Consider the following 144,179-nt stretch of genomic DNA (forward strand, 5'->3'; position numbering starts at 1 on the left):
TCTGTGCTTCAGTGAGAACCGGAAAATTGATGGAGTCCAAATAGGCATCCATCATTTTATCAGTAATATTATTACAAATTTTATATATTTCTGAGAAGTAATTTATAAAAGCTCCCTTTATTTTTTTCTCATTTTCAGTAATTGTACCCTCAATTAGACTAATGCTGCCTATTTCTTTTTTTGATCCTGATTAGATATCACCTTAGCCAGGAGTTTTCCTGGACTCCCAGATTCACAGAATTGTTTTTTTCCCCTGGAAAAAAAGCCTCTTTTGGGCCTCATCCAGGAGAAAATCAGAGTACTCCTGACTTGCATTCTGCATCACCCTCCTATTCTCCTCGGATTTTTCCCTGGAGAACTGGTTCATCCCATATAGCGCAGCTTCTTTTAAAGCCCTCTCTTTCCTCCCATACCCCCTTCTTAAGTTGAAAATATTGCTAACAAATAGCCCCCTGATAAAAACCTTAAACGAATCCCATACTAATTGGATTTTAGCTGATTTATAATTAACCTCCCAGAGGTACACCATCTCCTGTTTCATCCAATCATGGTTGTCTATTATCGACAACCAATAGGGGCTTAATCTAAAGGGAGGTACTACCCCTTCCCTATCATCAAACATACAAAGTTCAAAGGATACCGGCGCATGATCCGAGAGAAACCTAGCTTCGTATTTCATTTGTTTAATATATCTCAAATATTTTTCATTTATTAAAGTAAGGTCGATCCTAGACATGCAGTTCTCAGATCTAGTCATACAGGAGTAGGCTTTTCTCCCCCGTCCCAGAACACTCCAAACATCTACAAAGCCCAACTCCTAACAAAATCGAGGAAGAGGAGACCACTAATTAGATACAAAAGTAGGAGTGTCTCCACCCTATAGAAATCCGGTCAGTCTTGAGGTTATTACCACAATTAAAATCCTTATTTACTAAGGTAAGACATTCTGGTCATTTCTCCATAAACGTTAATAAACAGTTGAGTACATCAAAAGAAAAAGGGGGAGGAATTTAAATAAAAGCTAAGATACAAAATCTTCCAAGATGTTTCCCATACAGAAAAACAAATCTCCCCTGCTTATCAATAGAGGATGCCTCGCAGACAAAGTCAATCTTTTTATGTATTAACACCATCACTCCTCTAGAGTGACTGGTGAAAGTGGAATGAAATGCCTGTGAGACCCATCCTCTAGTAATCCACATCCTGGCCTCCTCAGTAAGGTTGGGTTTCTAGTAGACAGACAACCGTAGGTAGGTGTCTCTGAACTAAATCCAACATAGCCTGTCTTTTTAATTTGTCCCCAAGTCCCCAAACGTTCAAGGTTAGAATTCTCAGATTCTCAGACATGTAATCAGCTAATCACATCCAGTCCCCTTTGAACACCACCACCCCCCCCCCCCCCCCCCCCCCCCCCCCCGGATAAGAGACGCATCGCAGCCCACCCACAAAACCCCAACGCTCCCTGCCCCCCACCCCCATGATCCGGGCCTCTTTACCTAGACTATCCCTCCCCCTGTCCTAATCCTGCCCCGACCAGAAAAAAAACAAAAGAGTAACACAAGAATAACTCGCCACTGCTTAAAGATTATACCGGTCCAGCCAGTCCATAACAACAGCCGGAGTATCAAAACAATGGGTTGCTCCATTAAAAATTATCTGGAATTTAGCTGGATACAGAAAAGAGTACTTAATATCTTTGGCCTGTAAACGCTTTTTTACAGCAAAAAACTATGTCTCTTTTCGTCAATCTCTTTCGAGAAATCCAGAAAGAAGGACAGTTTGCTATATAGAATAGGGGAACACTCCCTAGCCCTCTTTAGGATCATATCTCTGTCGCGAGAAACAAGGATCTGTGCCAAGAGTACCCATGGATGCAAACCTTGCTCCTTAAATGTTCCTCTATTTGACCTGGGAAATTAATTTGCATTAATAAACATATTAAACTGTCTGGTTCCTGCCTGTATATTAGACCTCATCTTATATATTCTTTTTATTATTTCTTGTAATTTTGATTTTAAAATGTCTATAGTCAGATGATTTTTGTGCTAAAATTTAAAGTGGTATTCAAGGGCAAGAAAATGCTGTCCCAGGAGCTGCGCATGCACAAAATAAAGCAAAAAAAAGAACTTATACCTATCTTACGATACCTCGCCGCTGCAGTTCTGATGGTGCCATGTCCCCGCTGCACCCCATTTAATCCTACTGGTTTGACATGGCAGTGAATGCTGTTCAATTAAATCACTGACTGTAGCCATGACCTGCCTCAGCCAGTGATTGGATCTTTCACATAGTGATCCATAAGTCTACCTCTCTGCCGTTCAAACAGTTGGGTGGTATTCATACTGGGGAACTGGTTAATAAAGGTCTCCCTTTGTTTTTAGATTTCGAGTACCTGGTTTACCCTAACTATTCCCCCAGTTCTGATATGATCACTTACTAACTATTGATATTGTTTCATGTGTACACATAACACACACACAAGGACTGAGAGCTCTCCTTAATTTTGCTCTTTACTACTATACTTTTATGTAACCCGGTCTATATCATGAATTGGACTGTCAGATGCTTATGGGGGTTCTCCAGGTATGATTTAAAATGGTCGACATCTCCTGTCCTATAATGTGAGCAGGACTGGTTGCCTCCACTTGCAGAACTGTCCAGGGGCTGAGTGGACGGGGCCTCACTACACCCTACGCTCTGGCATTTACATATACTACACATTGGTGAGAGTTCCTATCAGGCTGCTCAGCCATGATGGCATATCATAGGCAGGACCACATCATTACCATCTATTTTACAGCAGAGCAGTGTGTAGTGAGTCCCTGCACCCTAACCCCTCTAGGCAGTTCTGCAACCAGTCCTCCTCACATGCTAGGACAGGTTGCTGGTAGCCATTTTAAATAATTCCTCGAGAACTCCTTTAACTGTGAACTGGCTTTTGTCCTTAAAGGGGTTGTCCAGTTTCCTATGTTGATGACCTATTCTCAGGATAGGTTATCAATATTATATCAGTGGGGGTCCGACTCCACGCAGCCCCACTGATCAGCTGTTTGAACAGAATGCAGCGCTCCTGTAACTACAACTGTCCCTTCCTATTCAATGAATGGGACTAAAGGGGCTGTAATTACACTGCTCTCCGCTGTGACGCTGACGGCGAGCAGGTAAACAGTGAAGAAAACACAGCACTCATAGGAGAGTTGCATTCTGTTTAAACAGCTTATTCGCGAGAGTGCTGGGAGTCGGTCCCCTGCCGATCTGATACTGATAACCTATCCTGAGGATAGATCGTTAATATAAGAAACTGGACAATCCCTTTAAATATAATTTGCATGAGCTTTCATAACTGCAATTTTTTTGACCAGTTGCTTTGATGACAAAATGAATGATACCTGGGAGTTAATGTGCTCATTCATTGAATATTCACAGGGGAAATGACAAAAAAAACATTAACTATAAAGAGAACTTCAATAAGAAGAATGGGAAAAAACATATATGATTTGACTTTACAAACCTCATCAGAGTATAACTGGGCAGTAAGTAGAGATACAATATGAAATGAAAATGTAAATATGACATGAAAAAGTAAAATACAATAGTATACTGCCATCTCCTGGTAAGCTGTGGAATAAAACATTCAAGTGGCATTTAATGTTTGGTAGAACGGAATCGATAAATAACACACACACAGTTATATGAAAAGGTCAGGGCCAGCTTTAACATGAGGCAAAAGGGGCAGCTGCCCAGAGCCCAGTTGCTCCTGGAGGCCCAAGGCAACTGCCTCTTGAGCCACGCTGGCCACTGGAGGACCTTTCATGGGCCTATACTTTATTAACTAATTAGCAGGACATGTAGGGCATACATGGGGGATATCCCTGCACTTACTATTATTTCTGGGCACCGCTCCGTTGCGCTGCTGTGGCCTCCGTTACATTCTCCCGCACTGTATGCTAAGTAACAGCATCGGAACACCAGGGAGCAGACATCAGCTTTCCCCCCTTGGAGAAGGTGAGTTTTTTTTCTCCCTGGCTGAGGGAGAAGAACGCCCACAGAGAAAAGCTGATGTCTTCTCCCTGGTGTTCCGATGCTGTTACTTAGCATACAGCACAGGAGAATGTAACGAGGGCCACAGCGGCGCAAGGGAGAGGCACCCAGGAATAATAGTAAGTGCAGGGATATCCGCCATGTATGCCCTACATGTCCTGCTACTTAGTTAATAAAGTATGGAGCCATGAATGCGGCAGCGGCACTTGTGTTCTCCCTCTTGCCCAGGGTCCAATCAATATTAAAGACGGCCCTGGAAAAGGTTATGCATAATTGTTATTACACAGGGAATATTTATTCACACACACACACACACACACAGCTCTACAGGAGATACAGGCTGCAAACACTCACACAGGGGACACCTGCCACACACAGAAGACCAAAGACACCTGCGCAGATTGTCAGGCCTGGGGATAAAATTCTGGCCTTGTCAATCTTGCAGCAGGTGGTCGCTTCTTCACTTGCAGGGACAGCCACCCCCAGGTGAAGAAGTCCTGCTGATGAGATGAATTGATTCGTTAGAATGGACTCACTTATCTCGTGTCACAATTTATCGGTCTGGTTTGAGGTCTGATTAGTTTAGTGCTCTGGTCTGGGAACGGGATCTGAATTTACTTTGGGATCTGATTAATGTAGGTGTCTGGTCAGGTCTCTATTTAATCCAGGGTCTAGTTTATTGGTCTGGGGTCTGAATTTATTTTGGAGTCTTATCTGGGGTCTGATTAATTTAGGGGTCTGGTCTGGGTTCTGATTAATGTACTGCTCTAGTCTAGGGTCTGATTAACTTAAATGGGTTTTCCGAGATTCTGATATTGATGACCTATCCTAATGTTAGGTCATCAATATCAAATCGGTGAGGATCTGACTCCCAGCACACCCGCCAATCAGCTGTTTAAAGAGGCTGCTGCACTTTGGTAAGTGCTGCGTCCTTTTAACAGCAAGACCAAATTACAAACACCACACATGTAGTACAAAAATCATCTTTATTGTGTCATATCCAAAAGGGCATACTGTACAATACATAAATATAAAGAATAATAAGTAAAAAGCAGTGCAGATCAATGCTGTGAGAATGATAGCCCCACTGAGCTCTAGGTCCACATGTATTAATCTCTCTCACTTAGGGACCTTGCACACGACCGTATGCCCTCTGAGCTATACGGTCCGTGAGCGGGCCATATGTCCCGCAGCGGCATGGATCGTGCGCACGGAGTACACAGCATCATAGATTACAATGATGCTGTGCACGTCGAGCCACCCACGGGGCTATTGTCCCGCACTCATAAGATCATATGAGTGTGGGACAATAGCCCCACAGGCGGCCCGACGTGCACAGCATCATTGTAATCTATGATGCTGTGTACTCCGTGCGCACGATCAATGCCGCTCCGGGACATATGACCCGCTTACGGACCGTATATCTCGGAGAGCATACAGTCGTTAGAAATATATAGTTAGTAGTATTGAATTTTCAACCAGTAATACAAAAATATGAGCTGAATCATTCACCAACACCAGTGCCATGTAAACTGAGAAGTGGTGTTTTTATACCATTCCCGACCACTTTATCATGTTTTCATGAGTATCAATATATAATAGGGAAATAGTCAGACCACACTGTTACCATAATAATCAAGAGATGAATAGCAATGTAGCGGGGCGCAGACATAGCGGAATGTGCCTTGACTTGGGGGAAAGACTGCAGGCAGGTAAGGGTTAAGGGATTGGTAGTGTGGGTAAAACGGGAGTTAGTGTGAGGGGTGGAGTTGAGGATATGGTTTGGCGGGCAGTATAAAAGGAAGGGAGAGGAGGGGCTTAAGAAAAGTTTAGTCAGAAAGCGTGGAAGTTAGGGAGCAGCATGGCAGACCTGGAAGTTCTGATGGCGGCGGTGAGAGATGCGGCGCAGCAGCACGGTACTGCGTGGCTGCATAGGCGTGCGCACGGGGTGTGCCGGGTGTGCCTGGGCACACCCTAATCAAGCCGACTTGAGGTTTACAATGTGCGGCACTGCAGGCAGCAGAGCAATACAGCTGATGCCTGAAATCTCCAATAACAGAGCTCTGTACATTACAGAGCTCTGTTATAAGGGAGGAGGCTGCTGATTGGCCAGTATCAGCTTGCTGCCCTGCCATTGGCTGATCCTCTCACACCCCCTTCTCTCGGGAGCTGAACACAGCAGCAGTAGCTTCCTTTTCAGATATTATGAATACAGGAAGAGCGCCCCCCCTGCTGCTGATGAAGTGCCAGGGACATCATAGGAAGGGAGCCATCACCATGTGCCCAGGTGATGTGCCCATGTGAAGTGTCCTGCAGGCTTCTAACTACTGCTGGGTGGGAGCTCCATGTGGAGCTTTATGAATTGAAAAACTAATAGCCAAGAGAGAGGCTAAAAAAAACACCTGCTTCTGACCCTTATGTTAAAACATAACTTTCATTTGATTGCTCTGACACCTAATGGAAAAAAAATCATTTTAAAAAGCTGCTGTTTCTCTAGATGACCTTATAGTAGTGGTAATAGAGTCTCAGGGGTCTATAAAAGCAGCTACACTATTTTTACAGACCTTTGAGACTCTATTAACACTACTATCAACATAAGGTCATCTAGAGAAAAAGCAGGTTTTTTTTATTCTTTTTTTTTTTCCGTTTAGGTGTTAGAGCAATCTAATGAAAGTTATGTTTTAACACCTAAAGGAATTTTTTTTTTAAAACCTACTGTTTCTTTAGATGACCTTATGTTGATAGTAGTGTTAATAGAGTCTCAAAGGTTTGCAAAAATAGTGTAGCTGCTTTTATAGACCCTTGAGACTCTATTACCACTACTATCAACATAATGTCATCTAGAGAAACAGCAGCTTTTTAAAAAAAATATTTTTTCCTTTAGGTATTAGAGCAATCAAATGAAAGTTATGTTTTAGCATAAGGGTCAGAAACAGGGTTTTGTTTAGCCTCTTGGTTATTCGTTTTTCTATGTAAGTTCTCTGGATCAATGAGAATTTTTCCCCCGTATGGTTTTATATGGAGAGCAATGTCCAGTGATAACAGAGAGGACTATACTGTATATTGTACGGGATGGTGCAGGGGTTATACTGTATTGTATGGGATGGCGCAGTGGTTTGTATGCTCTTTGATGTGACAATTATCTTAGGTTTTCCTATCGCCCACCTTTGATGGCGCTGTGCCCAGCTCTGAGCCGATCCCGCTCAGCAGCTGCCAAGGCTTAGAGGAAACACTGGTTCTGTCACCCCCGTGCTGCACTTTTTCGCCCCATAAGATGCATCTTTTCCCCCAAAAGTGGGGGGAAAATGCCCCTGCGTCTTATGGGGCGAATACTAATCAAGTTATTAGTACCAGAGGGCCAGGAAGCGCTATACTCACCTCTTCCTGGTCCTCATGCGCTCCACTGTGAAGGCTGCGCACAGTGTGAGGCCGCGCTGTGACCTCACACTGTGCGTGCCCACACAGCATACTGTACAAGAGGATTACCGAGCGCGAGCGGTGAGGAGCGGCAGCGTCCGGAGCAGGAAAGTGTTTGTTTTTTTAATTTTATATGGGGATTGATATGAGGCACTGGGGCTGATATGAGGCACTGGGGCTCTTATCTGAGGTCTGATTGGGGGTCATTCACATTGGGGTCTGATCTGAGGTCTTATTAGGGTCTTATTGACATTGGGGGTCTGATTGGTGGTCTGACCTGAGGTGTAATGAATTTTTTTTTTCTTATTGTCCCTCTCTAAAACCTTATAGGGCGAATACAGCGTCTTATAGGGCGAAAAATACGGTAAGTTTAAAAATGATTTCTTCTTCCTTCATTATATTTATAGTGCAGGTCTGTATGTATACAGAGTGTATTTGTGTATATATATATATGTGTGTGTGTGTGTATGTATATATATATATATATATATACATATACACATACATACACACACATACACACACAGGTGCGTGCGCTGCGTCTGTGTTTGTGCTTTAGGGTGCACACCCTAATGCAATAGGCTGCGCACGCCTATGCGTGGCTGCATGAACATCTTACTGGGGCGCTGAGTGGGGTTCCTGCCCCGAGAGTACCAGAGGAGGTGAGGACCAGGACGCGCCGTTCGGTTCCTCCGGAGCGGCTCAGCCCTGAGGCGACCCCACGGGTCAGGAGGCGGGTACTGAGTCCATCTCGTGACCCACAGCGACGATCGGCGGTACCTGCTCCCTACTCGGCACCTCGTCGCAGCGGGAGGTCATTGGCAGTGTGTGCGGGGTCAGCGGGGGAGGCTCGGTTATCCACCAGGCCTGTCCCCCGGTCCGGGAGGAAGACACGCGGTGGTGCGATACCCCTGCGATCCGCAGGGCCACGAGAGCGGCGAGCAATGGCGGACTCACCTGCGGCGGGAGTCCTTCCAGAGAGTGGAGGTGCGGCCGGGCGTGAACTCGCTGCGGCCTTTCTGGACGAGGAGCTGGAGGCGGGATCGCGGGTGGAGGCCCCTATGCGTGGAGGAGGACGGGCGCCGAGTGATGCGGCAGGGAGCAGCCGGGACGACAGTGCGTCGCGACCCCTGGTGATGGGCCGGCGACATGTACGGGCAGCGCCGACGGGTGGGCTTGAGTTGTCTCTGCCCCTTGTGCGGCGGCGCAGCGGGAATGGAGCGAGAGAGGAGGGGGTTATACAACAGGCTACTGATACAGCTGGGACAGCGGTGACTGGGGCCAGGAGGTCCTTGGGGTCATCAGGCCGGCGCGGACGCAAGGAGCAAGAGTCCTGTTCGCACACCCTCGCTAGGAGCCCCAGCGGTGGGTCATCAAGGAGTATGGAAGAGGGAGAACTGGAAGCGGAAACGTCTCCGGCGGCAGGTGTCCCGATGGAGGAGGTGGTTCCGGATGCTGTGCCGTGTTCGTTTGGGGTCCCGTCTGCGACATCTGGTGGAGGAGTTGCGGCTGCTGGGTCTTCTTCCCAGGGACGGCCAGGTGAGAGGACGTCTGGACAGGCTACTGTGGGGGCAGGGGTTGGGGGTGATTTGACAAGTCAGGTGGTGGGGGGGGTCTGCGGGTTTAGCGCAGGAACTGTTATCCGGTATGTTGTCTCTTTTGTCGCGGTTGGGGCAGGGTACCGGCTGCGGTCTGGGCTCCAGTGCAGGGTGTCAGTAGTTTGGGTGTTGTGGCTGGGGCTGAGGGCCTGGGTGTCCAGTCCGGGTCCGCTGCGGGCTCCGCGGTGGGTGAGACAGCTAATCAAGGGAGTGTGTTGGGGGACGGGGTTCGGTTGGCGGACACGGCTAAGGGTGAAGTTTACGTTTGTTTCGAGGGGCCGTTGGGGGCTCACTTGAAGCAGGAGGTTAAGGACAAAATATGGAGGGATGAGTATGTAGAGATTTTTTCACTGCTTCCGATGGAGAAGTTTAATTTGGATAGGGGAAAACCAGACGAAAGTAAGCGGGAGGAGGAGGAAAAACGGAGGTATAGGCTCATTCCGCGTACTTTTCAGAATTGGCTTCAGGTGTTTGCCATTTTTGCTAGTGTGATAGGGGAGAAGGCACCGGAACATTGCTCTGCGTTGTTCTGTTATATGGACGCCATTGGTGAGGCTCATCGGGTTTATGGAGGTGTGTCCTGGCTCAGGTACGATGAGCAGTTTAGGCAGAGGAAGGCGGTCAGGCCGAGCATCCGATGGGATCACAAAGACATTAGTCTTTGGATGAGATTGATGACGGCACCAAAAATGGGGTCTTTGCCCTTTCGTGGAGGGGCCGGGGGCTCCTCGGCCGTGGAGGGGCAGGGGGTTGGGAGAAAAGGTTGTTGCTGGCAATACAACGAAGGTCATTGCCGGTTCATGGCCGACTGTCGGTTCAGACATGAGTGCTCCGGTTGCGGAGGCGCCCATAGTTTGTCCAAATGCTTCAGGAGGGGAAAGGGCAAGGGACCTGAGGCTGCTTCAAAGAGGAGTGACGCCGGTGAAGATGGGAGAGATGGTGCCTTATTTAAGAACGTACCCAAATAGGGAGGCGGCTGAATTGTTGCTTGCAGGTTTTCAGTGGGGTTTCAAAATTCTGTGTCGGTCGGTGAGTAATGGTACCGTTCCGAGGAACTTGTCCTCGGCTTTGCGTTGTCCTGGGGTTGTGACCGAGAAGATTGCTAAGGAGGTCTCGGCTGGAAGGGTTGTGGGTCCTTTTATCCGTCACCCGTTGCCGGAATTTTGGGTCTCGCCATTGGGGTTAGTACCTAAAAAGGAGCCCAATAAATTTTGTTTAATCCACCACCTGTCCTTTCCGCTAGGTGGTGCGGTGAATGATGGAATAGCAGATTTGTGTTCTGTTTCGTATACTTCTTTTGACGTGGCTGTTCGGTGGGTCCGTCGCTTTGGGCAGGGGGCTCTGTTGGCTAACACCGATATTGAGGCCGCTTTTCGATTGCTGCCGATCCATCCGGAGAGTTTTCATTTTTTGGGTTTTCAGTGGGAGGGGAGTTTTTATGTAAATTTTTATGCTAGGAGGGTTCAGTTGAGGAGGGTTCAGTCGGTGCTGAGCAAGTTGAACTTCGCTTGCAGGATATTGCCAATGGGACGGGTTTTCTGTCGGCGGCTGGCGCAGGCCACAGCTGGAGTGTTAGTTCCGTTTCATTATCTGCGACTGTCCTCTGAGGTAAAGGAGGATTTACGGGTGTGACAGGCCTTTCTAGTGGATTTTAATGGTCGGGCTATGTGGATGGAGGCGCCCGTTTCCAACGTGGACTTGGATTTATTCTCGGATGCGTCCGGTTCGGCGGTTATGGGGTTTATTGCGGGAGGCAGTGGAGTGCAGGGCCTTGGCCGGTGGAATGGCGGGAGGCCGGTTTTCTCGGGAACTTTTTGTTGGAGCTTTTTCCGATAGTGTTGGCTACGGTTCTGTGGGGTGACAGGTTACGTAATAAGCGGGTACGTTTTTACTGTGACAACCTGGGGGTGGTGCAGGGGATTAATAGTCAATCGGCCTCGTCGCCTCCGGTGCTGAGATTGCTCAGGCTGTTAGTGTTAAACGGTTTGCGGTTGAATGCTTGTATTGTTTCTGTTCACCTTCCGGGGGTGGAGAACTCCATAGCTGATTCCCTTTCTCGTTTCCAGTGGGATCGTTTTCGCGGGCTGGCACCAGAAGCGGTGGTTTAAGGGCTGTCCTGTCCCCAGGGGCTCTGGAGCGTGGCCTTGGGGTCTCAGCTGACCTGATTCGGCAGTCTGTGAGTAGCGGGACATGGTCGTCTTACTCGGCGGTGTGGTCTCTTTGGGAAGGTTTGTTGGAAAGAGTTGGGGGATGTAATGCGGTTGAGGAGTGGCAGACGTTATTGATATATTCGTTGGGTGATTCATTCAGTGACGGGTTATCTTTTTCGGTTGCTTCCAAGAGGTTAGCTGCGGTGTCCTTCTGGTTGCGTTTGCGAGGTTTGGCGGACGTGACTAAGAGTTTTTTGGTGCGGCAGGCTTTAAAAGGCTATCGCCGTGGTACTGTTCGCAGGGATTCACGGCGCCCTGTGTCTTTTGAGGTATTGTCGCAGTTATGGGAACAGGCTGGGGTGATTGGTGTTTCTTCTTTTGAGGTAGTACTATTTCGGATGGCTTTTTCCTTAGCTTTTTTCGGGGCGTTTCGGATCTCAGAGTTGGTTTTGGCTACTCGCAAGGGGGCCGGAGGTCTGTTGCGGGAGGATGTTAGTATTCAAGATAGAGTGTTGAGGTGTAGGTTGCGTAGGTCCAAAACGGATCAGGTGGGGAAGGGGGCAGTGTTGTGGTTACGGCGGAACCTGTGCTTTGTCCGGTGCGCTGCGTGGAAGAGTTTTTGATGGTGCGGCCTGGTGGTTCCGCTCCTTTGCTGGTGCATCAGGACGGATCTAGTTTGTCTGTTTTTCAGTTTGTGGCAGTGTTTCGGACATGTTTGAGTGCGGCGGGGTTGCCAGCTCAGGAATATGCGTCACATTCGTTTCGCATTGGCGCAGCGACTGAGGCGGCCAGGTGGGGCCTGGGGGAAAGTGTTATTAAGAGGATTGGTCGGTGGGAGTCGTCATGTTTTCGGTCATATGTTCGACCGCATTTGATATATGGAGGGAAAAAAGTAGATGTTGCTCTGAGGATTTGTTCTGATGTTTGATGTCGGTTGTTCTTGTTTTGTTTTGTAGAGCCGGCGACCTGTTTGGCGTGGATCTTCGGACATTCTTACGTCTACTGGGGAGCCTTGCGGGCGTATGTGCGGCGGAACGGTCGTCGTTTGGGTTTTTCCCCTGCGATGTTACAAGTACGGTGGATTGGGTTGCGGGGCCTCATGTGGGGTGGCGGGTGCTGCCGGAGTTTCAAGCTTACGTAGCATTGGATCGGGCACCTGACATTGTTGTACTACACATGGGGGGGAATGATTTAGGTGTGCGCAGGTCACGAGATGTGATTAGAGATATTAAGCTGGTCCTGCTCCGATTGCTGTCACAATTCCCGGACTTGATTGAGGTCTGGTCCGATGTAGTTGCCAGGAGGACATGGCGGTTCGCGCGGTCGGTGGACCGTATTAGTAAGGCTCGGGCGAAGTTGAACAAAGAGGTAGGGTGTTTTGTTCATCGCCAGGGTGTTTTGGTTGTCTCGGCATCAGGAGTTGGAGGCTGCCTCGCCTCAATTTCTGAGGGCGGACGGGGTCCATCTTAATGATCTGGGGATTGACATGTGGGCTTTGGGGATTCAGGACGGATTGGAAATGGCTCTCAAGGTGTGGCATGACGCCCACAGGTGAGGTGTCACCGGTGGTCGTTGGTGGCGGTTTTGATGTGGGATCCTAGGGGGCAATTCATGGTTAAGAGATGCGTTAGATGGTGAAATGCGCGTCTATTGGAGTTAAGAAGCTGGTTAATGCGCCTCCTGTTCGGCCTAAGAAGGCCTAGGGGAGTTGTATACTTGAAATTGGTGGATCTGGTGTCCTTGGGTCGGTGAATGCGGCCAAGGGCAAGGAAAGTCATAAGTAACGGAGATGGGGAATAAGACGTGTTTGGGGTTGCCTCCCAGGATCTCTTTGAGGGATAACAGCGGTTAAAATTTTAAGATGATGTTTTGATGTTATTGTTAGATAATATTTATGTTTAAAAGAAAGGTTGTAATTTTATATGTTAAATTAATAAAGGTGGCCTTTACGGACATATTTTACCAAAAAAAATGGTGGTTTTGTGTCTTATTAGGAAAAGGGGGCTGGTTATGGGAATGGGGTAGCCGGAAGGAGTTTCTTCCATCCCATTAAGTCAGAATAGCAATGTAGCGGGGCGCAGACATAGCGGAATGCGCCTTGACTTGGGGGGAAGACTGCAGGCAGGTAAGGGTTAAGGGATTGGTAGTGTGGGTAAAACGGGAGTTAGTGTGAGGGGTGGAGTTGAGGATATGGTTTGGCGGGCAGTATAAAAGGAAGGGAGAGGAGGGGCTTAAGAAAAGTTTAGTCAGAAAGCGTGGAAGTTCCCGCCCACCCACCCTTGTTTGGTGAGTTTTTTCATTCTTGATCAGAGGTACGTATTAGTTAGTTAAGGGCGGTTTTTGATGTGGGATTCTGGGGGGCAATCCATAGTTAAGAGATGCGTTAGATGGTGGAATGCGCGTCTATTGGAGTTAAGAAGCTGGTTAATGCGCCTCCTGTTCGGCCTAAGAAGGCCTAGGGGAGTTGTATACTTGAAATTGGTTGATCTGGTGTCCTTGGGTCGGTGAATGCGGCCAAGGGCAAGGAAAGTCATAAGTAACGGAGATGGGGAATAAGACGTGTTTGGGGTTGCCTCCCAGGATCTCTTTGAGGGATAACAGCGGTTAAAATGTTAAGATGATGTTTTGATATTATTGTTAGATAATATTTATGTTTAAAAGAAAGGTTGTAATTTTATATGTTAAATTAATAAAGGTGGCCTTTACGGCCATATTTTACCAACAAAATAGTGGTTTTGTGTCTTATTAGGAAAAGGGGGCTGGTTATGGGAATGGGGTAGCCGGAAAGAGTTTCTTCCATCCCATTAAGTCATATAAAACCAGAGGGCATAAAAGGAAAAAGTTAACAAGCACTGGAATAAATGAGACATACAGACCAGGAGCTGGGGGGGGGGCAGTAAAACCCTGACGTACGTTTCTCCTCGCTCCTGGTCTGTATGTCTCATTTATTCCAGTGCTTCTTAAAGGGGTTGTCTCAATCCTAGCAATATGCCCCCATTGTCCTATAGCAAGTGAAGGAGGGCGCACTGCTCGGCTATTTCCGTCGGCCCCATAGAAATGAATGCTCCTATTCCCTTCTATAGGGAGCCGGCTTGGTGGTGGCTGGACCAAAATCCTCCAGCCACCACCTTGCGGGGCTCCGTTCTCGATATAGGTGGGATCCGCACCTATAAGACAATGGGGGCATATCCTAGCGATATGCCCCCATTGTCCACGATGAGACAATCCATTTAACTTTTTCCTTTTATGCCCTCTGGTTTTATTTCAACTAGGGAGGCTTTCTAGATCTCTTGATTATTGTTAGTTTGTACAATACAGCGACACTGTTTAGATGCACCATATGAGTTTGTTATAGAAGTACTTTCTTGCACAGGCACTGACTGCGTGTGTCCGTCCATGTGAATTTTTGATCAGTGTGTCTAATTCTAATGCCTCGTAGATATTCATGTCCATGAACCTCCTCTCCCCTCTTGATAAAGTCCCCCACTCCCACCTAATAGCTCTAACTTCTACTAGAAGGAAGTTTCATAGTTGCAGCCAATCCAGTTATATATATAGATAGTGCCTTATACTGGGGGTGAACTCGATGTATGACTCGCCGGAGGATTGACATAATGTTTTCAAATTTTTCTGTATTTTGTACACTGCAATTTATATATTGATTTATTTTTTATTATGTATGGGTCAGATTTTGTTGTTGAGAGAGGCAGAGAAATATATGATTGAGGTGGCTGTTATTTATTTGGTCTGTTATGTTATGAACACTTTTCATGGCATTGATAGTGACGATGTTTGGTGAACGCCTTTTAATGAGTGGTAATAGGGGGGGTCATGTGATTGGCCCCTCAACGATGGTGGGGGGTTCCCATCGGAGCTTCCCCTTTGGTAGGGGGGTACTTATCCTGTTACTGGAGTTTGGCCCCCTAACCTCCACTCCTTTGGCGATACCTTATTTATGGTGCACCGATATCACTCTAATATGTAGTGCTGTTGCGCCTCAGGAGATCCCCGATTATACCTCTATTGTCTTATGATATTAAGTGAGAGTGGTTTTGATATCATTATCTTTATTTAGTCCTTATTTTGATTTTGGTGCTGATGCGCTTTTCTATTTTGCCCATTTGCAAGATGGTGCAGCCGGTTTCACTTGCTCTACTGCGCCTGCTCTGGATTATCTTTGAGTAGTAGATGTCTTTCTCTACTCTAATATGGCTGCCATGTATTTCAATGGTGTGATGCACATGTCATGCATGCGAGGAATGCATAAATTTTTCCTCTGGCCTTTCAACAAACCCTGAAATGCGCACTGGCATCCTATGAATGGTGGATCATGGTGCGGTTATGTAATGTTTCTTCCACCCTGGTGAATCATTCTCTTGTCATCATACAGGCTGGGATTGTATGCACATGTTATTCACAGATGATAGTCATGTTTTTAATGAGGGCTAATTATGTTAGTATGAATTATTGTAATTTTATGGTGTATATATATATATAGTCAGGTCCATAAATATTGGGACATCAACACAATTCTAACATTTTTGGCTCTATACACCACCACAATGGATTTGAAATGTAACAAACAAGATGTGCTTTAACTGCAGACTGTCAGCTTTAATTTGAGGGTATTTACATCCAAATCAGGTGAACGGTGTAGGAATTACAACAGTTTGCATATGTGTCTCCCACTTGTTAAGAGGCCAAAAGTAATGGGACAATTGGCTTCTCAGCTGTTCCATGGCCAGGTGTGTGTTATTCTCTCATTATCCCAATTACAATGAGCAGATAAAAGGTCCAGAGTTAATTTCAAGTGTGCTATTTGCATTTGGAATCTGTTGCTGTCAACTCTCAAGATGAGATCCAAAGAAATGTCACTATCAGTGAAGCAAGCCATCATTAGGCTGAAAAAACAAAACAAACCCATTAGAGAGATACCAAAAACATTTGGCATGGCCAAAACAACTATTTGGAATATTATTAAAAAGAAGGAACACACCAGTGCCCTGGGGGGAAAAGGGGTAATTTTTTATATTTTATTTTTTAAAGACTTTTTTACTATTTTAAGTCACCCTGGTTGACTATAACTGCCACTTCATTAGATTGTCTACTGTGTTCTGTGATGGCTATATAGCCATCATTAAACACTTCATTTACAATATACAAATTCAGTGCTGCCACCTGGTGGCCTGTATTGGTATATTTTTGCGAGAGCTGGCAGAGCCTGCTTGAGGCTTCCAGCTAATACGCTAATATAACAGGTTCCCCGAGTGGGAGTGCGCGACTTCCGCTTCCGGACCACTCAGATGCCGTGGCCATGGCATCTGAGGGGTTAAATGTATGCGATTAGACTTATAGCTGAATGCATTTATTCATTGTAGGTCTCTGCTGTTTGAAACTACAAGAAAATTTAGGATAGCACATCCAAAGTCACAGGTGCACATCCATAAAGCTAACATGCAGACAGCAAACAAAAAAAGGTATGGCAGCACACCATTACACATGCAAACAATAGAACTAGGGATTAGGGATTATTCTGGATTACAGTGGTACTATACCTACCACACATGAAAAATGGAAGCTCTTTGCGCACATTTTTGATCAAACATGTCTCAGGTCCATTTACCGGCATCAAGGTGGCTTCTGCAGATGGGCACCTAACACTAACAGAACTGCCTCTCCTGGGCCTAACCCGTCACATTGAATATAGTGTCTGAGCTGCAGGCAGTATGTTATAGAGCAGAAGGAGCTGAGCAGATTGATGTATAGTTTTGTTCGAAAAGATTCAGTATAACCTGTATTTCATTCATTTAAATTCCTGCTCATTCAGGACTTTGAAGTTTAAGGAGGCGGTCTATCAGTGATTGACAGAGGAAAAGTTGTTAACGCAAGAAATGAAGAAAACGGCTTCAGAATGCAATGTACGTCCTCTTAAAAACTTTTCCTTTATTGCATAATATTTGGCAGCAGACACATCCACATCATATGCAGTGTTCGTTAACGCGTTTCAGACATATCGTCCTTATTCGTAACACTGTATCAAGATGGAGAGCTATATTTAAATGTTAACTAACCCCTCCTCTCGGAACCGAGGGGAGGGGAGAAAATGTTCCATTGGTCACTCCATCATGATGACACCTGTTACCCGTATACACATTAAGTTTCAGGTGCTCTTCACACTGAGGTTAAGTTTCCCACCAGGTTGTCCCTTGCCTTCCATTAATCTCATGATCTACAAACTCCATATAAGGGCTTCAATACCTTTGCTGGAAAACAATCGCACAGTGTGAACAGTAACATACCACACTATATTAAAAACAAAACATGGTAACTAACCACTTCATGGCCTAAATCCATGCCATATATAACCACATATGGATCCATATAAATATGATGTGGATGTGTCTGCTGTCAAATATTATGCAATAAAGGAAACGTTTTTAAGAGGACGTACATTGCATTCTGAAGCCGTTTTCTTCATTTCTTGCTTTGCCGTACCTGGGACTCACCCAAGGCTTCAGAATACGGGAATACAAAGGCCAGACAGGTGAGCTGGAAAAAAGTGTGTGTATAAAATTCTAATAAAGTGTTGATTCCGTGCCACACCGCTGGTCCCCGATTATTGGATTTCCTCTTACACTCCGTTGCGAACTCACATTGCAGACCTCCACTGAATCGTATGCGCCTGTGCCTGCCACAACATGGCTTTTTCCACCATGCCGGACCGTCAGTCTAAGGCAGACTCGGTCTTTTCCACAGAGGATCTAACCGCCATGAAGGGCTTGGATCTTAAAAGCAAAATGACCAGTTTGGAAAAACTGTTATCCCAAGAGACCCGTATATGGTGGGATCATACCACCGTGGTAAAATATAGTGAGAAGTCAATGATCCCACGGGGGCTTAGAATAAAGAAAATACCGACAACCATTTTCTCGGACACATTCGTGATGAAATGGAATAACATTCTTTCTCAATGTTCATTGGATCTAATGGGTCTAATCATCCAACGTGAAAATTAAAAACTGCTTGCCCTACAATCTGAAATACAAGCATGCAGAGAATCCCTCGCTGTTTATGATAAAAACACTGAATTCACAAATTTGGAACAAAAAATGCACGTCGATCAAACAGCTAGAGGAAAATATCATGCAAATAAAACATAATACATTTCAGCGGGATCTTCATGACTACGCCAAAGACCAGGTATATGAAAGGGTGAGATGGGAAAATCTATGCTCCACGCCAAAACCCATATAAAAAAATCGAATGAAAAATATAAGAAAGAAAAAAATACCGAAAGTCAGTTTTTCATCAGAAGTGGATGTTTCGGACTGTCTGGAAACTACACAGGAATCAAGAGGTGATGTTTCTGTTTCTCCCCAGCAGTTTGATAATGAAAGCATGAAGCCGTCCTACTACAAAAGAAATAGAACCAATAGGGACATTAATGCTGCCGATAATGGTGCAAAAAACAAAGTAAAAGATCAGGACGGAAACACAAAAAAGCCGCACCAGATGTTTACACGGCGTCAAACAAAACAAAAGTGATGAATGTTAACATAAATGATTTCACAAATGTATTGAATTTATCTAGCATAAAGTTAAGCATAGAACAGGAGTATATACTATCGCTGGGCTTAAACTTTGCACCCACTGCACAATTTGATATCTTCAATACTATTTTGGATGTGAATAAATTTGTACGTAATTTGACGGTTTCCAGACATTTCCGCGATGTTCCTGCTGTTGCTGATCTCCCGCTGACACAAGAGATAACTCATGATGAAAATATATATAAGGACCTTATGTTCAAAGAACAATTGTCCTTATGTTGTCTTGCGGGTCTTCAGCATGAGCAGGGAATTCAGGAACTGGATGAATACGTAACCCCCACTTTTACCCTATTATGTCACGCACCACCAGTATGGACATATTTCAAGAGGTTCTAGAAAAAGAGCTTAGGAGACTGCAAAAGGAGACTAATGAGGCCAGAACTCAGGATAATTTGACCCGTTCTCAGATTGAGGCATTATCAGAATTGCAAACTTCTGAGGAGGTTATAGTCAAGATGGCGGACAAGGGGGGAGCGGTGGTAATTTTGGACAGGGACATGTACCATAACCAAATGTTGGATATGTTGTCTGATGCATCCACGTACAGAAAACTTGTAAAAGACCCTTTGATGGATTTTAGAAAACAATATTTGATGTTATTACAAAGAGGTCGGAATATGGGTGTATTTGAGGACGCCGAATACAGGTACCTGTGCGTGGATGCACCAGTGACACCAATAATGCATGCTTTGCCTAAAGTTCACAAGCAGATCCACCCTCCCCACTATGGCCAATAGTATCAGGAATAGGGTCCCTGACGGAGCGCCTGGGCAATTGGTTGGATAATATTCTACAACCAATGGTCAGGCGTGTACCGGAGTTTCTAAGGGATACAGCAGATGTCCTAAGAGCTATGTATAATCTAGAATGGCGGAGGGAATACAAATGGGTCACGGCAGACGTCGTGGCCTTATACCCATCTATTCCCCACAGGGTGCACTACTGGCTATGGAGTTTCATCTACATAAATATACAGGATATACCGAAGACTTCATTGATTATGTATGTGAAATTGCGGAATTTTTGTTGGTACACAACTACTTCATGTTCGATGGTGGATATTATCTCCAGACACGTGGAGTGTCAATGGGGGCGAAATTCTCACCCTCACTGGCAAATTTGACAATGGCCTATTGGGAGGAGAAATATATTTATAATCCAAACAATCCTTTTGGCTCTGGATTGGTCTGGTACGGCAGATACATCGATGACCTGCTCCTTATATGGGCGGGCGATGTGTCTGCCGTGCCGGACCTCCAGGGCTATTTAACTGACAATGAATATAACCTGCGCTTCACGTGCAGTATGGAGAATACAAGTATTAATTTTCTGGATTTAACATTAACTGGCCATCCAGGTGAAGTAGTGCATACACAAACCTTTAGGAAAGATACAACTGGTAATTCCATTCTCAATGCTAAAAGTCACCATCCACTGCATGTCATTAAGGCGATCCCTGTGGGTGAATACATTCCGGCTCTGAGAAACTGCAGCTCTGTATCCGCGTTTGAGGAAGAATGTTTGTTGATTGACAGCAGATTAAAAAGCAGAAACTATCCAGATTGGATGCTTCATAGAGGCAAAACCATAGCATCACAGAGAACCAGATTCAACATGCTTTTTGGTCGTGCTGACAGTCACAAACATGATAAGAATCGGGTGAGGGCGAGAGAGGAACAGGGTCGCGGAGAGCGGGATGGGATGCCCACCCTGGTATTAACATTCAGTAAACAATTTAGCAGAATACGCAGTATAGTCAACAACTGTTTGACAATTTTATATGACGATCAGATATTATATGATGCGCTGAAATCTGGATGTCATATAGTTCCAAGGAGGGCTCCAACCTTGTCAAATACTCTGTCGTCTTCCCTCTTTTCTTCCAAAGTGAATATCAAAAATATGGGGAGTAGCTGGTTGGGTTACAGGGGCTTTACCAAATGTGGTGGTAGCCCGTGTAAGACATGCAACTATGTTGTCCCAACGAAAAACTTTTGATCATTCTTCCACTTTTGTGATTAAAAGTTACATCAACTGTAATACTAAGGGTGTGGTTTATGTTATTCGCTGTACAGAATGCGACCTAATGTATGTGGGAAGCACTATACGAAAATTCAAAAATAGAATACTAGAACATCTTAATTATATTCGAATCCCACTGCAGTGAACATCTCCAATGTGGCTAGACATTTCATTCAGGTTCATGCCCGCAGGACTAGATCCTTTTGTGCTTTTGCGGTGGAGAGGGTGACTGCACCATCGCGAGGTGGAGATCACCGCAAAAAACTTCTCCTCCGTGGATTTTCAGGCTCAATAACCAGGTACCAATAACTGGAAACAAATGTAAAAGATTTTGTCTTAAACTATTTATATGGATCCATATGTGGTTATATATGGCATGGATTTAGGCCATGAAGTAGTTAGTTACCATGTTTTGTTTTTAATATAGTGTGGTATGTTACTGTTCACACTGTACGATTGTTTTCCAGCCAAGGTATTGAAGCCCGTATATGGAGTTTGTAGATCATGACTCAGAGATTTATGGAAGGCAAGGGACAACCTGGTGGGAAACTTAACCTCAGTGTGAAGAGCACCTGAAACTTAATGCGTATATGGGTAACAGGTGTCATCATGATGGAGTGACCAATGGAACAGTTTCTCCCCTCCCCATCTTGATACAGTGTTACGAATAAGGATGATATGTCTGAAACGCGTTAACGAACACTGCATATGATGTGGATGTGTCTTCTGTCAAATATTATGCAATAAAGACTCACCCAAGGCTTCAGGTGAGTCTGGAAAAAAGTGTGTGTATAAAATTCTAATGAAAAGTTGTTAACCACTGATAGGTCAACAACTCCTGGGGAGGGTAATAATGGCCTGGAATTTCCTCTGTTTCTACACAATCAGTCTGACTTTGGATTGGTGGAGTCCAAACTCTTTAGTGATAGTGGTGTAACCATTCCCAGCCTGATGAGCATCAATAACTCTTATTCAGAGATTCTCAGATTTCTCCTTTGTCCATGCAATGATAAACTTCCACAAACATGTGAAGTTTACACTATGGTAGATCCTGTTTCTTTAAATAAAACAGGTCGCCCACTCACACTTGATTGTGATCCCATTGATTGAAAACACCTGACTCTAATTTCAACTTTAAATTGTCTGCTAATTCTAAAGGTTCATATACTTTTGCCACTCACAGACATGTGATATTGGATTATTTTCCTCAATAAATGACCAAGTCTAATATTTTTGGACTCATTGGTTTGATTTGGTTAACTGTATTTACTTTTAGGACTTGTGTAAAAATTTGATATAATTTTAGGTCAAATTTATGCAGAAATATAGAAAATTCGGAAGGGTTTACAAACTTTCAAGCACCGCTGTATATCAGTGTGTCCAGCTTCACAAAAAAAATAAAAAATGGCATACACAAACCGGGCAGATGGCATACACTAACAGGAAAATAAAATCTTGATTCTTTATTGGAAAAATGATTAAAAATCCATCTTCACAAATCCAGTGTACATTTATGGCCAACGCGTTTCGATCAGAAAGATCTTAATAATGGCATGTATGTTGGATGAGGATGCCAGGTATATACAGTATCTCACAAAAGTGAGTACACATTTTTGTAAATATTTTCTTCTATCTTTTCATGGGACAGCACTGAAGATCTGACACTTTGATACAATGTAAAATAGTCAGTGTACAGCTTGTATAACAGTGTAAATTTGGTGTCCCCATAAAATAACTCAGCACACAGCCAATAATGTCTAAATGGCTGGTAACAAAAGTGAGTACACCCCTAAGTGAAAATGGCCAAATTGTGCCCAATTAGTCTTTTCCCTCCCTGGTGTCATGTGACTCGTTAGTGTTAGAAGGTCTCAGGCGTGAATGGGGAGCAGGTGTTTTAAATGTAGTGTTATAGCTCTCACACTCTCTCATACTGGTCACTGGAATAAACTTATTTGGTTCAGATGGTGTCAAGTGTGTGTGGCAGCAACCAGGTAAGGAGTACAAAGACAAGTGTGTCTTGCCTACAGTCAAGCATGGTGGTGGGAGTGTCATGGTTTGGGGCTGCATGAGTGCTGTCGGCAGTGGGGAGCTACAGTTCATTGAGGGAAAGTGCTTTAAAATAATGGTGGCCATACAAAATATTCAGACTTTGGCCACAATTTGGCCATCTTCACTTAAGGGTGTACTCGCTTTTGTTGCCAGCGGTTTAAACATCAATGGCTGTGTGTTGAGTTATTTTAAAGGCACATAAAATTTACATAGCTATACAAGCTGTACACTGACTACTTGTTGTCCCATAAAAATATATCATAAAATATTTTCAAAAATGTGATGGGTTTACTCACTTTTGTGAGATACTGTATACAGTATATAAGAAAATGTGTACCATGGACAAATCACCAAGGGATCTTAATTACCGTATGTGTCAGGTGTGTTTATCTCCAGGGTTGAACTTTTCTAGCTATGACCAATTAACCATATCCTAAACTTAAAAAAGGGGCAGGACATATTTTGACACTTATGAAAAATCTAGACCAAGCGTCCTCATGAAACCATAAAAAAAAAAAGAAAATACAAATAATAAAATCAGAAATGCAGATCTAAAAATTAAAAAGTATTCAACTTGATGGAAAAGCAGGAATATGTATATCATAGTTGCATTCAGCCGGTAATAACAATCCATTTGCAGCACCCATGAAACATCTATTTGTCAAACAACATGTGGTAAGAAAATATAACCTCAATATAGGACATTGCTAGAGAAGTTCAATCCTTGAGATAAACACACCTGACACATAATTAACCATTTCTACCCTGGGCCATTTTTTTAGGACGTTACAAGGCTTAGAAGTTTAAAAGCCATTTTTCAGATTTCTTTTTAAGCAACAATTCAGATATAAAGTGATTTTTCTGATTTTTTTTAAAGCAACAATTCAGATATAAAGTGATTTTGAGGGGCTTAGATAATGGAAACCACCCATAAATGACCCCATTTTAGCAACTACACCCCTCAAATTTTTCACAACTGATGTTACAAGCTTTGTTAACCCTTTAGGTATTCCACAAGAATTAAAGGAAAATGGAGGCACAATTTCAAAATTAAATTTTTTATGCAGATTTTTCATGTCAGTTTTTTATTGCAACACAGCAAGGGTTAACAGCAAAATAAACCTCTATGCATTACTCTGATTCTTCAGTTTACAGAAATACCCCATATGTGGTGGTAAAATGCTCTATAAGCACATGGCAGTGGTCAGAAGGAAAGGAGAGCCATATGGATTTTGGAGGCAGATTTTGCTAGAATGGTTTTTGGGCATCATTTTGTATTTGAAGAGACCCTGATGTACCCTTACAGTGGAAACCCTCAAAAAGTGACACCATTTTGGAAACTACACCCTTTAAAGAATATATTGAGGGGGGTACTGAGCACTTTGACCCCCTAAGCGTTTAACGGAATTTGGAAACACTTAGCCATAGAAATGAAAAGTTTCATTTCTTCAAATAAAATGTTGCTTTAGCCCCATATTTTTTAATTTTCACAAGGGGTAACAGGAGAATAAGCACCCCATAATTTGTTACCCATTTTCTCCTGAATACGGCAACACCCCATATGTAGTGGTAAACTGCTGTGGGGGCACATGGCAGGATTCAGAATGAAACGAGTGCCATATGGCTTTTGCAGTGCAGATTTTGATGGATTGGTTTGCGGGTGCCATTGGTTTTTATTTTTTGAGTAATTGTCTTATGTAGGGGCTCATTTTTTGTGGGATGAGGTAATGTTTTCATTGGTACCATTTAAGGGTACATAAGACTTTTTGATCGCTTGGTATTACACTTTTTGTGAGGCAAAGTGAAAAAATGGCTGTTTTGGCATAGAAAAAATGGAAAGGCAGTACTCTGGTCTTCAAGTGAAGAAAAGTGGATCTTTAATTACACCCAACAGCTGTTTTGGCATAGTTTTATATTTATTTTTTTACAGCATTCACTTGAGGGGGCATATCATGTGATATTTTTAAAGAGCAGGTTGTTACGGACGCGGCAATACCCAATGTGTCTATTATTTTTATTTTTGTTAAGTTTTACACATTAAAAGCATTTTTGAACCGAATAAAATCTTGTTTGTGTTGCTATTTTCTGAGAGCCATATTTTTTTATATTTTTTGGGCGATTGTCTTAGGTAGGATCTAATTTTTTGTGGGATAAGATGACGGTTTGATTGGTACCATTTTTGGGTATATTCGCCTTTTTGATCGCTTGGTATTACACTTTTTGTGAGAGAAGGTGACCAAAAAATGTCTGTTTTGGCAATGTTTTTTTTTACTGCGTTCACCTGACGGGGTGGATCATGTGATATTTTTATAGAGCCGGTCGATACAGACGCAGCGATACCTAATATGTCTACTTTTTTCCTTTTTTAAATTTTTTGTATTACTTAAAGGGAACCTGTCATCAACTTTATGCTGACCTCGATGAGGGCAGCATAAAATAGTGATAGAAATGCTGATTTCAGTGGTGTGTCAAAAGTAAGTGGTTGCCGAGAACCAGCATCATAATCATTGCAGCACAGACCTTGAAAAGAGTCATGGTTATTCATAATCTCCTGCATTCTCACCCATCTGCTGATTATTGACAGTTATCTCCTAGATAGAAAGGGAGAAAACTAGGTAGAAGCCTGTCAGTCATCAGCAGGTGGGGGCAGGGAGAGCAGGAGATCATGAATAACCAGGACTCTTCTCAGGTGGTCAGGACTCTTTTCCAGGTCCAATCTGCAATGATTGTGATGTTGGTTCTCGGCAACCACTTACTTTTTACTTATAAATTACAGACTGCTGAAATCAACTCACCTGTGTCTACTTTATGCTACCGTTAGTATAAGCAGCATAAAGTTGATGACAGGTTCCCCTTAATTATGGGAAAAGAACCCTTTTTTTACTAGAAACGTGTTTTTTTTTATTATGCAAAACTTTATTTTAACTTTTTTTTTAAACTTTTTTTCCCCCAGAACTTTTGGGGGTTTGATCCCCTCTCCAATGCATTACAATACATCTGTATTGTAATGCATTGGCTGTAAGTGTATTACCAGGGTAATACACTTACAGCCTTCCTGCCTGTGAGATCCAGGGGGCTGGGTCTCACAGGCTAACAGGGAAGGCAGCCACGATGCCTAAGGAAAGCATCGGGCTGCCGTCCCAGCCATCGATCTTTCTGATCAAAACGCGTCGGCTTAAATGTACACTGGATTTGTGGAGATGGATTTTTTTTTTACATTTTTCCAATAAAGTATCAATATTTTATTTTCCTGTGCTGGACATTTACCTCTGCTTCTTGGATTACAACCACACTAGCTGGAGTGAGTCCGTGCACTGAGAGCAATACAGATGGCGCTGGCACAAGTGCCCTGCACTTTAGGGATGTATGTTCTCAGGCATCAGTACATTCAGTACATTCCCAGCAGACTTTTAGTTGCTTGGGAATTCAAAGGAATACAAAGTTATTCAAAACACCGATGACACCAAGAGCGGCCATAGACATTCAATAGCTGTTGGCTGAATGATAGTTCAGCCATGAGCTATCTCTCCTGACTTCCTCCCAGCAACACCATATGCATACATGTTCAAAATGTAAGGCAGCATTAAATGTGGACAGGAGAGAAAGCAGCTGCCAGATACCTCTGGCAGTGGCTTATCTACTGGCATAACAGAAGGATCAGGCAAAAATATTCATTTCGCTCGATCCTTCTAACCCCTGACTTCATCTGTCGGGCTAGAGTTGGGAGCTCCCCAAACATATTAAACTGTCAACTGAACCAGCCATTCTCGTTTGGTTTGGCTGACAATGGGGGCCTCAAGTTACATAGTTAAAGGTTATCCAATGTGTAAAACATGCCCCCCAATGCCCAGTTTCCTCATAAAGATCATACTTACCCTGCTCCCCGACACCCACATAGCTCCTGATCCCCACACGGCCGCCGCTACATCTCCCCGTTGCACAGATCAAAACATCTGTCAATTGGGGGAAGGCAATAACAGGCCGCAATGGGGGTGAGCCTCCCTGGCGTCACCCGCTATACTAGGGAGGCGTGTCCCCGTGTGGCCTGCTAATGGCTGCTCTACAGAGCACCCAAGCACAATGGAAGTCAATGGGAGAACCCGAGCATTAAACCAGGCACCCTCTGCTCTGAAGAGGGGAGGGTATCGGAACTCTAGTTTGGCTTAGGAGTCCCTGCTCTGACTCCATATATAGCTATGTCCATATATGGAGTCAGTGCCTCTATCTCTGAAACGTTTCTGGCAGGATTCGAACTCACAACCTTCTACATTACAGCCAAGAATCTTAACCACTACACTTTAGAGCTGCATGGCCAGTTACAAAAAAAAGAAATTTATATAGAGACTTCTGCCATACAAAAGAAGTTTCATATTTAATTTTTTTTTGTAACTGGCCATGCAGCTCTATTGTGTAGTGCTTAAGATTATGGGCTGTAATGTAGAAGGCTGTGAGTTTGAATCCCGTCAGAACACGAACATGGACTTCAGTAGCTGCACAGCTCCAGCACGTATGTAGGGTATGTGTAACAACATCTTTATACACATTGGACCTGTAACATCAGACTGGTAAGCAACTATATAATACTTAATGTGTATCGATTGCCCAGGCGCTTGAGGATACAGCGATCTGTATATGTGAAGTACGTGACTGCAAGTGGGGAGAATATCTCTATTGCAGGAATATGAAGTAATCTAAAACAATATTATCCAGCTTGAGGGAATACAAATCTATCTATACCCCATCCGGGAAAGCGACTTTGGATATCAAATTGCTACGGAACTATTCTCTTATTAACAGTGTGAGCGCTCCGCACATGCAAAGAGAGGAGGACTGTCACTAAGTATTAATATATATGGTATAGCCATTTTCATGCTTTTATATTTTTATTTATGGTGATATTGCACATGTGCATATTAAGTATTAAATTGTTATATTAATAGCTGGCCATTGTTTTGAATTTTGGAATTTGTAAGCTAAGTGGTGTAGCGGGCCAAGCACAGCTGCGGTGAGCGATCAGGCTAATTGTATAGAATTCCGAGATGTCTTGTGTCTATCTCTATATTAGGGGTCCTCCGACCCCTGTTCTGTCGGGTGTGCAGTGTTCAGCGCAGTGTTCCTGTACAAGTATAGGAGCTCTGGAGACAAACATCCAGAGAGCTTTTCTGTAGGTAACATTCTGCAGGTAATTTGTTGTAACTTTATTATTATTATTTTCCTGCATTTTAAGAAAAGAAAGAACTTGGATAGACCCCTTAATGAGGCAAAAAATCTAAGGTAATGGCCTCCAAAGGTCGAACAGAAGATGCCTCCAAAGATCGAACAGAAGATGTTCTCCCATGGCTTTGGAGCCAACCACTTGTCACTAGGGTCAATTTCTTATGAGATACAAATAATCTATTAGACCTTATTGACGATATGTCCGACTTGTCCAATGATAACAAGAGTATTAAAACTATGAACAGTGTATGTGCACATATTCTGTATAGATGATGATGGGCCCTCGGGATGATTTTCTCTGATGGACCCAAGGTACCCTAGCCTGATAGTGGGGAAAAAATTATCAATAATTAATAACAATAATAAATATTTTATTCATATAGGACTATCCATTTTCTTTAAGCCAACAAAGTGACACAGGCATAATAATCCTCTGTAAATAAAATAAAAAATAATCTATCAATTTCATTTCCATTGCATAATGAGTTGTATATAAGAATAACCCCCAAATATAAAGTTTCCCTTCTGATTACATGATACGCATATGTGACAACACACTGCCAATCCTGTAGTAGGCTAGACTGATCAATGCTAAAAAACACCATATTGTGCGTCTCTCCTAAAGATCTTATTACACCTACATATAATCAATAAGATCATTGCTAACTGAATACTTGTCAGCGATGATGGCAGTGTAATACTGCCGCCATTTACCCGATGAAAGAGCGGTAATTGGAGGTTTAAAAATAATCGTTTGCCGGCGGCAGATCGTGCTGTGTTGGGGACAAGCGATGGCATAAGTGATCACTTCTCCCTATACTAAGGAGGAGATCGATGCATGTAATAGCAGTGGTCTCCTCCACTAGCAAGCAGGCGTTTGCTGGGAAGGAACGCTTCCCCTTCCAACAGTTGCCTGCAGAATCTGTAGGTGTAATAGGGCCCTTATGCAATGGCAAATGCTAAGCTACAACAGAAAATCAGTGTTTTCCCCATATGTTGCCCTAGTTTACACAAATGTGACTGGATTTGATTGGAAATTGTTGTGACCAAGATGGTATTTTTTTGTGTTGGTGAAGAAATTAGCGTTACAGGGGAAAAGGAGAGAGGACTCCTCTTACCAAGCATTGACAAATATGATCACTACAAAGAAGACATACAGTGTAAAGTCATCAGACCCTTTAACTTTTTCATTTTTCCACATTTCGTTATGTTGCGGCCTTGTGCTAAAACAAAAAAAAGTTACAAGTTTTTCCTCAATTATAAATGTGCCCCTTAATCCTACGAATGGGAAATCCTTGAACTCAGCACCGCATGATGCTGAGTCAGGAGCTAAAAAGAAGGAGAAAGGCCCTTTCACAGGTTCCAAGTTTTTCCTCCATCATTCTGCACTCAATACCCATAATGACAAAGTGAAAATGAAAATGTTAGAAATCTGCTAATTTATTGAAAAGGAAAAACTAAAATATTGCATTGATATAAGTATTCAGACCTTTTACTCACGACTGAAGCACCTTTGGCAGTCTTTCTTGGGTATGATGCCACACCCGGATTTGTGGATTTTCTGCCATTCTTCTCTGCAGATCCTTTCAAGCTCTGTCAGTTTGGATGGGGACCGTCGGTGGGCAGCCTTTTTCAAGTCTCTCCATACATGATCAACTAGGTCCAAGTCAGGGTTCTGGCTGGGCCACTCAAGGACATTCTCAGAGTTTTCCCTAAGCCTCTCATGTGTTGTCTTGGTTGTGTGCTTAGGGTCATTGTCTTGTTGGAAGATGAACCTTTGACCCAGTCTGAGGTTCAGAGCACACTGGATCGTTTTCATTAAGAATGAACAGTCTTTCTGTCCCAGCCGCTAAAAATACCCCCACCAAACTTCATTGTAGGAATTGTAATGGGTGTGCCTGGTTTCCTTAAAACATGACGCTTAGAACTGAGGCCAAAAAGTTCAATCTTTGTTTCATCAGACCAGCGAATCTTGTTTTTTCACAGTCTGAGAGTCCTTTAGGGGCTTTCATTCGTCTTTTACTGAAGAGAGGCTTCTTTCTGGCCACTCTGCCATAAAGCACAGATTGGTGGAATGCCGCAGTGATGGTTGACCTTCTGGAAGTTTTTCCCATCTGCACACAGGATCTTTGGAGTTCAGCCAGACTAACCATTGGGTTCTCGGTCACCTCTCTTACCAAGGCCCTTCTCCCTGTACTTAGTTTGTTGGGGCAGTCAGCTTGAGGAAAAGTCCTGGTTGTTCCAAACTTCTTCAATTTAAGAATAAAGAAGGCCCCTGTGCTCTTGGGAACTTTCTGTTCAACAGAAATTTTGTGTACCCTTCTCCATATCTGTGTCTCCACACAATTCTGTCTCTGAGCTCTATAGGCAGTTCTTTCCTCTTCGAGGCTTGGTTTTTGCTCTGACATGCATTGTCAGCTGTGAGACCGTATATAGAGAGGGGGTATGTCTTTCCAAATCATGCCCAATCAACTGAATTTTACAGGTGTACTACAATCAAGGCCCCCAGAGCTAAATTTCAAGTGTCATAGAAAAGGGTCTGAATACTTATGTTCAAAGTTTTAGTTTTTTCTTTTAAATAAATTTGCAAACATTACTACAATTTTCTTTTCACTTTCTCATTATGGGGTATTGATTGCAGATTAATGGGGGAAATCTTTATTTTTTTTTCACAAGGCCTCAACATAACAAAATGTGAAAAAAGTGAAAGGATCAGAAGACTTTCCAAATGCACTGTAATCAATTCAGGGCAAAAACATCTAAAATACACAGGCAGCTCTTAATGTGGTCTGCAATCCTTTGCCTACTGGTTTACGATGTGGTAAAGTATAAATCTTAACTTTTTATGGGGCCTGATTTACTCATGCATTCACACTGTGGAACACATTTCAGAGAGCACCCCACACAAAGATATTCAAAGCATTGATGCACAAATGTGTCACATATATCTAAGAAATCCTGAAATCTTTAGACTCTTGGGGAAACTGCAATAGTGTATTCTTCTTCAAAGCGGCAGTTCTAAAGCAACAGGAATTTAGGGGAGGTTTTATCATCCCCCTACACATCCTTTCCAGCGTAAAAAGGTCACAAACCGCAGGTTTATGACTTTTTAAATGCCAAAGCGCCTAAATCTAGGTGCAAATGGTGTTTCTACACCACATTTGTCATTTTCTAAAAACAGGGATAGGCAGGGCAGAGCCACCAGCCACGGTACATTTATCATTATTTTCACCAGTTTACTGTCCCAAATGATGACTGAAATCTACGCCAGATTTGAGCTAGCATAGATTTAATTCTAGGAGCATGGACTGCTGGAGGATACACCTAATTTATGATACATGCGCCTCATCATAAATTAGGAGCACCCACCGATGGCACAGGGGATATCAAGACCAATGCTGAAAATGCCGGTTTTGATTAATCTCCCTTTTACACTTCATAGTCACAATGCACCTATACTTGCCACACCTAACAGCACTATTTATTTTATAGGGGGTGGGGTGCATAGAACAGAGTGTAGGTTTGCAAACTACCACTTACCAGGTGGACCTCTGTGGTGCCAAAGCCCTCAAACATCTGCAGTGGGTACATCTGGTCTTTCATGACTCTTCTCTGAAGCATGTAGACATAACAAGTCTCTTAACATTTTGTTATAAATATTACAACGACTTGAGACATTGATATTAATGTGCATAAAACCCACACTTGGATTTAAGGTACCTATTTCAACTATAACATGTCTTCCCAGCAATAGCAACAAAAGTGCAGACTAGTCATTTACTAAGGATCACCATACTGAAAGCACTCACATTCATTGGACTTTGTATCGCTTAACATTTTTGGCTACCGCGCTATAGACACTTCAGCTAAAAAAGTTTACTAAGTTGATTAACCACTTGAATGCCTGCACCGATGGTAGCGAGCCATTTGGAATAGTTGTGGTCAAGTATTGAAGGCAAAAATTGAAAATCACTTTCATTTTGTGACAAGTAACATAATGTAAGATTCAAATGCTAAACATCTCAGCAACCTGTGCGTGTTCAACAAAAGCAGACTGGATGTTGGATGTTCTGGTTGCATTGTTCTGACAGATATAAGGCTTTTATAAACCAATGATGTGTGCAAAACCTGTACTGTTACTATAATGTTAGGACAGGGCTAGACCAAGTAGCTCTCAGAAAAGAGAGGCCGTGTTCTTCACTTGCACTGCTCATGATCTGTAAATTCATCCATTTCCAAGTCTGAGTCAAACAAGGAATGTCCTGTAAAATCAGTATCTGGCGTTTGAGAAATGCTGTTTTCTGTCCCTTCGTCATCAAAAGTCCCTGTCCTTGAATAAAAGCTGAAGTCTTGCAGGGGAGTATGTGTCTTGCTGTCTTCACCGCTGTCATCGGTTTCATATAGTGAGTTGTCATTGTCATCGTGCCACTCTGGCCAGAATTTCCTTCTTATTCTTTCACAGTACATGGCAAGATTGATAAGTTCCCCTGCAAAAGAGAATAACGCCATAAGGGTGTGTAAAAAGTGGTTTACCTACAACGGACTTAAACCCATGACCCTCCAAACATGTTATTTAAAGTCTAGAGCCACTTTTGACAAGGAAACATTTTTTAATATGAGAGTGGTTACTAGGGTTTAGCAAAGCCGGCTTCGACTCATAGATCAAAAGTCGTTTAGTTTATAACTTTGAGTGAATAGGTAGAGAGGGCTCACCTGTATATTCAAGAGCGGAACAGGGTGCTCCTTTCAAGAGGATTCACCCAATCCTCTAAAAAGGTAAATCAGAGAAAAAAGTGGTAGGGCACACCAATATCAGGTACCACACGGATAATAGATAATGTAATGTATTATTTTATTATATTATTGGTGATATACTTTTAACAACCATTCATAAAATATCAGAAAAATATTATAAAAATTCCATAAAATTTCATGTAAAATATTTAAAAAACTAGTACATATAAGAATTATTATAATATATAGCTGCAATAGTACATACAACAATATAACTCCTATACTTTATGCTGATAATTCAACTATATGTATGCCAAAGTGCGTTTGAAGAGGTGATTGATATCTTTCCAAGTGGGTTAAATAACCCTTTCAATGCTGCTGTATAAGAGAAGAGTTTATCTGTTTAGATAGAGTCTTTTAAATAGTCACAAATTTGCAACTGTTGCGACTCAACAGTCGCAATCTGTATTAGAATGTTACACTGTTGCTGGATTTAGTAATGAAGTGCCGAAGCTGTTTGTACTCACAATTTCTGCTGTAGTGATGTCGGCTATTACTGCGTCACAGGTGGCGTCCCACGTGTGATAAGCAGTGGTTATACAAATACCAGCGTGTACAGATAATGCGGCTTTTAGGATCTTCGGTGTATTGCCGGGCTGTATTGGAGATGAATCAATTATTCAGCAAAGGTGGACGATGTCACAAGGCTGGCTCTCCAAACAGGCAAATATCCGGCTTGTCTCCGCTTATTCACAAAGAAAAATCACCGATCCTTTACTTCTCATTCTTTTCCTTTGGGCTCTTTAAATCCTCCGGTGCTGTACTCTATTCCATGGGACAGTTACCAAACGCGTTTCGGAGTTGGCTACGACTCCTTCATCAGTGGCTAAAATCTCCATGGAAATGACCAACTTTTATACACCTCAATCATGTGTGAATTAAATTAATCAGCTTGAGAACGGAAGTGACATACCGTCCCTCTCTGATCCAATTTGTGGATATATACCTTACTAATTCAGTATAAAATCAATAAAAATGAATTAAATATATGCGGTTTAAGTATATCATTAACAAAATTCACATATGTCCATATAAACATGTATCCGCATAAGCATAAATGCACATAGATACAGCTCTAGCGATTTGCTCTGTGTTTTCTATTTCACCTATAATCATAATTATAACTATACTTATATTCTATTCACCGTTTATAATCTGCATGTTCCGGTCTGTTCCATACTATTTTTCTATACTGATAAAAATACAGACCAATAAATGCAAATAATGTCGCAAAAAACCGCATCATGTTTGTGCAGTCCTAATACTATACTCTATGTATTGCGGTTTCAATGCGTTTTTAGTTTTAATTCCATATTATTTCAATCTCAATCATTATCAAGTCTATCTGGACAGTTCAATTTCATTAAAACACTTAAATATAGAACCAATATATAAACCTAATATGTTAAAAATATAATAAATAATAAACATGATAAATAAAAATATTTTTATTTTAATTTATATATAAAAATAAAATAGTTAATAACCATGTATATCACCATAATAGGACTCATAAATATTTAATTTTATTTCCATTTTTTTAAAAAAAATTTTATTAAAAAATTCTAGTTTTAATTGAGGAGCTTCAACAAGTGGATATTAGAGGGGGGAGTCCACCACCAGGGGAAGACTCGGAGATATAAAGTACTCACGAGTCTCTCCCTGGTCGGGGCACCCCCCCCCCCCCAAAACACATCTATAGAAATCCATATATTTCAATTTCAGCATTTAGTCCTGCTGGTAATAGGGTATTAAAATCAAAGATATATCTTGATTCAACCCTAGACATTTTCTTGATGTGATCTCCACCCCTCCAATCTGTTTCTATTTTTTCCAAGGCTGAAAAAACCAATCCACTAGGGTCTTGGTTGTGTATAAGTTTAAAGTGATTAGACAAAGTATGTTTTATATAGCCTTTCTTTATATTAGAAATATGTTCTGCTACGCGGACTTTCAATTGTCTCTTAGTTCTTCCCACATATTGTTTTTTGCAAGGACATTGTATAACATAGATAACGCTATTGGTGTTACATGTAAGAAAATCCTTAATTATATGTTGGTGCCCATTTGTTGTAGATGTCACTGCTAATGTTTTTTTAGGAAATCTAGTGTTTTTGCACCCCATACATTTTCCACAACGAAAAAAGCCTGTAGTATTTGTCCATTTCTGTATAGATGAATCCGTTTTATTTTTATTAATTTTTGGAATGGTTGGTGCTACCATAAGTGCTAAATTAGGGGCTTTGGTAAAAATAACTTGTGGAAAATCAGGAATTAATTGGCCTATTATTTTATCTTTATTCAGAAAATGCCAATGTTTATTTAAAATATACCTCACTTTTTTATGTTGAGTATTAAACGGGACAATTATTCTTATATTTTCATCTTTCTGTACTTTTATTTTTGTATCAAAGAAAGATTGCCGGTCCAATTCTCTCACTTTATTTAGTGCTGTATCCAAAACCTCTGTTGGATATAATTTCTCCAAAAATTGATTCTTCATATCTACAGCTTCCTTTTCAAAGACTTCTATTTTTGAACAGTTTCTCCTAATTCTTCTAAATTGTCCTGTAGGTACATTTAAAAGCCATTGTGGCAGATGACAGCTATTATATAAAATATAGCTATTCTTAGATGTTGGTTTCCGAAATGTGTTACAAATCAACCTGGACTCCTCTATTTTAATTTCTAAATCTAGGAATTCCACCATTTCTTGACTGGTCTTTCCTGCAAACCGTAGATTATAGTCATTTTTATTTATTTCCTCCAAAAATCTATCTAATGATTTCTGGTCATTTTTCCATATAAACAGGACGTCATCGATATACCTTTTCCAGAGCACCAGGTCTGTCCCCAGCTTGGGATCAATAACTTCTCGTTCCCAGTTGGCCATAAATAAATTGGCATAGCTGGGGGCAAACCTGGTGCCCATTGCAGTACCGCATATCTGCAGATATATGTTAGAATCAAACCAGAAATAGTTATGGTCCAAAATATATTGGGTAGCTGTCTGCAGATATTCAATCTGTTCTATGGGTACCTGACTATTTTGTTGTAATTGCTGCCCCATAGCTATTATTCCTTGTTTATGATTTATTACAGTATATAAAGACTGCACGTCCAATGTTCCTATAATCCACCCAGGTTCATATTGTATCTTCTCAACCATATCTATTACTGACGTGGTATCCCTTATATATGATTTAATGGTTTTAACTACTGGCTGCAATAATTTATCTATATAATGTGACAGATTGGCTGTCAATGAACCAATACCAGAGATTATTGGCCGCCCTGGTGGATTTACTGGATCCTTATGCAGTTTGGGGATGCAGTAAAAAACTGGCAGTCTGCATTGGCTATTAGTGATATAATGAAATTCTTGTTGGGATAAAATGCCTGTTTTCTGACCTTGTTCACATAATGTTATTAATTGTTTGTGAAATTCTACAGTGGGGTCAGTACGTAACTGCTTATACGTTATTGTATCCGACAACTGTCTTATGCATTCTTGGTTATATTTTTCTTTATCCCATACCACAATTGCTCCCCCTTTATCTGCCGGGCGTATTATTATTTGTTGGTCCTTTTGTAACTGTTTAATTGCCTGTATTTCGGCTTTTGATAAATTATTGTCTCTACTTTGATTTATCTTTATTCTCCTAATGTCAAATTCTACAGCCTGTCTAAAGGCCATCATTTCCTCACCAATTTCTTGGCGTGGGTATTTAGCTGATTTGCTTTTCACATCTGTATGTATATATTTTCGGCTTTCTACTAAAGGGCCTCCATTTACTATAGGATTTTTGATGAAATATTTCTTTAAACATAATTTTCTAATATACTTTTCTATACCAATCATTGTATCAAACTTGTTTAATTGATTTGATGGTGCAAACTTAAGGCCTTTATTCAACAATTTTATCTGTGAGGGAGTGAGGGGAGTTGTGCTCAAATTTACAATGGCATTTGTATCTTCTAATTGTAATGGTGATTGTGATTGTGATTTCTTCTTTCTAGATCCTCTACGTAGTGCCCTTTTTCGTGTCTTTGTGATTTGTGTTGGTGTCTTTGAGTGTTCTGGTGCTCCTCGTAACGTGCTACTGGTCGGGATTTGTGTTGTTGGTGTGTTTTGTGATAGTGGTAATCCGGATTGGTATCCCTGTGCCTCAAATTGTACCGATGTGTTGGTGATTCCATTTGTATGTGATGTGACTGTGGTGACCGTCTCGGTGTTTTTTGCCGTGATCTTACTTTGTGATGGGGTGGAGTTTGATCTAAAAAATGGTTCTCCGTAAATATTTCATATCTGTTGGAGGTTGGTATATTATATTCAGCTTGTTCTATATTATGTATTATATCTCTCTCTGTGGGTGGTTTTGTATGTTGACTATTGATTCTATTTTGTATATGTTTTTTCGGATCTTTTCTTGCATTTTTAGCATTAAAAATTTTTTTACTTTTTTTAGAGATTATATCATATTCCACTTTATCTATATTTTTACAAATTCTTTCTTGCCAAGATTTATATTCCTCATTTTTAGGTAAATTTGTCATAATCACTTTTAATTCTTCAATCTGGACTGTTAGTTGCTCCAAAATTTGAGATCTCCTCTTTATCACCATTTCCATTAAAACAATGGATTGTGTGTATAGGAAATCATCCCACTCTTTTTCAAAGTCAATATTGAGCAAATCATGTGCTGGGGTTTTGGATAACAACAGTCCAGTTGGTATTATTCCTTGTACAATATATTGTCTGAGAGCTCTAATTTCCCAGCGTTGTCTTAACTGTTTTTGCAGTAGGGTTTCTAATTCCCTAAATGTATCTGCTACAGATTTTTCATTAGATGAATTTATATGTCCTTCATCATCTTTATCAAACGTGAAGGCTTCCACCTTCAAACGTTTGTTCTCCATGTGGCTCCAAATATCCATTCTTTAAATAACAGGGAGCTCACTCTCAATGGGTGGTAGTAAATAATCAAGAGTGAATAGGTAGAGAGGGCTCACCTGTATATTCAAGAGCGGAACAGGGTGCTCCTATCAAGAGGATTCACCCAATCCTCTAAAAAGGTAAATCAGAGAAAAAAGTGGTAGGGCACACCAATATCAGGTACCACACGGATAATAGATAATGTAATGTATTATTTTATTATATTATTGGTGATATACTTTTAACAACCATTCATAAAATATCAGAAAAATATCATAAAAATTCCATAAAATTTCATGTAAAATATTTAAAAAACTAGTACATATAAGAATTATTATAATATATATGAATTATTAAGATAAGTTATATTGTTGTATGTACTATTGCAGCTATATATTATAATAATTCTTATATGTACTAGTTTTTTAAATATTTTACATGAAATTTTATGGAATTTTTATGATATTTTTCTGATATTTTATGAATGGTTGTTAAAAGTATATCACCAATAATATAATAAAATAATACATTACATTATCTATTATCCGTGTGGTACCTGATATTGGTGTGCCCTACCACTTTTTTCTCTGATTTACCTTTTTAGAGGATTGGGTGAATCCTCTTGATAGGAGCACCCTGTTCCGCTCTTGAATATACAGGTGAGCCCTCTCTACCTATTCACTCTTGATTATTTACTACCACCCATTGAGAGTGAGCTCCCTGTTATTTAAAGAATGGATATTTGGAGCCACATGGAGAACAAACGTTTGAAGGTGGAAGCCTTCACGTTTGATAAAGATGATGAAGGACATATAAATTCATCTAATGAAAAATCTGTAGCAGATACATTTAGGGAATTAGAAACCCTACTGCAAAAACAGTTAAGACAACGCTGGGAAATTAGAGCTCTCAGACAATATATTGTACAAGGAATAATACCAACTGGACTGTTGTTATCCAAAACCCCAGCACATGATTTGCTCAATATTGACTTTGAAAAAGAGTGGGATGATTTCCTATACACACAATCCATTGTTTTAATGGAAATGGTGATAAAGAGGAGATCTCAAATTTTGGAGCAACTAACAGTCCAGATTGAAGAATTAAAAGTGATTATGACAAATTTACCTAAAAATGAGGAATATAAATCTTGGCAAGAAAGAATTTGTAAAAATATAGATAAAGTGGAATATGATATAATCTCTAAAAAAAGTAAAAAAATTTTTAATGCTAAAAATGCAAGAAAAGATCCGAAAAAACATATACAAAATAGAATCAATAGTCAACATACAAAACCACCCACAGAGAGAGATATAATACATAATATAGAACAAGCTGAATATAATATACCAACCTCCAACAGATATGAAATATTTACGGAGAACCATTTTTTAGATCAAACTCCACCCCATCACAAAGTAAGATCACGGCAAAAAACACCGAGACGGTCACCACAGTCACATCACATACAAATGGAATCACCAACACATCGGTACAATTTGAGGCACAGGGATACCAATCCGGATTACCACTATCACAAAACACACCAACAACACAAATCCCGACCAGTAGCACGTTACGAGGAGCACCAGAACACTCAAAGACACCAACACAAATCACAAAGACACGAAAAAGGGCACTACGTAGAGGATCTAGAAAGAAGAAATCACAATCACAATCACCATTACAATTAGAAGATACAAATGCCATTGTAAATTTGAGCACAACTCCCCTCACTCCCTCACAGATAAAATTGTTGAATAAAGGCCTTAAGTTTGCACCATCAAATCAATTAAACAAGTTTGATACAATGATTGGTATAGAAAAGTATATTAGAAAATTATGTTTAAAGAAATATTTCATCAAAAATCCTATAGTAAATGGAGGCCCTTTAGTAGAAAGCCGAAAATATATACATACAGATGTGAAAAGCAAATCAGCTAAATACCCACGCCAAGAAATTGGTGAGGAAATGATGGCCTTTAGACAGGCTGTAGAATTTGACATTAGGAGAATAAAGATAAATCAAAGTAGAGACAATAATTTATCAAAAGCCGAAATACAGGCAATTAAACAGTTACAAAAGGACCAACAAATAATAATACGCCCGGCAGATAAAGGGGGAGCAATTGTGGTATGGGATAAAGAAAAATATAACCAAGAATGCATAAGACAGTTGTCGGATACAATAACGTATAAGCAGTTACGTACTGACCCCACTGTAGAATTTCACAAACAATTAATAACATTATGTGAACAAGGTCAGAAAACAGGCATTTTATCCCAACAAGAATTTCATTATATCACTAATAGCCAATGCAGACTGCCAGTTTTTTACTGCATCCCCAAACTGCATAAGGATCCAGTAAATCCACCAGGGCGGCCAATAATCTCTGGTATTGGTTCATTGACAGCCAATCTGTCACATTATATAGATAAATTATTGCAGCCAGTAGTTAAAACCATTAAATCATATATAAGGGATACCACGTCAGTAATAGATATGGTTGAGAAGATACAATATGAACCTGGGTGGATTATAGGAACATTGGACGTGCAGTCTTTATATACTGTAATAAATCATAAACAAGGAATAATAGCTATGGGGCAGCAATTACAACAAAATAGTCAGGTACCCATAGAACAGATTGAATATCTGCAGACAGCTACCCAATATATTTTGGACCATAACTATTTCTGGTTTGATTCCAACATATATCTGCAGATATGCGGTACTGCAATGGGCACCAGGTTTGCCCCCAGCTATGCCAATTTATTTATGGCCAACTGGGAACGAGAAGTTATTGATCCCAAGCTGGGGACAGACCTGGTGCTCTGGAAAAGGTATATCGATGACGTCCTGTTTATATGGAAAAATGACCAGAAATCATTAGATAGATTTTTGGAGGAAATAAATAAAAATGACTATAATCTACGGTTTGCAGGAAAGACCAGTCAAGAAATGGTGGAATTCCTAGATTTAGAAATTAAAATAGAGGAGTCCAGGTTGATTTGTAACACATTTCGGAAACCAACATCTAAGAATAGCTATATTTTATATAATAGCTGTCATCTGCCACAATGGCTTTTAAATGTACCTACAGGACAATTTAGAAGAATTAGGAGAAACTGTTCAAAAATAGAAGTCTTTGAAAAGGAAGCTGTAGATATGAAGAATCAATTTTTGGAGAAATTATATCCAACAGAGGTTTTGGATACAGCACTAAATAAAGTGAGAGAATTGGACCGGCAATCTTTCTTTGATACAAAAATAAAAGTACAGAAAGATGAAAATATAAGAATAATTGTCCCGTTTAATACTCAACATAAAAAAGTGAGGTATATTTTAAATAAACATTGGCATTTTCTGAATAAAGATAAAATAATAGGCCAATTAATTCCTGATTTTCCACAAGTTATTTTTACCAAAGCCCCTAATTTAGCACTTATGGTAGCACCAACCATTCCAAAAATTAATAAAAATAAAACGGATTCATCTATACAGAAATGGACAAATACTACAGGCTTTTTTCGTTGTGGAAAATGTATGGGGTGCAAAAACACTAGATTTCCTAAAAAAACATTAGCAGTGACATCTACAACAAATGGGCACCAACATATAATTAAGGATTTTCTTACATGTAACACCAATAGCGTTATCTATGTTATACAATGTCCTTGCAAAAAACAATATGTGGGAAGAACTAAGAGACAATTGAAAGTCCGCGTAGCAGAACATATTTCTAATATAAAGAAAGGCTATATAAAACATACTTTGTCTAATCACTTTAAACTTATACACAACCAAGACCCTAGTGGATTGGTTTTTTCAGCCTTGGAAAAAATAGAAACAGATTGGAGGGGTGGAGATCACATCAAGAAAATGTCTAGGGTTGAATCAAGATATATCTTTGATTTTAATACCCTATTACCAGCAGGACTAAATGCTGAAATTGAAATATATGGATTTCTATAGATGTGTTTTGGGGGGGGGGGGTGCCCCGACCAGGGAGAGACTCGTGAGTACTTTATATCTCCGAGTCTTCCCCTGGTGGTGGACTCCCCCCTCTAATATCCACTTGTTGAAGCTCCTCAATTAAAACTAGAATTTTTTAATAAAATTTTTTTTTAAAAAATGGAAATAAAATTAAATATTTATGAGTCCTATTATGGTGATATACATGGTTATTAACTATTTTATTTTTATATATAAATTAAAATAAAAATATTTTTATTTATCATGTTTATTATTTATTATATTTTTAACATATTAGGTTTATATATTGGTTCTATATTTAAGTGTTTTAATGAAATTGAACTGTCCAGATAGACTTGATAATGATTGAGATTGAAATAATATGGAATTAAAACTAAAAACGCATTGAAACCGCAATACATAGAGTATAGTATTAGGACTGCACAAACATGATGCGGTTTTTTGCGACATTATTTGCATTTATTGGTCTGTATTTTTATCAGTATAGAAAAATAGTATGGAACAGACCGGAACATGCAGATTATAAACGGTGAATAGAATATAAGTATAGTTATAATTATGATTATAGGTGAAATAGAAAACACAGAGCAAATCGCTAGAGCTGTATCTATGTGCATTTATGCTTATGCGGATACATGTTTATATGGACATATGTGAATTTTGTTAATGATATACTTAAACCGCATATATTTAATTCATTTTTATTGATTTTATACTGAATTAGTAAGGTATATATCCACAAATTGGATCAGAGAGGGACGGTATGTCACTTCCGTTCTCAAGCTGATTAATTTAATTCACACATGATTGAGGTGTATAAAAGTTGGTCATTTCCATGGAGATTTTAGCCACTGATGAAGGAGTCGTAGCCAACTCCGAAACGCGTTTGGTAACTGTCCCATGGAATAGAGTACAGCACCGGAGGATTTAAAGAGCCCAAAGGAAAAGAATGAGAAGTAAAGGATCGGTGATTTTTCTTTGTGAATAAGCGGAGACAAGCCGGATATTTGCCTGTTTGGAGAGCCAGCCTTGTGACATCGTCCACCTTTGCTGAATAATTGATTCATCTCCAATACAGCCCGGCAATACACCGAAGATCCTAAAAGCCGCATTATCTGTACACGCTGGTATTTGTATAACCACTGCTTATCACACGTGGGACGCCACCTGTGACGCAGTAATAGCCGACATCACTACAGCAGAAATTGTGAGTACAAACAGCTTCGGCACTTCATTACTAAATCCAGCAACAGTGTAACATTCTAATACAGATTGCGACTGTTGAGTCGCAACAGTTGCAAATTTGTGACTATTTAAAAGACTCTATCTAAACAGATAAACTCTTCTCTTATACAGCAGCATTGAAAGGGTTATTTAACCCACTTGGAAAGATATCAATCACCTCTTCAAACGCACTTTGGCATACATATAGTTGAATTATCAGCATAAAGTATAGGAGTTATATTGTTGTATGTACTATTGCAGCTATATATTATAATAATTCTTATATGTACTAGTTTTTTAAATATTTTACATGAAATTTTATGGAATTTTTATGATATTTTTCTGATATTTTATGAATGGTTGTTAAAAGTATATCACCAATAATATAATAAAATAATACATTACATTATCTATTATCCGTGTGGTACCTGATATTGGTGTGCCCTACCACTTTTTTCTCTAGTTTATAACTTTGTTTGAATGATGTATGAAGACCCGTCTCCGTACAGCATTCAAATGTATGGGCTGCGCTGAGGTGAAATTCGAAGTCCAAAGTATCGCCAGACTTCGGTGAAGAACTTTGGACTTTGTTCAACTTGAAAACCATTTTAACCTTTGTACCTCCTGACGAAGCCTACGTGGCGAAACACGTGTCGAGGTTGAGGCATTTGGGGATCCATTGTCACAGCGAGCAGCAGCAATATGGGTATGTAATATGAGACTCAGTTGATGTCTTGACTGACGGAACTATTCAGTGTCAAGCAGTCATCATGATTATAGGCTTTGTCCATTAATTACACAATTATATAATGCCGAAGTCTGACATTCAACCTGAGTCCTAGACTGAGGAGGTTGTAAGGATTTTTTGGATAATTATGTTATATGTCTGATGTGATATGTTATTATTACTGTTATCCAGTATTAATTTCATTGTCACCTGACTCGTCATTATTTTGGTAACTGTGGCTGCTCAAGGTGCAATCCTCCTCCAATGCGATTCTCCGCATTGTTGAGCCCATTTTTCAGAGGCTCGCTTCTCTATATCCCATCCCTTTTGACTACAAGTGTTATTTATTCTTTGATGTAATTCAATAAAAGTTTTTTTTTTTTTATAAACAGTATCCTCGTTTTTGGTGTTTACTTTATGTTTCTTTCTGAGGATTGATGTGTTGCAATTGTGGGTTGTTGTAGGTTTAATTGAAAACCATTTTAAAACAGCAATCTGAAGTTGGCTTTGGTACCGACTGATACCTGAGTACCGAAGCAGACTTCAGGTTGCAGTTTTAAACCTATGCTCAGGATAGGTCATCAATATCAGATTGTCAGGTGTCAAACGCCCCACACGTTCAGCTGCTTGAAGAGACGGCAGCGCTCTTACAAGCACTGACTTCTCTGCTTTGTTTACCTGCTCGCAGCAATTGCAGTGGTAAGCAGGTACAAGTATAGTGTCCACATTCACTTCTATGAGACGACTCTGTAATATTCACTTGAACAGACAGAGCTGTCCCATTGAAGTGAGTGGGGATGCCATACTTGTAATTACACTGCTCAGCACTGCAATTGTTGCGGCAAGCAGGTAAACAGAGCAGAGAAGGCAGCGCTCATATGAGCACTGCCTTCTCTTCAAGCAATCTGATATTGATGACCTATCCTGAGGATAGGTCACCAATAGTAAAAAAGTGGAAATCCCTTTAAGTAAAAAAAAAATATTGCAATAAGTTTTAGTCTGTAGTATTCATTCATTGATTCATTTTCAGACCCCCTGATTTACAGTTTACAACCAACTCCTAATTTAAGACTTTTCTGATGTGGACTTCCGCTAATACATGCTGGATCTATGTGTCCATGATGCTGCTGTCTTCCCCCTGCAAACTGCCTTCTGTGTACTTTCCACTCTATCTATTGTACACCCTATGTGGGCTCTCCTCCTTGGACCCTTTAACTCCTCTCCCCACACATCTGCCATGTACAACCTCCTCCCCCTATCCTATTGCTAGCCAACAGCAAGAGAAAAGAGGGAAAAGCACAGAGAGGGCCATCAGAAACAGGAGCAGTCTGGTGGATTTATCAGATTCTGCAGGACCAGCAGGTAGGTGAAGGACATACACACACTGAAGAAGGAAAATAGTAGGACAGGTTTTTAATGCTATTTAGAAAGGCGCAAAATTTTGCATTTAGTAAGCAAATGATCAATAAAAATTATTTAGTGCAAAGGTGTCCATAGCCTTGCAAAAATCAAACTACAAATAGTTGTACATTGGATGGCTGCTTATTTCAGAGATGTTTACAACAAGAAATTCAGAGTGTATTAAATGCAAGCTGATGATGATAGATAGATAGATAGATAGATAGATAGATAGATATGAGATAGATAGATAGATAGATAGATAGGAGATAGATATTAGAGAGAGATATAGATAGATAGATAGATAGATAGATAGATAGATAGATAGATAGATATATAGGAGATAGACAGATAGATAGATAGATAGATAGATAGATAGATAGATAGATAGATAATACAGGGAGTGCAGAATTATTAGGCAAGTTGTATTTTTGAGGATTAATTTTATTATTGAACAACAACCATGTTCTCAATGAACCCAAAAAACTCATTAATATCAAAGCTGAATATTTTTGGAAGTAGTTTTTAGTTTGTTTTTAGTTTTAGCTATTTTAGGGGGATATCTGTGTGTGCAGGTGACTATTACTGTGCATAATTATTAGGCAACTTAACAAAAAACAAATATATACCCATTTCAATTATTTATTTTTACCAGTGAAACCAATATAACATCTCAACATTCACAAATATACATTTCTGACATTCAAAAACAAAACAAAAACAAATCAGTGACCAATATAGCCACCTTTCTTTGCAAGGACACTCAAAAGCCTGCCATCCATGGATTCTGTCAGTGTTTTGATCTGTTCACCATCAACATTGCGTGCAGCAGCAACCACAGCCTCCCAGACACTGTTCAGAGAGGTGTACTGTTTTCCCTCCTTGTAAATCTCACATTTGATGATGGACCACAGGTTCTCAATGGGGTTCAGATCAGGTGAACAAGGAGGCCATGTCATTAGATTTTCTTCTTTTATACCCTTTCTTGCCAGCCACGCTGTGGAGTACTTGGACGCGTGTGATGGAGCATTGTCCTGCATGAAAATCATGTTTTTCTTGAAGGATGCAGACTTCTTCCTGTACCACTGCTTCAAGAAGGTGTCTTCCAGAAACTGGCAGTAGGACTGGGAGTTGAGCTTGACTCCATCCTCAACCCGAAAAGGCCCCACAAGCTCATCTTTGATGATACCAGCCCAAACCAGTACTCCACCTCCACCTTGCTGGCGTCTGAGTCGGACTGGAGCTCTCTGCCCTTTACCAATCCAGCCACGGGCCCATCCATCTGGCCCATCAAGACTCACTCTCATTTCATCAGTCCATAAAACCTTAGAAAAATCAGTCTTGAGATATTTCTTGGCCCAGTCTTGACGTTTCAGCTTGTGTGTCTTGTTCAGTGGTGGTCGTCTTTCAGCCTTTCTTACCTTGGCCATGTCTCTGAGTATTGCACACCTTGTGCTTTTGGGCACTCCAGTGATGTTGCAGCTCTGAAATATGGCCAAACTGGTGGCAAGTGGCATCTTGGCAGCTGCACGCTTGACTTTTCTCAGTTCATGGGCAGTTATTTTGCGCCTTGGTTTTTCCACACGCTTCTTGCGACCCTGTTGACTATTTTGAATGAAACACTTGATTGTTCGATGATCACGCTTCAGAAGCTTTGCAATTTTAAGAGTGCTGCATCCCTCTGCAAGATATCTCACTATTTTTGACTTTTCTGAGCCTGTCAAGTCCTTCTTTTGACCCATTTTGCCAAAGGAAATGAAGTTGCCTAATAATTATGCACACCTGATATAGGGTGTTAATGTCATTAGACCACACCCCTTCTCATTACAGAGATGCACATCACCTAAGGGCTCTTTCACACTTGCGTTGTCCGGATCCGGCATGTACTCCACTTGCCGGAATTACACTCCGGATCCGGAAAAACGCAAGTGTACTGAAAGCATTTGAAGACGGAACCGTCTTCAAAATGCTTTCAGTGTTACTATGGCACCTAGGACGCTATTAAAGTCCTGGTTGCCATAGTAGGAGCGGGGGAGCGGTATACTTACAGTCCGTGCGGCTCCCGGGGCGCTCCAGAATGACGTCAGAGCGCCCCATGCGCATGGATGACGTGATCCATGCGATCACATGATCCATGCGCTTGGGGTGCCCTGATGTCACTCTGGAGCGCCCCAGGAGCCGCACGGACGGTAAGTATGCTGCTCCCCCGCTCCCCGCTACACTTTACCATGGCTGCCAGGACTTTAGCGTCCCGGCAGCCATGGTAACCATTCAGAAAAAGCTAAATGTCGGCTCCGGCAATGCGCCGAAACAACGTTTAGCTTAAGGCCGGATCCGGATCAATGCCTTTCAATGGGCATTAATTCCGGATCCGGCATTGCGGCAAGTGTTCCGGATTTTTGGCCGGAGCAAAAAGCGCAGCATGCTGCGGTATTTTCTCCGGCCAAAAAACGTTCCGTTCCGGAACTGAAGACATCCTGATGGATCCTGAACGGATTTCACTCCATTCAGAATGCATGGGGATAATCCTGATCAGGATTCTCCCGGCATAGAGCCCCGACGACGGAACTCTATGCCGGAAGACAAGAACGCAGGTGTGAAAGAGCCCTAATATGCTTAATTGGTAGTAGGCTTTCGAGCCTATACAGCTTGGAGTAAGACAACATGCATAAAGAGGATGATGTGGTCAAAATACTCATTTGCCTAATAATTCTGCACTCCCTGTAGATGGATAGATATATAGATAGATAGTAGGTAGATAGATACAGAGATAGATAGATAATAGATAGATAGATAGATAGATAGATATGAGATAGATACCCTGTTTCCCCGAAAATAAGACAGTGTCTTATATTAATTTTTGCTCCAAAAGATGCGCTAGGTCTTATTTTCAGGGGATGTCTTATTTTTCCATGAAGAAAAATACGGTACACATTTATTGTTGAACAAAAAAAAAGGAAATCAGAGGGGGGGGGGGATTACTATAGCATTTTAGTACCCCCTTCTGATCCTCCTGTGTCATTTTGATTCCCCCCTCTGATCCCCCTGTGTCATTTTAAATGATCCCCCCCACCCTGATCACCCTGTGTCATTTTAATTACCGTTTTTAGTCTCCCCCCCCATCTTCACCAGACATCCCCCACCTTCCATCAGATATTCCCCCCCCCTACCTGTCACCCCGTCCCCTGTGTGTCCGTGCCAGCCAAGTTGTGAGACTCCATCAGGGCACAGCGAGCAGAGGGCGGAAGAAGGCGGCAGCTTGTCCTGGCGGCGGCTGCGGCCAATCAGTGAGCTCCTTACATTCTGGGGTGGCTTGCTTTATAATCGGGGAGGCATTATGTCCGGCCGATGCTTTATAATCGGGGAGGCATTACGGTATGTTCGGCGGATGCTTTATCATCTGGGAGGCCTTATTTTCGGGGGATGCTTTATTATCGGGGAGGCCTTATTTTCGGGGGGATGCCTTATATTACAGCGATAGGCAAAACTAGAGGTACTTCTTATTTTCGGGGGATGTCTTATTTTCGGGGAAACACGGTAGATAGATAGTCAGGCATAAATTAGAAAGATCGATAGATAATTAGATAGATAATTAGAAAGAAAGATAGATAGACATATTGCAGGTTCAGGTAAAAAAAAAAAAACTTTTGGAAAATGAAACGATTACTTTTTCGTCAAAAACAAAAACATAATTAGTATCCCCACATCCATAATGACGCATACAATAAAATGAACACATTCCTTGTCCCAAATGCTGAACATAGTTTAAAAAAAAAGCCATAATTGTTTTGTTTATCTCACTTGACAAAAAATGCAATAAAAGTGATCAAAAAGTTGTACAGTATGTAGCACAAATGGCATCAATAAAAACTGCCTACCTTTCCTGCAAAATACGAGCCCTCACACAGCTCCAATGATAGAAATCTAAAACGTTTGGGTCTTTGAATTCAGCAACACAAAACAAATTGTTTAAAAAATACAGTTTTGCCATGAAAAAAAATAAGTAAAAAAAAATCTTGCCATGAAAAAAAATAAGTAAAAAAAAATCTTGTTATATCTATAGAAAAATTTCAAAAAAGTTACGGCTCTGGAAAAGGAGATGTGAAAACAAAACATATTGCTGTGTCCTGATCCACAATAGGCTGCATCCTTAAGGGGTTAATAAGCATAACAGCTGTTTCATGTATTTTCTAATCTGCCATGGTAATAGTGTATAAGTGACCATTAGTTAAAATTGTACCTTTACTATTGGACACTAGATGGCAGTGCAGCATAACAAAATGTAAATCGCATCAGGAGCGGTTTACCATAGTCAATGTACAGTATTGATGCTATGTTCTATTCACTATATGTAAAAAGGTAGAATAATAGACATCAGACAGTTTTTCAAATTTGCAGAGACACATTTCCATGGTTCCTATAAAAATCTAAAAAATTCAGTCTAGGTGTGAGAGTTAGGGTGAGTTCACATCTCTGCTATATTTTTCCGTTAGAGGACCAGGACAGTGGAAATATGGAAGTGCTCGATACAGACTCCACTGCCTACAATAGAGTCCGTTCAGTTTCTGTTGAGGAACTTATTTTTTTTTTACCAGACAAAGTAGTCCAGCATGCAGGACTTTCTTGTCCAGTCTTTTTGGCAGAATCTGTGACAGAGACCTCAAATGGAACCTCAAGCACAGATGTGAATAAGCCACAGGTCTATATGTATATGGAAGGTAATGGCTACACGTGACCTAGATGAGTATCTAGTCACAGAACACAACAAATCAGCTGGTTTATACTCCAATGAACTTGTACTACCTTTGATCAGCCTCTCTGGTCTTGTTCCTGGCAAGGTCCACATTGCCTGAGCCAAATGTCCAAAAACAGTAGCATCTAAGGTTGAAAACTTTGGTCCCATAAGGTACTTTTTATCACCTACAGAAAATAAAAGATTGCTTTAATGATTGAGAATTTGTCATTTAAAGGGGATGTCCAAGACCATAAAAAATCTTGGACAAGCCCTGCAATAGCGTAAAATTAAAAATCATGTTATACTCACCCCATTCTCCAGCTTCGCTCTCTGCGGCGCTAGCCTGGTCCACCTGCCACTGCCTGTTTACAAACCACAGCGGTGACATGCTGGTACATGACTGCCACAGCCAATCACTGTCCTTAGGATTCTAATACTAACTACAGTGATTGGCTGCAGCTGTAACATCATGTGCACCTGCACATCAGTGCATGTCACAGTGACATGCAGGTGCACGGCATTTGACTGCTGCAGACAATCATTGTCCTCAATGGATAGTGATTGGCTGCAGAGGCACATCACCGCTGTAGTATGTAAATAGGACCAGACCAGCCTCACAGAGAACAGAAATGAAGAAATGGGCAAGTATACCAAGATTTATTGTTTTAGGCTACTTCAAGGCTTGTCTGAGATTTTTAATTATCTTGTACATTAACACATTAGTGCATGATAGTAATTGATCTAGAAAAGGGTTTTTATAATAAGTAAGTAAGTATGGCCAAGCTCTAGAAAGCCCTATCACAAAAAGTAATGGCAGATAGAATAACAACATTTAAAAAAACATTTAAATGATCCTGAAAAAATATTTGAATGCTGTGTAGGGTCAGGAACAAATCTCCTACAGTGAAGTAAGGGGGTTATTTTGCTTTTTTCTGGTTAACAGCTAAACCTGAGAAAAATTGTAATAATTATTAGTTGAAATAAGTAAATACTAGTGTTGAGCGAGCATGCTCAGCCGAACATCGCAATGCTCGGCCGAATACCTTGTGTGCTTTATCAAGACTCTAATTACACTACAATCTGAGCCCCTGTGTGAGGCTTGGGCCTTTCCTACTGACTCCCTGCTTCCTCTGTGCTTGGATGGGGAGGAGGGCCGGGCCCGGGCGGTCTCCCTTCCCCCTTATACAGTCCATGTCCCACCCCGCAGTCAGCGTGCCCACCTAGTGCTCTCTGTCTGCTGGGCGCTTGTTGATTTGCTAATCAGCATTTAGCAGTGCTGACCCAGCGGTAGCAGAGCTCGCTGCTGATTGGCTAGCCTTGCGGTGCGCCTAGCTGGCCATACCACAGGACCGCTGCTGCTGGCTGGCCATGCTGTGAACTGACCTGACAAACGTGATCATCCTCCAGGCTCCAGCAAGACACAGTGCACACAGCAAGTCAGCAGCAGTGTGCACTGTGCACTGACATTTCTTTCAAGTAAAAGGTTAATGAGTTGGGCCCCGGGGCCAGGGGCCACTATGTATCCACACTAACTATAAGCAGCAGGCACAGTTTGTAAGGTGAGGCTATGGTGGCACACATAGGCACTACAAAAGGGTAGACAGCGCAAAGTTTCATGAGGGGGGCCATGGTGGCACTGGTACAGTTCATAAGGGGGACTATGGTGACACTGGTACTATTTATAAAGACAAATTTATCTTCATTTACACCAGTTTTCTGGTGCACATGAATCCAGAAATCTATCGCAGCTCTGAGCTGTGGTAGATTTCGGTTTAGGTGCACAGACTCCCGGAGGATGCACCTAATTTATGATAAGGTTTTTTCACTGAAAAACGGTGAGACAACTATATCTCTTGGATTTTTAGCATTCATTTCTGGGTTTAGTGTTAAAAGAATTGTGTGATATCCATTAACCTTGAAAAAAGTTTTCTCTACGATGCATTGTTGATGCGTATACTTTAATATTTAACAGACATGCTTGTTCCTGGGAAACGGGCCAGAATAACTTGAACTGCAAACTCAAGGACAAACACTGTAAGTCACCTGAATATGTGGATTTAATATTCACTTAAACACTGCTCATCTCAATGAAAGATGAAATTAAATTGCTATTACACAGCACTGAGAACATACCGGAGCCCGCGCACCTTGTCAAGGTCTCTCATAGTGGCACGGGTCCTAACGCTAATCTACCTGCGCCGTATGGGCAATTACAGGGGCTTTATGGGCTATTACAGGAGCATAAGGTCCGACACACAGCAATCGACTCCCAGTTACCTCCAGCGTGAAATCACACATCACACAAATTTTTGCAGTGTTTTGTGGAACGCACGCCGTATACCACCAACCATGAGGTATTCACCTTTAACTTGTTTTAATAATTGGAATGGGTATATATAGGGCAGCAGTTCCAGACACTAATCTGGACTGCATTATTCAGTTGGACACCATCTAAAGAGAGCGATTGCGCTAACGGCGATTGTGCCACTGACCTATTTTTGTATCTTTCTCTTTTTGACATCCCCTGATGAATCCAGTGATACCTCTTATCGGAGGAAACGCGTCGGGATAACAATTTATTTTCTTTTGGCTGTGCTGACACTGGGAGATTGTTTTCAGGGCTAGTATAACAGGGATAGCCACCGATAAGTGGGGTCGCTCCCTTGCAGTGTTCCCTCTAAGCTGCGCGGGTGGGCGGCCGCGCAGCAATTATTGTGGCCCCGCTCACAATTTTATAACGCCTGCTCACTCAGCTGTGCCGGCCCCCAGCTGATTCCCCTGTCTGTTTTGCAGGCTGACACCGCCCGCCGCACGGTCAGTTCATTTACAATACCTGACTGTGGGCTGCCGGTGGGCGGTGGCTAGTATTCAAATAGGGGGGCGGAGTCCCGGACCCGGTGGAGGCAGAGAGGGAGTGCGTGCTGTGCGGCGCAGGCTATGTTGACGTCACGTCACGTCGCATCTGATCTGAGTACCCTGCGCGCCTGGCCGTCTGCTAGCTGGTGAGGTGAGGGCATATAAAAAAAGAAGTATGTACCCCCCCTGTCCCACAGTGCTACGAATCCTCTGTTGTCCCCTGTATTACCCTGATACCCCTCAGTTATATAATATATCTGAGGGGTATCAGGGTAAATTATACAGGGGGTAATATAACTAGGGGTATCAGGGTACATGAGGGGTAATATAACTGAGGAGGGCTAGACTACTATCAGACATTATACAGGGGTAATATAACTTATCTTACCCCTCACCCCTGTATTATGTCCCTGATAGCCCTCCTCACTTATATTACCCCTGTATAATGTACCCTGATAGATACCCCTTAGTTATATTACCCCTGTATAATGTACCCTGATAGATACCCCTTAGTTATATTACCCCTGTATAATGTACCCTGATAGATACCCCTTAGTTATATTACCCCTGTATAATGTACCCTGATAGATACCCCTTAGTTATATTACCCCTGTATAATGTACCCTGATAGATACCCCTTAGTTATATTACCCCTGTATAATGTACCCTGATACCCCTCAGTTATATAATCTAACTGAGGGGTATCAGGTTAAATTATACAGGGCGGGGTAATATAACTAAGGGGTATCAGTGTACATTATTATACAGGGGTAATATAACTAAGGGGTATCAGTGTACATTATTATACAGGGGTAATATAACTAAGGGGTATCAGGGGACATTATTATACAGGGGTAATATAACTTAGGAGGGCTATCAGGGGACATTATACAGAGGTAATATAACTTATATTACCCCTGTATAATGTACCCTGATACCCCTTAGTTATATTACCCCCTGTATAATTTACCTGATACCCCTCAGTTATATTACCCCTGTATAATGTCCCCCATAACAGTGTGTCCTCCACAGGTCCCCCATAACAGTGTGTCCTCCACAGGTCCCCCATAACAGTGTGTCCTCCACAGGTCCCCCATAACAGTGTGTCCTCCACAGGTCCCCCATAACAGTGTGTCCTCCACAGGTCCCCCATAACAGTGTGTCCTCCACAGGTCCCCCATAACAGTGTGTCCTCCACAGGTCCCCCATAACAGTGTGTCCTCCACAGGTCCCCCATAACAGTGTGTCCTCCACAGGTCCCCCATAACAGTGTGTCCTCCACAGGTCCCCCATAACAATACCCAAAGGAAAAAAACTATTTTAAAAACCTGCTGTTTCTCTAGATGGCCTTATGTTTATGGTAGTGGTAATAGAGTCTCAAGGGTCTATAAAAGCAGCTACACTATTTTTACAGACCTTTGAGACTCTATTAACACTACTATTAACATAAGGTCATCTAGAGGAAAAGCAGGTTTTTAAAATTCTTTTTTTTTCCCCCTTTAGGTGTTAGAGCAATCTAATGAAAGTTATGTTTTAACACCTAAAGAGATGAAAAAATAAATAAAAACCTACGGTTTCTCTAGATGACCTTATGTTGATAGTAGTGTTAATAGAGTTTCAATGGTTTGTAAAAATAGTTGCTTTTATAGACCCTTGAGACTATTACCACTACTATCAACATAATGTCATCTAGAGAAACAGCAGCTTTTTTAAATTATTTTTTTCCTTATTAAAGCAATCAAATGAAAGTTATGTTTTAACATAAGGGTCAGAAACTGGGTTTTGTTTAGCCTCTTGGTTATTAGTTTTTCTATGTAAGTTCTCTGGATCAAAGATTTTTTTTCCCTGTATGGTTTATATATGGAGAGCAATGTCCAGTGATAACACAGAGGACTATACTGTATATTGTACCGGATGGTGCAGGGGTTTGTATGCTCTTTGAAGTGACAATTATCTTAGGTTTTCATATCGCCCACATTTGATGGCGCTGTGCCCAGCTCTGAGCCGATCCCGCTCAGCAGCTGCGAAGGCTTAGAGGGAACACTGCTCCCTTGGGGGTGATTCTCCCGCATATAGGCGGGAGACCTCTCCGCTTTTAGGCAGGGCCTCACTAGTTGGCTAGGGATATTAATTCTCCCAGTTACCTACCCTCCCTGCATAAGGAGAGTCAGTGATTGCATTACTTTTTCAGTATACCTGCAGTGAAGATCTACCACTCTGTTCCTGTGGACTCTTCAACCACAAACACGTTTATTCTGGTGTGGCACGATACATCTCCACAAGAAATCCATCAAACCGTGAGTGGTGACTATCCAGTCCAAAATTGTACTCCTTATGTTTGTGTACCCAGTGCCGATTTTGCACATAAGCCTATCTTATATATGCAGTCATCTAACACTTTATTGTGGGACCTATTTTAATTGTTATTGATATAAAAGTTAAGTTTTAGTAGGATAATTATTCAGTGATATACAGTGTTTTGTTTTACATATTCAATTACATCCACACATTTGCTATCCTGTGTAGGATGTTTTTGTGGTACATGTGGTCTTCTGCCGGCATCCTCCATTGTATGCATTTTTGCTGGGGATTGCTGTTAGCAACTGATCACATGGGCAGGATTTGCTCCCCCAGTTATAAATGCGCAACAGTATATGGGTTTCGAGCATTTCTCTGCCTCTTGAGACCACTTTGCTTTGCCAGTTTGTTTGTATATGTGTACCTGGAGGTGTGGAAACTCCAGATTGAGTATTATTTAGGTGCACCTGTGTAGCCTGCGTCACATGACTCAGTGATAGGTGGGACTCACAGCCTCCTCCCATTATATGTGTGACTTCACGCTGGAGGTAACCTGGGACCTATATCTGCTTCCCTCCTCCCATTGTATGTGTGATTTCACGCTGGAGGTAACGGAGTTGTTCGCTGTGTGTCGGACCTTATGCTCCTGTAATAGCCCATAAGGCCCCTGTAATTGCCAATACGGCGCAGGTAGGTTATCGTTAGGTCTCGTGCCACTATGAGAGACCTTGACAATGTGCGCGGGCTCCGGTATGTTCTTGATATAAGAATATATTGGCGAAAGTCTCATCAGAGTGAGGGTTTAGCCATATATTGTCAATTGCATTTACCATTGTAGTGCACCAAGTTTCTGCTGTGTTTTGTTTTACATAATCAATCACATCCACACATTTAGCTATCCTGTGTAGTATGTTCTTGTGGTACATGTGGTCCGTTGCAGGCATTCTCCATTGTATGCATTGGACATAGGACAGATGACAGGCAGCCATTAAGAAGCATTTTAATGAAGGGCCAGGTTCAATACAACATAGAGAGCAGTTAATTGAGCTATTCAAGTGTTTTCTACAGTATACTTCTGTGTCTTATGCTGCATATGTAATTAGGCTAGGTTCACAGCAGCTACAAGAACCCCATGTATCTCATTCATACCAAAATACATGTATCAGTTCTGTTAGTATCCAAATTTGTACAGGATCCCAAAGAAAACAGCTTGCTCCACATTTGATATCGGCAAAAAAAAATCTGAAAAATCTGACAGCACTAGATAAGGCTATCAAATAATTCTATAATAACAAAAGGAAACTGGAGCCCCTCCTTGTGATGGTCCATTTCACCACGTCATGATATCAGGAGAGTTTGTTGCCAGTTTACCCTCCTGCCTATCCCTTTTAGGAGGGGCACTTTTGTCCTGGGTCTAATCAAGGTTGGTGGAGGCCCCTAAGCAAAAAAAATAAAAAATAGTAGCAGTGTCATATTATCATCACTTTCAAGGGAAAAAGCTGTAATACAGTCCATTGCTGCTACTAAGTAGATGACAAGCAAGTAAATGAACCAACTTAAACAATCAGAGTCAGAGTCCTAGTGATCTGATACTGAAGGCGTAGCCTAAGGACTTGCCACCAGTATTCGGAACTTGGAAAACCCATTTACTTAAACTGCAAGGTAGTGGAGACTCTTGGGTAGTTTCCCTTGTTGTTCTCCCTAATTCAGCCCTGTTGTAGCCCACCTCTTCCTTATTTGCAGAGGTTTGTGATAAAGAGAGGAAGCACTAAGTAATAAACAGACTTGATCTTTACTAATAGGTTATACCTCGCTCTTCATATAAAATAGTAATATGTTGCCACCTATGGGGAAAGAAGCAGATCTATTTGGCATAACCAAAATTCTGTACTGATCACCAGCTAGTCAGCAACTCACACATGCTGAAATTCAACACAGAAAATCATGACAAAATCATGACCTGCGCTCCTAGACCTTCTTCCCGCCAACATGGATCCATTAGTTGGAATGGATGACTACATCATTAATAACATTGGTATCAACATTTTCTTATCATGTGTCTTATATTTGACCTTATTCAGGGGCTTTGATAAACTGTGTAATACTAATAACAGTGCTGGAGCAGTGCTGTAAATACCATTTATGCATGAACTATTTTTGTGGGTTTTAACTAAAAATTAAGTACAAATCACTCCAGATAGATCACATCCATTCCCAAACAGTAAGGAGAGAAGAGAAACAAAAATGAATGGTTACGTATAAACAATGGGTTTTAGTAGACTCTTCTGTTCCTGAGAATAAATTGACACCTTTTTATACATTTTTAATAATGACTTTAGACAATCACAATATCCAAAAAAGGGAATATAAAATAAATAAATGTAACTTTATGAGAATATTACCTAAAAGTCCAGCTAGCGATCTCATGTCTTTCTCCATTAACCTATAAATCTCTTCTTCTGAGAAGCGTCCAATACCCTGTCCATACATTTCACGTTTTACAATGCCCTTTGTCAGATGGCACAAAATCCACTTCAACAAGTCACTAAGTGGTCCAGGAATGGAGATCATTTTCTGAGTCTCATGTAGATTGTCCACCCATTGGCAATAGGCTAAGGTCCTGCAATGAAAACCAAAGAATACAATACAAAATTTTTAACAGCCCACCATCTACAAAGCATAATATTGCTATCTTCTTAAGTGGCTGAGGGGTATCTGGGCTCCTTGCTACTCATGGGTACTACAGTTGCTTGCGCCCCCTTTATTTATAAGAGGTGGACTGATCGATTCTCATTATAGGGAGAAGAAAGTACTGTAATTTGGATAAACGTCACCCATAAGAGGAGGGGCAATTACTCCACACCAGGCTATTTAAACCATGCAGCATGGAACAGTAAGGCTACTTTCACATTAGCGGCAGCCTTCTCCGGCAGGCTGTTCCGGCGGGTGAACAGCCTGCCGGATCCGTGCTGCCGCTAGTGCACGCAAGCCGCGGGAAGTCAGCTCCGGCCCCATTCACTATAATGGGGGAGGCCGGATGTCCGGCCACAGCACGGCGACCATGCCGAGAGGAGGCCGGAATAAAACTACAACATGTCATGTAGCTGTGAGTGCCATTACTGCCATACACAGCATCTAGGCACACATCTAAGAAGAGTCCCCTCATTAAACTGGACGCTATAGCCCTTTTGAAATGCGTAGAAACATTTTAATTTTATTCTTTTTATTCTACATGCTGAGACCCTAACAACTACTCCTTAGACGACATGATGGGTACCACCTGGGTCAAGGTACAGATTAGGGTCACTAGACCAGCGAGGGATTGTCCAGAGGGTCGCCCCTTTCAACTGGCTGGATGGAGAGTTTAGGCCAGGCCAAGTAGGGCAAGTGGAAGGACAGACACCTGGCCCTGCTGTCATCCAGAAAGGAGAGCTGCATTGTGACCCCTCAACCATATGGACCCCAGCAGTACCAGTTCATTACCAGTGTGCATCAACTAGAAGTGGTAAGACCGTTCTATTTTTAATCTGAGCACATATGAGAAGAATAATCACTCTACTGTATGTAATGTCCTGGATAATTATTTTAATCAAAGCTAATAAAAGTTATGTTTTATAATAACCACCTGTGAGGGAATAGCAGACCTTCTTGATATACACCCCCCTTATAGCTACACCCATGCGAGGATGTGTCTCAACAACTTACCAGTAGAAATGCTCCTCAACCATTTTAGTGACTGCTCTGGAAACAGCCCTTTCATGTGGATTGAGGTTTTTGTTCAAGTTGATTCCAAGTTTTTCCTCTAAAAAGTCAATAATAAACTCAGTGCCAGAAACTCTTGTATGGTTGTATTCTATCCAAGGCATTTTCCCCTGAGGTGACAGCTTCCCATCAAAGTAATTCTATAATAGTAAAACAAATAGTATTATATTCTTTAATATGAACGTACAAAAAAGAAATACACATATCTAGTAAAGGGGTCATCCCAGAATCGACACTTATCTTTCATCCACAGGATAGTTGATAAGCGCCAGCCCACTAGCGGGCCACAGCTGGGAGAACAGGCATTGCGTGTCCCCAGATTGAATGTAGTGGTGGCAGTGCATACTGGCTAGTGGATGACTAAGTGGCCCAAAAGCCCTGGGCCATTCCTCAAGCTTGGGTCCCACAAGTAAAAAAAAAATGTATACTGCACAGTATACTTCCCAATAGTAGTGCTAAAGACATATGTAGATGGACAATACATTAAGAGCTATCAAACATACAGGGGAATACAGCAATACATATCTATCCTATCCAGTAAAATACCCTGTAGATGCTATCTTTCCTCATCTTCTCCACTGGAAGCAGACCGCTATGATGACTTCTTTGAGCCATGTTTCGTCTCTGCGGAGTTTTCAAAACAGACATCTTAGATTTCTCACTTTTCCACCATCCTCCCCCTCCTGTTGCCTCAACACAGTGCTATCTTGCAGCCACCTCCAATATTGTGCCCGCTGTGTTCCATAATACTACCAAATACAATACTGCAAAAATGATAGTGCCATACAGATAGTCCTCCAATAGTAATGGTGCCCCAAAAAGTCCCACCAATAGTAATTCTCTCCCAGAGTGCCTTCATTAGTAATAGTGCCCCTATATTGCCCCAAATAGTGATAATGCTCCAGGAGAATGCCCTCCATATTGTGCCCACTAATAATAATACCCCCCACAATAACCCATGTAGTAATAATGCACCCATAGTGCATAAAGCCCTTTTACAATGCTCACAGTAGTAATAAAGCTCCCCTATAAGGCATTGCTATAAAGCCCTCAGTGGTTATAAGGCCCTTTTATAATGGCCACAGTAGTAATAATGCCCCCTATAGTGCCCCCAGCAGTTATAATGCCTTCTATAGCACTACAGAGGTTACAGTGCCCCTATAGTGCCCCCTGGACTTATAAAGCCCCCTTGTAGTGCTTCAAATAGTTATAATGCTCTCTGTAGTGCCTACAGTAGTTATGTGCCCCCTAAAAGCTATAATACGCACCATCAGTTATAATATGTTCTCTGTATATTCCCTTCCAGTAATGCCCCTGGTATTAATAATGCCTGCCATGCAGTGATCTCAGTAGCTATATTGCCCCCTTTTAAAGCCCTCAGTATTTGAAATGCCCCCCTTGAAGTGTCCTAGCAGTTATAGTGCCCACAGTGACAAAAATAAAATTAAAAAAATAAAATAAAAGAATCCTCACTTTTGCCGTCAACGATGCCCCTTCCGCTCTGCGGCTTGAGTTGCCTGCCTCCTGGCACAGGCAGCTACAATGACATTGTTGTGCCGCCTGTGTCCTGACCCAGGCAGTCACAATTACATCATTATGCTGCCTGAGACCTGGTGCAGGCAGTCGCGATGATGCCATCACCTCTGTTTGCACTCTACAGCCTCATACGCTTCAGGTCTACTGGCCTGTGGCCTATGAAAGCAAATGGTGGGTTCAGAAGCCAATGGCTGCCATACCCCCATTGCAGTATTCAAATATGGGGCACTGTCAAACATCTGGGCCCAAGCCCTAGAGAAGCACAGGAATATTGATGGGCGTTTTGGGCTGCCAAGGGCCCCCAGGAGCCTTGGCTGCCAAAATGCCATTTTCTAATCGGCAATTGGCATTGGCCCTACATTAAAAGTCTTTGAGCTGATGGAAGATAGCTCAGTACAATGCTTGGTTATCTCCATCAGTTCCAGACTCTGAATTATTGTATGGTCAACAGCCGCTCCATTCAAAGGGGGAAATAGGCCAATTGTGATTGGTGGGGTTCCCAGAGGATATTTCTAGTGCAACCCATTTAGTGTAATATAGCAGGAAAGGGAAAAAAATAAAACACTATCCCACTTTTCACCCACATGCAGTCAGTCAGGGTTAAGATAGCTGTGGTGTTAAAGAAAATCACTGTCACCTAATGTCACCTATGATTCTAACAACTGCATTTTGGTAACAGATGTTCTTTAAACAAAGGACTAACAACAAGATGCTCCAGTTTCAACTTACAATTCATATCACATGCCTTAAAGGGATTTTTTTTTGTATAAAAAAATCAATTTTGATATCCATTTGAAGGAAATTCTGAGTTGAAGGGGTCATGCCACCATCAAATATTATTTTAACCCCTTTTCCATTTTTATTTTTAACTCCCTGCCTTCACAGAGCCATAGCGTTTTTATTTTTCCATTGACATAGCCGCATGAGGACTTGTTTTTTGCGGAACAAGTTATACTTTTTAATAGCACCATTTAATGTTGCATAGGATGTAATGGGAAGATGGAAAAAAATTCCAAATTGGTTGGAATTGGAAAAAAAAATGCAATTCTGCCACAGTTTTATGGGCATTGTTTTTACGGCATTCATTATGCATGGACTTGTGCTCTTCATTCTCCAGGTCAGTACGATTACGGCGACACCATAATGTGTTTTAATACTGAAAAAAATAAAAACTTTCTAAAAAATAAATTTTTTCTTTTAATTGCCATATTCTGACCTCCATAACTTTTTATAGTTACATCTACAGAGCTGTGTGAGAGCTCTTTCTTTGTGGGCGATCTGTAGTTTTTATTGATACCATTCTGGAGTGTGTATGACCTTTTGATCCCTTTTCATGCAATTTTTTTATGTAGTGAAGTGGTGAAAAATCTGCGAATTGGCCATATTTTTTTATTTTTCCATTATGCCGTTAACCGTATGGGATGTTTTTTTTTCATATTTTAATAGTATGGGCGTTTTCACATATGGCAATGATATTTATTTTTTATTGTTTCTTTTCATTTTGGAGGAAAGGGGTGATTTGAATGTTTATATTTTTTTCTTAAACTTTTTTTTAGGTCCCCAAGTGGACCCCAACATGCAATCATTTGATTGCAATGTGTATAGAGTAACGGAATATTATCAATTACACTATACAGAAATCTGTTCAAAGTGAACAACCCTTTAAAGCTGAGAAATATTTATACTCATAAAAACCATAACTGAGGAGATTGTACGCATGCTATACGATGACACAAGACATGACATATAATACCAAAATCATGCTGTAAAAGAAAAGTTTCGCTTTCAGTAATGTTGATATAAGGCTTTTCATAGATTTCCCTGGAATTTATTTTCATAACCAGCGTAATCTCCTGCTCTATGACACTACTTCATCTTTTATTCATGACCACAGATAATTTGGAAAGTCCATTAGCTGCTGCTTTGTACTGTGTTCATAGATTTCTCTGATCTGAGGACATAATGCAGTCAGGATGCCAGTATTATTTTAGACATGTTTGTGTCTCCCTGCTATTTTAAGTGTCTTCCTGGTTCGCTATAGGATTGTAATAAGTACAGTTTGGGGAAATAATCCTGTTTTAGATCTATCTTCTCACTTACGCTCATAATTTTTGAATTGTTCCATGATATCTGTGTGTTATCAAATACTTAACATAGCACTAATGGACAAGTACCAAGGACGTGACAATTCTGTTATTGAATGCCAAAGGCTGGCCAACTAACTAACCACAATATGGCTAGTGAGTGTTCAAGAGTGTTCCCTTCTCAGGCAGCCTCTCAGAATCCCATAGACTGCAGTAGTATTCTATTGCTGTCTATGGGACAAGTGATCAGAAGATTGCATGTTCAAGTCCCCTAGGGCAGGGGTGCATAACCCACGGTCCGCATGCGGCCCCCAGAGCCATGCTTTTTCATCCCTCTTCCTGCTAGGCAGAAACACATCTGAAGAGTCCCACAGAGCAGAACCTCTGCCCAGTCCACATGATGAATACCTCCAAAAACCTGCTAACTAGAATACTAATATCACTCACTACTGCAGCGCTATCTACTAGTAAATAGTAAGTACCACAGATCAAAGATAAAAAATATATACCGTATTTTTACCATATAAGAGTTTTAGAGGAAGAAAATAGGAAAATAATATCAGATCAGACTCCCAATCAGACCCCCAATATTAATCAGACCTCAGTTCAGAGCCCCAATTAGACCCCCAATGTTAATCAATACTCATCTTAGACCCTCCAATATTAATCAGACCTCAGCTCAGATCCCCAATATTAATCAGACCCCCAATCAGACCTCAGCTCAGACTCCAATGTTAATCAGGCCTCAGCTCAGACCCTCAGCTCAGACTCCAATGTTAATCAGGCCTCAGCTCAGACCCTCAATGTTAATCAGACCTCAGATCAGACCCCCAATGTTATTTAGACTTCAGCTCAGACCCCCAATTAGACCTCAGATCAGACCCCCAATGTTAATCAGATCCCAGCCCAGACCTCCATTCAAATCTCATATCAGACATCTAGTGTTAATTATGCCCCAGCTCAGACTCCTAATGTTAATGCATCCCCCAATAAGACTTCAGATCAGACGTCAAATGTCAATTAGACCCCAGCTCAGACCCCCAATAAGACCACAGATCAGACCCCCAATGTTAATCAGACCTCAGATCAGGCAAAAAGAAAAAACAAAATTAACTCACCTTTCCTGTTCCGGACACCGCCATTCCTGAGTTCCAGCACTCTTCCTGCTGCGCTGTGCTGAGACTCAAAGTTGCACAGTGTGAGGTACAGAGAGCACCAACGTTCTCAGGTCACAGCACAGTGTGCGGGGTCAGCAGAAGAAGACCAAGGAGAAGACCGCGTTCTACTGTACTAATGAGCGCTTCCATAATGAAGGCGCTCATTAGTATGTGTCCTATAGGACGCACTGCCATGTCTTAAAGGCCAAAAAATACAGTAATCATGCAATGTCAAAATTAATCCAATGTGAACATACCAAAGGTACAGTAGGTGCACAGTCCAAAGATCCTCAGCCACATGAAAAGTGACACACATTACTAAGAAATGTAAGTAGTGACGCTCTATAAATGGACACAGATGCTGACAGACACAGTCATAGTCCACAGGTCAGCGATACAGATAAAGACTTTGGCAGGTACCAGAGCCAATGGCTCTCGCCCCCGCCGTTCACCCTCATACACTTCAGGCCAAGTATACAGGCTGTGTGTGTCACAATGGGCCAACGTTCTCCAGGGGCAGTGTTCGGAACACTGAAAATGTCACAATAGGTCAGCATCCTCCAGAGATAATGGATGGAACAATGTACGTGTCACAGTGGGCCGGCATTCTTCAGGGATAATGGGTGGAATACTGTGCATGTCACAATGGGCTAGCATCCTCCTGTGACAATGGACAGGACACTTTATATGTCACAGTGGGCCAGCACTTTTTAGGAACAATAGTTGGAACTGATCTAAATCTATGCCAGGAAAGGAGCTGGCCTAGATCTAGGCTGGAGGTGAATGTGCCTAAGAGGCCGGCGCCTCTACATAACTTAGGCGTATCATGCACCAGCGCAAGGGGTATTAAGACCGGCGGTCTTAATAAATGACCCCATAACTTTTTTATGACTATATTTTTGTAAAGTTATTTAAGAAGTTTTTTTATATAACGTAAATAGAGAAATAAGAAATGAAAAGTGATATCCCAATTATATGCTAAAAATTGATCTGTGATACGGACTGTAGCTCTCCGAGGATATTGGGAGTTAGACAAGCCATTGAAATGAACCATTTGTGAATGGATGGGCCAGTATTCTCCAGGGACAATGGTCGGAATATTGAGCATGTCACAATGGTCCAGAATCTTCTAAGGAAAACTAACAGAACACTGCGCATGTCACAATGGGTCAGTATCCTCTGTGACAATGGATGGAAAACTGTATACGTCACAATGGGCCAGCATCCTGTAGGGACTATGGTCAGAACACTGCACATGTCACAATGGTACAGCATCTTCCAAGGACAATGGACTGAACAATGTGCATGTTACAATGGGCCAACATCTTCAAAGGACAACCGACAGAACACAGCCTGTGTCACAATGGGCCAGGATGCTCCTGTGACAATGGACGAAACATTGTATATGTCACAATGCCAGCATCTTCTCCAGGGATAATGGATGGAACGCTGCACGTGTCACAATGGGCCAGCCTTCTAGAAGGACAATGATCCAGCATCTTCCAAAGACAACTGACTGAACATTGTGCGTCTCACAATGAGCCAGCATCCTCAGGGGAAAATGAATGGAACAGTGTGCATCTCACAATAGGCCAGCATCCTCCAAGGATAATGGACCGAACACTGTATGTCACAATGGTCCAACATCTTCAAAGGACAACTGACAGAACAAAGCCTTTGTCGTAATGGGTCAGCATCCTCCAGAAACAATGGATGGAACATTGTGCGTGTCACAATGGTCTGGCATCTTCCAAGGACATTTTCGGAACATTGCAAGTGTCACAATGGGCCAGCATACTCCACAAACAAAAGATGGAACATGTGTGTGTCACAGTGAACCAGCATCATCCAGGGCTAATGGATGGAACACTGTCCGTGTCACACCAGAATACTCCAGGGACAATGTTCGAGAGCCTGCTCATGTCACAATTGGCCAGCATCCTCTAGGGACAATAGATGCAACACTGTGCGAGTCACAATGGGCCAGCATTCTTCAGGGACAATGGTCAGAAAACTGCATGTGTCACAATGGGCCAGCATTCTCCAGGTTTAAATAAATAAAACACTGTGCTTTTTATAATGGGCCAGCATTCTTCAGGGACTATGGTCAGAAAACTGCATGTGTCACAATGGGCTAGCATCTTCCAAGGACAACGGACATAATACTGCACTTGTCACAAAGGGCCAGCATCCTCCTGTGACAATGGACGGAACACTGTTAATGTCACAATGGGCAAGCATCCTCCTGTGACAATGGACGGAACACTGTTAATGTCACAATGGCCAGCATACTCCACGGACAATGGATGGAACATGTGCGTGTCACAATGGGCCAGTATCATCCAGGGAAATGGGTGCAACACTTTCCGTGTAAAAATGAACCAGCATTTCCTAGGAGCAATGTTTGGAACACTGCATGTGTCACAATGGGCCAGCACCCTCCAGGGTCAATTTTCAGAACACTGTGCGTGTCACAATGGGCCAGCCGCTTCAAAGGACAACAGATGGAACACTGCACATGTCACAATGGGCCAGCATCCTCCAGGGATAATGGATGGAATACTATGCACGCCACAAAGGGCTAGCATCCTCCAGGGATAATGGATGGAACACTGTGCATGCCACAATGGGCCAGCATCCTCCAGGGATAATGGATGGAACACTGTGCATGCCACAATGGGCCAGCATCCTCCAGGGATAATGGATGGAACACTGTGCATGCCACAATGGGCCAGTATCATCCACGGAAATGGGTGCAACACTTTCCGTGTAAAAATGAACCAGCATTTCCTAGGAGCAATGTTCGGAACACTGCATGTGTCACAATGGGCCAGCACCCTCCAGGGTCAATTTTCAGAACACTGTGCATGTCACAATGGGCCAGCCGCTTCAAAGGACAACAGATGGAACACTGCACATGTCACAATGGGCCAGCATCCTCCAGGGATAATGGATGGAACACTGTGCATGCCACAATGGGCCAGCATCCTCCAGGGATAATGGATGTAATACTATGCATGTCACAATGGGCCAGCATCCTCCAGGGTTAATGGATGGAACACTGTGCATGCCACAATGGGCCAGCATCCTCCAGGGATAATGGATGGAATACTGCACATGTCACAATGGGCCAGCATCCTCCAGGGATAATGGATGGAATACTATGCACGCCACAAATGGGCCAGAGATAATGGGTGGAAGGAACACTGCACATGTCACAACAGTCCAGCATCCTCTTTTGACACTGGATGGGACACTGTTTACATCACAATGGGTGAGCATCCTCCAGAAACAATGGACGGAACACTGCGCATGCCACAATGGTCCAGCATCTTCCAAGAATCATTTTCGGAACACCGAATATGTCACAATGGGCCAGCATACTCCATGGACAATGGATGGAAAACTGTGTTTGTCACAGTGGACCAGCATCATCCAAGGATAATGGATGGAATACTACCAGCATCATAATGAACCAGCATTCTCCAGGACCAATGTTCGGAACACTGTGCATATCACAATAAGCCAGCATTATCCAGGGACAATGGATGGAACTCTGTATATGTCACAATGAACCCGGATCCTCCAGGGACAACTGTCACTAGTGAGAATATGCCCTGAGAAGAGAATGCCGAGCGGAGTGCATGGAGTATGCATGGAAATGTTGGCTCATCATTGCAAGAATTACAGACGTTCTGTAAACCATATGGACTAAGTCTTTTTTTGTCTATATTTTTGTAAAGTTATTTAAGAAGTTTTTTGCGTGTGACACAATGGGTCAACAACCTCTAGGAACAATGAATGAAACACTATGCGTGTCACAATGGGCCGGCATTCTCCAAGGATAATGGAGGGAACACTGCACATGTCACAATGAGTCAGCATTCTTCAGGGAGAACACTGTGTGTGTCACAATGGGCCAGCATCCTCCTGTGACAATGAACCGAACACTGTATATGTCACAATGGGCCAGTATCCTCTAGGGACAATGGACGGAACATTGCCTGTGTCACAATGGTCCAGCATTTTCCAAGGACAACTGATAGAACACTGCCTGTGTCACAATGGACAAGCATCCTCCTGTGACAATGCACAGAACACTGTATATGTCACAATAAGCCAGCATCCTCGAGAAACAATGGACGGAAAACTGCATGTGTCACAATGGGCCAGCATCCTCCTGTGACAATGCACAGAACACTGTATATGTCACAATAAGCCAGCATCCTCGAGAAACAATGGACGGAACACTGCATGTGTCACAATGGGCCAGCATCCTCCAGGGACAATGGACAGAACACTGTATATGTCACAATAAGCCAGCATCCTCCAGGGACAATGGACAGAACACTGCATGTGTCACAATGGGCCAGCATCCTCTAGGGACAATGGACAGAACACTGTATATGTCACAATAAGCCAGCATCCTCCAGGGACAATGGACAGAACACTGCATGTGTCACAATGGGTCAGCATCATCCACAGATAATGAATTAAACACTGCTCTGTCCCAATGGGCCAGTATTTTTCAGGGACAATGGTCAGAACACTGCGCATGTCATAATGGTCTCTTCCAAGGACAAATGACAGAACACTGCATGTGTCACCTATAATATGTACTGGGCCACTATAGGGGGTGCCATAGGTCCTCGGCCACTATAGGGGACATTATAAGTACTGGGGGCACTATAGGGGCATAATAAATACTGGGATCACTATAGGGGCCTTATAACTACAGTGGAGCACTATACATGATAACCATTGGCGGCACTACACGGGGCATAATAAATTGACATTATAAGTACTGGGTCACTATACAGGACATTATAAGTACTGGGTCACTATAGGTGACATTATAAGTATTGGGCCATTATAGGGGGACATTATAAGTACTGAGCCACTATTGGGGACATTGCAAGTACTGGGGCACTATAGTGGGCATTATATGTGCTGGGCCACTATAGGGGAATAATGGAAAGGTGAAGAACCTAAGAGGTCGGTGTGGCAAACTCTGCAGAGACAAGACGTGGCTGAGAGATGTCATCATGGCGGACTGGTCCAAATAGAGAAGATGAGGAAAGAGGACTTCTACATCAGTGGTGACATTACTGGGATGTAAGAGGTATGTGGTGCTGTATTCTTCTGTATGTTTTGTAGACCTAAATATAATGCCTATGCAAATATGTGTTTGGTGCTGGGGGGTTGGTTGGAATGAAAATTTGGCAAGGTCCCTGCTTGTGTTGCTGTCCCGCATTCTGTCTCTCTCTCTAGCAGGAAAACAAAGAAGCACCTCTGTATTTGTAAACACATATTGGGGGGCCCTCTGGGTTGGGTCCCACTCAGATGCCACGTGTTGAACCCCTAGCTATGCCTCAGATTTTTAGTCATGCCTTCTATTTTGCATGTCTTTGGGCCCTCTTGCACTATGTACTTATCACTTGGTGTGTTCACAATTTTGTGTGTGGTTGTCAATTTTGTATTTTGAATTATATACATCTATGCAGATCTTCCCATATTTTTTTGGTAACGGTATTGCTTTCATGTGAAGTGCATATGCAGACTAGCAGGCTCTCTCCTTCACACTGAATCTGTCAGAGAACTGCTCTGTCGGCTCAATCTGTAAATATGGCTTAAAGGGGTTGTCTGGGTTCAGAGCTGCACCCAGACACAACCCAATCTGCACTCATTCACAACCCAATCTGCACTCATCTGAGCTTTTTACGCTCTGATGCTGCCCCTTGCCCTGCACTGAATCGCACAGGGCACGGGCTGTTGACATTTCAACGTGTAGTGTTCCCGTTGATGTCACCAACTCTAATGGGCAGTCTTTAGTGCTGCCCTAGCCTCTAAAAACAAGAAGCCTCCGCCTAGCTTACCCATGGAGAGACCGTACATCACCAGATCTCAAGAAAATTCCCTTTACAGCGCAGGGAAAGGGGTAGCATTGGAGCGTAAAAAGCTGGTGAATGAGTACAGATTGGATTGTGTCCGGGTTCAGCTCTGGAACCGGACAACCCCTTTAATTCAGTTTAACAGGCTAACCAAGCCCACTTTTACTCCCACTTTTCAAAACTGGAGTGAATGGTGTAAAATGCAACATGTTCTAAAATGTTTGTATAAATACTGTAAGTTAAAAAAGTCACAAAGCCCTTTTCTACAGTCATCTCATCATCTTCACAGTGAAGATTACATTGGAAGTTTAAACCTATACAAATAACACAGGATCAGCTACTAACAAGCTGGTTACAGATCACCTCTTCCCCTCCCTGCACAATTAATTCTCCACAGGTTACAGGGTGTGCCCAAAACACCCTCCCATAAAAGTCACAGAATTATCTCCATATCTTACAATGTGGTAAACAGCAGCTCAGACAAAAGGGTACCCCCATAAGCACATTCAGGAAAGAGAATAAAAAAAACTGCCATCAGAAAATAAAAATAAATATTTACCCGTTTCTGGTTTTAATTACAGTAGTATAAATATATATATCAGCCCTGGGATTAAAGCCCCTGCTCCTGCTATCTTGCAGGAGCAGGTCAGGTTCCGGCTGACAGACACAGCAGGGATCGTGAGGAGAAGACAGGAGCGGTTTATTACCGCTGCTGCCTTCTCCTGTGCCATCATGAGAGCGCTGAATGAGCGTATGGTGGAGGGAGCCGCTTCCTCTGTTAGTCCCGGCGGTCACGACCCTGCTGGGGGTGTCTGGAGCAGGGGCTGGTCTGGAGACCCTGATCAGTTCTGCCTGTGTGTCATGCCCCCACAGGGGGCTGTTTTCCCCTGTAATTGGGGCTCCCGTGGATGCCCCAGTTACAGTGGAAACAGTGAAAAAAAAAGTTTAAAAAAAAGTGTCCTCCAGAGGTCTTTTAATAACCTCCTGGGGGACATATTATGTACCAATTTTTTTTTTAAATATAAGTAAAAAAAAAAATACTAATAATTTTTTTTTTTAAATGCAGTTGCTAACAGAAATCGTCACCATAGTCGCCCCATTCTCTCAAAACCTATACATGTTGTATATGAAAACAATCGTCACAAAATAGGGAACCCATTGCAATAATACATTTTTGTGTTAGTTTTAATATTTAAGAAATAAAAAGCTATAATTAAAACAAAAATAATGCAAAAATGAGGGGGCACACTCAAAAGGGAAACACTAGATGGATGATTAAGTAGTATTTTAATACTCTAAAAACAAACCCCTAAAATATATATAAAACATACATAAAAATACATATAATATGTAACATGCAGCAGTCCTACACAATGTAATACAGCTGTAGGTGCGAGATAGCAGCGCAAAATTCGTGCAAGCAATGTCCCAATCAGACTCTTATGATAGTGGTACTATGACCAAATGTCCCGATCAATAGTCTTAATTATACAGTACCAATGTATAGATATGGCACTGCAGCCAATTGTGCTGGGGCAATGATGTAGCACTATGGCCAAATCCGATAGAGCAGTAGTAATGGTTGTGTACCAGTGTCCGGTATTATGAATGTTCAGAGATGCGTACAGGTTGTGCACGCTGAGACTGGCCTCCGGTTACTTACAGTATCTTGCCGCTTGTGATATCCCGGTCTTCCCCCTCCTTGCTGCCTGACTGCAGCGCTGGCTTCCCAGGTGACCGTACGCGGCCAAGCGTGGCGTCCCACGTGACCTGGTTGTCTGGGGTTCCGGACGGACGCTTAGGTGACGTCACTGCTGTGCTCACTCTGTAATGCCAAGCTTTCTGCAGCATGAGGGTGCAGTCATGGCATTACAGAGTGAGCGTGGATTCACAAAAAAAGAAAAAAGAACAAAGAAGCCGGATACCAGAAGTTTCAAGCGTATGAGATTTACCTCTAGAACCGGAGTTACAGCCGCACAGCAGTGACGTCACCTAAGCGTCCGTCTGGAACCCCAGACAACCAGGTCACGTGGGACGCCACGCTTGGCCGCGTACGGCCACCTAGGAAGCCAGCGCTGCAGTCAGGCAGCAAGGAGGGGGAAGACCGGGATATCACAAGCGGCAAGATACTGTAAGTAACCGGAGGCCAGTCTCAGCGTGCACAACCTGTACGCATCTCTGTACATTCATAATACCGGACACTGGTACACAACCATTACTACTGCTCTATCAGATTTGGCCATAGTGCTATATCATTGCCCCAACACAATTGGCTGCAGTGCCATATCTATACATTGGTACTGTATAATTAAGACTATTGATCGGGACATTTGGTCATAGTACCACTATCATAAGTGTCTGATTGGGACATTGCTTGCACAAATTTTGCGCTGCTATATCGCACCTACAGCTGTATTACATTGTGTAGGACTGCTGCATGTTACATATTATATGTATTTTTATGTATGTTTTATATATATTTTAGGGGTTTGTTTTTAGAATATTAAAATACTACTTAATCATCCATCTAGTGTTTCCCTTTTGAGTGTGTCCCCTCATTTTTGCATACACTTCATTACCCTTTCTAGGTCCTGAGGGTAGGACCGGAGGGTGAGCACCTATCCATACGAGACAGGGGTGAGCCGCTGGATTCTATTCATTTTATCTAAAACAAAAATTACTTTTTAATAATAATTAGCGGTTTTCCTCCAAATTAAACCTAACCTCTAAAAAACATTCTAATAAAAAGTCCTAAGCGTGAATAAAAAAAAAATACAAAAATTGTTTTGGTAGTCAAACAAATAAAAAAACTACGGTCACTAAACCACCATGTGCACAAAATGACAAAAAAGTGCCTTTTTTGGGCCAGGACATGAAAGGGTTAATTTCTGAGACAACAGACAATGGCCTGTGCATCATTTTTCTAAACTGAACAGGATCTTTAGTTTACCTGATATGGTAAGTCAGCCATTCTAAGGTAAGTTTCCATCTTCAGGCAGAATGGAGATAAGCTAGGTACACCGTTGTTTGGCCGAGAGAACTGGTGTAATATGATTGCATCTTTGGAGTCAACTTCTTGCTCTTTTCTGAAAACATATATACATATAAACATAAAAAATACAGCATAATGATAAAAATGTGAATCATTTATTGACTACAAAGCAATACAAAAAAAATTATTGTGCGTTGATAAAAAATACAGCAAAACTAGCAAAACATAGGAGGACCCACTTCTCAATGTGGCTGTTTTTACAACTCCCATAGACTAACACACATGAAGCCAGCTCTTCCCTGCTTCTCCTTAACTTAAGCGACCCATGTTGTCCCAAAAAGATGAGGTTCCAGGGCTATGACTAGCACTTATTAGACATTTGGCTATGCCATCAAAATATGCTTTTAATACAGCATTAAAATTAAATTTGCATTCTACTCTGATTCTGATTCCAACCACCCAAAACTGAGTCCGACTCCACAGCCCTTTTTGTTGTTATGGTTTCTGGTAAATAAAGCATAGATTAAAAGAGCATAATGTATACTTATATGATTAACATTTTTATACTATAAAATATGGTAATATATCAATCGTAAAATATTTAACATCTGTCTGGGATTACATGGAGAGACCGAAGGGTTTGAGCAAGCCTACATCCACAGAAGATCTAGTTCTCCAATATGTCTGGAACAATCTCCCAGCTGAGTTCCTTCAAAAACTGTGTGCAAGTGTATCTAGAAGAATAGAGGCAAAGGCTGGTCGCACCAGATATTGATTTTCTTTAAATTTCTCTTATGTTTATTCACTTTGCATTTTGTTAATTGGTAAAAAACACCTATTAGCACTTCTATTTTTTAAAGCATTCTTACTCTTACTTTGCAGCATTTTTTCCACCCCTGCTTAAAACTTTTGCACAGCACTGTAATTCAAAGTCTATCTCATTCAATTCCAATTCCATATGTTGTCTTGAGTGCTCCTACTTCTTTACTTCTATCGTTATATATCAAGGAATTTTCTTGTGCTTTACATGGAAAACTCATTTTGGCATTATATACATTTCTATGCCCTTTCAGTGTATGCTATCTGTTTCTACTGCAACATCATAATTCTCCAGGATGCCATAAGTGCATCCATAACAGAAGAAATGTAAATGTATAAAATATGCTGTAACATAATACCAAACGATTTCTCTGTGCCAAGAAAAGGACTGGATGGAAGAGAAAAACTGAAAAATGTTTTGTTCATATTTTGAAAAGCAACTAATAAATTTACAAACATATTGAAATATAAAAATTAACAATAATGAATAATTAATATAATTAACAAACAGAATAAAGATTTCCACCTTTCTGTAAATTCAGCTTGATCATTGTATAATGAAACATCTACAACTTTGTAATGTACTTTATGCCTGAATTATTTGCATTTTTCAACATCTTTGTTTACTGTGAGTGAATGGAAATGTTTACAACCAATTGAAAACCATTATATACATTTTCACAACTGAGAGTGTTTTTTTAATTTTTTTTATTACTATATCCACCCTGTAAAATCGCTTTCCTCATGCCCTGATGGTCAGCTATAATGTATGCATGTACATAAAATGGTGGAATGTGAAGCTTGCAGAGGGCTTTCTAGACTAAATAAAAATGTACAAAACTCAGTTAGGAGCAGTACTCCCATCATAGAATGGTATGGCATATTTTTAAGGTATGCCATAAAAATGATTGGTGGATGTGAAACTTCCCAGAGCAATCCCAAAAAGTAAGGTTTAAGTTCCTTTAGTTTTTTTCTCTGCACAGCAGAGCTCCTATTCACTTGCTATGCAGGGACACATCTTCCTTCAAGTTAAGGCCTCATGCACACAACCGTTGTTTTGGTCCACATCTGGGCCAGAGTTTTTTCGGCTTGGATGCAAACCCATTCACTTCAATAGGGCCGCAAATACGTTGCTCCGTTCCGTGGTCCGCAAAAAAAATATATTTTAGTCCGTTTTGCAGACAATAATAGGCAGTTATATTAAAGGCTGTCCGCGCCGTTCCGCAAATTGCGGAACTCACACAGACGCCATCCGTGTTTTGTGGATCCGCAATTTGCGGACCGCAAAGCACACAACGGTCGTGTGCATGAGGCCTAATGGGTGTGTTCTGCTGTAACCAGGAGCGTCACTGTGCAATAGGAAAATGAAAAGTAGTGATTTAGACTCCTTATCTGCAGTACTACTCAAGTATTACTGTAGATAATGGTCCAAAATCGGGGTTATGGATTCCCTTTAATATCATTAACTCTCAGACATACAACCTACCAAAAAGAATTCTGTAAAATGTATTTAATGGTATACAATTTCTATAAGCTTCAAATATGAATGGTTCTAAAGACTTTCATCCAACTCTAACATTGTACGGAAATTGGTATTACAAATTGCTAATGCACTCGTCCGGTTCACTTCAGCTCCGACAGTATCTCATAGTTCCCTTTCCTGATTCAAACTTTCATGGCCTTTCAACGTGCCCTCCACATCCACATGCTCATATAGCTCAGGTGGCAACAACCAAAACAATTTTGCCAGTCAAGAACCAGTATTCATATTCATAGTTGACTACCATACTATTCTAACCACATGACCCCCACCACTGCTCTGGGTTTTGTGTTCACAGAATAAGTCAGGCCACTGCCAAAGCATTGCATGAGTGCTGCGTGCCTCCTCACTTGCCAATCATTATAGTTTTATAGCACTGCAGCTAGCCCAGTAGAGTTCTAGTTATTTGGTATGACTTATGTATGCTTAGATTTTCAATTTTTTTGTTTCGACCTTGTCATTGATATGTCCTTTAAGTGTGCCCATGCTTTTGCCTTTTGACTCACGCTGCCTACTTATCTTTTACTGTAAACATCCCACTAATGGCAACTAGTGCCTTTGATATTCAGTGCATTTGGAAAGTCTAAAGACACTTTTACATTTTGTTATGTTGTGGCCTTGTAATAAAATAAAATAAAAAATCACGCCCCCCCCCTTCCCCAATCTTTACTTGTAAACCATAATGAGAAAGTGAAAACAGAATTTTAGAAATATTAGTACAATATGGTGGCTCACTTCAAGCGGATTATGGAATCAGGTGCTACTAACCCAAATTAGAGGGACACCCACCCTCTAGTCAAGTATAGCTAATAAATAAGGAAATAGTGGGTGAGCAGTCAGGCACTTGGACCTAATAAAATTTATTAAATCAATTTATTGATACATGTATTAGTCATAAAATCAATTAAGATAAATATAAAACATAAGATGTAGTCACCAATGGGAATCAATGTGCTAAAATCTCACACTTCACATATACAGTCTTTGCAATGTCCAAACAGTGTGGGCTGACAAGACAAGTGGCTAGACGCAAATCCACTACGAGAGTGTCAAATCTCAGGTATGGCTATCAGTCCTTATCCCATATATGGAACCGCGTCAAGCACAGGTAGATATCCAAGGCATGGTTAGGATGATAGTAATCATCTCTTCCACAGAGTTTTCGGTGCAATAGGACTTTGACGTAATCACAAGCTTAATAGCTGTAGGTATTATTCATAACCTCATATGTGAGTCAATGCTTTGAGGAGGAATAGTTCTTACCTTCCTTCCTATCCACACAAGTAACAGGCGGTGCAGGTTAGTGTCGGCGTCACGCTTCAAACTGCTCACGCTGGCTGTCCCGAACTATCGCGGGAGTTGGAGCTGGACTTGGTTAGTCCGTGCGTGGTGATCCTCCGGCTGGAACAAAGAAACTGCCTCTTCGGTCTGTGTTTGTTTGTTCCTATAGAAGTTACTGCGACTGCAATTGCAATATTCGTAGCGTGGCCACGCTAATAATCACGGAGGTACTGCTCACAGACTGTGTATGTGAAGTGTGAGATTTTAGCACATTGATTCCCATTGGTGACTACATCTTATGTTTTATATTTATCTTAATTGATTTTATGACTAATACATGTATCAATAAATTGATTTAATAAATTTTATTAAGTCCAAGTGCCTGAGTGCTCACCCACTATTTCCTTATTTATTAGAATTTTAGAAATGTTTGCAAATTTATTAAAAAGGAAAAACTAAACTTTTGCATGGACATAAATGTTTATACCCTTTACTTGACACTTAAAATTTAGCTCTAGGGACCTCTTATTTCTCTTGATCATCTTTACTATGTTTTCACACTTGGATTGGAGTCCACCTGTGGACAATTAAGTTTACTGGACTTGATTCAGAAAGACACAACCCTGCCTATATAAGGTCTCACAGCTGACAATGCATATCAGAGCAAAAACCAAGCCACGAGGAGGAAATAACTGACTGCAGAGCTCAGAGACATGATTGTGTGAAGGTACAGATCTGGAGAAGGGTACAAAAAATGTCTGATCCACTGAAAGAGCACAGTGGTCATGGAAGAAGTTTGGTACAACCAGGGCTCTTCCTACAGCGGATTGCCCCACCAAACTAAGTAATCGTTGGAGAAAGGCCTTGGCAAGGGAGGTGAGCAAGAACCCAATGGTCACTATGGTTGAGCTCCAAAGATCATGTGTGCAGATGGGAGAAACTTCCATAAGGTTGCCAGTTGCCAGAAAGAAGCCTCTTCTCAGTAAAGGCGATCTCTGTAAGACGGGAACCTAACGCTAAATACTACCTGTTATGCGCCATAATGGCCGCCATAAAGTTCAGGAAGTGTTAGTTCCACATGCATGTGGGGTCCACTCTGCCTTTTACCATTTACAGAGATCGCCTTGACGTTTGGCAGACGGGCCCAAATGGTTTTGTACAAAATGCATTGGCCAAGCATCTCACTTTATAAAATAAGCGTAGCATTAGCACTTGAATGTTTTTTGCGACTATGGCATTATTGTACTTTATTTGGTTTGCAGGGTGCTGTTGCATTGTCTTTTTTCTCTATGTTTCTAGCCATGGCAGCGTGCACCTGCGCATTGGGATGTGCTGACTAACCCCCTTTTTTTTGCAGATTTACAGAGCTGGAGGTGTGGCACTCCAGCGAGTCGTGCTTGCCTGATTAGCCTGTCTGCCCCATAGGCTGATTTTAATTAGTTTCAGTATAAAGCTGTAGCCTGCTCTCACTACATTCATTGGAAGCCGTCTGGCACCAGGAGAGGTATGGAGTTGGTACCTGCATCCCCTGGAAGTAAGGGAGGCCATTATGGCACCAAAAATGGTAAAAGGCAGAGTGGACCCAACATGCATGTGGAACCAACAGTTCCTGAACTTTATGGCGGCCATTATGGCGCATAACAGGTAGTATTTAGTGTTAGGTTCCCCTCTTACAGAGATCGCCTTGCGTTTGGTAGACAGGCCCAAATGGTTTGGTACAAAATGCATTTGCCAAGCATCTCACTTTATAAAATAAGCGTAGCATTAGCACTTGAATATTTTTTGTGACTATGGCATTATTGTACCTTATTTGGTTTGCAGAGTGCTGTTGAATTGTCTTTTTTTTCTATCTACTCAGTAAGGCCTCATGCACACGGCCGTGTTCCACGGCCGAGAGCGGTCCGTGGTAACCCGGCCGGGATTCCTTCTGACAGCAGGAGCGCACGGCGTCATTGGTTGCTATGACGCCGTGCGCTTCATGCCGCTGCTGCTGTACAGTGATACACTCGTATAGATCATACCAGTGTATTACTGTAGTGCAGCGGCGGCATGAAACGCACGGCGTCATAGCAACCAATGACGCCGTGCGCTCCTGCTGTCAGAAGGAATCCCGGCCGGGTTACCACGGACCGCTCTCGGCCGTGGAACACGGCCGTGTGCATGAGGCCTAAAGGACACATGAGAGTTTGCACAAAAAAAACACCTAAAGGACTCTCAGACTGTGAGAAACAATGAAAACAGGTCCTGCCCAATACCATCCCCCTCTAGTGAAGCATGGTGGTGGCAGCATCATGCTATGTGGATGTTTTTCAGCTGCTGGGGAGACTAGTCAGAATTAAGGGAAAGCTGAATGGAGCAAAGTACAGAGATATTCTTAATGAAAACCTGATCCAGAATGCTCTGGAACTCAGACTGGGTTGAAGGTTTACCTTCCAACAAAACAATGACCCTAAGCATACAGCCAAAACAACACATGGCTTAGGGGCAACTAACTCTATGAATGTCCTTCAGTGGCCCAGTCAGAGTCCTGACTTGAACCCAATCAAACATCTCTGGAGAGACCTAAAAATGTCTGTCCACTGACAGTCCCCACCCGACCTGACAGAGCTTGAGATGATAAGCAGATAAGAATAGCTAAATTGTCACGGCTGAGGATGGGGAAAACCCTCAGCCGTGCGATGACAGAAGATGGTGGTCGCTGCTTGGCCAGGAGCACAGAATTAGGGAGCAGGTCACCTCCTATCACATCCCTAATCTGACCCGGACTCCTAGCTGCATGAGCTGACCTTGAAGGTAGGAGGGCTCATGCACCGGAACCTCGGATCCCTACTGACCCTCCGCAGATCCCTATAGCTAGGAGCAGGGTAAGACGACCTGTTCCTCCTAGACACGGAGGAACAGGAGTCTCACAGGCCATGCTACAATAAAGGAGAACATATACATCTTATGGCAATGGCAGGTAAATGCCATAAGCACAACACCCACCTGCCACAGACACAAAGCCTGGAACCCATGTGCAAGTGCTGCTGTCCTAAAAGACAAACGGACACAGCACACATCACACAGGAACCCAGGACCATAAGCTGCAATAAACAAGCATACCACAGACACATCTTCATAACATCAAACAAGATTTATGACCACAAGGGTGGCTCTCAGTGGCAGATGGTATAAGGGACCAGGAGGGTGCCTCCAGCTTACAAACCAGGCTGGAGTACCCCTCAGATTCAGGTCTCCACTGAGGCTTTATAGCCCAAGTAGCCACACCCACACAGACACACCCAGTGTTCACACAAACAGAAGGGAATTAACCCTTCTCACACCAGGGAAGGGAAGACAGCCACTTAAAGGAGAAAGTGCACATATAACTAAAACCCTGTGCACACCAGACATACAAAAGACACACCTAATAAAGATAGGTTGCCAGGTGCAACCGCATGCACATTGCAGCAAGCTGCCCAGCACCAGCTCAGGCTGCTAAACTGCCACATACATTATGTTGCCAGCGGCAACCACAGGTGAGGCAACATACTACAGCCCTCAACCTGTGACTGACAACAAGAAAAGACCGCAGGCAACTGCCTGCGGTTCCAGAAGTCACGGCCATGAACATGGTCGTGACATAAATATCCCCAAATCCAGGTGTGCAAACCTTGTGGCATTATACTCAAGAAGACTGGAGGCTGTAATCATTGACAAAGGTGTTTCAACTAACTATTGAGTAAAGGGTCTGGAATAAAAAGCGTCACTCACCGTTATATCAATTCCGCAGCTTTATTGAAGATAAAACAGGTCGGACACAGGCACTGCACAAATAGTCAGGCTACAGCCGTTTCGCGCTTTGTCAAGCCTGCAATGATCCGGTGCAGGCGTGAGATATACCTCACACACTATCAACTCCGATCACATGACCATTCACAGGTGAATGATTAATAAGACAATTAAAACACAATTAAAGCACAAAACGTCAAATACGTATCTTTAAATATAACAATACACCCATAAAAGTGAATTAAACAAAGACAGCAAGGTCATTTTTATTGTTAAGTCCTAAAGGACCCATGGCATTAGTTTTGATTATCTAAACCGCCTCTCTCTGTAGGAGGAGACGCTTTCTGTCCCCTCCTCTTGCCGGCATATGGACCACCTCCAATCCTGCACATTTGATGACATTTTTGTCAACTCCATGTTCTTCACAGACATGGTTAATCATTCGTGTGGCTCCCACTCCTGTGTCTATAGACTTCTTATGTTCCCTGAATCTGGCATAAAGGGGTCTAAAAGTTTTGCCAATGTTGAATTTTCCACATGGGTAAAAGATGACATAAACCACATATTGCGTTTTGCACGATATAAAACTCTTAATAGAGTGCTGCACCCCCCTATGTTCAGGCACTTGGATTTATACATAAATCTACACATGAAGCACCTACCACATGCAAAATTACCATTAGGGGAAGATTTTCCCAACCAGTCAGTGTCGTCGGTCTGACAATTGCTCCTAACAATGGCATTCCTTATAGTACCACTCCTCCTAAAGCTAATGATGGGATTCATCAAAGTTGAAGCCTTCAGGGACTCATCCTGCACCAGCATCTGCCAGTTATTCAGGATGACTTTCTTAATAAGGGAATCCATGGGTGTGTAGTCAAATGTGAATACGGCCCGAGTACTTTCCTGGTTATCCTGTCTAGTTCTTCTCTTTTTCTTGCTGCAGTCACTTTGCTTCAATCCCGCTACTCTCTGATAGGCTACATCAATAACACCCTCCAGGTAACTCCTCCGCAAGAACCAGGATTTAAGATCTAAACACTGCTTCTTGAACTCATTGCCATCTGAGATTATCCTTCTCAAGCGCGGAAATTGCCCGAAGGGGACTGCCTTTTTCACATGGGACGGATGGAAGCTATCATATCGCTGCAAGGAATTCGTGGAGGTAGGTTTCCTGAAAACACTGATGCAAATATCGCCATATTTTACACTTATATTAACATCCAAAAATTTCTATTCACTATGGTGAATCTGGCTACTAAACCTCATATTCATATCATTGGTGGTATTCAGGAACTCCACCAATTCACAAAACTTCGGTTCCGTACTCGTCCAGATTATGAGCACGTCATCGATGTACCTAAGGAACAGCCTGATATACTGAACGAAGGGATTGCTAATGGTAAATACAGATTTTTCCTCAAGAGTAGCTAAAAACAGATTTGCAAAGGTGCATGAAACAGGGGTACCCATGGCGGTTCCTGACACCTGTCGGTACCACTTGCGGTCAAAAGTAAATGCACTGTGTGTGAGAATAAATCTCAAAGCTTGCATTACAAAATTATTGGGATCCCCACTGCCACCAGCTTTTTCCAGAGCACTGCGGATACACTGCACTCCCAGTTCCTGAGGAATTCTAATGTATAAACTTTCAACATCTATGGATGCAAGTAAATATCCAGTTTGCCACTTAACATCTTTTAAGGCCTCTAATAGGTCACCGGTGTCCTCCAGGTATGAAGGTATCCCCTTCAATAAAGGTCGCAACAACCAGTCCAGAAACTGAGACAACGATTCAGTCACAGACCCAATACCCGTCATAACGGGCCGTCCTGGAGGACTCACCAGTGACTTATGGATTTTAGGAATACAGTACCAAACAGGTACAGTGGGAAACTATGGGTACAGTCTCTCTGCAGTGCTCCGGGGCAGGAAGCCACTATCAACGTAACGCCAAAGTAAAGATCTCGGCTGCTGCTGGTACTTGTGAGTGGGATTAGGCAGGAGGGGTTCATAAGTACCGGTATCATGCAAATTCCTATCTGTCTCCCCAAGATATGCATCCCTATACAAGACCACTATACTACCGCCCTTGTCCGCCGGTTTGATTACCAGGTCGCTACGCTGCTTAAGCCATAGCAGGGCTGCCTGTTCTCCTACAGTAAGATTAGACTTACACTCTGGATAAATCAAGGCTTTAATTTCCCAGACTACTACCGGAAGGCAAGGGCGGGATGAAAGTGGATCTAACTCCTTTGGTGAAGCGCTCGTTCACACTGGGCGGATCCTGCTGGCGGTCAAACTCGCATCCCTGTAGTTCTAAGTTCTATGGGTGAGTGTGTAAAGATACGTATTTGACGTTTTGTGTTTTGATTGTGTTTTAATTGTCTTAATAATCATTCACCTGTGGATGGTCATGTGATTGGAGTTGAGAGGGTGTGAGGTATATCTCACGCCCACACCGGATCATTGCAGGCTTGACAAGCGCGAGGTGCGCGAAACGGCTGTAGCCTGACTATTTGTGCAGTGCCTGGGTCCGACCTGTTTTATCTTCAATAAAGCGAGTGCAGCTTTTTTATTCCTCTAACCCTCAAGTCTCTATTCGAGTTCGTGGAGCAGAGCACCACTGTTTGTAGTTATTTTGCTCGTGCTTTCAAGGGTCTATTGGACTTTATACACACTTAGCAGTACCAGCTGCGTTTTTCTTGATGGACTTTGTGTGGTCTGAATACTTACAGTTGCAAGAAAAAGTATGTGAACCCTTTGGAATGATATGGATTTCTGCACAAATTGGTCATAAAATGTGATCTGATCTTCATCTAAGTCACAACAATAGACAATCACAGTCTGCTTAAACTAATAACACTCAAATAATTAAATGTTACCATGTTTTTATTGAACACACCATGTAAACATTCACAGTGCAGGTGGAAAAAGTATGTGAACCCTTGGATTTAATAACTGGTTGAACCTCCTTTGGCAGCAATAACTTCAACCAAACGTTTCCTGTAGTTGCAGATCAGACGTGCACAACGGTCAGAAGTAATTCTTGACCATTCCTCTTTACAGAACTGTTTCAGTTCAGCAATATTCTTGGGATGTCTGGTGTGAATCGCTTTCTTGAGGTCATGCCACAGCATCTCACTTGGGTTGAGGTCAGGACTCTGACTGGGCCACTCCAGAAGGCGTATTTTCTTCTGTTTAAGCCATTCTGTTGTTGATTTACTTCTATGCTTTGGGTCGTTGTCCTGTTGCAACACCCATCTTCTGTTGAGCTTCAGCTGGTGGACAGATGGTCTTAAGTTCTCCTGCAAAATGTCTTGATAAACTTGGGAATTCATTTTTCCTTCGATGATAGCAATCCGTCCAGGCCCTGACGCAGCAAAGCAGCCCCAAACCATGATGCCCCCACCACCATACTTCACAGTTGGGATGAGGTTTTGATGTTTGTGTGCTGTGCCTCTTTTTCGCCACACATAGTGTTATGTGTTTCTTCCAAACAACTCAACTTTGGTTTCATCTGTCCACAGAATATTTTGCCAGTACTGCTCTGGAACATCCAGGTGCTCTTGTGCAAACTATAAACATGCAGCAATGTTTTTTTGGGACAGCAGTGGCTTCCTCTGTGGTATCCTCCCATTAAATGCATTCTTGTTTAGTGTTTTACATATCGTAGATTCGCTAACAGGGATGTTAGCATATGCCAGAGACTTTTGTAAGTCTTTAGCTGACACTCTAGGATTCTTCTTCACCTCATTGAGCAGTCTGCGCTGTGCTCTTGCAGTCATCTTTATAGGACGGCCATTCCTAGGGAGAGTAGCAGCAGTGCTGAACTTTCTCCATTTATAGACAATTTGTCTTACCATGGACTGATGAACAGCAAGGCTTTTGGAAATACTTTTATAACCCTTTCCAGCTTTATGCAAGTCATCAATTCTTAATCGTAGGTCTTCTGAGAGCTCTTTTGTGAGAGGCATCATTGACATCAGGCAATGCTTCTTGTGAAAAGCAAACCCAGAAGCATTGTTTTTATTATAGGGCAGGGCAACTTTAAGCAACACCTCCAATCTCATCTCATTGATTGGACTCCAGTTGGCTGACACTTAACTCCAATTAGCTCTTGGAGATGTCATTAGTCTAGGCGGGGCTCACATACTTTTTCCACCTGCACTGTGAATGTTTACATGGTGTGTTCAATAAAAACATGGTAACATTTAATTCTTTGTGTGTTATTAGTTTAAGCAGACTGTGATTGTCTATTGTTGTGACTTAGATGAAGATCAGATCACATTTTATGACCAATTTGTGCAGAAATCCATATCATTCCAAAGGGTTCACATACTTGTTCTTGCAACTGTATGTCAGTGCATTTTCACTTTGTAATTATGGGGCACTGGGTGCAGAAAAACTTGAACTTTTTTGAGCACAAGGCTGCAACATAACAAAATGTGAAAAAAGTGAAAGGGACTGAAGACTTTCCGAATGCATTATAACTACCAGTTCGCCTGCCAATTTCAATACAATTTAGAACTCCTAATGAAAGCCTAACCTGTACCGCTCCCATTTTTACTGGCAACCGTTTGTTTTAGCGAGTTCATGCTGTTACTCAGTAGTGTCTAATAGGCAATAAATAAAGAAAAAACCGAGTTCTGCCAAATTCCTGGTGTCAACAAATACCAGTGACCGTAACAAAATTCTATTTATAAAGAGGGTCCTAAAGGTGAATGGTACAGGACGGGCCATGAAAAAGTATGGCAAGATGAACGAGCAAGTGGATTGTTTTTTTTTTTTTTTTAATTACCCACAAGTCTGGGTGTGGCCTGGCTGCTGACCGAGATGGCTGCATGAAAGAGGAGCTCCTGCACCGCAGCGACGTTTACACAGCAGGCCCAGCTCCAAAACTTCTTAGTGGAAGATTTAAGTGCCTCCTGCCTTCTCTATTGTCCCCAGCTACTATGGGGAAGTCCAAAAGGTCTCTGCCCAAGCTACAATACGGGCCTGCGGACTCCTTCTTCACCAGAGGCAGAGGGAAAGATGGCGCCGGCCTCATAACTGAATCCCCGCCGGCTTCTCCTATCAGCACTCCATCGCCTACACCTGAGGCCCGCTCTCCGTCCCCATCGGATCACTTGGGACTCGCTTACCTTCTCCATGGACCTTCTCCATGGACCTGCCGAAGTAGCAGAGCTTGCACATGCGGTCCAAGATGGCGCCCGATCTCCCACAGACAGCGCTGACCTCCTTGCATGGCCGCATCTCAGTGACTCTCACCGATTAACCCGGGATCCCTCTGGCTCCACCGGAAAACAGGTCAGTGATTCACTCAGCAAATCATCCACTGCTGGTCAGCCTGAGGACCCATTCCACAAGCTACCTACCTCTGATAAAATAGTCACTGAAGACTCTCTAAAAGCAATGCTGCTGGCCCTGAAATTCTCCCTTAATGCAGATATGGAGAAACTGATTAACCCTATCACTATGAGGATCCAGACAGCAGAAGGCAAAATTAGCCATATTGAAACAAAGATAGGTGAATTCGCGTCATCTCAAAATGAGATCATAGACGCACACAATGACATGGCTGACCAGCTTGAGGCCATTAATTTAAAGTTGGCAGACATGGAAGATCGCTCTAGGCGAAATAATATAAAGTTTAGAGGCATCCCTGAAGATGTGGTCCCTGAGGAACTGCAACCATACTTGAAAGGCCTCATGAAAGTACTGCTGCCACAGATCCCAGTACCTGACATGATTATTGATCGGGCCCACAGAATACCAAAACCTCCTCACTTAAGGCCGCACATCCCGCGCGACACCCTTGCGCGGATCCATTTCTTTCATACCAAGGAAGCCATGATGTCAGCCGCGCGAAAGAAGCAACCGCTTCCTGCGCCTTATCAGAAGATCAAGCTCTTCACTGATTTATCAAGATACACGCTTCGACGGCGCAGAGAGCTAATACCTATAACTTCAGCCCTCCAAGATAGAATAAAGAAATAAATATATCACCAGTCCGCAATAATGCTATGCAGCAGGTCCGAAAAGTGATGTGGGTTCAATCACGTTATAAACAAGTACAATATATGGGGTTCGGACCGCGCTTCTGGTCCAGGTCAGTGTGCAAGTTCTTAGTCCTTCTTACTTCCTCGTTTACAAAGAGAGCCTGAGGGCTGCAAATATCCCTCAAGTAGATATCCTGCAACCAATGGAATTATAATAGTGTGAGTCCGTATGTAACAGTAACCTGCATTGCACTGATTATACTCACACAATGCGTATCACACAAGGCGTAAATGTAATCCCTCCGTGGTAAGTTGCTCTTGTTCTGTCGGAACAGCCACGTTTCCATACAATCTGGTTAGATCCCCACACGGACTCAAATGATGTATACCTCAGACAAATCTATATTTCTTTTCTTCAGATTCCTGAAAGTTTTCTGTGGACAAGAATGGCTTCTGCAATAGTGAAGCTCCGTATTACTTGTTAAAAACTTTTTATTTGTCCATACTTACAAGACAACTTTCTTAAAACAGCTTTTTAAAACACATAAAATTCCCAGCGTCTGCTGCTTCTGCCCGACCCGGGTTTCACTCCTAGAGCTTCGTCAGGGGCACACTTGTTTTCACCCTCCCCCTCCTTCTTATTCGTCCATTGCAACTAATCAGGAGTCAGGTGTGTTCCTCCACAATGTTTTCCTATCCTGCTATTAACCCTATACTGGACTCTCCTCATCCCCAGGGGAAAGAAGGCGGATGTTATTAAGTCCCCATTCACATGAGCATGCTTTTTTATATATAGTTTTTTCGCTAATTCAATACAGCTTGCAGGTCGAAATCCACATTTAGACCTCCCGGCTGCAGTGTACCTAATTCATATATCCACTTGGTTTCTTGCCTATTGATTTTTTCCAAAAGACTGCCTCCCCTCCAATGGTTTTGTACGGATTCCACTCCCATAAACTTTAGACCTTCTGGGTTTTTTTGGTGGTATTTTTTATAATGGGCCGATACTCCATGACTTTCAAGACCTTTTTTTATGTTTCTTATGTGTTCCTGTATGCAGACTTTTAGAGGTCTAATAGTCCGTCCAACATACTGGAGGCCACAAGGGCACTCCAGTACATATACAACCCCTTTACTATGACAAGTCATCTCACCTACTACTTCTAATTGTTTATCTTTATTGGTACTTTTAATTAGCGTATTCTTTTGTAATTTTTCTGTTCTTTTTCTGTTCTTGCATGGAATGCAAAAGCCACACCAATTAAAGCTGTTTTTCGTTTTTTTATTCTTGTATTTATTTTCAAAGCGATTTGCGCTGTGTACCAATTTATTTTTTAAGTTGGGAGCCTTTTTATAGATGACTGTCGGTTGTTCAGGAATTACACGTCCCAATACTGGGTCATTTTTTAAAATCGACCAGTTCTTTCTGATTGCGTTTTTCAGTTCACCAGAACACTGTGTGAACTGGGTTATGAATGAAAAACGGAAATCCATGGTCTTCTCTATTCTTTTAAGTTTATTGGGGGTTCCCTCTTGCTGTTCAGTTACATCTTTTATGCACCTCTCCAGGTCTTCATTTTTATAGCCTTTTTCCACAAAGTGCTCCTTTATTACATTGCTTTGTTTTTTAAAAATCGCCGGACTCACACTATTATAATTCCATTGGTTGCAGGATATCTATTTGAGGGATATTTGCAGCCCTCAGGCTCTCTTTGTAAACGAGGAAGTAAGAAGGACTAAGAACTTGCACACTGACCTGGACCAGAAGCGCGGTCCGAACCCCATATATTGTACTTCTCCAAGATAGAGATGTCCCTTATAAGTGGGGCTACCCCCTGAAATTGCTCATCCGTAGAAACGGACAAGTTCATGCGATCAAAAATATTGATGAAGGAAAGCAACTCCTCCAACTCTGGGGTATCCCTCTTTCCTCAAAATCTACTGGGAATGATCCCCAGGCTTTGCACGCATCTCATCCACCCTCTTCAGAAACCTAAAGATGAAAATTTTCCTTTGTCTTCAACATTTTTACACGAAATGGACTTTCTGAGATCAATGTCCTCCACCTGATGGCAGAACTACTAAAGATAAGATTTTCACTACTGGGCCACTTTTCTGCAGCCCTCATGTGATCGGTGCAACCTCCTGCCTATTTCTACTTGTTCTTCTACCTCGTTGGCACTGGCGTTGGACTTTCGCCCCTAATCCATTTGGGTGACGTGATTTGTTGCCTTAAAAAATTCCTAGCTTACTCTCTCTGTTACAGCTGTCCCCCTTTTATCTCTATCTCATAACCTCAACCTTACCTCCCCCATTTTCCCTGTGTATGTGATACCTGTCCAGAAACTCTGGGTACAACCTGTTTGATATTATATATTTGCGGTATATTGATATAACGTTGTATCTCCATTGTTCTCCTGACCTGTAGGTTGTTTCCTGCGTACAGTGATGGGTCTCAAGATTATGAGCCTTAATGACAAAGGCCTCAACTGTCCCCAAAAGCGAGCATCTCTTTGGTCCGAAGCACTAGCCTCTCATGCGGATGTGTTGTGTGTGCAGGAATTCCACCTACTCCAGGCCGATGCTTTTCGAATCCACCACTGCCTCTTTTCGAATATATTTCATTCACACTTCTCCAGGAAAAAACGAGGTACTTTCATTGCAGTTAAAAACACAGTAGCATTTACCCCAATTACCTCCAAAGTGGCCCCTTCTGGCCGTTATGTCATACTAGTCTGCTCCATAAATAATGTAGTGTACACTCTAGTCAATGTATACGCCCCTAATTCACATCAGCTAACATTTTTACATAAAGTAATGCGCCAGGTTAATTCACTTAAGCAAGGTAAATTGATTATTTGTGGAGACTTTAATTCCGTCCTCCAAACTGCCCTTGACTCTACCTCCTCTTCCCGTAGAGCGGACACAGGAATAGCCTCCTTTTTACAGTCAGAGGGATTGACTGACATATGGAGAGCCCAACATAGCATGGAGAGAGACTATACTTTCTTCTCCGCCTCACACCTCTCATATTCCCGGATAGATTTATTCCTAGTTGACCACACCTCACTACTTCACACACTCTCCACAGATATAGGTCTAATAAAATGGTCGGATCATGCCCCCATCACGATTACTCTGGATGAACAATTTCAGTCTCATAGGGCTCCAGTGTGGAGAAATAATACTTTTCTCTTTAATAATCCTAAGCACACTGCAGAATTATCTGCACACCTTCGCGAATTCTTTCAGTTTAATGTTGGCTCAGTCTCGAATAATTTTATATTGTGGCAAGCCCATAAAGCTTTTATGAGAGGTTCCCTGATAAAATTAAACATTAATTTAAAGAAGCAGAGAGAGGGAAATAACACTAACTTTGAGAGAGATTGCTGATCTAGAGAGTATTAACAAAATCTCCCCTACACCACAGGGCTCCAATTCCCTCCGAACGGCGCGGAATAAACTAAGTGCTCTGCTCCTTCAAAATTACAACAAATCTCTCCTTAGAATGAAATCCAAATTCTATTCCCAAGGCAATAAGGCGGGTCGTCTCCTAGCTCAGCAGCTAAAAAAGCAACAATCCAAATCAAAAATCCCGTATTTGCTTCACCCGGTTACTAAAGCAAAACTACTAGACCCAAGAGACATAGCAAATCAATTTAAATTATATTACCAATCCCTATATAACTTAAAAGATCATACCCCACTTCCACAAAACTATTTAGCTTTAATAGATTAATTTCTTTCCAAAGCTTCCCTGCCTGTCCTTACTGATTCACAGCTTCAGTCCCTTAATGCCCCTATCTCCTCTCAGGAACTGACTAAAGTAGTCTCGTCTCTGCCGCTGGGTAAGTCTCCAGGCCCTGACGGCTTGTCCAATGAATACTTTCGTCACTTCCTACCTGATCTCCTCCCTCATTTATTGGAACTTTTCAACCGTGTCATGGAGGGTGATTCCTTCCCTCCAGACATGCTCGAAGCATTAGTAGTTACTATACCCAAGCCTGGTAAAACACCTGATATACCCCAAAATTTTAGGCCAATCTCATTGTTAAATTCCGATATCAAACTTTTCGCCAAGCTCATTGCAAGCAGACTCTCCCCTTTGCTTCCCTCCCTGATCCACTCGGACCAGACCGGCTTTGTGGCAGGTAGACAAGCTTCTGACAACACCAGGCGCATAATAGACTTGGTCAATTTTGCAGAAGTACATACCCTTCCTATGCTTGTAGTGACCCTGGACGCTGAAAAGGCGTTTGACCGCTTGCACTGGGAATACGCTTTTTCAGCTCTTAAATGGATGGGCTTTTCAGGGCAGATAACTAATGCTATTAACAGCTTATATTCCCATCCATCGGCGAAAGTATGGATCAACGGAATCCTCTCAGACCCCTTCATTATAACAAATGGATCGAGGCAGGGATGTCCCCTGTCTCCGCTCCTATTTATCCTTGCGTTAGAACCATTGGCACAACATATTAGAACCTTACCCACCGTTTCTGGAGTTGAGATTGGTAGCAGATCCCACACTATTTCCCTATACGCAGATGATATCATACTTACTTTGACAAATCCCTCACAATCCTTATCAGCTGCACTCAATGTAATTTCCCACTATGGATCCCTTTCATATTATAAGATTAATGGTTCAAAATCACAGGCCCTTCCTATAAACATTTCGCCCACTGATCAAGCCACTTTAAAAGCCACTTTTGACCTCGACTGGCAATCCTCGGAGATATCTTATTTGGGAGTTAAGATCACCTCGCCCTGCTCTCTACTCTACACGCGCAATTATGTTCCCATTCTAGCCACCATGTCCACGGACTTCGCGAGCTTCTCTATGCAAATGGTTTCTTGGGTGGGTAGGATAGCATCTTTCCAGATGATGACCCTACCGAAAATTATTTATATCTTTCGAGCCCTCCCAATTCCGATCCCTGCTGCATTTTTTCAAAGAGCTCAAGCTTTGCTGGGTAAATATATTTGGGGAAACTCTAAACCTTGAGTGGCTCGAGAACTTCTAACTAGGAGGAAGCATGCAGGTGGGGCGGGTCTCCCCGACATTAAAGATTATTTTGTGGCAATAGGCCTTTCATTTACTAGGGAATGGTGGGCGTCTAATAACGAAAAAGCGTGGCAGCAGATTGAACTTCACGCACTAAAACAAGTTCATATTAGAGATTACCTGATTCATCTGTTATGGGGTCCTGCCTCCCCTGCACATCCTTTTCTTACGATATCACATGCTGGTGCTCTTTGGACTAAAATTCATAATACATCAAAAGATACATCGACACAATTCTTTAAAATCACCTCAACTCACGCGATTGAATTGTCTATACGAGACATTAGTCTAGCATCATGGCGGGATAGAGGAATTGACACTATCTCCCAAATGATGGAAGATCAATCCCTTCTTCCCTTTGCTACTCTTCAAAGCGCTTTCGCCCTACCTCATTCTGAATTCTATACATATTTGAGAATCCGACATTTCTTATCAAAGATCTTACAATCCCCCCCACAAGTCGACCTGTCGATCTTGCGACTATTTCAATTTCGTTCTCTATTTAAGCGACATTCCACGAGACACCTATATGATTTACTGGGAGATAAAGCTACCTTCACTAAATCCCCTCCCATCCATAGATGGGAAAAATAACTAAAGAAGTCCTTCCCTGATGAATCCTGGACTGCTGCCATAGGATTTATCGTGTCAAACTTCAAATGTGTAACCCATTATGAAGCAGGTTTAAAAACCATTCTTCACTGGTACTTTACACCCCAGAGACTTCATATAATTTACCCCTCCACTTCCCCTTACTGCTGGAGGAATTGTGGCGGAGCTGGTTCATTGCTCCATATTCTTTGGTCCTGCCCTATCCTCACTGAGTACTGGAAAAACATCTTCCGACTTGTTTCTAACCTAATAAACCACAGGGTGGACCCTTGCCCAGAGTTGGCCTTGCTGTTTTTAGGGATTAATGAGATCCCCTCTCCCCATAGACAGATTACAGGCCATATTCTACTCAGCGCTAAACTGGTCATTACCAGACATTGGAAAAATCCAACTCCTCCTTCTGTTTCTGAAGTTATACAATAGATAAATCCGACTTGTATATACGAACACTCCTTACCCTCATCAATTATTCCTATTTAATTCAGACAAGCGGCCTGGAGTGGGTGGACCTGTAGTGCTCTCTATTCTTCCTAATATAGGTTGCCCTGACTGTCTGTTGAGATGACAAGATTGCGACCAGAAGCCCCAAGTCTTTCCCTCTTGTTTTTCCCCTTCCCTTTTCCTTTCCTTTCATCTGCTCTCACCCCTCTCTTCTCAGGTCTCATTGTACCTATTTGTTCTGTGGCCTTCCACAGCTTCTAGTTATGATTCGTCTTGTTGGCGGTCACCAAATTAGTGACGGCTATGTTCTGTTTTATTGTTCAAATGCACTTCATGATGGCGCTGAGTAAACAGACTTTATGAAGATACTTCAGTGCTACACCTGCCTTATAAATAGCGTGTATTATTACTATGTCCAACTTGTTTACTATACCATTAGCTCATGCTATTACCAAAAATTGTGGCTGTGTCCACTAACTGCTAACATGTCCATATACTTTCATATATATCATGTGGCTGCGTCCACACCTATTGCTTTTATATCCTTTGTTTTATAGTGCTGATAAAATAAAAACTATAGAAACTAATTACCAACAAGTCACAAAAGATGGTGAAAGCGGTCCCCATTTACGTCAATGCATCTATGGGCACGTCGGACTATATTGACTGATACTGCTTGCAGCTCTTCAACAGTGATGCTGCAGAGGAAAAAATGTCCTGCTTTTTCCAACAAGATGGGGTCACATGCCGCACCTCACAGAACTCACTGGCCCGGGTTCATGAACTGTTTACGGAGGAGCGAACTGTGAGCAAGGGGTTATGGCCACCACGTTCCCCAGACTTGTCCACATGCGATATTTATTTGTGGGGAAATTTAATACAGAAAGTGTCCGCTAACAATCCATATCCCCTGGATGAACTCAAGGAAAACATCACAAACACCATCTGCAGCATCACAAGCAGTATCCGCCGACATAACTTCAAAATTAAATGTCCGCTTCACACGTCCGTAGTGTATTGCGGATCCGCAATAAACCCGGCCGGCACCCCCATAGAAATGCCTATTCTTGTCCGCAATTGCGGACAAGAATAGGATATGTTAAATTTTTTTTACTGAGCCACGGACCGGAAGATCGCCGGCATGCTCCGGAAATCCGGATGCAGACAGCACACTGTGTGCTGTCCGCATCCATTCCGTCCCCTTAGAAAATGAATGGGTCCGCACCCGTTCCGCACAATTGCGGAACGTATGCGGACCAGAATTGCAGACGTGTGACTAGAGCCTTATAATGTGTTATAACGTTAGTGCATTTATTTTGCAATCTGATTCAAGGTGAGAAGAAGATATGCTATGAAAAACACAGCTAATTTCTCATATAGTTCAATGGTTAAGAAGTAGATGTGGTGTATTGTCTGGTACTGATAATATAACTACTAGAAAGATAAAGTACGTCCTGTCCCAATGTGACCCCAAAAATAGTAGGCAGCATGAGGCCTTGTGTTTAGATCAAGTTTCTGTCCACTGTCATGTGACATCCGTTCTTCACACACACACACTATATGACCTATCCTTAGGAAGGGGGGCTTCTCCCAAAAACCCCATCAATCAGCTTCTCAGGAAAAGGGGCTACAGCGCTCAGGTAGACGATGCAGCCTCTTTCTCCTGCTGTGATGTCACATGGCCTTTGTGCCGCTCAGTCCTATTTAAAGGCGTTGGCCACTTTCTGGCTTCTGTTGATGAATGTGTATGTGTGATGACTATATGGCACTTACTCATTGTTAATAATCTGCACTTTTTTTTACACATTTTATAAGGTATTCCCCCTTGATGGCCAAGTCTTTTATGCTGTCCACATGGAGGTCCTGCCTATAAAATGGCTGCTGATGGAGGGTCAGGAAAATCACCCAGTCTCCCCCATATAAATACACTACACCTGCCACATGCACTTGTACTGTTGGGAGTTTTGTGCAGGTGCAGTGTGTTTGGAGGAAGATGAGTGATGTGTCTGGCCACATGACCCTCCATCAGCAGCCATCTTGTGGACAGGACCTCTATGTGGACAGCACAGATTTTCTTGTAGATATATAGCACACAACACAGAATATCAACAAAGACTATATTAGCAATTGCCATATTGTCATATTATATACACATTGTCATAAGTAGTCAGAAAGTGGCCAACCCCTTTAGGTGAATGGGATTTGGCCACTATACAATGTACAGCTCTGTGCCTCTTGGTATATTATACAATGAGGAGGCAGAAGCGCTCATGATCAGATATTCATAACCTATAGGATTGGTCATCAATACTTAATTTGTGGAAAACCCCTTTAATTTTCAGCTCAAGTCAATTATTTTTCCTTTCTGGTTGTCCCAATTCTCAAGTTCAGTAACTCACAGAGTGTGCTGCAGATGTCTACAAGACAACTACAAGATTGCATACCCAGGTAATACTGAGACTTGCCAAATAAATTCTACTTAGCCCTCATGCACACGACCGTTGTTTGGGTCCGTTTCAGCTGCTCGGATGCGGACCCATTCACTTCAATGGGGCCGCAAAAGATGCGGACAGCACTCCGTGTGCTGTCCGCATTCGTGGCTCCGTTCCGCGGCCCCGTTAAAAAAATATAACATGTCCTATTCTTGTCCGCGCTTTGCGGACAAGAATAGGCATTTATATTGCCGGAGCCCGTTCCGTTCCGCAAATTGCGGAAGGCAACACGGGCGGCTTCCGTTTTTTGAAGATCCGCGGTTTGTGGACCGCAAAAAACGCCACGGCCGTGTGCATGAGACCTTATTCAGTCATATTCACACACAAACACAACAGGATCCGTTTCATAGGAAGCACCCTAACCCTGAGGAAGGCCACAAATGTAGAGGGAGACCATATAACCCCTATGCCTCCTAATAAATGCCCATCATAACAATCACCTTCTTTACAAATGCTTACTTTACTACTACTATTAGAGGAGTAGCAGGTCACTCAAATTCTATTGCCAGTCCACCTGTGTAATTATGTTCATTTATCAGAGTGCAGACTACTGTAAATTGCAGCCTGTGCCATGACAGATTCACAAAGCTAAGGAAGTAATCAGAATACTAGTAAGAATGCTAACATATTAGACAGTTCCCTAATATAATAATATGGGGTTAGCAACTCATTCTAGCATTTTCTTGACAGAGAAGCCACTTGTTTGATGTAAATCCCTCCCGTGTTACTCGAACCCCCCATACATTTCTATGTTTCGGTAGTAGAAAGTGCAGCCTGTATGTATACTGAGTAATATGTCATCTTATTATTAGGACTGTAATATTATTGTACAGTTATGTTCTGCAGACAGGATGATAGTGGAGCAGGGACAACCACAAGACCTGGAGTCCCCACCTAAGGTTGTTTACAGCAGAAGGTAAATCCTGGAGGAACAGCCCACCCCCAATTTCATGGCAGGAGATAATATCTGAACTAGAAAAGGCAACCATATGGCAGTATTCATGTCTATGAAGAATCATGGTTGCATCTTAGACCCATCAACAACCTATTCAGAACATATGTACTCATCCAGTTCAGAGATGAACCTAATGGAGTGAAAGTGCTTCATTCTACATGGAGGCCACAAGGATGAACTATGATGTATGGACAGGGAAGACATCAGCATAAGTGGTGGGCAAGGGCATCTCCAGATCCTCACCTACATGCTATGTATGGGGATGAAGCTTCCAGTCATGCATTGCACATACTACCCCCATCATCCTTACCTGATTGCCAGCAGCTCATGAAGGAGGTAAGCAGCAGCAGCCAGCAGGGCTCCTCCAGTTAGGTAGAGGGTTTTCTTCCACCAGGAGTCAGATCCAAGCCCTGACATAACGCCACCGTAATCCTGCAATGGGAAAGCGACGATGTCCCCATAAAAGGAGTAGTTGTCCTCTGAGCCTATACACCAGCACAGGGAGAAGCTCTGGTTGTGGCTCAGATCAACCACGCAAGACCTGGAGGAGACTAGACCAACACCCCAGTGCATGCTGTGTGGCCTGTCCTCTGCCCCTGCACCCCGACAGATGCATCAAAGGCTGGACCCCCACAGCCAAGGGAGGCTACATAGGCAGAGAGTGAGGATGATGATGGGCAGGGAGGAGGCAGCAGCATGCAGCCAAGGATGTGCCTCTCCTCCTCCTCCTCCTCACTGGTGCCTCAGCTTCCTCTTTGTGTGCTGCTGATGTCATGCTCCATCCTCACTGATGATGCTGCTCCTTGTCTGCTGGAGTGTGAGCTGTGTGCAGGCTTTCTAGCATAGCATCTGAGAGGATGGAAATCAGTTCACTTCTCTCACTCTGTTCACACATTTTCATCATAGATGTTTCCTGACTTTCTCTTTTCCAAAGATGACAGCTGATGGCAGCCATGAAAGGAGGTAGAAATCAAGCCTTCTCTAAAAACCTACGTTTTCTCAGACCCCAGAAGAGCAAACCTGCAGTTACAGATACATAGACATATGTGCACATTGTAGGTTCTATTCATTTGGTAGATGTGCAGAATATCACCATAGGCTTTAAAGGGTATTCATGTCTGGGACAGACTGCTGCTTTATGTATTTACATAGGTTGCTAATTTAGGTTATAATGTACCATATCTTTACAGGGGTCAACGGTAACTGTCTCCCCCTCTTCTTAATAAGAGCAGCCATGTGTATGAGAGGATCAGGAGTGATCGCTGTCGACTAAACATAACTTTTGTACAGCTTTTATTATTAGGAGTCTATTATTAGTAATATATATATTATTATTATTCTGCTGGGTACTGCTGAAAGTGCCCAGGGGGTGATACTTCACTGAGAAGTAAACTCTGCATTACGCCTCATGCACACGACCGCATCCGAGCCGCAGTTTTTGCGGCTTGGATGCAGACCCATTCACTTCAATGGGGCCGCAAAAGATGCGGACAGCACTCCGTGTGCTGTCCGCATCCGTTGCTCCGTTCCGTGGTCCACCAAAAAAATATAACATGTTCTATTCTTGTCCGCGCTTTGCGGAGAAGAATAGGCATTTATATTAAAGGCTGCCCGTGCCGTTCTGCAAATTGCGGAACGCACACGGACGCCATCCGTGTTTTGCGGACCGCAAAACACACAATGGTTGTGTGCATGAGGCCTTAGGCAGCTTCACAGCCCTTTGTTTTGAGCACTACACAATGAAGCTACACTTCCAGTGCACTTGTAGACCAGTTACCTCTAAGCTGTGTTCCCTGAAATTTGAAGAGTTAAAAATTCCATATTGCTGCGGCAAGTTGTTATTGGGCTCCTTACAGGGGTTTTACGACACCTTTCAACTGATGACCTATCCTCTGGATAGCTCATCAATCAGCATCGGATCAGTGGGGGTCTGACACACGGGACCCCTGCTGATCAGCTGCTTGAGAAGGCGCTCCTGTGAGCTCTGCGGCTTTCTCGCAGCTTACCTTGGCCATGTGACGTCACGTTCATTGGTCACACGGCCTAGGAGAAGCTCAGTTCCATTGAAGTGAATGGGGCTGAGCTGTGATACCAAGCACATATGCTATACAATGTACAACGCTGTGCTTGGTGATCTGCCAAGAGGAGCGCTGGTGCCCTCTCAAACAGCTATTTTGGGACCCCACCAATCAGATACTGATGACCCATCCAGAGGATAGGTGGTCAGAAAGATTTAGAAAACCCCTAATCCTCCTTAGGCCTCTTGCACACAAGCGTATTTTATTTCCGTTTGCGGTCCGTATGCTGAAACAATCATTTCATTGGTTCCGCAAAAAAAAACGGAAGGTACTCCTTGTGCATTCCGTTTCCGTATTTCTGTTCCGCTAAAAGATAGAACTTGTCCTATTATTGTCCGCATAACGGACAAGGATAGTACTGTTCTATTAGGAGCCAGCTGTTCCATTTCGCAAAATACGGAATGCACACGGACGTCATCCGTGTTTTTTGCGGATCCGTTTTTTGCAGACCACAAAATACATAGGGTCGTGTGCAAGAGGCCTTAGTATGTTGTTTTAACCCTCTCCTTTCCAGAGTACACAGCTCAGAGGGAGCATTGCTTGTAGCAGCAGAATCTGGCAGAACAAAACTTCATATTCACAGTACTCCTACAAAACCTCTACAAAAGGTGTGTATGTTTTGGTATGATCGATTGATAGATACTATGAGCCATGCCTACAATGGTATCTACATCAACCAGGAGTGATTTCAGTGTTCTTTTACGTCAGGAAACTGGCCCGCTCACTCTCTGCCCTCACCACACCCCCTTTTCAGGAGTGGTGAGGCTGGAAGAGAAACAGCACTTGTGCAAAAATTTTGTGAAAGTAGCATTTAAAGAGTCAAAAATGTGCAGTTTGCAACTTTTTCACTCCACAAAAGTAGTGTATTTTAATGATACACTGTATCTATCCCCATATATATATATATATATATATATATTTATATAATGGGGTGCATGTCAAAGTAACATCCACATGTAGGCCAGGACCCAAGGTTTCCCAGCAGAAGACTGACTGAGAATCACACTGAACCCGTTGGCTTGCCATCTTCCCATAGTGCATCCTGATACTATTACTTCTTCAGAGACATGCACCTGACTATCCACAGGATGAACAAAAATATAAAATGTGATTCGTTAGACCCTGGCAACTTCTTTTGTTGCTCCACGGACCCATTCTGATGCTCACATGCTCATTTCAGTGCTGGACAGGGGTGAGCATAGGCACGCTTAGCCCTTGTTCACATTTCCGGGTCAGTGTCACGTCCGTGAAAAAAAGCGTACGTGTTTCATCTGTGAAGCTGTCCGTGAAGAATCCATGGTTGGTCCGTGTGTTCCGTTTTTACCATCCGTGTGTCATCTGTAATTCACTGACGTTGCTTAGCTGAAAATTTATTTCCCAAAAATTTCCTATTATTCTCCAGTCAAAAAGGAACACAACACGGATGTGTGTCAATGATTTTCACAGACCCATAGACTTCAATGGGCGTGCTTGATCCGCATCACGGATCAAAATAGTGCATGTCCCCGTGATTTTTTTACTGACCCACGTTCAGTAAAAAAAAAAAAATGAAATGTGAACAGACACATTTAAATCAATGGGTATGTGTGCTGTCCATGCAAAATGTGAACAGCACACGTCAGTTAAAAAACGGAAATGTGAACGAGGCCTTGGGGCTTGTGTGCTGCCCGTTGCTGTATTGTGGACCGCATTTGCGGATCCGTAATACACGGGCACCGTTCCGTGGCCATTCCAATCATTTCAATGGGTCTGCAAATCCAGAGATGCGGAACAGAACAATACGGAAGCACTACGGAGTGCTTTCTAAAGGTTCCGTTCCGTGCTTCCACACCGCAAAAAGATCGTGTAACGGACCGTTTCAGCAGACAAGGGGTTAAAATCCGTTTTAGGCGATAAGCCCCTTTCTGCGAGACAGGCACAGCTACTGCAGGATACACCAAACTCCCGAACTGGATACAAAGTAGCACTCCAAACTGGAACCTCACCAATAGCTGCTAGCAGACAAACAGGAATCAGCTTACACTTCTGGCAATCTGTCTTCTAACAGCATACAGTGAATCCCCCCAATAACGAGACAAGGCTCCGTGTTGAGGGTCAAGCAGTGGTCTGACTGTACTTCACGTACAGCCTCTTTTATTCATAAACCACAAACATAGTACTGCCCACAGGGGTTTGAAATACAACCAATCAGTAATTTACAACACATACAATGTAAGTACAGCCCATCTGGTGTACACGCCCCAAGGGGACCAGAATGAAGACTGTGACATAAGACAGATAAACAGCACTTAGGACACACAGACACAACACATCCCCACAATGCATCATGGTTTCCTCCTCTCTGCCCTCGAGACAACCTGAGGAGCAATCCAATTATCTCTGAGGACAAAGGGAGATCGCCAATACACATGCGCAGACAACAGGACAGACATCACCATTTAAACACACAATGGGACAATGGCACAATAGAAACACACCCAGCATTTTCCTCCCAAGCTGACAAGTTACACTTATTATAAATTGTTACAACTTTGTGAGTTTACATTGGCCATACATATATCTAACATCAATTTAAACAGTATAACTTGGGGACAAACCTATCCAAAATTCACTTGAATCGGTTCAGGGGTTTAAAAGTTAGTATAGGGCCCATAATCCTGGGGCAAGAGGCCAGCAGCCAGTCCTCTCCAAAACCCAGTGGCGAGGTCGGTTTCGCCACACATCTCCCCCCCCCCAGGGAAGACTAACCAGATACCTGACCTCACGCCGGTTGGTACCTGAGTTAGTCTGGCAGCCCACCCACAACCAAATACTGGACCTGTTGACTTTAGTAGCCTGTCTCTGTCCAGTGAGTCCACCAAGGTTGTGTTGGAAGCTGGTACTCTCGGTCTCTGTGTTGCTCCCTGGCTTGGAGTGGAGGTTGCTTTGTGGGCAGGTATCAGTGGTACTCTGCCCTGGTGCCAGCGCTACCACGGAAGAAGCCTGGTTGGAGCCTGGTTGTTGGAGGGGGAGACCGACTGTCTCTACCCCCTGTGCTGTAGGTGCAGAGACCACGGTCCCATCTGCACTGTTGTGGGGCTTACTGTCTCCCCCTGGTGCGTTAAGCTGCCGCTGGGGAGAGGGGCTAACAAGCTCCTGTCCCATACATACTTCCGGCCGCTGGGGAGGGCGACCGACCGTCTCCGCTCCCAATACAGTGTCCTGTTGCTGGGGAAAGGAGACTGGGCTCTCTATTCCCTGCTGGACACTCTGCCGCTGGGGGACAGGACCGACTGTCTCTGCCCCCTGTAAATCCGCCTGCCGCTGGGGACTGGAGACTGGGCTCCCAATTCCCAAAAAATCATGCTGCTGCTGGGGGGCAGGAACAACTACCTCTGCCCCCTGTAACTCCGCCTGCCGCTGAGGAGGGAGGACACTGCTCTCCTCTCCCTGCATTTCACACTGCCATCCCAGCATATCACTCTGCTGCTGGGGAGCAGGAACTACTACCTCTGCCCCCTGTAACTCAGCCTGCCGCTGGGGAGGGAGGACGCTGCTCTCCTCTCCCTGCACTTCACACTGCCGCTGGGGAATGGAGACTGGGCTCCCAATTCCCTGCAATTCACACTGCCGCTGGGGAATGGAGACTGGGTCTGTCACCTTACTGTCCTGCTGAGCCTTCTCACTGGCGTGGAACAGCTGCTGGTTGCCCTGTTCCAGCTCCATCTCCCGGGTCACCAGGTGGACCAGGTCCTGCTCAATCTCATGAGTGTCGTCCCAGTCATACCTGCTCTCCCTCCATTCCAAGAGATCATGGAACCGGGCTTGTGTAGGGCTCCCAAACTCCAGCTCTGAAAAGGTCTCCCATAACAAGCCAGGACCATCAAACTCCTCTCCCTCCGGCTTGTCATGCTCAGCTGTCCTGGGTAGGTACTGTGCCCCATACCACCAGAGCGCCTGGTAGGCATCTTCCAGCCACAGCTCCCGCCATGCTAGGAGTTCCAATTCCTTTACCCATTCCTCCCGGGGCTGCTCTCCCAGGAAGGGCATCCGCAGGGCTACTCGCTTCTGCAACCGCTGGTCTTCCGTGGGGAGTCTCTCGTCCTGCATATACTCCACAATACCCAGTACCTGGTACCAGATGCCTTTGCGGACTGCATCTCGGTCATCCATGACACCCTCATCGTACTCCACTGCTGTTTCCATTCTGGTGCTGTCAGGGTCGCTGTACTGGGACATGCGTTGCCCTCAAATTGTAATTCCAGGGAATGATGTTTCTTTGTAGCTGTCCTTCTGGGCTGTGGGAACGATCCCACTGCTGCCACCAATGTAACGGACCGTTTCAGCAGACAAGGGGTTAAAATCCGTTTTAGGCGATAAGCCCCTTTCTGCGAGACAGGCACAGCTACTGCAGGATACACCAAACTCCCGAACTGGATACAAAGTAGCACTCCAAACTGGAACCTCACGAATAGCTGCTAGCAGACGAACAGGAATCAGCTTACACTTCTGGCAATCGGTCTTCTAACAGCATACAGTGAATCCCCCCAATAACGAGACAAGACTCCGTGTTGAGGGTCAAGCAGTGGTCTGACTGTACTTCACGTACAGCCTCTTTTATTCATCAACCACAAACATAGTACTGCCCACAGGGGTTTGAAATACAACCAATCAGTAATTTACAACACATACAATGTAAGTACAGCCCATCTGGTGTACACGCCCCAAGGGGACCAGAATGAAGACTGTGACATAAGACAGATAAACAGCACTTAGGACACACAGACACAACACATCCCCACAATGCATCATGGTTTCCTCCTCTCTGCCCTCGAGACAACCTGAGGAGCAATCCAATTATCTCTGAGGACAAAGGGAGATCGCCAATACACATGCGCAGACAACAGGACAGACATCACCATTTAAACACACAATGGGACAATGGCACAATAGAAACACACCCAGCATTTTCCTCCCAAGCTGACAAGTTACACTTATTATAAATTGTTACAACTTTGTGAGTTTACATTGGCCATACATATATCTAACATCAATTTAAACAGTATAACTTGGGGACAAACCTATCCAAAATTCACTTGAATCGGTTCAGGGGTTTAAAAGTTAGTATAGGGCCCATAATCCTGGGGCAAGAGGCCAGCAGCCAGTCCTCTCCAAAACCCAGTGGCGAGGTCGGTTTCGCCACAGATCGAACTTGCTCTATCTTTTTGTGGAACGGAAGGATCGCATACCTATTCAAGTGCAATTTGCGGTCCACAGCATGGGCATGGCCTTCACACGTTCATGTGAACAAGCCCTTAGGCCTCTTTCACACGGGCAAGTTTTCCGCTCTGGTGCAATGCATGAGGTAAACGCCTTGCACCCACACTGAATCCGGACCCATTCATTTCTATGGGGCTGTGCACATGAGCGGTGATTGACCATGTGATGAGCACAGTGACGTCACCGAACAAGTGGATTAAGGTGAATTTAAAAAAAATTTAACCCCTCCATCACTATTTTACTAAGCGTTCTGTATTAAGAATGCTTTTATTCTCCCTTATAACCATGTTAAAAGGGAAATAATAAAATCTACACAACACCTAACCCAAACCCTGAACTTCTGTGAAGAAGTCCGAGTTCGGGTTTGGGTACCAAACATGCTGATTTTTCTCACGCGCGTGCAAAACGCATTACAATGCTTTGCACTGGCACGGAAAAATCGCTCATTTTTCCGCGAAGCACCCGCTTCCTATCCGGCCCTCACACGCAATGCCCGTGTGAAAGAGGCCTTAGTCTGCGGGTATGCAGCAAGCTGTGTGTTCTGACAACTATCTTAGCATTAAGGGGTTTGTCCCACAAAAAATATTCTAGTTTTCAAACCAGCACCTGGATCGGAATACTTTCGTAATTACATGTTGTTGTAGTAAAAATATAATAGTTGCAATCAGCTCGCATCAAAGTTTGTGTAAGGAAAAAGGTGAATCCCTTCCCTCAGCCCCAGTCAGAGAGAGACACCAATGTTACCATCTTGATAGAAAATTCTGAGCCACTCCTGCCGCCCTGCTCACCTTTTATTTACTAACAAAAGGTGTAAAAGGGGCTGGCCCAAGACAAGGATACAGGAAGTGATGTCAAAGGACAGGGAGGGGCAATCAATGTGGCCGGGCAGACAATGCACACGCCCCATCCCTGTATAAGGAAGGATGAGTCATGTCCATTGTCTGATCAGCCAGGTGGCCGCCCACCCCCCATCACTGTCAGCATGGACCTCATTCAATACTGCTCAAAGGTGATCAGTATCTAATAAAGATCATTCTACTGGTTCCTATAGGTTTGAGATTATCTGCGAGACATTGCTACAGCTATTGTCAGTATACGGTACTAGTATACCGACAAGGCAGATATGCATGTCTTAAAGGCAGATATGTCTCCAAGCCCATGAGAAGGTTTTCATACTGACGGTTTTGCCACTGGTCCCGATTCAGCCAAAGTACCCTCTGCTAGAGCGCTCCTTGGCTAAATCAGACACAGGGAGACAGATGACAATTTATAAAAACACACACACATCCTAAAGTAAAATGTCCGCATAATAAAATTTCCACAACAATGTAAATTTTTAATTTTGTGTAGCCACTGAGTTATTCAATAAAATGTATCTGTATAGCGCCACCTGCTGTTTGTTCTTTTTCTTATTTCTTTGACCTGCTCATTGAGATGGCCGCACATGCTCAGTTTCATCTTTCAACTGCCTCCTGAGCTTTGATAGGTAGAGCAGGACACGCCCCCTTAGCTGCAGCAGAAAAGACACGCCCCTGAGCTGTCAGCTTGATATAAATCTAGCAGAGCAATGAATGAGGAGATCTCTGGATCCATGTGAGGTACAGGGCTGGTTCTAGGCTAGTTGGAAAGAGATTGTCATGTACTACTTTACATTTTTTTACATTAATCATAGGATAACCCATTTAACTTTTTCAGCAATTTGTGCTACTATAGCTCTCCTGTAGAATCAGACCAGGGGGGCTCGCCTATGCTGTCATGTATATCAGTGAGCCTTAGGTGCCCATGATCCTGTTGCTGGTTCAATGGTTGTCCTTCCTTGAACCACTTTTGGTAGGTTCTAACCACTGTATACTGGGAGTACCCAACAAGCCCTGCCATTTTGGAGACACTCTGACCAAGTCATCTAGCCATCATAATTTGGCCCTAAGTCGCTTAGATCTTACACTTGTCCATTTTTCCTACTTCACCAACTTCAAGAAATGTTAAATTTCTGCATAAGAGATCCCATAGGTGACAATTCCCAGTTTCACCTACAGAATATGTGCATCCTCAGAATGTGGATCTAGTTAAAAAGTATGTCAGAGCAGACTAGCCATTTACTCTGGTAAGCGACAGGCTGCTTTAGATCTGTTATCTACCAGAGGCCAGGAGCATTACAGAGGATATAAGGCGCGATGATGTCACTGCATCACGCCACCTGCGGACAGCAAGGCTAAAGATGTGGACCAATTCCAGCGCTGGTTGTGGAAACAGGGTTAAGTGAATGTTTTTTATTTTAATGGTGCAAAGTGAGCATGAATGTGGTACAAAAGGGGCATGAATTGGGATATTCGTCTTGTAAGGGTCCATTCACATGCCCGTGTGTGTTTTGTGGATCCACAAAACACGGACATCGGCGATGTGAGTTCCGCATTTTGCGGACCGCACATCGCCGGCACTTAATAGAAAATGCCTTTTCTTATCCGCAATTGCAGACAAGAATAGGACATGTTCTATTTTTTGCGGGATCGGAATTGCGGACCCGAAAGTGCGGATCCGCAAATTCGCATACGGGCAGCACATCGTGCTGCCCCATAGAAATAAATGGGTCCGCAATTCCGTTCTGCAAAATGCGGAACGAAATTGCGGACGTGTGAATGGACCCTAATGGGGCACAAAAGCAGGACATTATTATGGCATGGGGCACATAGGAGGCATTATTATAGCACGGAGGCACAAAGAAGGAGATCATTACATCATTACATGCAGCGATGTCCTCCGTGGCATGGGGAGGAGCGATCGCTATGCCATCACTCTCCCCAGTGCCATCAGCACCATTGTGATTTTTAAGCATTCTTAAAAATGACAATTGCACGTCGGGCAAAAGCATCAGGCATTGGGAGGCAGTATTAGACTGCCATAGAAAGGCTCATTAGCGATCATCTGCCACAAAATATGGCAGTCTAATACACCCTTTAGGCACGTTGAGTATTTGTTAGGGCTCATACACACGACCGTATGTATTTTGTGGTCCATAAAATACGGATCAGCAGAAAATATGAATGAAGTCTGCGTGCATTCCGTATTCTGGCGAATGGAACAGCTGGCCCCTAATAGGACAGTACCATCCTTGTCTGTAATGCGGACAATAATCAAATATGTTCTATATTTTTGCAGAACAGACATACAGACACGGAAAGCACACAGAGTAACTTATTTTGTTGTTTTTTTTTGCGAAAATGAATGGTTCCGCATGCGGTCTGTAAAAAAAAACCGGAATGGACACGGAAAGAAAATACGTTCGTGTGCATGAGCCCTTATCCCGTTCGCTACCAGTGATGTGAAAACATGGCGCCCGCTCGCATGTGCAGGGGGCATCATGGCCGGCAGATCTCTGCTGTTTCGTACAGCAGAAATCTGTGGCTAATTACTGTGACCGTTAATAATGCCGATCGCGGTAATTAAAGGCTTTAGATGCCGTGATCAAGCGAGATCACGGCATCTAAATGTGCAAAAACCCGGAAGCGCTACCGATGCCCTGTGTGGCCTATTGGGGCTACGGTAGCTGCGCTGAATACTTTCAGCCTCGCTGATGAGGCTGAAAGTATTCATGCTGCAATTCTTATTTTGGCCACCAGATGGCAGGCCAGGGTAATAAATGAGCAAATTAGGGTTTAAATGTCAACTTAAAAATCCCCGATAGAACTAGAACAAAATCTTAAATTTTATAGGCTTATATATGAGCTTCAAAATGATCACAAAAAAATAATGTTAAAAAATATATAAAATATAAAAAAAGTTTAAATCACCTCTCTTTCCGTATAATTAAAAAATAAATATAAACATCATGGGTATCATCGTGACCGAAAACGCCCATACTATTAAAATATTTTAAAAAAAATTCCAATACGGTGAATGGCGTAACGGAAAAAAGGGTAAAAATGGCCAATTTGCCATTTTTTTTATTTTTATATCTTCTCTTACCCCAAAAAATTTAATAAAATGTGATCAAAAAGTCACGCACACTCCAAAATGGTATCAATAAAAACTACAGATTGTTCCTAAAAAAAATGAGCCCCTATACAGCTCAGTAGACATAAGTATAAAAAAGTTATAAAAGAAGCCAAATCACAGTGATGCTTAAAAGGTTGTGAACCCTTCAGAGTTTTCACAGAAGATTAACATACTTTTGCATCTCATAGACATGTCACATTGGATCCTTTTCCTCAGTAGATAAATCACCAAGTCTAATATTTTTGTATCTTTTGGTTATCTTTATGTACTTTTTGGGCTTTGTGTGAAAATCGAATAAAGCTTTAGGTCAAATTTATGCAGAAATATAGGAATGTGTGAAGGGTTCACAAACTTTCAAGCGCCACTGTACCAGGATGATTTTCTCTATTAATGTCCCAAGCAGTGGAATGTGGATGCAGAATTGAGGTCACTGGTTACCACAATGAAAAAGCCTATTCATAATAATTTTACATGTCTTGTTTCCATAGTGCTAACGACAGGGAGAGAGCTTTGGCAGCCTGCCTTTATTTGTCCTTGCTAGTTTAAATGTAGCTCGTATTACAGCAGAAATAGCTACAGTCATTAATCCTATTCCTGTGCCATGTCACAGATCTGCAAGGGCCCAAACAAACCACGTGTTTGGCCTTTACTATATACTGTGTGTTCTTTCTGTGTGATAACTATGTAACATACATATTTCTGCTGTGGACATAATAGCCTTCATCTTGTTAGGAAGAAAATGCCAAATTACTTAGTGAGTATGTTCATAGGTTTAACTGAAAGGTGGCACACAGTATACCATAGTAGGAAAACACAAAAGGCAGTCTGCCCTTTGGTGTTAAAAAGGGTTTTCTGAGACTTAAAGGGCTTCTGTCACCCCACCACTAAACTATACCTTATGTTATTAATAATTTTCGTTCAGTAGATTTTGCAAAAAACTTACTTTTATGATATTACCTTTCTACCAGCAAGTAGGGCGTCTACTTGCTGGTAGCAGCCGCAGAAAACCGCCCCCTCCTCTTGTTTTTTTAAATCAAATCGTTTTTATTGAATCAATAAATACAGAGTATTACAGAAAATAATACGTTGTTTTTTCTTGCTTTATCCACCATGTGGAATCAGTGTACAACAGTAACCGTAGAAATATCAACACACAGTTTTATCAAGTATCTGTACATAGCGTGTACACCTGTTAAAACAAATATTTGAAACAAAAATTACAAATATCTTAACCCCCCCAAAACCCCTCCCCCCCACCCTACCCTAACACCCCCCTCCCTGACAACTAGTCTTGACCAACACAAGCCTATATAACCACGTGAGTGTGAGATAACCAATCACTCCACATTTTTTCAAACTTCTGAGGACACCCTCTCTTCACATACACCCCTTTTTCAAGTATCATCATGTCATGCACCTTCCGTTCAAACTCTTCCAGTGTAGGCGGACTTCCCTGGATCCACCTCATAGCCACCAGCTTCCTGGCCACATATAACAACCTCCCCACAGCTACCTTGACCGATTCAGTCCCTCCAATCTCAGACACATACCCCAATACACACACCTTAGGGTCTTTTTAATTTCTCAATGTCATTCTGCTATTAATCATATTTCTTACATCCTCCCAATAATTACCAATTACTGGACAAGACCACAGCATATGCAACAAATCCGCACTATCTTCCATACACTTTGGACACTTGTCATCAATTCTTAACCCCCTCCTCTTGTTGATTGACAGGGCCAGCCGCGATCTCCTCCTCCAGCCAGCCCTGTCAGCATTTCAAAAATCGCGCGCCTGTGTTGATTCGGCGCAGGCGCTCTGAGATAAGGAGGCTCGCCTCCTCAGCACCCCCTCAGTGCGCCTGCGCCGATGACGTCTTCTCTTTCGGTGACGTCATCGGTGCAGGCGCACTGAGGGAGTGCTGAGGAGGCGAGCTTCCTTATCTCAGAGCGCCTGCGCCGAATCAACACAGGCATGCGATTTTTGAAATGCTGACAGGGCTGGCCGAAGGAGGAGATCCCGGCTGGCCCTGTCAATCAACAGAAGGAGGGGGCGGTTTTCTGCGGCTGCTACCAGCAAGAAGACGCCCTACTTGCCGGTAGACAGGTAATTAGCATATCATAAAAGTAAGTTTTTTGCAAAATCTACTGAAGAAAAATTATTAATAACATAAGGTATAGCAATATCGCAGGATAGGGATTATAAGTACACAAAAAAAAAAAAAAAACTGTTTAGTGGGGTGACAGAAGCCCTTTAAATACTGATGACCTCTCCTCTGGATAGGTCATCAGTATCTGATCTGGGGTCCAACACCCAGAACCCCCACTAATCAGCTGTTTGAGAAGGCAACAGGGCTCATGTTGGCGCTGCGGCCTTCTCTGTGGTCACCAAGCACAGCGCCGTACATTGTATAGCGGTTGTGCTTGGTATCGCGCTCAGTCCTATTCACTTTGATGGCGCTGAGCTGCTCCTAGGTCATGTGACTGATGAAAGTGTCATCACTGGCCTAGGAAAAGCAGAGAGAAGGCCGCGGCGCTACTGCGAGTGCCACTGCCTTCTCAAACAGCTGTTTGGCGGGGGTCCCAGGTGTCAGACCTCCAGCGATCAGATACGGATGACCTATCCAGAGGATACATCATCAGTATAAAAATCTCAAAAAAAAACTTTAGCTATATTCTAAGATTCACAACCGGGTTGGCTGGTGTCAAACTGTTTTTTTTGGTACATTTTTAGGCAAAAAAAAAGCCAGCTCCAGATGTTACATGGAAGTCTATGAGAAATATTAAACACATGATGGCGTTTTTTTTTTAAACTGTAGCATGCTCTGATTATGGAGTTTTTGTCCCATGGACATCCATTGTTTTTTTTCCCCTGCTTGAAAAAATGTTATGCCAGTGTGTGCGCTGTTTTTAACTGTATTTTTCCCATACTGCTCTACGAAGAGGTGACATCAGAGGGGGTACATATTTTCCTATAGAAAACACTGGACATGCAAAAAATTTCATAAAAAAATGCCAGGTGCTCAGACACATTATATGGAAATAAATGCCTCAAGAAACACTACAATAAACGAAACAAGACAGGAGTTTTTGTATGTTTTTTTTTTGGCCAAACCCACCACCACCACCACCACCACCATGACATAGCATCATAAGTCTTAATCTATATTAGTTGTCTGGTTTGGGAACCATCTCCTGCTGCCCACAAAATCAGATTGGAATACTATCCAACCTTACATTATTATAGCATCATAAGGCCTCATGCACATGACCGTATCCGTAAAATATGAATCCCAGCTGTGTGCATGCCACCATTTTTTTTCAAAGTCCTCTAGAAATGTCCTATTCTTTTCCGCAAAAAAGACAAGAATTGGACACATTCTATCTTTTTTTGTGGGGCTGCAGAACGGACATACAGATGCGGGCAGCACACGGTGTCCTGTCCGCACCTTCTGCAGCACCATTGAACTGAATGGGTCCGCATTGGACCGATCGGCAAAAAATGCAGATGGGATGCGCAAACATACGGTCGTGTGAATACAGAACATACAGTTGTGTGAATGAGGCCTGCCAGTGGGCCAAGGTATGCCAAAAATCATCTGTAGCGTAATGGTAAAAATTGCACAGTTCAGTAGAGAAGCTACCAAATTAAGGAGACTATTCAGTGAGTAATATTTGTGTGAGAAGCTGCATAAGGGTTTAAATATGAAAAAAAAGTGCATGTTCCAAACTATAGTTCTTGCTAATCACTATGCAGGGAACAGGAAAGCATGCGTCTTGTACACATATTAGTGGTCTGCAGCCTGTGACTTTCCAGCCGTGGCCTGCCAGGACAACCCGAGACATGGGCTACTATTTCATGTAAGTAGGTAAATACACATAGCGTTAGAGCCCCCTTGTTTGGCATAAATGCTAGAAAATGTAGATGCCAATGGGGCATCATTCAGCCAATGGAGGACAAAATAGTGTCCTTTGGGCCCTTGTCAGACCAGTTTACATTGGTATACATTTTTTTTCTGCACAGTGTAGTCGAACATATTTTACATGGAAGTATGCAATGCATACTGTGCAGTATAAGGCTACTTTCACACTGCCGTTTCTGGGTCCGCTTGTGAGATCCGTTTCAGGGCTCTCACAAGCGGCCCAAAACGGATCAGTTCACCCCTAATGCATTCTGAATGGATAAGGATCCGTTCAGAATGCATCAATTTGGCTGCGTTTGGTCTCCGTTGCGTTTTTTAGACAGCCACTAAAACACAGCTTGCAGCGTTTTGGTGACTGTCTGACAATGCGGAGCCAAACGAATCCGTCCTGACTTACAATGTAAGTCAATGGGGACGGATCCGTTTTTTACTGACAAAATATGGTGCAATTGAAAACGGATCCGTCCCCCATTGACTTTCAATGTAAGTCAAGACGGATCCGTTTTGACAGACTTTTTGAATGAATAATGCAAACGGATCCGTTATTAACGGATACAAGCGTTTGCATTGTTGGTGCATATCCGTCTGTGCAGATACAAGACGGATCCGCACAAAACGCGAGTGTGATAGTAGCCTAACTTTCAACAGGAGCTTTTGGGTGACACGTCAGTGTATTCCTATACAGTGGCACATGTCAGAGGCATCCGTAAGAGATACGCAACAGGAAATCATCCCAATGTGTGAATGAACACTAAGGATGCTTCAGAAGGTCTTAAGATGGTGTGCCCAGGAACTGTAGGATCGTATGCTGTTTGAAACAAAACAACCTTTCCCAATGGTTTGAATGGGTAAGGTTTCCCTGTTTTATCCTAACGGGATCCAGTCCTGCTATTAGCCATGCATAGTTCCCATACGAAGTCCTGTTATGGCCAATTGAATGTGGCAGAAACTATATAAATGATGTGTGACCATTCACTGGTAAAGCATGTCACTGACTTATGATGTCACTGGTATAGCATGCCACTGACTTATGACGTCACTGGTATAGCATGCCACTGACTTATGACGTCACTGGTATAGCATGTCACTGACTTATGACGTCACTGGTATAGCATGTCACTGACTTATGACGTCACTGGTATAGCATGTCACTGACTTATGACGTCACTGGTATAGCATGTCACTGACTTATGACGTCACTGGCATAGCATGCCACTGACTTATGATGTCACTGGCATAGCATGCCACTGACTTATGACATCACTGGTATAGCATGTCACTGACTTATGACATCACTGGTATAACATGTCACTGACTTATGACGTCACTGGTATAGCATGTCACTGACTTATGACGTCACTGGTATAGCATGTCACTGACTTATGACGTCACTGGTATAGCATGTCACTGACTTATGACGTCACTGGTATAGCATGTCACTGGTATAGCATGTCACTGACTTATGACATCACTGGTATAACATGTCACTGACTTATGACGTCACTGGTATAGCATGTCACTGACTTATGACGTCACTGGTATAGCATGTCACTGACTTATGACGTCACTGGTATAGCATGTCACTGACTTATGACGTCACTGGTATAGCATGTCACTGACTTATGACGTCACTGGTATAGCATGTCACTGACTTATGACGTCACTGGTATAGCATGTCACTGACTTATGACGTCACTGGCATAGCATGCCACTGACTTATGACGTCACTGGTATAGCATGTCACTGATTTATGACATCACTGGTATAGCATGTCACTGACTTATGACGTCACTGGTATAGCATGTCACTGACTTATGATGTCACTGCCATAGGAAGTCACCAACGTATGACGTCACTGCCATAGGATGTCACCGAAGTATGATGTCACTGCCATAGGATGTCACATTTGAGAAAAAAAATGTCATGCAAGACACGGCTGTGATAAAATTCTATTGCAGTCATCAACTAGGCTTACTGCCTTTGTAGACAGAAGAGCCACGTATGGTTAGTAGCCTGCTTTCCTTAAAGGGTTTCTATCACTTCGTATGACATAATTAGCTGTCAGACACTAGCGATCTGCTAGTGTCTGCTCTGGCCAACCATCCTACTATAATCGCTTGTGGGGCAGCCGTTTTGCTAAAAAACGAACTTTAATAAATATGCTAATGAGCCTCTAGGTGCTATGTGGGCGTCATTAGCACCTAGAGGCTCCGTCTACCTTCATAAACAGTCGCCGCCCAGCGCGTCCCTCCAGCCCGCCCATGTCCTGTTGAATGTGATCCTCCGTGTGACGCAGCGGACGAATTCTCGCGCATGCGCCGTGCGCGGCTGTATTCGGCGCATGCGCATTGAATGTCTGCTCCCAGCTCAGACGTCTCAAATGCGCCGAATACAGCCGCGCACCGCGCATGCGCGAGAATTCGTCCACTAGCTCAGACATCTCAAATGGGCCGAATACAGCCGCGCACGGCGCATGCGCGAGAATTCGTCCGCTGCGTCACACGGAGGATCGCATTCAGCAGGACATGGGTGGGCTGGAGGGACGCGCTGGGCGGCGACTGTTTATGAAGGTAGACGGAGCCTCTAGGTGCTAATGACGCCCACATAGCACCTAGAGGCTCATTAGCATATTTATTAAAGTTCGTTTTTTAGCAAAACCGCTGCCCCACAAGCGATTATAGTAGGATGGTTGGCCAGAGCAGACACTAGCAGATCGCTAGTGTCTGACAGCTAATTATGTCATACGAAGTGATAGAAACCCTTTAAATGTAATTAATCTTTCAGCTTTGAGTCTGACGGATATGAATTCTCTACCACCTGATCCATAAACACATTTGTCTGACACTGAGATAGTGAAGTGTGATATTCAGTGCTGAAAACCATAAATATCATCTATGAATCTACTACACATACAAACTGCGTATCCCCAAAATACGCATGCTGGCCATTTGCATCCCACACTTTTCTCAGCCTCCATTGCAGGCTTGTTCCCAAAACAGACAAGAATAGGACATGTTTTATAATATGCGGCATGGCCACACGGATGAAGACAACAAATAGTTGACATCCAGGTGCTGTCCGCGTAGAAATTAGTGGGTCCGCATCTGATCTGCAGAAAATGCTGATCGGACTCGGACAAAAAATTCAGTCATGTGCATGAGGCCTAAATGTGCTTAGTCAGTAGCATATAGACATGCAGCCTTTGTATGGTAGTATCACTGATATTTATACTAGAGCGCTGCTCCGAGTGATTTTTGCAGTAGTAAATAATCCCTTTGTTAACAAATACCAGATGATGCGGATTAGCTAAAGACCACACAAATAATGCACATGATGAATGATGTGTAATGTATATCAGTCTGCCATTTACCAGTATAATTACACTGGGTTTTCCTGTTATTGGACATCCACAAACATCCTTACTACAACAATCAGATAGCAAAATGACACTTATACATTAGCTTCTTCATATTAACAAAAATTCTATAGATCAAAAGCCAAGCATGTTTCAGAAAATAAGTCAAGGTATTCGGGATTGTATCCTTTTCATGATCAGGATAGTAACATCACAAGCCTTATAGGGAAACACGAATATACTGTCCATTTGCTTTTGTGACAGAAGTCACTGACTACGCCCTAGTTACACGGAGACTCCTGCTGCCTTGGGGTGGTCTTGTTCCTTCTCAAACTCCATGTCTGCGGACTGCTCTTGTGCGACCATCTTCACTGCGTGAATAGCATAGTTAATGCTTGTGTCATCAAACCACCGCCAAGAACCCATTAGTGGGTTGTACAGCATGCCTCTCAGCATATCCACCACAAATCCATCTGTAAAAGAGTAAACTAATATTAGCAACCTAGTAATGGTTTGTAAGGCTGAAAAAAGGCGGACATCCATCCAGTTCAGCCTGTTATCCTGCAATGTTGATCATGACAAAATGATCCATGAGGTACAAGCAAATTTTCCTCATTTTTATGGGGGGAAAAATTCCTTCCCGACTTCAATCAGAATAACACCTTGGATAAATGACCCCTCTCTAGTAACTATAGCTTGTAATATTATTACACTCCAGAAATACATCCAGGCCCCTCTTGGACTCTTTTAGATGATTCACCATCACCTCCTCCTCTGGCAGAAAATTCCATGGTCTCACTGCTCTTACAGTACAGTAAAGAACTTCTTGTATGTTGGTGGAGAAACCTTCTTTCCTCTAGACCTACATGGTCATAGCTCTGAGGATAAATAGATGATGGGAGAGATCCCTCTACTGACGACTGATATATTTATACATAGTCTTTTTTTCTAAACTTTAATTCTGATAATCTTTCTGGGTGCTGTAGTCCACCCATTCCATTTATTACATTTCTGTCCGCTCAAGCTCTACCAGATTTTTCATACATACTGATGCCCAAAATTGTACACAACAGTCCATGTGTGGTCTGACTAGTGAAAAGTTGTGAAGTGGTAGAACTATGTTCTCATCATGTGCATCTATATCCCTTTTGAAAGTGAGCCATATCAAACTGTTACTATAAGTCTTGTCTTCTCCACTGACCGCATTGTTCTTATTTCAAGTGACTTACTGGATTCAAGTAGTCTCTCCAACTCTACGGGCGAGATGAACTTGTCCCAGTCATGAGTGCCTTCTGGTACAAGAGACATCACCTTCTCAGCCAGCAGTATTCCAAGAACGTAGGAGAGCTTTGTTTTGTTGATCGTAGTGATAAAAAGTGAACCACCTGGCTTCCAGGAAAAAGACAAAAAAACTATATCAAATACGTGTTCATTCTCCCTGGGACAAATTTCAGACAATCTTTATTACCATAGGCTCAAATTAATATAACTAAGGCTGGGTTCACATCACCATTTAGCTTTCCATTCTTCTAATCTGTCAGAAGAACAGCAAAAATTAAAAGAAAAAATGGATCCTTTATTTTGAGCATTCATAGTGCTTATTTTGCATCTGTTTTAGTCCGTTCCGCCTGAGATCTGTTATTTTTGACAGGAGAAAAAATTCTCCATGCAGGAATTTTTCTCCTGTCAAAAATAACATATCTCACATGACTAAAATGGATGCAAAATAAGCACAAAATAAGCATCCGTTTTTTGGGGGTTTTTTTTCTGTTCTTCTGACGGATCAGAAGAACGGAAAGCTAAATGGTGATGTGAACCTTCCCTAGCAGGTATTAACCACTTCAGCCCCCAGTGCTTAAACACCCTGAAAGACCAGGCCACTTTTTACACTTCTGACCTACACTACTTTCACCGTTTATTGCTCGGTCATGCAACTTACCACCCAAATGAATTTTACCTCCTTTTCTTCTCACTAATAGAGCTTTCATTTGGTGGTATTTCATTGCTGCTGACATTTTTACTTTTTTTGTTATTAATCGAAATTTAACGATTTTTTTGCAAAAAAATGACATTTTTCACTTTCAGTTGTACAATTTTGCAAAAAAAAACGACATCCATATAGAAATTTTGCTCTAAATTTATAGTTCTACATGTCTTTGATAAAAAAAAAATGTTTGGGTAAAAAAAAAATGGTTTGGGTAAAAGTTATAGCGTTTACAAACTATGGTACAAAAATGTGAATTTCCGCTTTTTGAAGCAGCTCTGACTTTCTGAGCACCTGTCATGTTTCCTGAGGTTCTACAATGCCCAGACAGTACAAACACCCCACAAATGACCCCATTTCTGAAAGTACACACCCTAAGGTATTCGCTGATGGGCATAGTGAGTTCATAGAACTTTTTATTTTTTGTCACAAGTTAGCGGAAAATTATGATTTTTTTTTTTTCTTTTTTTTTTCTTACAAAGTCTCATATTCCACTAACTTGTGACAAAAAATAAAAAGTTCTATGAACTCACTATGCCCATCAGCGAATACCTTGGGGTCTCTTCTTTCCAAAATGGGGTCACTTGTGGGGTAGTTATACTGCCCTGGCATTCTAGGGGCCCAAATGTGTGGTAAGGAGTTTGAAATCAAATTCTGTAAAAAATGACCTGTGAAATCCGAAAGGTGCTCTTTGGAATATGGGCCCCTTTGCCCACCTAGGCTGCAAAAAAGTGTCACACATCTGGTATCTCCGTACTCAGGAGAAGGTGGGGAATGTGTTTTGGGGTGTCATTTTATATATACCCATGCTGGGTGAGAGAAATATCTTGGCAAAAGACAACTTTTCCCATTTTTTTATACAAAGTTGTCATTTGACCAAGATATTTATCTCACCCAGCATGGGTATATGTAAAAAGACACCCCAAAACACATTCCTCAACTTCTCCTGAGTACGGGGATACCAGATGTGTGACACTTTTTTGCAGCCTAGGTGGGCAAAGGGGCCCATATTCCAAAGAGCACCTTTCGGATTTCACTCCTCATTTTTTCCTGAATTTGATTTCAAACTCCTTACCACACATTTGGGCCCCTAGAATACCAGGGCAGTATAACTACCCCACAAGTGACCCCATTTTGGAAAGAAGACACCCCAAGGTATTCCGTGAGGGGCATGGCGAGTTCCTAGAATTTTTTATTTTTTGTCACAAGTTAGTGGAAAATGATGATTTTTTTTTTTTTTTTTTTTCATACAAAGTCTCATATTCCACAAACTTGTGACAAAAAATAAAAACTTCCATGAACTCACTATGCCCATCAGCGAATACCTTGGGGTCTCTTCTTTCCAAAATGGGGTCACTTGTGGGGTAGTTATACTGCCCTGGCATTCTAGGGGCCCAAATGTGTGGTAAGTAGGTAAATGACCTGTGAAATCCGAAAGGTGCTCTTTGGAATGTGGGCCCCTTTGCCCACCTAGGCTGCAAAAAAGTGTCACACATCTGGTATCTCTGTATTCAGGAGAAGTTGAGGAATGTGTTTTGGGGTGTCTTTTTACATATACCCATGCTGGGTGAGATAAATATCTTGGTCAAATGCCAACTTTGTATAAAAAAATGGGAAAAGTTGTCTTTTGCCAAGATATTTCTCTCACCCAGCATGGGTATATGTAAAATGACACCCCAAAACACATTCCCCAACTTCTCCCGATTACGGAGATACCAGATGTGTGACACTTTTTTGCAGCCTAGGTGGGCAAAGGGGCCCATATTCAAAAGAGCACCTTTCGGATTTCACAGGTCATTTTTTACAGAATTTGATTTCAAACTCCTTACCACACATTTGGGCCCCTAGAATGCCAGGGCAGTATAACTACCCCACAAGTGACCCCATTTTGGAAAGAAGAGACCCCAAGGTATTCGCTGATGGGCATAGTGAGTTCATGGAACTTTTTATTTTTTGTCACAAGTTAGTGGAATATGAGACTTTGTATGAAAAAAATAAAAAAATAAAAAATAAGCATTTTCCACTAACTTGTGACAAAAAATAAAAAATTCTAGGAACTCGCCATGCCCCTCACGGAATACCTTGGGGTGTCTTCTTTCCAAAATGGGGTCACTTGTGGGGTAGTTATACTGCCCTGGCATTTTCCAGGGGCCCTAATGTGTGGTAAGTAGGTAAATGACCTGTGAAATCCTAAAGGTGCTCTTTGGAATATGGGCCCCTTTGCCCACCTAGGCTGCAAAAAAGTGTCACACATGTGGTATCGCCGTATTCAGGAGAAGTTGGGGAATGTGTTTTGGGGTGTCATTTTACATATACCCATGCTGGGTGAGAGAAATATCTTGGCAAAAGACAACTTTTCCCATTTTTTTATACAAAGTTGGCATTTGACCAAGATATTTCTCTCACCCAGCATGGGTATATGTAAAATGACACCCCAAAACACATTCCCCAACTTCTCCTGAGTACGGCGATACCAGATGTGTGACACTTTTTTGCAGCCTAGATGCGCAAAGGTGCCCAAATTCCTTTTAGGAGGGCATTTTTAGACATTTGGATACCAGACTTCTTCTCACGCTTTGGGGCCCCTAGAATGCCAGGGCAGTATAAATACCCCACATGTGACCCCATTTTGGAAAGAAGACACCCCAAGGTATTCAATGAGGGGCATGGCGAGTTCATAGAAATTTTTTTTTTTTGGCACAAGTTAGCGGAAATTGATATTTTTAATTTTTTTCTCACAAAGTCTCCCGTTCCGCTAACTTGGGACAAAAATTTCAATCTTTCATGGACTCAATATGCCCCTCACGGAATACCTGGGGGTGTCTTCTTTCCGAAATGGGGTCACATGTGGGGTATTTATACTGCCCTGGCATTCTAGGGGCCCTAAAGCGTGAGAAGAAGTCTGGAATATAAATGTCTAAAAAATTTTACGCATTTGGATTCCGTGAGGGGTATGGTGAGTTCATGTGAGATTTTATTTTTTGACACAAGTTAGTGGAATATGAGACTTTGTAAGAAAAAAAAAAAAAAATTCCGCTAACTTGGGCCAAAAAAATATCTGAATGGAGCCTTACAGAGGGGTGATCAATGACAGGGGGGTGATCAATGACAGGGGGGTGATCAATGACAGGGGGGTTGATCAATGACAGGGGGGTTGATCAATGACAGGGGGGTTGATCAATGACAGGGGGGTTGATCAATGACAGGGGGGTGATCAGGGAGTCTATATGGGGTGATCACCACAGTCATTGATCACGCCCCTGTAAGGCTTCATTCAGACGTCCGGATGCGTTTTGCGGATCCGATCCATCTATCAGTGCATCCGTAAAAATCATGCGGACATCTGAATGGAGCTTTACAGGGGGGTAATCAATGACAGGGGGGTGATCAGGGAGTCTATATGGGGTGATCACCACAGTCATTGATCATGCCCCTGTAAGGCTTCATTCAGACGTCCGGATGCGTTTTGCGGATCGGATCCATCTATCAGTGCATCCGTAAAAATCATGCGGACATCTGAATGGAGCTTTACAGGGGGGTGATCAGGGAGTCTATATGGGGTGATCACCACAGTCATTGATCATGCCCCTGTAAGGCTTCATTCAGACGTCCGGATGCGTTTTGCGGATCGGATCCATCTATCAGTGCATCCGTAAAAATCATGCGGACATCTGAATGGAGCTTTACAGGGGGGTGATCAGGGAGTCTATATGGGGTGATCACCACAGTCATTGATCATGCCCCTGTAAGGCTTCATTCAGACGTCCGGATGCGTTTTGCGGATCGGATCCATCTATCAGTGCATCCGTAAAAATCATGCGGACATCTGACTGGAGCTTTACAGGGGGGTGATCAGGGAGTCTATATGGGGTGATCACCACAGTCATTGATCATGCCCCTGTAAGGCTTCATTCAGACGTCCGGATGCGTTTTGCGGATCGGATCCATCTATCAGTGCATCCGTAAAAATCATGCGGACATCTGAATGGAGCTTTACAGGGGGGTGATCAGGGAGTCTATATGGGGTGATCACCACAGTCATTGATCACGCCCCTGTAAGGCTTCATTCAGACGTCCGGATGCGTTTTGCGGATCCGATGCATCTATCAGTGGATCCGTAAAAATCATGCGGACGTCTGAATGGAGCTTTACAGGGGGTTGATCAATGACAGGGGTGTAATCAATGACAGGGGGGGTGATCAGGGAGTCTATATGGGGTGATAACCACAGTCATTGATCACGCCCCTGTAAGGCTTCATTCAGACGTCCGGATGCGTTTTGTGGATCCGATCCATCTATCAGTGGATCCGTAAAAATCATGCGGACATCTGAATGGAGCTTTACAGGGGGGTAATCAATGACAGGGGGGTGATCAATGACAGGGGGGTGATCAGGGAGTCTATATGGGGTGATCAGGGGTGATCAGGGGCTAATAAAGGGTTAATAAGTGACGGGGGGGGGGGGGGGTGTAGTGTAGTGTAGTGGTGCTTGGTGGGACTTTACTGAGCTACCTGTGTCCTCTGGTGGTCGATCCAAACAAATGGGACCACCAGAGGACCAGGTAGCAGGTATATTAGACGCTGTTATCAAAACAGCGTCTAATATACCTGTTAGGGGTTAAAAAAAACACATCTCCAGCCTGCCAGCGAACGATCGCCGCTGGCAGGCTGGAGATCAACTCTCTTACCTTCCGTTCCTGTGAGCGCGCGCGCCTGTGTGCGCGCGTTCACAGGAAATCTCGGCCATCGCGAGATGACGCATATATGCGTGACTCTGCGCAGGGCTGCCACCTCCGGAACGCGATCCTGCGGTCCGGAGGTGGTTAAAGTGTCAGAAGTAAAGGATGGGGTTAATATAGCCAACCCAGAACAAGCTCAGTGGGTGGAGTAGAAGTCAATACCTATTGTCTATATAGGTCAATGCACTTTTCAATTATCCAAATATTGCAGATCATGCCAACTGAAGAAGTCGCTAAAGTTAGGAACTTCATTTTACTATGCTTCATATGGGCACCAAAGCTCCATGTGGCTCTCCTGTCTAACCAACAATTAAATATGGTGTATTTGCTGAAGTGTGCAAGAAAACGGGTAGGTGATTAGGGGATACATGTGCAAAAGGTATTATTTAAAGGGATGGCCCACAAGCAACCATCAGTCCATTCATGCAGTCCTCATCTATCCTGTGGTTGCCACTCCATTCATTCAGGGGAACAGGACTCCCATTCTCAGGAATGGTGTGGATCCCAGTGGTCGTACCCTCAACAATCAGATACTTTTACCCTATCCTGTGGATTGGAGATTATATAAAAAACTTGGCACACCCCTGAACTGTTAGAAAGGTAAATGATGTAAACTGTAGTGAAGGTAATCTTCTTAGCAGTGACTGTATGTGAGTTATAACCTCCCTTCTGATCCTCAGCTGTGTCATGTGATCAACACTCTGATATCCAACTGACAGGACAGGAAGTCAGTTACTTCTCTATTCATTCCTATGAGACTGCGTGATATGGAAAGTCAGACTGTTGGTCATATGACACAGCTGAGGATCAGAAGGAAGGTTATATCTCACAAATACAGACACTGGTAAGAAAATTACCTTCACTACAGTTTACCTCATGCACCTTTCTAAGGCTACTTTCACACTCGCGTTTTTGGCGGATCCTTCATGGATCTGCAAAAACGGATCTGTTAAAATAATACAACCGCATGCATCCATCATGAACGGATCCGTTTGTATTATTTGTAACACAGTCGAGACGGATTCGTCTTGAACACCATTGAAAGTCAATGGGAGACGGATCCGTTTTCTATTGTGCCAGAGAAAACTGATCCGTCCCAATTGACTTACATTCTGTGCCAGGACTGAAAGTAGCCTAACAGGTCAGAAAATAAAATTGTTTGTGGGAGTGCTTCTTTAAAAAACAATCCCAGTTAGAAACCATGGAAGAAAAGAAGCTCTTATACCTTTAGTACTTGAAAGCAGCTTTGGATAAAAGCCTCTACGTCGTTCACATGTTCTACAACTTCTGAGGCCACAACTGCATCAAAGCTGTCCATGCTGTGCTCCACAATATCTTCTAGGGAACAGTTTCTGTACTGGACACACTTGTCTAGAACAGGATCGAATGACTTATGCAGTTCTGCAGTTCTAATGTTATCTTCTAAAGGATCTATACCAGTGACAGCGGCACCAAGTCTGCCCAGAGGCTACGGCAGAAAGGAGAAAAACAAATAGACAGAAGAATAGCAAAATGTAGTAAACACCAAAAACTGTCAATAATTATATTGGACAAAGAGACAACATATCAAGGGTTAAAATTGCTTTTACAAGGTCAGTGGCAGCATTGTTATGCATAAATATGCTTTTTTATTTGCTTAGTTTAGGGTATGGCCCTATGTAGCGTCAGCTGCATGCAGCCAGAAACCACGTCTACAGTCAGGTCCATAAATATTGTGACATCAACACAATTCTAACATTTTTGGCTCTATACACCACCACAATGGATTTAAAATGAAACGAACAAGATGTGCTTTAACTGCAGACTGCAAGCTTTAATTTGAGGGTATTTACATCCAAATCAGGTGAACGGTGTAGGAATTACAACAGTTTGCATATGTGCCTCCCACTTGTTACGGGACCAAAAGTAATGGGACAACTGGCTTCTCCGCTGTTCCATGGCCAGGTGTGTGTTATTCCCTCATTATCCCAAATACAATGAGCAGATAAAAGGTCCAGAGTTCATTTCAAGTGTGCTATTTGTATTTGGAATCTGTTGCTGTCCACTCTCAAGATGAGATCCAAAGAGCTGTCAAGATCAGTGAAGCAAGCCATCATTAGGCTGAAAAAAAAAAACAAAAAAACATCAGAGAGATAGCAAAAACATTAGGCATGGCCAAAACAACTGTTTGGAACATTCTTAAAAAGAAGGAACGCACCGGTGAGCTCAGCAACACCAAAAGACCCGAAGACCACTGAAAACAACTGTGGTGGATGACCAAAGAATTCTTTCCCTGGTGAAGAAAACACCCTTCACAACAGTTGGCCAGATCAAGAACACTCTCCAGGAGGTACGTGTATGTGTGTCAAAGTCAACAATCAAGAGAAGACTTCATCAGAGTGAATGCAGAGGGTTCACCACAAGATGTAAACCATTGGTGAGCCTCAAAAACAGAAAGGCCAGATAAGAGTGTGCCAAACGACATCTAAAAAAGCCTTCACAGTTCTGGAACAACATCCTATGAACAGATGAGACCAAGATCAACTTGTACCAGAGTGATGGGAAGAGAAGAGTATGGAGAAGGAAAGGAACTGCTCATGATCCTAAGCATACCACCTCATCAATGAAGCATGGTGGTGGTAGTGTCATGGCGTGGGCATGTATGGCTTCCAATGGAACTGGTTCTCTTGTATTTATTGATGACTGCTGATATCAATAAATATTGTTTCGGGCAATATTATCTGCTCATATTCAGCCAAATGCTTCAGAACTCATTGGATGGCGCTTCACAGTGCAGATGGACAATGACCCAAATCATATTGCAAAAGCAACCAGAGTTTTTTAAGGGAAAGAAGCGAAATGTTTTGCAATGGCCGAGTCAATCACCTGACCTGAATCCGATTGAGCATGCATTTCACTTGCTGAAGACAAAACTGAAGGGAAAATGCCCCAAGAACAAGCAGGAACTGAAGACAGTAGAGGCCTGGCAGAGCATCACCAGGGATGAAACCCAGCATCTGGTGAAGTCTATGCGTTCCAGACTTCAGGCTGTAATTCACTGCGAAGGATTTGCAACCAAGTATTAAAAAGTGAAAGTTTGATTTATGATTATTATTCTGTCCCATTACTTTTGGATCCTTAACAAGTGGGAGGCACATATGCAAACTGCTGTAATTCCTTCACCGTTCACCTGATTTGGATGTAAATACCCTCAAATTAAAGGGTTTCTATCACTTCGTTTCACCTATTTAGCTTTCAGACACTAGCGATCCGCTAGTGTCTGCTCTATCTAACCATCCTAATATAAGAGCTTATTGTCCTGCCGTTTAGCTAAAAAAATAACTTATATAGATATGCAAATGAGCCTCTAGGTGCTATGGGGGCGTGATTAGCACCTAGAGGCTCCGTCTACCTTAACAAACTGCCGCCGCCCAGCGCGTCCCTCCAGCCCGCCCATCTCCAGCTGAAGCGATCCTCTCCGTGCGCGTCTCTGTTCTGCGCATGCGCAGTGAATGTCTGATCGCTTCCCTGCTCAGACATCTCCACTGCGCCTGTTCCTCGGAGCGCTATGACGTCATCGGCGCAGGTGCAGTGGAGATGTCTGAGCAGGGAAGCGATCAGACATTCACTGCGCATGCGCCGAATACGAGGAGCATCGCATTCCGGAGGAGATGGGCGGGCTGGAGGGACGCGCTGGGCGGCGGCAGTTTGTTAAGGTAGACGGAGCCTCTAGGTGCTAATCACGCCCCCATAGCACCTAGAGGCTCATTTGCATATCTATATAAGTTATTTTTTTAGCTAAACGGCAGGACAATAAGCTCTTATATTAGGATGGTTAGATAGAGCAGACACTAGCGGATCGCTAGTGTCTGAAAGCTAAATAGGTGAAACGAAGTGATAGAAACCCTTTAAAGCTGACAGTCTGCAGTTAAAGCACATCTTGTTTGTTTCATTTCAAATCCATTGTGGTGGTGTATAGAGCCAAAAATGTTAGAATTGTGTCCATGTCCTAATATTTATGGACCTGACCGTATATCCTGAAGGCGAGGCTTTCAAACGGGCAGCACAATTTTGTGGGGAAAAAGCTATTTTACCCACTATACCATTAACACAGATTCTTCATGGCAGCACGATTTTGCAGGCATGAATGTTTTCTTGCTGCAAACACATGCATCCCCTCGCTGCATCTATCAAGTTGATAGCCATCTTTTCTTGGATTTCCTATGAAGTTCTTCTGTTATTCCTCATAGAGGTGTATAACTACATTGACAGCTAGTTGTTACTGTTCACCTTGTTGCTAGGATGTGTCCATACACACCCTGACACTGATACTATTACTATGTAGAGAAACACCCTATTAATAACGGAAATGGTAATTAATCATACATTTCCAAGAGGCATAACAGAGGAACAGCACAAAGTTCTACAAAAAGAATCCTATAAAATAATTTACTGGGAAATACAAGTAAATAAAGGTCATGTTAGAAGAGATGACAGATCCTCTTTAACCCCTTCCTACCATCCATCTATGGCAAATGCTAGATCGTTTGCAATGGCTTCTGCAAAAGAGCTGAGCAGGTGCCATAGCCAGAGGGTGTCTGCTGTTTTACACAGAAAACATCTGCGGCCAGAGTGTGAGATCAGAGACAACTCCAATTACAAACTTTTAACCCCTCAGATAACCCTCTAGGTCCAAAGAGACCGCAGGAGCTGTCCGGTTGCTGTGGCAGCCACAAGAATTCTGAAGGTTCCCAGGCCTGCCATAGTCCTACTAAGCCCTGACCCAGGCAGGGCTTAACAGGGTTGTCTCATCTTGACTTTTCATGACCAAAATGGGAATAACGCACAGCAAGCCTTGGCCCAGAGGTGGCCGGCACTCCCCTTTTTCCGTAACTCCTATAGCATGGTTTACCACTGTAGTCTATGGTAAACTTGTGATGCCCCTATTAAAGGGGTTTGTCCCATCTTGGCCATTCATGGCTGAGGTGGGAATGACCCACAGTACCTCAGGAGTTACAGAAACAGCATAGCTTGCTGTGCTACACTGCTATGGGAGTTACGGAACCAGCACTTACTGTGGGTTATTCCCATCTCAGCCATGAAAGCCAAGGTGGGACAACCCATTTAATAAGTTAAAAAAAGAATATATATATATAAAAAAAAAAATCAAATCCATTTACAAACAAATATAACTGGTATCGCTGGTATTTATTCTGTACAGGGAACAGCGCAACAGAAAAAACAGTATTAAAACAAATATTACTGTAAACAAATTAACCACAGAAAAAAGAGCCATTTTAACTGCACAGTGAACGCAGTAATGAAACCCATAAAACAATCACAGAATTGCCCCCAACTCCACCCCATTTCAGTTTTTTCCAGCTTCCCACTACATTATATCACATATTAAATGGTGCCATTTTTTGTCTGCAAAAAATATGTGAACGAAAAAAAAAAAAAAGTTATGACTCTTGGAAGGCAAGAATAAGAAAATGGCTGCATCAGGAAGGGGTTATATACAGGGAGTGCAGAATTATTAGGCAAGTTGTATTTTTGAGGATTAATTTTATTATTGAACAACAACCATGTTCTCAATGAACCCAAAAAACTCATTAATATCAAAGCTGAATATTTTTGGAAGTAGTTTTTAGTTTGTTTTTAGTTTTAGCTATTTTAGGGGGATATCTGTGTGTGCAGGTGACTATTACTGTGCATAATTATTAGGCAACTTAACAAAAAACAAATATATACCCATTTCAATTATTTATTTTTACCAGTGAAACCAATATAACATCTCAACATTCACAAATATACATTTCTGACATTCAAAAACAAAACAAAAACAAATCAGTGACCAATATAGCCATCTTTCTTTGCAAGGACACTCAAAAGCCTGCCATCCATGGATTCTGTCAGTGTTTTGATCTGTTCACCATCAACATTGCGTGCAGCAGCAACCACAGCCTCCCAGACACTGTTCAGAGAGGTGTACTGTTTTCCCTCCTTGTAAATCTCACATTTGATGATGGACCACAGGTTCTCAATGGGGTTCAGATCAGGTGAACAAGGAGGCCATGTCATTAGATTTTCTTCTTTTATACCCTTTCTTGCCAGCCACGCTGTGGAGTACTTGGACGCGTGTGATGGAGCATTGTCCTGCATGAAAATCATGTTTTTCTTGAAGGATGCAGACTTCTTCCTGTACCACTGCTTGAAGAAGGTGTCTTCCAGAAACTGGCAGTAGGACTGGGAGTTGAGCTTGACTCCATCCTCAACCCGAAAAGGCCCCACAAGCTCATCTTTGATGATACCAGCCCAAACCAGTACTCCACCTCCACCTTGCTGGCGTCTGAGTCGGACTGGAGCTCTCTGCCCCTTATCAATCCAGCCACGGGCCAATCCATCTGGCCCATCAAGACTCACTCTCATTTTATCAGTCCATAAAACCTTAGAAAAATCAGTCTTGACGTTTCAGCTTGTGTGTCTTGTTCAGTGGTGGTCGTCTTTCAGCCTTTCTTACCTTGGCCATGTCTCTGAGTATTGCACACCTTGTGCTTTTGGGCACTCCAGTGATGTTGCAGCTCTGAAATATGGCCAAACTGGTGGCAAGTGGCATCTTGGCAGCTGCACGCTTGACTTTTCTCAGTTCATGGGCAGTTATTTTGCGCCTTGGTTTTTCCACACGCTTCTTGCGACCCTGTTGACTATTTTGAATGAAACGCTTGATTGTTCGATGATCACGCTTCAGAAGCTTTGCAATTTTAAGAGTGCTGCATCCCTCTGCAAGATATCTCACTATTTTTGACTTTTCTGAGCCTGTCAAGTCCTTCTTTTGACCCATTTTGCCAAAGGAAAGGAAGTTGCCTAATAATTATGCACACCTAATATAGGGTGTTGATGTCATTAGACCACACCCCTTCTCATTACAGAGATGCACATCACCTAATATGCTTAATTGGTAGTAGGCTTTCAGCCTATACAGCTTGGAGTAAGACAACATGCATAAAGAGGATGATGTGGTCAAAATACTCATTTGCCTAATAATTCTGCACGCAGTGTATATAGGTACATCACCTATGGAATATCTGAACAGATCATTCACGCAGTTTTTTTTAAAGGGTCTCTAACTTTTCAAAAGACATTTGTTATGTCATAAGGAATTATCAAAAGTTTAGATCGGTTCAGGTCTGAGTGCCGAGACCTCCACAGATCCCAGATCTCCTCGCTGCTATACACACGCTTCTCTCCCCTTGTTCTAGGGATCGTGGGGGTCTCAGTGCTCAGAGTCCCACTGATCTAAACTTTTGGATATGTCTCTAGGACTCTTTAAGTTAGAGGACATCTTGGGTTACCTCAGACAACAGTCCTCCACCACAACCAACATCGAGAAGTTTGATGCCAGACAGAGGGCTCCCAACATCATGATTATGGTTCTTGCTCATTAGAATGTCTCTATGGGCAAAGGTTAGAAAGAACTGCATGTAAAACAAACCTTCATGTTTCAATCAGTGCTATGAACAAGGAGAACAGGTCTGTATTAGACAGAACAAAATGCTTACTGAGATTACATACACATTAATGTCAGTGGATCCCATGGAAACATGGTGGGAACTGCTGGGAGTCTAATGTGCATGGGCCTCAACAACTGTGCTCTGGAAGAGGATGGGTAAGCTGGACCTCTTCATCCATCGTTGTGGCAGGGGACAGGTCACTACCAGTGGTGTCTGTGTGTCATTTCTTCCTCTTCCCATTTAAATAGACATACAGTACATCCTCCACACATCTGAGCACCTTAAAGGGATTCTGTCATGACATTTTAGGCTTATAACCTAAACATATGGCCAGGTGCGTCCAAATAGCATGAATCCGAAACTGTACTTATTAAATGTGCCTGTGGCTCTATTAGCACATAAAACGGGTTTTTATAACCTGTCATTCACCTACCTAAGGTGCCCAAAGGGACGTCACTTCATACAGGGTGCCTGGCTGCAGCCATTTCCGTCTGGTGCCCAGCGCCGCCCTCCCTGTCTATAGTGCCGCCTTCCTCACCTCAGCCCCGCCTCCGCAATCGTCCGGTCCCTCAGGTTATGCCTAGTGCACACGCGTGAGATCTGGCAGAGGGACCAGACGATTGCGGAGGTGGGGCTGAGGTGAGGAAGGCGGCGATTTCTAGTGGGAAGGCGGCGCTGGGCACCAGACGAAGATGGCTGCAGCCGGGCACCCTGTATGAAGAGACGTCCCCTTGGGCACCTTAGGTAGGTGAATGACCGGTTATAAAAACCTGTTTTATGTGCTAATAGAGCCACAGGCACATTTAAGTACAGTTTCAGATTCATGCTATTTGGACGGACCTGGCCATATGTTTAGGTTATAGGGTGGTCGAGGCAGGACGCCCAAACTATATGTCCTTTATTAACATTCTAGGTCCTGTCTAAAACATTCTATTGCCAGCTCACGAACTGTTAATCTTCATTTACTTTTACACACGGGACAAATCTTTTCCGTTTTTATAGAAAGCATACCTTAGAAATGGCACACGTATATCGTTCATGGCATGGAGTGCACAATATACTCCTTCTTCATCCCACCATTTCGCTGACCATGCTTGGAATTTCTTCATCTCCATGGGATCCACAGTATGTGAGGTACTGTACTGCCGCCATACACCGCAACTGGACAAATAGCACAAACTCTGATTAATTCAATGAGAAAAATGTAGGTAGAGGGGACGTTAAACCGCCAACACACAGGTCTTCTGGTAATAAAAATGTGCCCATCTCACTCATAGGAAATATTACTGCAATATACACTCATTGCAAAAGAAACTGTGCACCAAGAAGAAGCTGTTGGAATAGAATGAAACTTTGTATGTGTGAATGTAATGATGATATACTGTATGTAAGTGAAAGGAGAAGTTTATTGGGGAGAACTGTACAATTAAAAGGAGGCTCTAGTATACTTTTACACACGGGATAAATCTTTTCCGTTTTTATAGAAAGCATACCTTATAAATGGCACACGAGGCTCTAGTATACTGTTGGTCCACCTGTGGCCTGAATACAAGATGATATACGGTTGGGTATTGAGAGATTAGGGTTGTCACGATACCAAAATTTTGATTAGATTTTGATACCATAAAAAAGTATTGCAATACTCAATAACATGCGAAAAAAATAAAACCCCAAAAAGCCGTGTCTATTCCATATTTTATGGAACGTCCGGCCCATAATAGAACAGTCCTATCTATCTTTTGGGGGGACAAGGTGACTAAGGGCTCTTTCACACCTGCGTTCTTGTCTTCCGGCATAGAGTTCCGTCGTCGGGGCTCTATGCCGGAAGAATCCTGATCAGGATTATCCTAATGCATTCTGAATGGAGAGTAATCCGTTCAGGATGCATCAGGATGTCTTCAGTTCCGGTACGGAACGTTTGTTGGCCGGAGAAAATACCGCAGCATGCTGCGCTTTTTGCTCCGGCCAAAAATCCGGAACACTTGCCGCAAGGCCGGATCCGGAATTAATGCCCATTGGAAGGCATTGATCCGGATCCGGCCTTAAGCTAAACGTCGTTTCGGCGCATTGCCGGAGCCGACATTTAGCTTTTTCAGAGTGGTTACCATGGCTGCCGGGACGCTAAAGTCCTGACAGCCATGGTAAAGTGGAGTGGGGAGCGGGGGAGCAGTATACTTACCGTCCGTGCGGCTCCCCGGGCGCTCCAGAGTGACGTCAGGGCGCCCCAAGCGCATGGATCACGTGATCGCATGGATCACGTCATCCATGCGCATGGGGCGCTCTGACGTCATTCTGGAGCGCCCCGGGAGCCGCACGGACTGTAAGTATACTGCTCCCCCGCTCCCCACTACTACTATGGCAACCAGGACCTTAATAGCGTCCTGGGTGCCATAGTAACACTGAAAGCATTTGGAAGACGGTTCCGTCTTCAAATGCTTTCAGTACACTTGCGTTTTTCCGGATCCGGCAGGCACCTCCGGCAACGGAAGTGCATGCCGGATCCCAACAACGCAAGTGTGAAAGAGGCCTAAAAATGGCGATTTTTTTTCTGTTACGGTGTTTACCGCATAGGAAATTTTTTTTTTCAATTTTAATAGTTCACACTTTTTCGGGCGTGGCATTATGTAATATGTTTATTTTTTATTGTTTGTAAATGTTATATGTAAATTTGGGAAAGGGGATGATTAAAATTTTTAGTATTTTTTTTTTTACTTTTTCTACTTTTTATTTACAAACTATTAGCCCGCTTAAGGGATAGAACTAGGGATGAGCAAATCGACTTTGGATGAAACATTCGAAGTCGATTTGCATAAAACTTTGTTCTAATACTGTACGGTGCAGGAGCTCCATACAATATTAGAATGTATTGGCTCCAATGAGCCGAAGTTATTGCTTCGCGAAGTCTCGTGAGACTTTGCGCAATAACTTCATAAAATAATTTGTACTGTAAAAAAACTTTTCCCAAAATCGGGTTTTTATTCCAAAGAACCCTTTTCCTATTCACCCTGATAGAGCTCTATTTGGGTGAATAGGACTTTACACTCTCCCTGCTGCCCTGTGCATAGCAGCAGTAGCGTCCTGGCTGCCATGGTAACCGATCGGAGCCCCAGGATTACACTGCTGGGGCTCCGATCGGAACTGCCACTGCCACAAATGAAAAGGGGGGGGGAACCTTCTACAGAAAACTGGCGTAGAGGATGATAAATGTGGCGGCAAAGTGCAGAGGCTGGCGGGGTAATGGCACTTGCACAAAAAATTTGTGCAAGTGACATTGAAAGTGCAGTTTGCCACCTTTTCACGCTACAAAAGTGGCGTATTTTAATGATAAATGTGACCCCAGATTCATATGGAATAAATAAAATAAAAAATGTGTGGCATGTTACATCACATGCTATGTTCAGGGGAGGACAGGCAGGAGACCCTAGAGGGAAAATTCCAGATGGGCCGATGCCCAGGGAGCTGCCCAAGGCCTACTCACTGGAACCGATGCATAATGATCTCAGGGTAATTGATGCTGGGAGCATCAGGTACTGACATACAATGGCCGGTTGACGCAGGTGCCCTCCTGGATTCAATTGTATGGCTGTCCTCAGGATGGTGATGCAGTTAAATACTGTGGAGGAGCATAGGAGCCCATGTCCACCCTCAGGGGCCACAGGCCATTATGCGAGTCAGTGTGCAAATGGTGCAGGGACACAGGCTGGAAAAGGTCTGTTGCCTGCACCGGAGATGATTACTTTAATTTTTTCCGTCTTTCTTCTCCTTGGCCATTTGGGGAGCATTCTGCTGGAGGTGCTATAGGGGTCATTAGTTGGTGAAGTCCAGGCAGCATGATGCAGGTAGGCCTGGTTTGGTGCTGTGGCCCACATCTCACCTCTGAAGCCCCCTGCTTTAATTAGAGACAATTGGAAGAGGTGGAAGAAGACAGAACGTGGCAGCTATTGATGATCGCCAAAGAGGGACAGCTTCTGGGGCAGTATATTGTGCTGCACTGTGGTATTTGGGTCTGCTGGGGCAGTATATTGTGCTGCACTGTGGTATTTGGGTCTGCTGGGGCAGTATATTGTGCTGCACTGTGGTATTTGGGTCTGCTGGGGCAGTATATTGTGCTGCACTGTGGTATTTGGGTCTGCTGGGGCAGTATATTGTGCTGCACTGTGGTATTTGGGTCTGCTGGGGCAGTATATTGTGCTGCACTGTGGTATTTGGGTCTGCTGGGGCAGTATATTGTGCTGCACTGTGGTATTTAAGTCTGTTGGGGCAGCATATTGTGCTGCACTGTGGTATTTGGGTCTGCTGGGGCGGTATATTGTGCTGCACTGTGGTATTTGGTTCTGCTGGGGCAGTATATTGTGCTGCACTGTGGTATTTGGGTCTGCTGGGGCAGTATATTGTGCTGCACTGTGGTATTTGGGTCTGCTGGGGCAGTATATTGTGCTGCACTGTGGTATTTGGGTCTGCTGGGGCAGTATATTGTGCTGCACTGTGGTATTTGGGTCTGCTGGGGCGGTATATTGTGCTGCACTGTGGTATTTGGTTCTGCTGGGGCAGTATTTTGTGCTGCACTGTGGTATTTGGGTCTGCTGGGGCAGTATTTCATGTTACACTGTGGTATTTGGTTCTGCTGGGACAGTATATTGTGCTGCACTGTAGCATTTGGTTCTGCTGGGGCGGTATATTGTGCTGCACTGTGGTATTTGGTTCTGCTGGGGTGGTATATTGTGCTGCACTGTGGTATTTGGTTCTGGAGGGACAGTATATTGTGCTGCACTGTGGTATTAGGTTCTGCTAGGGCGGTATATTGTGCTGCACTGTGGTATTAGGTTCTGCTGGGACAGTATATTGTGCTGCACTGTGGTATTAGGTTCTGCTGGGGCAGTATATTGTGCTGCACTGTAGTATTTGGTTCTGCTGAGGCAGTATATTGTGCTGCACTGTGGTATTTGGTTCTGCTGGGGTGGTATATTGTGCTGCACTGTGGTATTTGGTTCTGGAGGGACAGTATATTGTGCTGCACTGTGGTATTAGGTTCTGCTAGGGCGGTATATTGTGCTGCACTGTGGTATTAGGTTCTGCGGGGACAGTATATTGTGCTGCACTGTGGTATTAGGTTCTGCTGGGACAGTATATTGTGCTGCACTGTGGTATTATGTTCTGCTGGGGCGGTATATTGTGCTGCACTGTGGTATTAGGTTCTGCTGGGACAGTATATTGTGCTGCCCTGTGGTATTAGGTTCTGTTGGGGCGGTATATTGGGCTGCACTGTGGTATTATGTTCTGCTGGGGCGGTATATTGTTCTGCACTGTGGTATTAGGTTCTGCTGGGACAGTATATTGTGCTGCCCTGTGGTTTTAGGTTCTGTTGGGGCGGTATATTGGGCTGCACTGTGGTATTAGGTTCTGTTGGGGCGGTATATTGGGCTGCACTGTGGTATTAGGTTCTGCTGGGATGGTTTATTGTTCTGCACTGTGGTATTAAGTTCTGTTGGGGCGGTATATTGGGCTGCACTGTGGTATTAGGTTCTGCTGGGATGGTTTATTGTTCTGCACTGTGGTATTAGGTTCTGTTGGGGCGGTATATTGTTCTGCACTGTGGTATTAGGTTCTGCTGGGATGGTTTATTGTTCTGCACTGTGGTATTAGGTTCTGTTGGGGCGGTATATTGTTCTGCACTGTGGTATTAGGTTCTGCTGGGATGGTTTATTGTTCTGCACTGTGGTATTAAGTTCTGTTGGGGCGGTATATTGTTCTGCACTGTGGTATTAGGTTCTGCTGGGATGGTTTATTGTTCTGCACTGTGGTATTAGGTTCTGTTGGGGCGGTATATTGGGCTGCACTGTGGTATTAGGTTCTGCTGGGATGGTTTATTGTTCTGCACTGTGGTATTAGGTTCTGTTGGGGCGGTATATTGTTCTGCACTGTGGTATTAGGTTCTGCTGGGATGGTTTATTGTTCTGCACTGTGGTATTAAGTTCTGTTGGGGCGGTATATTGGGCTGCACTGTGGTATTAGGTTCTGCTGGGATGGTTTATTGTTCTGCACTGTGGTATTAGGTTCTGTTGGGGCGGTATATTGTTCTGCACTGTGGTATTAGGTTCTGCTGGGATGGTTTATTGTTCTGCACTGTGGTATTAGGTTCTGCTGGGGTGGTATTTGGAGCTGACCTATGGTATTGTTGACCTCGCCGACTTCTGTAAGCCCTCCTTCTGTCTATTTGGACCTGCCTACAATATTTAGATTTTTCCTAGGACCACTTTAAATTCCCAGTCTGCCACTGGCTATGTTACACAGATATCCTCCCCCTAGAAATATTGCTCCTTGGGTGTACACCTCCCTAAAATAGTGCTGTACATAGGTAATATATGAGCATGGTATCCTAAGAGTCTTCATGTGCCTCTATACAGATTACTTGCATACAGATTTAAAGGGGATTCCAGAAGTAAGATATTGATGACCTATTGATACCTGATCGGTGGGGGTTTGACTCTCAGCACCCCTGTCAATCAGCTAATTGAATGGGCCTCATCTGCAATACCAAGCACAACCAGTATAAGGCGCTGTGCTTGGTATGCTGTAAAGAGGCTGCAGCACTCACAGGAGCAGCTCTTCAAACAGCTGATCAGCGGGGATGCCAGGTGAGACCCCCAATGATCTGATATTGATCACCCATCCTGAGTATAAGTCATCAGCATCTAGGGCTACCTGGGGACACTGAAAAGTCGCACCACATTTTTTGTAATGATAGTCAATGGTGTTGCAGTGCAACGTGCTACATTCAAGTCGGATTTATTTGCCCTAGTCTTACTCCCAGAAAGCCCCTTTAAATCATGTATGATGTCTGAGCGCCTTCACATTACTCCACAAATCAACCTACTTACTTTCTTCTTGCTCCAGAGGGAACGCTGACATCGGCATTTCTTTCCGATACCCTATGAACGCCAGCTATCAACAAAAAGAAGCTCGTTACAGAAAATTGACCGCGGAGAAGCTAGATCTCTGATGGTCCGCTCTTTAGAAAATGACCTGAGGACTGGCAGCCATCTTCACGTGTGTCATACATGCCACCAGCCCTTCTGCTCCATAACTTAATGGCTTGTATACTACGTGAAGTCTGGCACATAGGGGAGGGATTTTATCCCTGCCCATACAAATGTCATGAAAAGCGGGGTGGGCATCGGAGTCGAATGGGCATCCAATGCCTAGTGTCTGATTCATTTACAGGGTGCGGGCACTTTATGAATCTAATGTACACAGTACACATTTTTGTGCCATTTGTCCTATTAGGACAGAGGTCAGCCATATTTGTAACTCCAACTGTTGTGAAACTACAACTCCCAGCATGCTCCATCCCTCTCTATGGGAGTTCTCAGAACAGTTAAGCAAGTGTGCATGCTGGGAGTTGTAGTTTCACCACAGCCGGGGTGTCGGAGGTGGTTGATCCCAGTATTAGGAGCTTATTCACATGAAGCTATTTTCCATCCGTGCACAGATAAGTGGGTGCTGCTATTCACACCGCCGGCTTTTGGCATGGTAGCGCTCAGCTATCTCCAGAATTCCTATAGAGCGGCTGCACCCACTCTCGTGATTGGTTTGGGTTCCAGCAGTAGGACCCCCCACCGATCTGATAGCTATGGATAGGGGATAACTTCTAACAACTGGAATACCCCTTTAAGTGCATCCTCTCGCAGTGCGTGCACCTAGACTGAAAGCTTTTCCAGCTCATAGCTGCCATAGATTTTAATCATCAATTATGGCAGAAAACTGGCGTAAACTATGGTAAATGAGACAAGGCCGATACGTCCCCTTTTTGGAAAATGGGGAGGGCAGTGCAAAAACACCACTTGCGCCTATGAGCCCCTCTGCTCACTACTAAAGCAGCATATTGGGCTATGTTCACAAGGGTAGCCAGGACGCCCATTGCTAATGGTGACAGTCAGTCATGTCTGCAGTGCACACTGGCCGCGGTGCGGTAGCGCTGCCGTTACCTGAGCGGCATCCACTGTGCACGGCGGCCCGGGAGGGGAGGGCAGCCAAACGTCTCCACACAGAGGACATGCCGTGCGGGTGACAACTTCCGGCGGGGGCAGGGCGGGGACGTGTGCTGTAGGGGTGCAGCCCCCCCGTACTGCGGGCTGGGCCCGGTTCTAGAAGAGGTCGCGTTCCTGTAACCTCCCCCCAGCTGTTCTCAGACTACAACTCCCAGAATGCCACATTTATTTCTATGGGAGTTAAGACAAACAGCCGAACACGTTGCATGCTGGGAGTTGTAGTTTTCCAAGGTTGCTGGTCCCTGCTAAAACACCTCAGCTTCTGCAGAACCTCCTTTTCAAAGCAGGGGGACGGCTGAAACCGCACATGCCCTGACTGCTCAGGATGTGATTGCATCAAACTTCATGGGTGAAATCCTTAAAACATGTCTGTGCGCCCTGCAGCAGAGGTGAAGAACCGCCAATCCCTGGAGAGGGGTTTGATGAGGCAAAGAAAGGGCAGCAGGAGCAACCAATCGGAGGACAGCTCTCATTTTTGTAAGGCTCTTGGGAAAATAAAAGCAGGTACTTGATTGGTTCTGTTGGGGAAGGCTTCACCTGGGCTCTGGCCCCTAGTGCTTTGCAGTCTGTCAAAAACCATTTGGTTAGAAATGTGCACGAAATAGTGTACAATAACCAGTACTTAATGGACACCGCTTTTTTGGGCCCCATCCAGTCCTGCAGTAAAGACATCTCCGCCATTGTTCACACCGATGCTGCGGCTGAGCATTCACACGTGCCATATAGTGTGAACTGCCAGCCTGCTGCCCAATACAAGTACAGCGTGCCTACAGGTTAATGAGAACCTGTCACCTGCAGACAGCACGTTATAGCGCAGGAGGAGCTGAGCAGATTGTCTTCTTTATAACCTGTGCTCTTTTCATACTTAGGCCGCATTCACACATACGTGGATTTTGACGGACCACGGTCCGTGAAAACCCGACTTGCTGAGTGCACAGCATCATTGTTTGCTATGACGCCATCGCTGTATGGTAATAGCCTCATATAGATCATATGAGTGTATTACTGTACAGCGGCACAAACCAATGACACCGGGCACTCAGCAGGATGGGTTTTCACAGACCGTGGTCCGTGAAAATCCACGTATGTGTGAATGCGGCCTTAGGCTGTCCTATCATCTCTCCATGACTCCGCACAAGGCTGTCAGTCACTGATAGGACCGCCCACATGACTCCTAAATATAGAGGACAGGTCATACTGAATGCTGATAAAACTATTAGGGATGAGCGAATAGACTTCGGATGAAACATCCGAAGTCGATGTGCATAAAACTTCGTTCTAATACTGTACGGAGCAGGATCTCCGTACAGTATTAGAATGTATTGGCTCCGATGAGTCGAAGTTATTACTTTGCAAAGTCTTAATAAATTAATTTGTACAGTAAAAAAACATTTCCCGAACTCTGGTTCCGTTCCAAGGTACCACTTGGCATCGAACCCGAGCTCAGGAAATGGTTTTTTTTTACAGTACAAATTAATTTATGAAGTTATTACGTAAAGTCTCACGAGACCGCAGAGTAATAACTTCGGCTCATCTGAGCCAATACATTCTAATACTGTACGGAGATCCTGTTCCGTACCGTATTAGAACGAAGTTTTATGCACATCGACTTTGGGCGTTTCATCCAAAGTTGATTCACTCATCCCTAAAGAAAATAGTCAACTGTAAAATCCCCCACAGATGCAGGGCACCTGTTCTGAAGGGGGAGTAGTGCCCTGTTACATAACATTTGTGGTGCGGCTGGCAGCTCCAGGTCTGAGATCAGTCTTAGGCCTCATGCACATGACCGTACCGTGTTCAGCAAAACACAGCTACCAGCCGTGTGAGATGCTGCAAAAAAAATAAAAAATAAATAGGACGTTTTATTTTTTGCAGGGCTGTGGAACGGAGCAATGAATGTGGACAGCCCACGGGGTGTTGTCACCACTTTTGCGGCCCCAATGAAGTGAATGGGTCCACATCCAAACCGCAGCTCGGACCAAAACAATGGTCGTGTGCATGAGGCCTTCGGTTAGTTTCACACTAGCGCTAAAATGTTTTGGCAGGCGGTTACTACCTTCCGCCGCCCATTATAGTCAGTGGAGCCTGGCGGTGCTAGAGTGCTTTCCGGCTATGTTAGATGCTATATCAGCCTTAGTGATTCTGAGCCTAAACACAGGTGAAGATCTGTCCATTACATCTTTATCTCCACTCTTAATTTGGACTCGATCACTGATGGAAATCCCTTTGTGAATAGGGCTCACGCACATGGCCGTGCCCGTATTGCGGCCCTTGAGAGCTTCCGAGGGGTTTCTCTCCGTGCCTCTGCACCGCAAAAAAACAGATAGAACATGTTCTATTTTATTGCGGTGCGGACAGATCAAGGACTCTCAAGTTGAACGAGTCTGCATCCGACTGCGGCAGCTGCACAGATGATGCCCGCAAAGTGCGGTCCCCAATGCACAAAACGGCCAACAAGTTTGTGTGCATGAGCCCCAAAGAGGACATGGCCTCCCCCATATTCGGTGAAGTTGCATTTTCAAGCCCAGCTGCAAACTGTGGCTTGCAGTTCTCATATCGCAGTGCTGGAAGGGTTTGTTCATCTTAAAGGGGTTGTCCGAATAAAATAAAAAAATCCAGCTGTATACTTCCAAAGACAGTGACTGGCTGCTGTGGCCATGTGCCATATACCTGCACGTCAATCAGGACTGGGTGTGCAGACAATAGTCCCAAAGATAGAAAGATTTTTAATCATCTGAGACAAACCCTTTAATATGGGGACAGGTCTGTGCCGTAAAGTACAAACTGTGCCGCAGCAGAACAGCATGAAGTCATTTCTTTTCAATAGTTCTTTATTGGTTCAACCACCATAAAAGGGACAGAACAATGTAAACACCAAATGTAGAAAATACACAAAAGTCCAGAAAATCTTCAGTCAATACTTCTCATTTAATGCTATTCTGTCTCACCACTTTTGTGTACCAAGAGATCATCCATTTGCTCCCTCACAAATTTAAAGAGGCTATCCTAGGAGTAATATAAAATGAATACCCTACATAGTCTAATACAGAAGAATCTCTATCTACCAAAGCTAGAACCAGCCCTGTACCTCACATGGATCCAGAGATCTCCACGTTGGCTGCTCTGGCAGCTCAGGGGGTCGTGTCCCTTCTGCTGCTGAAAGTTGAGGGATGGAACTGAGCATCTAGGTCTGTAATGGCTAACCTCCGGCACTCCAGCTGTGGTAAAACTACAACTCCCAAGATGCACACTTGCTTGGCTGTTCTCAGAACTCCATAGAAATTAATAGGGCATGCTGGGAGTTGTAGTTTCAACACAGCTGGAGTGCCAGAGGTTAGCCATCACTGATCTAAGTCAACCTCAGTGAGCTGGACAGAGAATTTAGAAAAAGGGCAAACAGTAGGTGGCGCTATACAGATAGATTGCAGTGAATACATTTTAAATTACATGCAATTATAAGGCCTCTTTCACACGAACGTGTGCGCTCCGTGGCCGTATTGCGGATCCGCAATACACGGGCGCCGTTCCGTGGCTGTATTGCGGACCGCTTCCGTGGGGTTTCGTCCTGTACTTCCGTTCCGCAAAAAGATAGAACTATGTCCTATCTTTTTGCGGAACGGGCGGATCGCGGGCCCATTAAAGTGAACGGGTCTGCGATCTGCTGCCCCACGGTTGATGTTCGTGCATTGCGGCCCACAGCACGGCCACGGGGCGCACACATTTGTGTGCAAGAGGCCTAAGTGTGTTCAGAACTAGGGGCTCGTTTAAAAAATGTGGACTATGTTTCATGGGACAATCCCTTTAAGATTAGTTCTCTCTGTAAGGCAACTGGTCACTGCAAGAGCTCTCACCCCAAGACACTTAGCTCTGCCCAGATTGCTGCACTGCTTTAGTATGGGTTGTGAATCTGGGCACCGTCAAGTACTCATAAAATGCCAGTTGTCAGTCATGTAAGAATTTGGCCGCCAATGAGCAATGACCTGATGCTACAAATATATCTACCCTTTACAGCAGTTTAGAATAGAAACGATATGATAGATAAGAGATCGGCAGGGGTCCCACTCCCAGCAGATCAGCTTTCTGAAGGTTTAGTGGCGGCGCAGTGTAATTACAAGTGAATCGGCCAGGCAGCTGGAATTACACTGTGTGGCTGCTGCAAATGAGACCGTGCACAGGTCATTTTGAAGCAGAACTTGCACGAGCTACAGCTTCAAAAGGCTGATCGCCAGGGGTCAACATCTCCGCACAACCTCTTTAATAGGTTCCAGCAAGAGATAGCCAGGAATAGTAATGGTGGATTGATGCGTATTATACCGATTTAGGGGTCATGAGCTTAAATAGGATCTGTATATATATATATATATAAATTCATTCTGGAGCATCATTTCTTAGAACACTACTTTGTGCCATCCCACTGTTATTCCTTTGTTACTTTGACAATAATTGCCAGAGTACGAGTTGTCAAGTTATTAATATTGAGGGAACACAGTTATGAGAAAAGATACCCCAGAATTGTTTCACAGGGTATAGAAGTATCTACGAAGCCGACAAGCCCTCTTTGAATGGGGTTTTACAGTGCTGACCTATCCTCAGATCAGTGGGGGTCAGACTCCCAGCATCCCTGGCAGTGGCACTCCCTTCAATGTTTACCATGACACAGTAATTACACTGCACCTCCACTACAATCTATATGATGAGGACACAGCGCTCACACAAGTGCCACAGTCTGTTCAAATAGCTGATAGGCGGGGGTACCAGGAGTCAGAGCCCCACCAATCTACCTGGGTAACCCCTTTAAAAAGGAGTCTGTCACGTCATTTTCACCAATATAACTAGCAGCATAGCCCACAGAAGATTGCAGACACATTCCAGACATACCTGTGTGTACTTTGTGTCTCTATTCTATGTCCAGGAAAAGCCCTTTTTCTGCTGAAAACGGCTCCCCGGTGCCCAGCTGGGCGGGCTGTGCTGTCCTATGTGCCCAAAGCAAACCCATTCAGCTGGGCACTTGGGAGCCATTTTTTTTTAGCAAAATAAAGGCGTTTGGAATGTGTTTGCCATCTTCTGTGGGGCGATGCTGTTAGTCATATTGCTGAAAATAACATGACAGACTTTAAGCCTACATGCACACAAATGTTTGTGTTTTGCGATCCGTATGGCATCCTTTTTTTTGTGGATCCATTGTAACATTGCCTATCCTTGTCCGCAAAACGCGGGGCTACGGAACGGAGCAACTCCGTGTGCTGTCCGCATCTTTTGAGGCCCCATTGAAGTGAATGGGTCCGCACCCGAGCCAACAAAAATGCGGCTCAGATGCGGAACCAAACCACGTTCTTGTGCATGTAGGCTAAAGCTGTTCATTCACGCGGGCATTTGCATGAATCACCTTCAGGGAGCATGAGCATTATGATCATAAGCCCACTTACACGGTTTCATCAGGAAGACCTGCACAGCTTGCATGTAAGTATTCTTCACTGTCAACGATCCAATGACCTCTGCTTACTTTAACCCCCCAAGTAGGCAGGACATTAGAGGGCTTTTTTCCAGCCTTTGACTATGAAGAAAAAATATTATATGCCTCCATAACCATGTACAGGGAAGCCCCTTTGTTGTCTGACCCAGAGTCTACAGAATTTCCCCATAACGTCAATGGAACTAGAGATGTAGCCCAATAAAGTCAATCAGGAAACTGCCCTGACAGATCTCAGAATAAAAATAGGCATGGTGTTATCCTGCTCCTTTCTACGTATTAAAGGAAGTTCCAGGGTCAAAATTTCATTTCCCAGTATTCAGTGGAACAAAACTGTACGGCCAGCTGTAATATGGAGACAACACCGTGTAGTTGTAATTAGTGTTGAGCGAACTTGTGTTTTAAGTTCGGCTTATCAAAGAATCGCGTTATGGATTCCGCTACCACGGACCATAAGTTATAGTCCGTGGTAGCGGAATCCATAACGCGATTCTTCGATAACCCGAACTTTAGACGCTGAACTTAAAACACAAGTTCGCTCAACACTAGTTGCAATGCATCAGAGCCATGTGTTGCAACCGGACTTTAGAGTACGGGGTAGATTTTCCACAGAAAAATCCGCACAGAATCCATGAAGTTCTTGGTACGGATTTCACCCTATGCACTGCAAAAGGTGAAATCCGCAACAGCATAAAACAGACATGCTGAGGTTTAAAAATCTGCACCACGGGTCAAAAAATGCTGATTTTGGTTTTTGCAGAGTGACAGATTTCTTAGCCCTAGACTTCCACTCTTGCTACTGTAAAATACTGCAGAACCGCTGTTCACAATTCTGCAGCGTATGCATGCCGAGTGGATGTACTATTAGGGGACTTCACATGGCGGCATTTTACATCAGTGTTTTGAAGCAGAAACCAGGAGTGAACACTACACAGAAAGGACTGCACCCCCTCCTGGTTTTGGCTTACAATACTGAGCGCTTTAAAGTGGATGACAGATTTTGTTACTGCCAGCAGCTCACAACATAGCAGTAGACTAAGGAAACTCTATAAAAACACCACAAAGCTTGTGGGATAAATCACCTTCAATAGGAATAAACTTTTAAATTAGTCTATATAACCTATAAAACGGTAATGGCAACTTTTTTAACAAAAAAAATAAGCACATCGCTTTATTAACATGGTAGGACATTGAACTGTGCGGTGAACATTACAGCTAAAAACGAGACCCCCTCCTAATCCGTTGAAAATATGCCATACAAAGTAGTTTTTGTATACTGGTTTTACTTTTAGGAGAAAAAAAATGAAAAAGATATATACATATTTAAAAAGTGAAGAACAGGGAACCGGAGAGGGGAAAAGAATACATTTTCACACCTACGTAGCCGTTATTTGCCTCTAGAATGAGACAAGCCATAAAAACTCATGGAATTTGTAAAAATGAATGTTGTGGACTGAGAGCCATCAGCGCTTACGGCGGACCGGTGTCGAAGATCTGCAAAGTAAAAAGAAGCACAGTATAAGTGTCTATATAGCTTTTTGGTAGCATAAAAAAATAAAAATAATGCTGTCAGCCATAACCTTTCCCATCACAATAAATGTACATTAGTTATATTAAACAATAGATTGAAAAAGTGTACTACCTTGATCGGGTCTTAGACTTGTGTTTGCGGCTTGCCTTCTTACCAGACCTTTGAGATTTCTCCACAGAGCGTGAGCGGCTACGTTTCAATTTCTTAGATTTTTTATCCTTGTAAACAACCGGGGATTCTGAACTGCTTCTTCCACTAGAAGAGGCTCGTTTCTTACTTTCCTTGGCAGAGCCCTTTTTACCATCTTGCCTGGAATCCTGCCGAGACATCTTGGAGGTGGAAGACTCACTGCGGGAAAATGACCTTTCGCTTTCTCTCCTACTCTTAATTTTCCCCTCTTCTTGAAGTGTATATCTAGATTTTTCTTCCCTCTTAAGCTTTTCCTTTTTCCTGTCCTTTTCGGACTCCCTTCTCTTTCTATCCACTTCAACACTTCTGCTCCTTGCCTTCTCCCTTTCTCGGCTACTGCCTCTATGCTTGTGTGTGTTCCTGCTAGAGCTCCTCCGATCACTTTTACGCCGGTCTCTGCTTCTACTACGATCTTGTCTGTCTCTGGAGCGATTTACTCTCTTCTCTCTGCTATGGCTACGATTTCTACGCCAGTCCCTTTCTAGGCTATTCTTACTAGATCTTCTACGTTCACTAATTTTCTCCCTGCTTCTGCTCTTCTCCCTCCTACTCTTGCGTGTTGGACTCCTACTTCTGCTCCGTCTGATTTTACGTGGAGGTGACATACTGGGACTTCGTCTCTTTTTCCTCTTAGGTAAAGAGGGAG

The 144,179-nt window shown here is 43.0% G+C and overlaps 3 protein-coding genes across 5 annotated transcripts in view; all 3 read right to left on the reverse strand.

The window, feature by feature from the left end:
• Positions 1–32,244: 32,244 nt before the first annotated feature.
• On the reverse strand, positions 32,245–96,045 carry FAXC (failed axon connections homolog, metaxin like GST domain containing). Its single transcript, XM_040426830.1, has 6 exons — positions 95,783–96,045; positions 72,450–72,585; positions 58,775–58,971; positions 57,472–57,689; positions 49,984–50,100; positions 32,245–32,591 (listed from the first exon to the last, which is right to left on the reverse strand). The coding sequence occupies exons 1-6, from the start codon at positions 96,043–96,045 to the stop codon at positions 32,302–32,304; spliced, it is 1,221 nt and encodes a 406-aa protein (XP_040282764.1). The 3' UTR covers positions 32,245–32,301.
• An 18,202-nt stretch (positions 96,046–114,247) lies between these two features.
• Positions 114,248–136,481, reverse strand: COQ3 (coenzyme Q3, methyltransferase). Of its 2 annotated transcripts, XM_040428795.1 has the most exons (7): positions 136,281–136,481; positions 135,174–135,237; positions 129,307–129,456; positions 128,137–128,236; positions 122,031–122,273; positions 115,313–115,472; positions 114,248–114,556 (listed from the first exon to the last, which is right to left on the reverse strand). In XM_040428795.1, the coding sequence occupies exons 1-7, from the start codon at positions 136,348–136,350 to the stop codon at positions 114,369–114,371; spliced, it is 975 nt and encodes a 324-aa protein (XP_040284729.1). In that variant the 5' UTR covers positions 136,351–136,481; the 3' UTR covers positions 114,248–114,368. The 2 variants fall into 2 exon arrangements, with proteins under 2 accessions (XP_040284729.1, XP_040284730.1); XM_040428796.1 differs by lacking the exon at positions 135,174–135,237 and having other exon boundaries at positions 136,281–136,400.
• Positions 136,482–142,313: 5,832 nt separating this feature from the next.
• Positions 142,314–144,179, reverse strand: part of PNISR (PNN interacting serine and arginine rich protein) — a 20,604-nt gene continuing 18,738 nt past the window's right edge. For both annotated transcript variants that reach the window (XM_040428794.1, XM_040428793.1), the window contains exons 11-12: positions 143,456–144,179; positions 142,314–143,307 (exon numbers count right to left, since the gene is read on the reverse strand). The exon at positions 143,456–144,179 is cut by the window's right edge and continues 303 nt beyond it. In XM_040428794.1, coding sequence (XP_040284728.1) covers positions 143,277–143,307; positions 143,456–144,179 — 755 coding nt within the window. In that variant the 3' untranslated portion in view covers positions 142,314–143,276. The remainder of the gene's footprint in view (positions 143,308–143,455) is intronic.

Source organism: Bufo bufo, chromosome 4 (genome assembly GCF_905171765.1).
Source record: "Bufo bufo chromosome 4, aBufBuf1.1, whole genome shotgun sequence".
NCBI lineage: Eukaryota > Metazoa > Chordata > Amphibia > Anura > Bufonidae > Bufo > Bufo bufo.

What these genes read in the sequence shown, in the direction of transcription:
- FAXC (XM_040426830.1), bottom strand. Translation starts at nt 96,045, where the DNA reads ATGCACTGGGGTGTTGGTCTAGTCTCCTCCAGGTCTTGCGTGGTTGAT. An exon ending in TGGCTGACTTACCATATCAG is followed by an intron (nt 58,972 to 72,449) that starts GTAAACTAAAGA and finishes TTACTATTATAG; the next exon opens with AATTACTTTGATGGGAAGCT. An exon ending in ATCGCTAGCTGGACTTTTAG is followed by an intron (nt 50,101 to 57,471) that starts GTAATATTCTCA and finishes TATTTTCTGTAG; the next exon opens with GTGATAAAAAGTACCTTATG.
- COQ3 (XM_040428795.1), bottom strand. Translation starts at nt 136,350, where the DNA reads ATGTCCTCTGTGTGGAGACGTTTGGCTGCCCTCCCCTCCCGGGCCGCC. An exon ending in GCACAGTGGATGCCGCTCAG is followed by an intron (nt 135,238 to 136,280) that starts GTAACGGCAGCG and finishes TTTTGTTGATAG; the next exon opens with CTGGCGTTCATAGGGTATCG. An exon ending in ATACGTGTGCCATTTCTAAG is followed by an intron (nt 128,237 to 129,306) that starts GTATGCTTTCTA and finishes CTTTGCCCATAG; the next exon opens with AGACATTCTAATGAGCAAGA.